This window comes from Protomyctophum bolini (assembly GCF_963924005.1).
Source record: "Protomyctophum bolini genome assembly, chromosome: 7".
Lineage (NCBI taxonomy): Eukaryota > Metazoa > Chordata > Actinopteri > Myctophiformes > Myctophidae > Protomyctophum > Protomyctophum bolini.
The window spans coordinates 49,386,257-49,529,781 of NC_137868.1; the positions used below are offsets into that span (position 1 = coordinate 49,386,257).

Sequence of the window (143,525 nt, forward strand, 5' to 3'; positions counted from 1 at the left end):
TGTTGTTTATGTGCCCCCAAAAGGGCCAGGAAGAGCTGCACAAGCAGCAAAGACCATTGCTGACTGTGTGCATGAGCTCCAACTGCAGTACCCGGACGCACCAGCGGTCGTGCTTGGAGACCTAAACCAGTGTTATCTGGACACTGTGCTGCCGGGATTTGAACAATATGTCAAGGATGCGACAAGGAAAAATAACATTTTGGACAAGTGCTATGTAAACATTCCAAATGCATATGTAGCCAAGATTGGGCCACCAATAGAGACCTCTGACCACAATGTTGTGTGCATGACCCCAGTCTATAAATCCAAATTAAAAAGAGGGAAGCCAGAGAAGAAGGTAGTTAGGACATGGACAGATGACAACAAGGAACAACTTGCAGCATGCCTGGACTGGACTGATTGGGACACGTTCAGAGAGGGTTCATTAGATGAAATGACCACAGTCACAAATGATTATATAAATTTTTGTGTACAGCTGGTTGTTCCTACAAAGGAGATAAAAATCTATCCAAACAACAAATCATATGTGACAAAAGATATAAAAAGTGTAATAAATGAAAGGAAAACAGCTTTCATAAACAAAGATTTTGGTGCACTTAAATTGGCAGATAAAAAGTTAAAAACGAAAATGAGGCAGGCAAAATTGGCACATAGACAGCGTCTGGAGGACGCGTTTAATGCCAACGATCACAAAAAGGCATGGGATACAATGAAATCTATGACAGGAATGTCAACCCCAACAAAACCTATTGTGACCGAAAATGAACTTGTCTTTTCCAATGACCTAAACACCTTTTTCGCCAGATTTGAATCATTGGACAATTCCGCAAAGTGTACTGAAATACTGAAGGCTGTAACACCTGCCCCCTCTGACAGAATTACCATCACTGAAGAGGATGTGAGGAAAGTGTTTCAGTGTACTAACACAAGGAAAGCTAATGGGCCAGATGAATGCAGTGCTTTTCTCCTCAAACACTTTGCATCTGAGCTGGCTCCAGTGTGGCAACCAATATTCCAAACCTCTGTAGACACACACACAATTCCCCTGTCTTGGAAAACCTCACACATTAAACCACTACCCAAAATCCAATGTCCAAAAGAACATAAGGATTATAGACCCATAGCTCTCACTTCAGTGATTATGAAATCACTTGAAAGAATACTGTTACAACATCTTGTCAGTATAACCAAAGACAAATTCGACCCCAGTCAGTTTGCCTACAAAAAGGGTTGCGGTACAGAGGATGCGGTTGTCACACTGGTCCACTTAATTACAAAACACCTAGATAAGTCAAATAAGAATCATGCGAGAGTGCTATTCTTAGACTTTTCTTCAGCTTTCAACACAATACAGTCTGATATACTAGTGTCAAAAATGGTACAGTTGGAACTGAATCCATACTTAATTCACTGGTATGCTTCTTTTCTTACTAACAGAGTACAGAGGGTGAAAGTGAACACAACCCTCTCATCAGCATTAACTACTAATGTTGGTGCTCCCCAGGGTTGTGTGAGCTCAGCTGTACTTTTCACCCTCTATACTGACAGCTGTCGTATTGAGGAATGCCTGTCTGAATGTCGCACTGACACACCAGACCAATACATTCTAAAATACTCAGATGATACAGTTTTGATCTCTCTCCTAGATAGTTCCAGTGATCCTGGACTGCACCAACACAGAGTAAATAAGGTGGTTGAATGGAGTGATAACAACGCTCTCATCATTAACACAAAAAAGACAGAAGAGATTGTTTTTGGTACACCACCAGAGATACACAGATCCCCCATTACTATTCATGGGGAACCGATCAACCAGGTATGTTCGTACAAATACCTAGGAGTAGTAATAGACCATCTTTTGTCATGGAAAGATCAGATTGATTCAGTGTGTAAGAAAACAAAGCAAAGAATCTACTTCCTTCGCCGTCTAAGATCCTTCGGTGCTAGTAGACGGATTCTTCTTTTGTTTTTCACTTCTGTTATTATGAGTGTTCTTCAGTACTGTAGTACCACCTGGTATGGATGTTTGTCTGCAGCCCTAAAGTCACAACTGCTGCAACAACTGAACATTTGTTCAAAGATTGTTGGACAACAACTTCAGAAACTGTATACATCCACATATGATAACAGCATCCTAAGGTTAGCAAGGAATATCACCTCTAATACTAAGCATGTGTTGTATAGAGAATATAGGTTGCTACCGTCAGGAAGGAGATATGGTGTACCAGCATACAACAAGGTCAGACTAAAGAGGTCCTTTGTCTACCAGTCGACCTTGAGGCTCAATCAGGAGATGTAGTAGCCACAGGATAATCTAAGCGGTAGATTTTGCTCATGTCTTTATGTATGTAAATTGTCTTGTTCTCTGTGTTTTGTATATGTTCTGCATACCTGGCTGCTTGTGTCGCAAGACAAATTTCAGTGTGAACTGACAATAAAGTAATATATCATATATATAATATATCATATCATATCATATCATATCATATCATATCATATCAATCTCACTGTTTTTTAATCTATTTCTTTGTCTTTATATGCATTTTTTATTGATTTATGCCTTGATTGTTATGTTGTTTGATGTTTTTTATACTTTGTTGTCTTGTAAAGCACTTTGCGCTGCACTCGTGTCATGAAAGGTGCTCTATAAATAAAGTTTATTATTATTATTATTATTATTATTACCCGCTTTGAGACTGTGCTATCCAACATGCCTTGTGATGTCACAAAACTACAGAAGTGCAACCATTCTGAGGCAGACACCAGGATCCTCCTGCATCTGGCACATGCAGCAGAGCAGGGTCATACAACAGCCTTTGTTCGCACCGTAGACAGCGATGTTGTCATTTTGGCAATCCGGTTTTTCGAGACCCTTGGCCTAACCGAGCTCTGGGTGGGTTTCGGTACTGGTCGAAAATATCGTGACATACCAGTCCATACCATCTACTCTGATCTCGGTCCATCAAAGTCATTGGCACTACCCCTCTTCCACAGCTTAACAGGGTGTGACACAACTTCCCAGTTTCTTGGATGTGGCAAGAAGACAGCTTGGGCAACCTGGAGAAGCATACCCTCACCAACACACTAGTTGCTCTCACAAACACCCCTGACCTCTTCAGTCTTGAGTCTGTGTATATGCAGAACATTGAACGATTTGTCGTGCTCATGTACAGAAAGGGGTGTGGTGCAGCTGGTGACAATGAGGCCAGACATTGCCTCTTCACCACTGGAAGTAGATCACTGGAAAACCTCCCACCTACCCAAGCTGCACTGTTCCAGCATGTCAAGCGAGCGCTACTGCAGGCAAGTTTCTACTGGAATCAGGCAACCTCGGTCCAGCAGGAAATTCCTGACTTCAGTGAGTGGGGCTGGCACAAAGATGGCACTGGCACATGGCAACCACTGTGGACCACTCTTAGTGATGCATCAGCAGCATGTGACCTTCTTGTGCGCTGTGGCTGCCTCAAGGGATGCATGGGAAGGTGCAAATGCCACCGGTGTCCGATGCACAATCCTCTGCAAATGCGAAGGTGGGTGCCTTAATAATGAAGATGACAGCCAGTAACTCCACACCTTGCAAGGGATGGAGACACAAAGAATGTGAAAGACAACATTGTGATCTAACTTTTAGATTTTAGCAAGTTTTACGGAGTAACTATTTTGATTACATTGTCTCCTACTGTTGTTTACTGTTGTTGAAGTTGGACGTATTAGTTTGTTTATAATAAACAATCTACTGTTTTGAGTTGTGAAACATTGATACATATACAACTACAACTTATAATGGAAAAAAAATAACTTTTTGGGGGTAGCATCTGGCATGGCGCACCAGAAATACCCCAATATTACCTTTATATACGGTACTAACTTTGATGAGTAAACTTGACCTTGAGGGGTAATCTTGACCTCAAATCATTAAAACAACACCAGAATCAGATTCTACGACCCAGAAACCCCCTAAAAAGTGGTATCATTTATGATTCTATGACTTTCCGTTTTTTTTCCGGGTGGCAGCCATATTGGATTGCGCAATATGGCAGTACCATGGGGCGCCAATCTTGGCACCCATCTTAAAATGATTAAGTACGGTGTGGACAACATCTGTGACAAAATTGGCTAATTTGCGAGAATCTGAACCAAAAAATCCCCGGGGCCCCCGACTATTACTTTATTTTTTAATTCCAATACATTTTTCACACACATTGTTAACAATACATTTTCAAAACTTCCAAAGTATTTAATCTAGGGATGGACAATATTTTATCAAATCAGTATGGGCCGATGTTGGCCTTAAAATGCAATATTGGTATTTTTATTTTATTTTAAATAAAAATACTACATCGAAGCTGTTTATATTCAGACATGGGCTAACATTTCAATAACTGTGAATCCCTATAGTATTTGGAATATTGTATTGTATTGTATTTTGTATTGTATACTTTATTAGTCTCCCGAGGAAGAAATTTGTCTTAGACAAAGGGCCCGCATGCAAACGTAACTTGCACTGTTTCCCAAAATGTCAGTTTGTCACCTCCCTCTTGACATTCAATAGATCCTGTGATCTTTTGTGGCCAGGTGTAATTTCCTGGGGTCTAGTAGGACTATAGAAAACGATACTTAATAAATCGCTGTACAATTTGGTAAAACAAATACATTTACCCACTTGTTCGAATGCCCTCGCCTCCTGCCAAAAAACGCTAAAAGTGTTTAAACGAAATAAAGCAGCAAATGAAAATATATATAACACTAATCTTTTACTTTCTCTAATAACCTAAAACATGAACATTGGTTGAAAAGAAAAAAAAGTTGTCATTTAAGGTTTTAACAAAAACAAAAGATCAGGAGAATGGAGACCTCTATTGACAGGTTACTATACTTTGGTCCGACGGAGCATTGGTCCGATTGACAACCTACCTTAAACCCTCACCCTAACCCTAACCTCCCCCGGGGCAGACACCTAAACCAAACCCCAACCCTCCCCCGACCCCCAGCGCACCTCGGACCAATGCTCCTTCGGAGCAATGGTCCGTCGGATCATAGTATGCCTCCCCTATTGACAGGATTGATTGAATAGTTTATTAGACATGAATGTAAAACAACAACAGAGTTCAGTCAAAGACTGATTCCAAAAGGGAGAACACAAAAACAAAGTCCTTGTTTCCATTCAGGCCCTATGCAATCAATTCATAATAGCAAACAAATCACACTTGTGTGAAGTGAGGGCACTCTTATCACATCATACATCACATTCCATGCTCAGCTAATCAAATCATCACAATTGTCATTCCAGCCAATAATTTTTGCCGTCTTCACTTTTTCTGCCCTCACTGTTTTTATACTCAATATGTCAATCAGCCAATCAAATCCTCGTGTTTGTGTTCATACAAATACAAAGCCCAATAGGAGGAGCTAACGCCCATCAACAATAATTCAATATAATAAATAACAACAGCAAAATATATCATTACAGGAAATAATAAAACACTAAATGTACAGAGTGGGAGAAAGTTAAGAGGGGTGTGGTCACCCGTTTAGGAGAAGTGATCATTTCCTCTTCATTGGGCCTGCTGAAAGGTGGACATTCAGGCCTGTTTTGAAATATGTAAGTGATCTGCATTTTTTGAGGGAACGGGTCAGGGCAATCCATGTCTGGGTGGCCGTGCTGTAGAAGGAGAATTTTGCCATATTTGTTTTGAAATATAGGAGCAGTATAATAATCCATAATATTGTTCTTGTCTATCGACCTCTCTACGAACATACAGCTGTTTAATTTGATCCTCCCAGTGAGCTCTTTTTTTTAAAATCTCGATTCAGTGTCGTCGAGCAATACAATATCATATAGAAAAAACATCACAATACATCAGAAGATCAGGAAAAGAAAACAAAATATATACGTGAAAATATATATGTGAATTACATAGGTAGGTTTACAAAAAAGAGATAAGACACATTTCAAAACGATCTAAATTTTACATATTGTGGGGGTCTGTATGCTCACAAAGGTTTTAAAACGACTTAAGGGTACCAATGTGTTCAGTTTCAACGTTGTTTGCAGGTCATTCCATGTATTAGGGCCAAAAGCCAGTTCAGATCTAACCTTTGGTACCTTGAATTTGGGGAAACTACTTGACCGGGTGCGGGTGTACTTCAGAAAAGATGAGATGGATTTAGGACAATCTCCAAGAATGGCTTTATACAAGAACAGGTGCCAATGCAGTTTTCCAACGTTATATAAGATACATTGGTGAGTATCATAGCTATCACCCGTAATAAATCAAATCGATGAGTGATAACACACTCTAGAAATTTAAGAGTGGATGCTGCTGCATGTCTACAGATTATGGCCCTCATTTATCAACCGTGCGTACGCCAAAATATGGGTGCACGCCGAAATTACCGACATTTTCGGCATTTACTATTTCCGGCAAAGCTTGAAATTGAACTTGAGTAGAACAAAAAGTCACGTCTGGTCGGGACCTGGCGTACGCTTTGTCCTCACCAGTTTTTCTGTCGTAGAACAGCGGAGCAGCATTGTTTGACCTGTCACAGGCATCTAAACATATATTTACTCACTCCTAAAATGTTTATATAAAAAGGGCTACATGTAAAAAAAAAATAAAAAAAAAAGAAAGTTAAGGAATACATCAACGATGTGTCTTTGTGTCATATGAAATTAGTAGGAGATAAAATTGCGCAATTAAAAACAATGTTGCAAGAGATGCTTAAGCCATTTAAACAGTGTTTTGCATGAGCGCATACATGCGAGGATTTGGGCTGTCTGTGCTGAAATATTTCCATGACGGGACGTTGGAGAGTAGGCTATAGTGCAGCAGTGCTGCAACTGCGGAGAGTCCCAACGTGGGTAGCCTACTGTAGCCTAATCTACAGCAGGCCGATGTCTTTCTGGACTCTGGAGTTACGGTATGTGCAATCTAATAAACCTGACGCGTCGCTCGAATGCCAAATGTACCGTGCCATGGCTGCCAGCGCAAGTGGGAACTGCATCGGAGATATAGGTATAGGCTACCCAGCCAGCCCACCACCAGCCACATGAGGCTATATACGGTTTTGGCTGCACATTCATATAATGACAGTTAACAGCCCGGCCACTGAAGCGACTAACGACTGCGAGGCAATCTAAATAGACTGTCGAACGTGCATGGTCAGTTGGTCACGGACGGACCACTGGGATAGAGACAGACAGACAGACAGGACAGGACAGGAGGAGCACCTGCAAAACAGCAGCGTGTGTGTGCCTATTTGTTATTTAATTATGGTTCAGGTTCAGGTTTTCGTTCACTAATATATCTTGTTGTATATTAAATTAAAAATACTTTAATAATTTAATATACAACTAACAACACACAGTGAAAGTTGCTTGCAAATTGCGATATGTGCGTGCGTGCGTGGCGTGCCGGGGTGAGGCGGGCAGCAAGGGAAGCGAAGCGAGAGGAGAAACAGACAGCTTTATTTAATGTGTCATGTAGGTGCGTGCATACATGACAGCAAGGCAAGCGAGGTGAGAGGGAAACAGACAGGGTAGGCCTACAACTTTATTTAATTCATGCAGGTGTTCGTTCTTTATATATTTAACAACACACCAGTTAGTTGGGCTTGCAAGTTGCGTGTGCGTTCTGTGCGTCTGTACGTGTGTATGAGAGAGGGGGGTGAGCAGCAGCAAGGCACGGGAGAAACCATGGTTTCAGGAAACGTATTGCCGTTTTCATGTCGCAAAAACGAGGGCGAGGCTTGATTTCATAGGGCGTGCCAGATAGATTCAGCCGTCACATTTATTAACGTCAGAACGAAATTAAGGAAGGATCAGCTGTTTGCGATCACTTTATAAATGCCGTGGCGACGTGGGTGTACTACGAAACCTGCACTCGAATCTGTGGCAGATTTTACACTCGATTGATAAATGAGGGCCTATGTCTCCATAATCCCAGACAGACAGAAACACATGGAAACTTTATTTTTTTTACCCCATGTTGTAAATGCAATGGTGTCTTAGCAAGTGACCCGAGTTATTTAAACTTGGGTCACACCGTTTAAAGTGGACATATTTTTTATTGTCCTGTGAGAACTGTGGACATGAAGGTGTATCTTCAGATTACTTGAAACGTTGAAACTCTTGTTACAATGTTTACATTGGAAAGGTTTTTCTCGAGTGTGGACACTCTGGTGTGTCTTCAGGTGAGATGACCTTCTGAAACTCTTGTCACAATGTTTACATTGGAAAGGTTTTTCTCCAGTGTGGACATACTGGTGTATTTTTAACTCAGCTGAACGAGTGAAACTCTTGTCACAATGTTTACATTGGAAAGGTTTTTCTCCAGTGTGGACACGCTGGTGTGTTTTCAGGGAAGATGATGCTGTAAAACTCTTGTTACAATGTTTACATTGGAAAGGTTTTTCTCCTGTGTGGACACGAAGGTGCTTCTTCAGGGAACCTTTTTCACTGAAACTCTTGTCACAATGTTTACATTGGAAAGGTTTTTCTCCAGTGTGGACACTAAGGTGTCGCTTCAGGAGAGATGAGTGAAAGAAACTCTTGTCACAAAGTTTACATTGGAATAGTTTTTCTCCAGTGTGGACATACTGGTGTCTGTTCATGCCATATGAACGTTTGAAACTCTTGTCACAATGTTTACATTGGAAAGGTTTTTCTCCAGTGTGGACACGCTGGTGTGTTTTCAGGGTTTGTATTGTAGTAAAACTCTTGTTACAATGCTTACAGTTAAAAGGTTTTTCTCCAGTGTGAACACGAAGGTGGTTCTTCAAATTACTTGAATCCCTGAAACTCTTGTCACAATGTTTACATTGGAAAGGTTTTTCTCCGGTGTGTACACGAATGTGTGACTTATAATTGGATAACTGATTGAAACTCTTGTCACAATGTTTACATTGGAAAGGTTTTTCTCCAGTGTGGACACGAAGGTGTATCTTCAGATTACTTGAAAAGGTGAAACTCTTGTCGCAATGTTTACATTGGAAAGGTTTTTCTCCAGTGTGGACACGAAGGTGTGTCTTCAGGTGAGATGACCGACTGAAACTCTTGTCACAATGTTTACATTGGAAAGGTTTAGCTCCAATGTGGACACGCTGGTGTGTTTTCAGGGAAGATGATGCTGTAAAACTCTTGTTACAATGTTTGCATTGGAAAGGTTTTTCTCCAGTGTGGACACGCTGGTGTGTTTTCAGGGAAGATGATGCTGTAAAACTCTTGTTACAATGTTTACATTGGAAAGGTTTTTCTCCTGTGTGGACACGAAGGTGCTTCTTCAGGGAACCTTTTTCCCTGAAACTCTTGTCACAATGTTTACATTGGAAAGGTTTTTCTCCAGTGTGTACACGAATGTGTGACTTATAATTGGATAACTGATTGAAACTCTTGTCACAATGTTTACATTGGAAAGGTTTTTCTCCAGTGTGGACACGAAGGTGTATCTTCAGATTACTTGAAACAGTGAAACTCTTGTCGCAATGTTTACATTGGAAAGGTTTTTCTCCAGTGTGGACACTCTGGTGTGTCTTCAGGTGAGATGACCGACTGAAACTCTTGTCACAATGTTTACATTGGAAAGGTTTAGCTCCAATGTGGACACGCTGGTGTGTTTTCAGGGAAGATGATGCTGTAAAACTCTTGTTACAATGTTTGCATTGGAAAGGTTTTTCTTCAGTGTGGACACGCTGGTGCTTCTTCAGGGAACCTGAGTCAATGAAACTCTTGCCATGCCGTTCGTCATTAACATCTTTAATGGTCTCATCCCAATCATCACTGTCTTCAGTGACTTCAGTGTCAGATTCAAGTTCAAGTTCAACCTCAGAGCAGTGGGAAGATAAGTCTTCTTCATCATCATCATCATCACCACCACCACCTTTCACTGCTAGTAATGTCAACGTTGACCCAACAGGTTCCTCTGGTCTTTGAAGTAGCTCCTCCTGTTCATCTTTAAGATCCTCCTGTTCCTCTTTAATGTATGGAGGCTCTGGTTCCTCCTGGAGCAGACTGGGGGTCCTCTCCTGTTCAGGAGAAAACTCCTCTTTACACACAACCATGTGCAGGATGTCTAGGAGCAGAAACATAACATGATGGTCAAAACTGGATTCCTAAAATGTATATCCATTCTTCTGCCATGTTCCATGTACAAAATGAGCCATTACCTACAAAGTTCGTAGTTTTGAAAGATTTTAGCAAAATACATTGTTTCTTCAGGAACAATATTTTCTAGTTTGCCATTGTTATTGTCCAGTAAAAAATATGACATTGTGGCAGCCCTACAGGACAGAACATATTAAAGAAATGAAGAGAACATGAAACTTACTGAGGTGTGGCTGGTCTTCAGCTTCCCGTGTAATAGAAACGTCTTCAGCTTCCTGCTTAATAGAAACGTCTTCAGCTTCCTGTTTAATAGAAACGTCTTCAGCTTCCTGTTTAATAGAAACGTCTTCAGCTTCCTGTTTAATAGGAACATCTTCAGCTTCCTGTTTAATAGAAACGTCTTCAGCCTCCTGTTTAATAGAAACGTCCCTGGCTGAGTCTGGAGAGTTCATCTTCACCTGGGAGTGATGCATCATGGGTATTGTAGTTATTATGAGTCTGGAGAGCTCCGTTCTGAAATCAAGTGAATAAGGAAGGACTTTAATAACTGGAGACCTATAGTCCGGTATGCAGTGGGAAATTTGTTATATCGTTTTTTTTTTAAATTGGCATAAAATATTGCCTATATTCTTACATAAATTAATGAGTCCACTTGCTGACCGGCTGTCGGTATTGATCAATGTATTTTCTTATATGTGACCATACCATTACCTATATACGGCAAGATGTCAACATTTCATTATGCTTTAATGGTTAAACATATACGGTCACATATAAGACCTTATAAAATACATTGATCAATACCGACAGCCGGTCAGCAAGTGGACTAATTAATTTATGTAAGAATATACGCAATAAGCGTTAAAGTTTAACGCTTAGGATCAGCATTTTTTGATAACTTGTGATATAATTCACACCAGCATTTTTCCCTGTTAACCTCTTATTTTAAAGATCAAAAAACCCAGTTCGGAAGTTATGATCTTATATTAGGGTGAGTGACGATGCATCATCATTCCATATTTACTGCGGGTGCTGCTAAAACATAATGGAGGCGCATCACAGCGCCGGCTCTGGGACGTGGAATAAACCTTGTTTGGACCAAAAATGCCATCTGGGACAAGGGATAGGAGATACAGGTGATTGAAAGAAACAGAATCAAACCCTGGCCCTACCCTACCCTAACTGGGTCGGCCAGAGGCTCGGCCAGACCCTAACAATTACCATAATGTTAACACTTTCATCGCTTCCCTGGTGTCTATGTGAAATTACTGCAGGCAGCCAGGCAATATCTGTGAATAAGCGCCAACTACTTCCGGCTCACACAGCCCAATACAAGGAGAGGAGGAGCAAGAAGTTTTACGAGCAGCAGCCGACATGTCTTAGTTTTCACCACAAGCGGTAATATGGCTTGCACGATGCGATCAGAATTAACTATTTACATCTGAACGTTGGGCTGATTGGATTAAAACAACAGCTAAAAATGGCCATAGCCGTCATCACAAATGTGATGAGGTCAGCACATTTTGGGCAAGTGGCTATTGCCGTTTTTAGCCCAAGGAGTGTTTTTGTGGATGGAATGGATTCAGAATCCTTGCCTTATATAGGTTGTTAATGGTATGCTCACATATATCCTCCTATAAAAAACAATTGCTCATTACCGTCAGCCGGTCAGCAAGTCGGCTCATGAATGCATGCATATAGACAATATTTAAGGAAAGAAAACAATATAAATTTCCCACTTTAAACAAAAGAAGCCTGTTGGCTGCCAGACTACTAGTGGTGTTAGCCCAACTCTCCAAAATTTACATTTTTTAATTCAGGATTCCAAGTGTGTGTGTGTGTGTGTGTGTGTGTGTGTAGTATATATTTGAAGCATTCCATGTAACAATGATGCCCTTTGTTTTGTCTTGTGTTTTGTTATGAACACCCTCTTTTGCCGTTCCCTAAAAGCTCTGTGAGATTTTTAGATCAGATCTAGCCCAGATGAGTGAAAGAGTGCCACCCTTGGCTTTGGTCAACAGGAAAAGTACAAATTAATATATTTGGAAGCCTTTTGGTTTCAAGGAGTTTGGTGAGGAACAACAAACCAATACCGTGTTAAGATGTGTTGCAATGGTGTGTGTTAGGGTTATATTTCAATGGTGTGTGTTAGGGTTACATTTCAATGATGTGTTAGGGTTACATTTCAATGGTGTGTGCACCACAACACAATAGGGCAGTAACCAAAGTCGACTTCTCAACGAGTCAACTTCATTGTTACAAGTCAACTCGCACCAGGAGAAGTCGAACAAATAATTAAACTAGAAAAAGTGGCCCTCGGGGCACAGGTCTCCACCAAGCCAGGTCAGGTTGTGGCCTCCTGGTGGCGCTATAACAGGTTAATGTGAAAAGGGTGGGATATAATCCTCAGCCTAGCAATAAAGTGTGTGAAAGATTTCACATAAATTGCACGATGCGTTCATGATCTGAGGCTTTTTTTTTAACGGTGTCAGAGATTAGCTGGTAACGGACGGATGGACACACACACGGACGGAGTGCAAAACATACTCTCTCCCCATGCCTTTGGCCTGGTAGAGACAAAAATCAGATTGACTAAGATGTACGTGTTAACATTACAGTGGACAATAAGATGTACGTGTTAACATTACAGTGGACAGAGTACAAATCCTGCTCATTTACAAACTACGTTTGCACCTTTGACAAACTGCAGCTTGAAAAGGCCTTCAGCTCAGCTCTGAACTCGGTAGAATCTGCACCTGGCTCGCTAATAAAAAATAACTATCATTACACCTCGGAAAAACTGAATCTTTGGATCAAATAGTAAGCTCAAAAAGGCATATGGCTTCTTGGTTAGAGTAAGTAGCCTTGCCAAGCCATGAGGCCCATAGGGCAGGAGCCTATCTCCTGTTTCTGTAGCGTGAGGCAGCTTGATGTACAAGTACATCTTGGTTAGAGTGGGTGACAATAATATCACACGGAAAGATTAAATTAAATTAAAAAAGATTAGCCTGATGAATGATGACCATGTTTGAAACATCCTTGGATCAAGACGGCCGACTCATCAGACTAATCATCATCCTCTCCTTGTTGATATATTATGCCAATATGCCATTTAGGTCGAAATCATGATATAACTTTATGTTGTGATAATAAGCAGCAGTATAATCAACCTCGGGCCACGCAGAATTTAAATTTTTTCAAGGTGGCCCGCGAGTTTCAAAAATGGCTGCAACTGGACATACGTTTTGGACTATATCACTTCGCTGGGGCTGTAAATATTTTTATTTCCACTCATTTTGATGTAAGAGAATAAGTTCTGGAGGTATTTCTACCAAGTACGATATAAAAAGTAACATTAGGTTCCAATATGGCGGCATGTTTTCCAATATGGCTGCCAATAAACTCTATAAATGTACATCTGCTCATGGTTAATGCACAGTTGGTGATGCAAACATGGCATTTGGCACAGATCACCTTTATGACACCCTAATTCATTATCAACCTTGGGCCACGCAGAATGCCTACATTTTCAAGATGGCCACCAGTTTTCAAAATCTGAAAAAGCTGAACTGGACATACGTTTTGGACAATATCACTTTGCTGGGGCTTAATATTTGATTTCCCCCTAATTTTGATATAAGAGAATATGTTCTGGAGGTATTTCTACGAAGTACGATCAGAAATAACATTAGGTTCCAATATGGTGGCATATTTTCCAATATGGCTGCCGATAAATTGCATGAATGTACATCTGCTCATGGATAATACACAGTTGGTGATACAAGCATGAAATATGGCACAGATCACCTTTATACCACACTCGTGCCATGCAGAATCCCTCAATTTGTGAATATGGCTGACCCATATGGCTGACCCAAAAGCCTAATTGACAAGTTGTTATTGTGTTATTGCAGTACCAGGGCACACTGGTTGACACTATAGCTGTGATACTCAGCATGGGGTTCAATGCTAATACATTTTCTATAAGGTTTCCTAAATGCTGTTTAACTTGCCCCAAATTAAACTGCTGCACCTGAATTGACAGGATGTGCCAGCGCGGGAGAGCCGAGCCAAGGAAGACAGGGCTTTAGTCTTTCGGAAGGTGTACAGGTGATCTTACTTGTTACTTGTGCAAGCAGAGCGTGCAAGTAATGTTATCAGTCAGGTCCCTTGACTCCCTTAGCAGCATATGATATGACGTCATATGTTGGCACAAAGCAGACTGTGCAGGTATGTATTCCGTCATGCTACGAAGCATATGTCCCATGACGTGATGAAGATATGTACCAATGTCCCTTAGCAGCATATGATATGACGTCATATGCTGGCCCCGGACATACGGAAGCAGACCGTGCAGGTATGTTTTCCGTCATTCTACGAAGCGTATGTCCCAGATATGTACCAATGCCAGGGTATAATTGGTTATCGATAGTGACGTAACGATGACATGTTTCAGTGTCGGGTGGACTAAAGGCAATGCCCCTATGTATACATGTATGTAATCTGACACCACTGCCATAACAGGCATAAGTAATCATTACCATACTTCTAAATACTTTTCATCCAAAAGCAAGGTACGTAGCAAATAGCTAAACCAAATAAATAAATATAGCAAATGTTCTTTCACAGAAAAGCTGAAATTTGAAAGTTTGTAGCAGTCTACAGTACTTGCACGCTCTGCTTGCGCGGCCTACTTGTGTGCAACAAGCAAGTAGGCACTCGACAGAGTGCAGTTCTAGTTAGAAATACCTCCAGAACATGATCTCTTCTATCAAAATGAGGGGGAAAAAAATAAAAATAAATACAGCCCCAGTAAAAGGATATAGTCCAAAACATAGGCACAGTTGAAGCCATTACAACTGGTGAAAACTGGCGGCCATCTTGAAAAATGTAGGAATTATGCATGGCCTGAGGTTGATTACCAATTAGGGTGTTATAACGGTGATCTGTGCCAAATGCCATGCTTGTATCACCAACTGTGGATTAACCATGAGCAGATGTACAGTTATGTAATTTATCAGCAGCCATATTGGAAAACATGCCACCATATTGGAACTTAATGTTACTTGCTTGGTAGAAATACCTCCAGGACATATTCTCTTATATCAAAATTTGGGGGAAATCAAAGATTCAGCCTCAGCAAAGTGCTATAGTCTAAAACGTACATGTAGGTCCAGTTGCAGCCATTTTGAAAACTGGCGGCGATCTTGACAAATTTAGGAATTATACGTGGCCCAAGGTTGATTATGAATTAAGGTGTCATAAAGGTGATCTGTGCCAAATGTCATGTTTGTATCACCAACTGCGCATTAACCATGAGTAGATGTACATTTATGCAGTTTATTGGCAGCCATATTGGAAAACATGACACCATATTGAAACCTAAAGTTATTTTGATCTTACTTGGTAGAAATACCTCCAGAACATATTCTCTTATATCAAAATAATGGTGAAATCAAAGATGTACAGCCCTAGCAAAGTGTTATAGTCCAAAACGTATAGGTCCAATTGCAAACTGGCGGCCATCTTGAATCTTTTTGGATTTCTGCGTGGCCCGAGGTTGATTATCATTTAGGGTCATATGAAGGTCATCTGTGCCAAATGTCATGCTTTTATCACCAACTGAACTATCATGTCCATTTCCCGCCTAGCTATAGCCTCAGTCAACTACATGTCTTCCGTTCCGGGCATCGCACTCACATGCCGCACTGTCTGCCAATCCCCACTTCTGCAATGATGCATTGAAACGCCCAACCCCAGTTCTTAAGCGGTTCAGTGTGGTCCATTGCTTGCGAGGAAGATCATCTCCTCCTATGGCGCCATCTGATGGATCCCAGATGAACCGATGCATGTGGGAGGGCCCGGCTGACTCCCACTCCTGCTTCCACGCTGCTGCTAGCCGCCATGCATCTCTGGAGATGACCTCATGGCAGGAGATACGCGTAAATAGCACCAGTAGGTACCATTAGCCTAGCTGCATTTATAAACATAGATAGCAACGAAATAATTAACTATGCATGCACCTCTTGGTACCACAGCACCTCAAAGGCCCTTACAACAAGGCTCCAGACTTCCCAAAACAAACTGGTCATGTTACTACATGGAACGGCTTAGGTTGACGACAGAAGTACAGCATTTTGCAATGGGCCTGGCCTACAAGATTCACTACCACCTTAAGATACCCATGTATCTGTCAAAATACTTCCTTAACGTAGAGCCATATGAAATCCGTGTTAACAGGAATCGCGGAAATGACCAATAAAAATGGAATTGGAATAAAACGCGGAATATTGCAGAATTGGCCCTAATCTGGGTTGAAATTCAGTTTTCGGGAGAAAATGGAACATTCAATGGTCAGGTTTGTTCAGAAATCAAGTGAAGACGGCCGATTATTATATTTTGTCATAAATGCGCAAAAAGAACAAAACAACCACTCCACTCTCATTGAAAATCCGGTAGAGTACGGTTGTAAGGTGATGTATAGCTTAGCTGCGTGTCTCTGTAACACCGAGGAGGAGTAGACACAGAGCACAGCACGCTCTGCCTGCTCCTGCCTCCGTCCCAGTTCCACACACACGGAGTAAAGAGAGAGAGGAGTAGAGGACCAGGGCTAGGAGTAAGACTAATCTTGTAAGCATAAGCATTGCTGTTTTCATCTTGCATTAACAAAAATAAAATCCACACTGAGAGGGACATAAGGTGTAACAGTGGTAGACCTACAAGGCTACATTAGCCAACGCTAGCTCCCATGCTAACGCTGCAAACTTACAGCAGCTGTAAACGGTTCTTTGATTGATTGTGTGTGTGTGTGTGTGTGTGTGTGTGTGTGTGTGTGTGTGTGTGTGTGTGTGTGTGTGTGTGTGTGTGTGTGTGTTCAGAATAGCCACCAAACCCATACGTGTGTTCTCCCTTCATGAGACATACTCCTATCTAGGGCATAGGTTTAACATTGCAGGTGAATGGAAGGAACAAGTTAACCTCATCTTGTCCGAGTTCACATCGAGGTTGGATCTTATTGACAGATGCTCTCTACCATTAACAATGAAGCTAGAGGCCATTAGACCAATAGCACTGTCTAAAGTCCAACACTTTTTCTCTAATGTTCACCTCATGCAGAAGGTACTAAGCGAAATGAACAACAAAACAGTGAGCTTAGTACGTAAGTGGTTTTCCCTGAACACACACAGCACCCGTGACATTATTCACCATCCTCAGTGGGGGGGCGGGCTGGGTGTACCGAATGTGTCATGGATCTATATCAGCATGCGCATAGCTCATCTATTAAGCATGCTGAATAATGATGATAAGGATGTTAGGGAGCTAGCCAGATCTTCCCTGTTCCTCGATATGAGGAGACGCAAGGTCCCCTTAGCCAGGGAGCCACAGCCCCACTTCCTTGGGTTCAAAAGGAAACCCAGTGGGAAACTGGACACTCGCTCCCCAGGCTTCGGAGTCTCGTCAGATTGGCCGGATCTGAACGACCTCTGCATCCAAGCCGGTGTGTCCCTGGAGTGGGCGCGGCCTGACTCTGAGACTGTGGAGGTCTCTGAGGACATAATAACTGACCTTCTCACCTCTGTTAGAGCAACAGTGACCTACAGCGGACACACCCACCTGTTGACACCTAAGGGTGCCCGGCGGACCCTGTTGGATATGTTCCAACATCGGCAACAACAACACTGGACTGGACTCAAACTCCAGGGGAAACTGGCTTGTCTTCCCCATGCTGACCACTCTGTTTCCCATTCATTTATAAGGAACACTGCTCTCAATGAGGACATTATCACCTTTACAGTAAAAGCCAGGCTACAGATCCTTCCCACCAAACTCAACCTTTCCCTCTGGTTTCCCTCCACCCATGCACCTCATTGCTTGCATCACACCACAGGGCTTGTTACAGAAACCATGTCACACATTCTGAATGGCTGTTTTGCCTATAAAGGGCTTTACATAGCACGCCACGACAGAATAGTTGATCTCATAACTAAGGACATTTCTAAACACTTTGCACTGTCTGTGAGAATGTACAAACATTCCTGTGTCAAACCTTCCATGTTTCAACTCTGTACTGAAAATACTGACATTTTTGCACATCTCTCTGCTAACACACCAGATGTTGTTGTGGTCAATGAAATGGCCTGCACCTTTGACTCTAGCTTAGAGGAAGCCTTTATGACTAAGGTCATTAAGTACCAGCCGCTCCTCCAGACCATCATTGAACTAGGCTATAGGTGCAATCTGTATGTGTTTATCTTCGGCAGCCTAGGACATGTACACAGTTTGGTCGTAAGAGGCTTCCAACAACTTGGGATGCCAAAAAAAGCAGCCAAACGGCTTGCGAAATTCTGTGCAATATCTTCCACTATCGGTAGCCGCCAAATATGGCGAAGACGCTGTTACCTGTACCCCTGAAGGGTGTGTGGGTATTTGTTCGGGATTTGCTGACTGCATTCTGTACGGCACCTTGTAAATATTTGTGTCCTTGTATTTGTATCTCTTATGTGGACATAAATAAATGATTAAAATGTGTGTGTGTGTGTGTGTGTGTGCGCGCGTGCATGCATGTTTGTGTGTGTGTGTGTGTGTGTGTGTGTGTGTGTGTGTGTGTGTGTGCGTGCATGCGAGCCAACTGAATGTTTTCTAAAAGGAAATAACTAACTGCAAGCCAATGAAGAATTAACCAATCAGTAGCATTGTCAGTATTTGTCTTAATTTCTAATTCATATTTATTTAGTTGACAATAATTTAACTGTAGGCCAGTGTTTTGAGACATACAAGGCTATTGTCTTGTATTGCTATAAAATTATGATCTTGAAAGTGGCAAATTTCAGTGGTGGAGTAAAAACAACAAGGTCACATGGCTTTGGGGAGTTTGGGCAGCAGATCTACAAGCTCTCAACGTGTCATGCTGCAATGTGCTGTGGGCTTGTAGATCACCAATTTGGATAAATAAACTGATTATTTTTCCCTGATTTAAAAAAAAATGTTTTAAGCCTGTGCCTGCACTTCATACAGCACTATGTTCCATATTGAGGACGGTTTCTGAACTGCCCACAGCCCTCCTATGAGGCACAGACTGAGTAGAAAAGAATTGTGCCATTCTATCATGATTATTATTAGTGAGGACCTATTATATGAAGATAGGTTGAAAAGTGGTGAAATGGTCCTTTAACAGTTTGCAGGATTACAGTACATTTCAAGAACTCAATACAAAAACTGTTGACTTTGGACGACACCAGAAAGCATTACTTGTTTACAATCGGGTCCATCCTTTTCAATTAATCAGAGACGTACAAAAACAGGAAATCATCATAAAAAGGATGTAAAAGGGGAAAAACATCTAGGGCTCCGTCTTGCGCCACCTTTAACCCTTATCCCTAAACGTATAGACCAATTATTTGTTTACAAACATTGGGACTGGGCGCACGGGTGACTGTTTCATGTAATCAATTCCCAACAGATCTCAAAACCGGTTTTGGGGAGCGCTGGTTTCAGTCCATTCAACCTCCTCTTGTGAGTTGGCTATAGTGAGGTGCTCCCTAAGAGACATTTACACTTCAAAGTGAAACAGTGTTGCGCACCGAGAACAGCTGATATACAAGCTCACATCGCATCACAGATGCGACTGTTGTGAGCGTAGATGTCTGCGTGCGCGACACCATCACGGGACGAAGCATGCATTATACTTGATGGGCTGCAGGTGCGCGTGCAGCCATGCACAAAAAGGCTCTGCTGCTGTGATCATGAGCGCACCTCCCGTTCTTATGACAGCGACTGGAGGTGTGGTTTTGAATTGCTATTATTGTTCAAACACAACAGAAACCAAAGACTATATATTTCAAGGGTGAGACATCACAATAAAAATCCTAAACATTCTTACTCCACATTGGGAGAAAAATTGCATCTGAAAGTTTGATGGGGCATTTTTTACACGTGAGTGCAGTTAGAACTTTTCCATTTCATCTTGAGAGGAAGGGTTCTTGTGCTGCCGCTATGCGTGCGCATCCTGTTTCTTATCAGTGTGACGTCGTCTCTTTTCCTATTTTGAAAAACATTAAAAAATTGTTCAACTAGCCGATTTAATATTAAAAAATAACGAATTAGTTTAGTGATAGTATTAACTACTGCTTGTTTATAACAGGTTACAATATTTTACTGCTGCTAGTATTAACTACTGCTTGTTTTTAACAAGTTACAATATTATTACTGCTGCTAGTATTAACTACTGCTTGTTTATAACAGGTTACAATATTAATACTGCTGCTAGTATTAACTACTGCTTGTTTATAACAGGTTACAATATTAATACTGCTGCTAGTATTAACTACTGCTTGTTTATAACAGGTTACAATATTATTACTGCTCTAGTACTAACTACTGCTTGTTTATAACAGGTTACAATATTAATACTGCTGCTAGTATCAACTACTGCTTTTTTATAATAAGTTACAATATTATTAGGCTACTGGTGCTAGTATTAACTACTGCTTGTTTATAACAAGTTACAATATTATTACTGCTGCTAGAATTAACTACTGCTTGTTTAGGATCATTTATAACTAACAAGAAGATATGAGAGAAATACTCGTCGTGTTGTTCCATGTTAAAAGATGAGTCAATACTATAAAAGATAAATGTAGTAAAAACAAGGTGAATCAGTTCAACTTACCTGCTGTGTTTCAGGGTTGAGCTGCTTAACAAACACACTGTATTCAAACCTTTTACTATTATTATTATTATTATTATTGTTGTGTTTTCAAACCACGCTCTTAACAGGCTAACAGCTAGCTGTGTGTGAACGCAGCCATTCAACGCACAAAGGCCTACTGTGCAAGGGCTGTGCGCATGAGCACTAGCTCTTTAAGACAGAGTTACGACAACTCTGTTCACGTCACGGGGCTTCAGTCCAATGGCGGCTCTTCTACATAGACTTCTATTGAAAGGGGACATCCGGGAGTTTTACCGAGTATACGGAATCTTAGAGTATATATCTTAGAGTATGAAATGTTAATGTTGATTTAGCATCAACATGATTATTTACCGATATAAATACATGGTTTGATAACCTACAAGTAGGCGAAAGTCATTTTCTGCCAGGCGTATGTCTCTCCATCTACCCCGTCTTCAAGCCTCCATCCCTGGGCAGAGGTTGAATGATTGACTGGTGGTCGTGGAGCTCTGTGCAGTGCCGTCTCTTTACAGTCTAAAATCAATGGTTAAATTATTCCATAACACTGAAAATAATCAATTTTCCAATTAAAATCAAATTATGGTTAAGTGTGTAAATTACATTTATTCTGTTTGGACAAAGTGCAGTTAAGAAAAGGTGGAGATCAAGGAAGAATTTCTCTATGTCACATGTGAAGTGTAAAACTGGGAATTTCACCCAAGGAATCCATGATGAAGTGCTAAGATAACCACAATAATAACCCAGATTCGTATTGATGTGCTTACCGAGATAATCAAAATGCTTTCATTTTAAACCAACCTCTGAATTAAAACATTGGGTTCTGCAAAAGTCACAGATCAAATTGCAATGATTTTTAAAATAATCTATTATTCACACTGGATAAACAACAGTGGGACTGGAATACTGTACATCCAGTTTTGAGACATATTTCCTATGCACATATATGAACCTGAATGGCATAGAATAGCCTACGCAGCATTTATTCTGCATATCAGATATTGGAATATGTTCATATTGTCTAAAGAACCAAAAACAATATCTGTCTGGTCAAGCAGTAGATCATGTACGATTTGGTATTTGTGTTAGTAATATGTCTAAAAAGTCATTGCTCATAGTGGTGCGCAAATTGGCATGACAAGTGTCAAAGTGCTCTTTTTTAAACTATATTGACATTCTTTTTCAATTACAATTGTGACAATATTGTCACACTTTAAATATTATTTTGTTATATAAATATATAGTTTGTATTACATTTGTTGGTTGTCTGATACATATTTAATATTTATTATATTTGCATTCATAGTGCTACAAGTGCTATGAAAAAGAACCCATCATTTATTGTATTTTGGCCTTTTATTAGAGATCTGTAGCATTATTATTTAATAGTTTAGAGTGGTGCTGTGACCTTGCATTTGCCATGCAGGCTTAAAGTGTTCTTCAGAGCTAAAATTGTTCTACATTGTCATTGGTAAAGTGTATTTGTAAAATGTATGTAGCCTATATTTTCACTTTCTTCTAAATGTGAATTAGCAAAAGTATAAAGTCCCTTTAAAAGCAAATATTCAACTGCAGCACTGCACCACACAATAACACAAGTTGGAATGAACTTCAGTTTATTGCATTAATATTATATTATATGGTGTGTAAACAGTTCATAGAGGTGTATAAAAATAACGAATTTAAAGAATCAGATACATCCATGTTCTTAATCTATTCAAAATGCTAATATGATAAAAACAGCTATGGTTTTATATTTCCTTTCCGAAAACACTGGGGGGGCAGACGATCCTATACCATCTATGCCTGGCATAGACTGTAAAAAGGCTGGCAGTGTCAGGTTAAGACGAGTCTGCTGCCAACATAGCGATGCGCGTTCTCCACGAGTAGCACGCACACGCACACACGCACGATGCTAGTTCATGTGTCGGTCGTCGCGCGTTCATGTGTTTGAGGGCAAAAATCCAGAATGCACAGGGCTCCTAAACCGGAAGGAGGAGTGGATTCGCCTCATGCGCTTCTGAGCAACTCAATGCAAGTGGACGGGAGGAGAACTTGGGTGTCTTCTCTATTGTATATATACTCTAAGTGCTGGAGCCTGGAGCGTGCACGGTGCACGTACCTTAAACGGCCACTAGGGGGGAGCCATGTACAGTGGAGAGCAGCTATGGAACAGCTATAGAGCTGAAAATTCTCCCATAGAGATTTACTAAAATATTGATATAAATTATTCTAAGCCTAAATTCCATCCAGGATCCTGGTGAGTCATGAAAACAAACAAACAACAAGATTGCATATTTAATTAAATGATTAACTACATTTAATAAATGCTCTTTGTTTAGCGTTTTTCATTTTCATTTATTCACAGAATCAGAGGTCTTATGGTCATGATTCACCAGGATCCTGGAAGGCTTGCTTCTAGGGTTAAAATATTTTATATAAATATTTAAATGAAAAGTATAGCCTATTTTTAAAAAAAAGTATAAATATGTTTGGGGAAAAAAAATATGGTCGATTTTTTCAGTGGGTCCAGAAAAGCAGGCCCACTAAATATAAACTTAAAATCATTTGATGAATCACATCTAACAATTCAATGTCAGTCTCTTCACCACACACACTACACATACACTTTACATTTCTACTAATATGTATTTTTACTTTTTAATGTATAGGCCTACTGAGTATCCATTGTTGTATTATTTATGATTTATTTTGTTAAATTAGATTAACCGTATAAATCCCCACAGGGTTTTTTAAATCTCACCCTACAATATGTTGTTCCAAATGTGTTGTTTTAAAATGTGCGAATAATACAAAAATATATAATCCTATCCATCGTAGGAATTGTATTATAGCGAATACATTACACCAATATTCCCTTTAACTCCAGCTAATCCAGTTCTTTCCATTCCGTCTTTTCTTCTGTATACTTCCTGCAGTACAGAAGTATACAGATTTCTTGATGAATTGAAAATGGAGGACCCTGATGTAAACAAGTCTTGGTGTACAACACTGATGATGTGTCCAAGTTCATGATGTTTCATTAACTGAAAAACTCTGGGAGTTGTAGTACCAGTGACAACAACCCTAATTGACAACCAAATAAACAAAAACAAAAGCAAATTATTCTCCTGCTTTGTCAACTTCAAAAAAGCATTCGATTCAATTTGGCATGAGGGTCTGATGTAACCTGACGCTGCCAGATCCAAAAAGCTTGCTACACAAATTTGTTTCACAGCTTATTTGGATCTGGGATCGCGGAAGCAAATTCGATGACGGGGCTGTCCTTTTTTTCAAGATACATGGTAGATGATTGGATGGGAGCGTCTGTCTATCACCGTGTGGGCGTGCAAACACAACCAATCATATCGACGTGTCTATATACCGTCACATCCGCATCCCGCCTTTAGCTCACGCTGATTGGTTCGGTACGAAGCAGATCTGTCTCAGGCTCAACTCTGTCGGAGATCCCAGATGAGTGTTGTGTTGGGGAATATGTTTCCGCAATACCGCCCTCATCTGGCAGCGTCAGGTTAGGTCTGATGTACAAACTGTTGGAAAGTGGCATTGGGGGGAAAACCTATGACATCATAAAATCAATGTACACTAACAACAAATGCACAGTTAGAATAGGCGAAAAGCACACAGACTTTTTCCCCCAAAGCCATGGTGTTAGACAGGGATGCAGCCTGAGTCCAACACTCTTCAACATATATATACGAATTAGCTAAAACGTTAGAACAGTCTACAGCTCCAGGCATCCCCTTGGCAAACAGAAATCAAATGCTTACTTTACGCAGATGACCTGCTGCTGCTATCCCCAACCAAGGAAGGACTACAGCAGCAACTTGATCTCCTACACAAATTCTCCCAGACATGGGCCCTGACAGTGAACCTAACCAAGACTAAAATCATGATATTTCAAAAAAGGCCCAGAGAGCACTTAAGTTCTACAACCACCTAAAAGAAAGTGACCTAGATGCACTCCATAACAAGGCACTCACACACAGTGAAACTCTAGAGAGATGCCCCCTCAGCCAGCTGGCCCTGGAACTCCGGGTACAAACACAAACAGAGCCACAAGATAGAAAACCCATTGGACTAAACCAAATTATAAAACAGCAAAGGGAAAACTATCTGACACATTGGAAAGAAGCAACACAAAAGCAGAGTAAACTAGAATGCTATCTGGCCCTAAACAGAGAATACACAGTGGCAGAATACCTGAGCACCGTGACCGACCCAAAACAAAGAAAAATCTTAACTAGGTACAAACTCAGTGAGCACAGTCTCGCGATCGAGAAAGGCCGTCATAGGCAGACCTGTATCCCGAGAGAAGACAGACTATGCACCCACTGCACACTAAATGAAGTGGAAACCGAGCTACACTTCCTAACCATCTGTCCATTGTACCAAGACATCAGAGACACATACTTCCCACAGATTACAACCACACACAGAGATTTTGAAAACATGACCAATGACAAAAAACTCCCATATCTGCTGGGCGAAGTACAACAATGTGCAAACACAGCAGCAAGATTTGTGAGTTGCTGTGATAGGACAAGGATATCAAATGGAACACAACCACCCTAAAGACTAATCATTGTGTATATTCCTGCACTATACCTGCATCGAGTGATCTTGGTACATAGAAGTTGATCTATTGAAGATTCTGACCTTCAAAGTACATAGTTTTTGTTTTGATTGTATTGCTGTATTGTTGTATTCTTTCTGCTTTGGCAATGTAAACGTATGTTTTCTCATGCCAATAAAGCCCTTTGAATTGAATTGAATTGACAACCAGGAACAGACTGAATAACTCTGGGAGTTGTAGTACCAGTGACAACCAGGAACAGCCTGAAGAACTCTGGGAGTTGTAGTACCAGTGACAACCAGGAACAGCCTGGGTGACGACCACCAAGAGGGTGGTGACATCTGGAGAGACAGAGGACTGCTGGAGAGGGTGGAGAGGGTTGGCAGCCCAAACCACTTCTTCTGTGAGGAGGAACCAGGGGGGCAGTCAGAGAGATATTTTGTGAAGCCACTAAGGAAATGAAAGTTCATATAATGGCCTGTTGTGGCGCTGTCACTGGACCCAGAAAAACCCATAGAAGTCCATGTATTTTGGCCCAACTTCACCTAGACTGTATTACCTTAATAAACATGGTCATGAATACTTTTTGCTTCCAGTCACTAGTTTAAAGTCTCATTTCTAATGTCATAATATTCTTTTTGGAAAATTATGGTCCCATTTATAAAAAAAATGACCATAAAGTCGTGCATGTTCTGATCGGGGCGTGGCTACCGTTACAGTCTATGAACGGGATCCCCCACCCACTCGAGTCAAAATAAAAACCAACGAAGAAGAAGGGGGAAGTCCCGCCTCGTTGTCTGGGCCAGCCAATGGGCCAGCTGGCCTGAGCTGGGCCAAAACGGATCTAGAAAGATGGCGACTTCCATTGCAAGGACTGACAGGCTTCATTTTATGTTCATGTTAGACCCGCGGAACGCTTTGTCCATATTTTTTACAGTCTATGGGAGGAACCCAAAATGCTACAGACTGCAGTAACACCTGCAAGGAGGGTTTAAAATTAGCCTCGGTGCAGCTTGAGAGGCTGGCTGTATAGCTGGAGTTGTACCGAAGCTGATGCCACTAGGACACAGGACAGACAATGGGGGCTGTAGTGTAGCATGCCACTAGGACACAGGACAGACAGTGGAGGCTGTAGTGTAGCATGCCATATAGGACACAGGACAGAGACAGTGGGTGCTGTAGTGTAGCATGCCACTTGGACACAGGCCCGGGGTCTGATCAGCCATGGTTGGGTCGCATGGAGGAGGCTGTCTGTTGTAAGACCCAGAAACACCCAACGACCCCAGGTTTACAACACTGATGATGTGTCCAAGTTCATGCATCAGTAGATGTTTAATTAACTGTATCTGCTGCTGCTTTGTGTATCCTGACTCAGACTGTATGCCTGCAACATAACTGCAACATGGAGAGACGTCAAGGCAGGGTGGGCTCCAGAGGGGGGGCATGGGGGGGGGGCTTTGGTGGAGGCTTAGCCCCCCTCAAAACAAGCCCAATTGACTGACTTCTATGTAAACCAAGATTCATTACCCCCCCTTCTAAATAGCCAGCCCCCCCTTAGCACCCCCAGTCACAATTGTCTGGAGCCGTCACTGGGTCAAGGTGTCTCATTTCAATACACATACCTTAGACTTACTTTATTCTGTTATAAAAATGGATTCATTGTCTAACAATAATAATATTTTGATTTATGAGTTGATTTACTAAACAGTGTAATGAAGTTACAGCACTGCTTTGCCCGTTAAGAGTAAGCATGTTTATTTGTACGATTCAACAAGGAAGACAACAGTCTTATCAAAACTTTACTATTGTATCTCCCCCCTTCTCCGCTCCCCCCATTGGCTCCCGGTCGCTGCATGCCCGCACAGAATACAAAACTCTGATGCTGGCATTCAAAGCAACCAAAGGTATGGCTCCCCCATATCTTACAAGTATGATCGTACCCTACAAACCCTCCCGCGCACTCAGATCAGCCAACGCAGGGAAGCTGGACGTACCTTCACTTAAAAACGCCGGGACAACGCTCCACACGTCCCAAACTCTTCTCCCTTCTGGCTCCAAAACTATGGAATGCACTTCCCATCACAGTCAAACCTGCAGCCTCACTCCCAATCTTTCGCCGTAGTCGGAATTAGAATAAATAGTATTTTAAACAGACTTAAGCCCAACACACACTGGCTCCGTCCGACGCGGCGCGACGCGTTGCCGCCTGGAAAATAGAACTGGTTCTATCGGCGCGTCAGGCGAGGCGTCAGCGCGCGTCGGACGCCACTGGTGTGCGATAGGTTCATTGAAAATAATGGAGGCGGCTGTTTTGACGCGCGGTGGTCGCAGACGGTGTGTGATGGGCTTTAGGGGAGAACGGGGTAAGATGAACCACTTTTTGTTGTCCTGGAAGCAAGGCAAAATGAGATGGCAGTAAAATCTAATGATCTACCCATATGTCAGGATGTCTTCTATCAATTGAAATGATGAGTAACGCTGGGGCTCCACCGGACGCGTTGCGTCTCCGTCACGTGCGTCTCCATCGCGTGCGTCAACAAAAAGAACCAGGGCAATTTGAATGTAGTCACGCAACGCAACGCGGGCAGTGGAGCCACCCTTCATTGATTAAAAAGGGAACATTCCCTGCAGGTGACGCGACACTGACACGCCCGGTGGAGCCCCGGTGTAAGCATCTATGACAAAGGGCCATGAAAGTATGACCTTTTAAAAAAGAAGTGGTCATGTGTCTCAATTTGCCCCAGGTAAGGGGTAAATTGATCCAAGTCGAGGGGCAAGTCGAACCACATGATTTTAATGTTAAAACCTTAAACTTGAAAAGATAATGTATTCACTTATCAATAATAACATAATAACAGTTTTCCTTTTTGCAAATAGTCTTATGTATTTGTTTATTTATTATTAAACATTATTAAGACAATTAAATAAAGTTTGTTATTCAGAACCTTATATTTGCAATATTGTTAATACAATATTGCAAACTTCTCTTAAATGAGAATGTACATGCAAATGAAAGGTCATTCAGTATAATTTGCGTAGCAAAGACTTAATAAAAAAAATATGAATAGTGATTCCCATTTAAATCAATTTACCCCCGGACATTGGCTCATCTTACCCATAGCCACCATTTTAGAAAACAATGACTAGAATAAGTTACTTCAGACCATTTATTTGCTAAATGATTCACATGGTTCTATCCATTGGCAAAAACATCAACATGTATGATATTACATTTTAGACCTAGGCACATTTTTCTTTGTATAACAGTCATTTTACATGTGTCGAAATTTTACTTTGACCGACATTGTGTAAAATAATGTTTTCTACTTTCCCCATGTGCTTCCCAACTTCACAGCCAGGTATAAATGATGGATGCTTACTAGATTTAAGGTCACATGGCAACACAGTTTTCTAGTTTTTTAGATAAAGGGGGTGGTTCAATTTACCCGCTGGCTCATCTTACCCCGTTCTCCCCTATAGCTTGTTACGTAGACAGCACTAGAATTGCATTTTATGTAGTCAAAGGACTTTATAGTACGGTTACACACCGGCATTCCGACGCATCGCCATTCCGATCATTGACTTCTATTGATCGGAATGGCGGGGTTTCTCCCCTTTGGTTAAGACCCCGCCACTCCGACGATTAAACACATCGCTATTCCGAACCCTATTGATCGGAATGGCGGGGTTTCTCCACTTTGGGAAAGACCCCGCCACTCCGACCCCCCCCCCCCCCCCCCCCGCCTCCGATACGTACATCAATCCAGCCCCCCCACCACCCCACTCCGTGGATGTGCGTGGGGAGGCGGCCTTTTTTCCGTACGGTCGAGATGTCTGTCTGACGGACAGACTCTATCTCTATTATTATTATTATTATTATTATTATTATTATACTGATGACAGAGTATGATTGCCGGACAGCGAGTCTTCTTCAATGATCGATAAGATATTATATAGCCTGCATGCTGCGTAACCTCAAAGCAGTCACGTAGGCCTACGTGTTGCCCTGCAGTGGGAATATTAAAACGCAATAATATAATGCTTGTCACATATATTTTATTATAAACATTGTCATCATCATCATCATCATTGTTGTCATCATATTATTATTATTTGTATTATTAGTTGTTGTTGTTGTTGTTATATAGGCCTAGGCTATATGATTCTTGTTATTGTTGTTATTTTCAATCTTCCTTGTGAATAGGCTACTAATCCAATATTTTCATGTTATCTTACTTGTGAGTAGTAGGCCTATCTAATGCGCAGCCTTTAGCCTATCTTCCACACCCAAAAGGAGTGCGAACCCGGAGTGCGAACCCGGTCTCTCTTTTAGGACTGATTCTAATGGAAAAAAGGAGGACACGATTTGAACTCTCTCTCACTCTAACAGATCACAGACACGCACTGCCCAGCTCGCTTTAAAGCCCATGACTAGAGAGAGACTTATTGCATAGCCCACTGTGGTAGAATAGTGAAGTGCATCGCTCCTTTGCAGGACTTGTCGACAACCATACAAACGTTTTTGAACAACGCTTATATATCCACCCATGGTGCAGAGTCAGACCACAAGACGTGAATGTAGCTGCATTCTGCAATGCATTATACGGCATAACTTTGCGCGGCGGCGCATACTAAAAAAAATCACACACGTGTGAACTGAGTGGTGCAATCCCCCCCCTCTCTCTCTCTCTCTCTCTCTTTAGAGACACAGCACTACCCCTCCCTCTGTTTCTGGCGCCCTCTACTGGTATAAATCAGTAACATACTCAGGCTCATGTGCACACACAGGTACACAGGTATGTACACGGACATTGCTGGTTGTAGGAGTGGTTGCACCACTCAAAAAAGCTAACATTCGAATCTGTACATATGGCCTATATGTGTCGATAGCTTGTAAATCTGTTATTTTTTCCAGCATGTTAACTTAAAACATTGAAATGTGCTGGCTTGTAGAGGGTACTGTATGAATAAGCAAAATCCGTTACTTAGTAGGAACGAACAAACCAACAGCCATGCAGCTTAAAGCTGCTCAGAGAGGAATCTCAACATAAGTGGATTTCATAATGTGCAGTATAGGGCTATAGGCCTACATGTGTCATAATAATTAGTAAATCAGTGTACACAATCTGAAGAAAACCTGGAGACTGACATTCAGTATAGGTTAATAAAGATCAAATATATGGACTGTACAGTGCAGTACACATCGCTGATACACCTTTAGGCTTATGCTGCATAATATAACAAAGGCCTACAGCAGGGATACTCAAATAGATTTACCTGTGGGCCACATTACAAAAATGGCAAGGGGCCAGGGGCCAGTAGATAAAATTACGACATTAATGATACTTGATAACTTCTCTCTTTCAATTGCTTTATTTTCGCAAAATGTATTAAAGTACAATGTGCATGCACACAATATGTAAATAAATAAATGTGTTATACATTTTCTTGCATAAACACAAAGAGCTGTTTCCATAACTGCACAAATTATTGCACGTAACATGAGTAGCTGTTATAATAACATAACATGAGTAGCTCTTTGCCTGCCTGCCTGCCTGTCTGTCTGTCCATGAGTAGTTATTTGTCTGTCTGTCAATGAGTAGCTGTCTTACTGTCTGCCTGTCTATGAGTAGCTGTCTGCCTGCCTGTCTATGAGTAGCTGTCTGTCTGCCTGCCTGCCCAATTGTCTATGAGTAGCTGTCTGTCTGTCTATGAGTAGCTGTCTGCCTTCCTGCCTGTCCAATTGTCCATGAGTAGCTGTCTGTCTGTCTGTCTATGAGTAGCTGTCTGCCTTCCTGCCTGTCCAATTGTCCATGAGTAGCTGTCTGCCTGCCTGTCCAATTGTCTATGAGTAGCTGTCTGCCTGTCTATGAGTAGCTGTCTGACTGCCTGCCTGTCCAATTCTCCATGAGTAGCTGTCTGTCTGTCTGCCTGTCTATGAGTAGCTGTCTGCCTGCCTGCCAGCCAGCAAGTTGGTTAACAGAAAATAAATTGTTATGGCTGAGTAAAATAAAATACAATAAACACAATTTGCCTGAAAATAGATTACCCAGCTATGACCTTTTTCATGAAAAAAAATGAGTAGTGATATGGCTGACTGAGTAAAATAAAACAATCTACCTGAAAATAGATAGCTATAAAAGTGAAGAGCAATTTCCGCAATTACCATTTCCGCAATTTCCTCAATTTCCATTTCCGAAATTTCCATTTCCACCATTTCCGCAATTTCCGCAATTACCATTTCCGCAATTTCCATTTCCGCATTTCCGCAATTTCCATTTCCACCATTTCCGCAATTTCCGCAATTACAATTTCCGCAATTTCCATTTCCGCAATTTCCGCAATTTCCAACTATTAATGGCAGCTGGGTTTCATCATTCAAATAAAATAGAATTCTGTCCGTTTAGCTATAAAATTATGTCAGGGAATAGGGATACACAGTATATGTCTTTCATTTGCATTGCATCCCCCCCCCCCCAAGCTTTTATTTTCGTTCGAGTAATAGTACAACTCTAATAGTATTACTTATAATAATGTAATTAAAGATTAAAGATTTTTTTTTCTTCTTTTTTTTTTTTTTTCATTGGTGGGCCAGTCATAATGGTCCCGCGGGCCTGATGTGGCCCGCGGGCCTGAGGTTGAGTATCACTGGCCTACAGTGTTGCACATATAGGACTTCACAGAGCGCTTCCACTTTTCACCGTCTTTGGTCATCTTTTTCTTTGTTTCCCTTCTGGTGCGCAAGTCAAATTTACTATAGGCCTACCTATGTTGCAATGACGTGGTGACGTGGGCACATAATTGAAGACACACACACAGTCACACACGCAACAGATATGTCCAGCATGTAATTATGCATACAAGTTCAGTTTTGCTAAGAAGCAAAGAATTACAGCCAGTTCAGATTTTTTATATGTGTATGAGACAACATTAAACGATAGAGCCTACACTGTTCAAAAATTGACATGCAGCCTACAGTGGGAATATATGAAATTAAGTGGGCTGTCCTATCAAAGTATCAATCATAGAAGAAGGCACTTTCCCGGAATTATTCAGCTTCTCGCTCTCTCGCTGTGCGCAAGGCAGCCTCCCTTTACATAATTACATTCCTCACCGGTTCCGGAAAAAAACGGAATCTCTCTATTCCAGATGGCAGACAAAGCAAGAATAAGTAATAACAGGCGAGACAGATGTACATCATGTATAAGTTTATTTGTATTTAATAAAAGGATAGAAATATGACCTGTATTTAAAAAAAAAAAACTTTTGACTTTGTCATGTCACATGTCATCCTGACCGTGCCGTTTGCTTTCATGGACAGATGAACAGCCGAGACAGATCTTTATTTAATGTAATAAATGGTCGGATTAATAGGCCTATGCTTCGACAAAGGTGAGAATTGGCACGCGCGAGCGCACACACACGTGCGCCTTTCCCTGTGCGTTGGCGGTGTTTAAATTCCGGAGGGGGGGGGTGCTCCGGATTGTGTAGCCTACGTTTCGGACGCCGTTTCGGAGGGTGGGGTGCTTGGTGGGGGCTGGGGGAGGCGGGGTTGTGTGTTGGGTCGGAATGGGGGTGCGTCGGAATGGGGGTGCGTCGGAATGGGGGTGCGTCGGAATGGGGGTGTGTCGAAATGGGGGGGAGTCGGAACGGCGATGCGTCGGAATGCCGCTCTGTTCCCTTATAGTACACATGTATAATATATAATATAGTATGTATAGTTTACATAGATACTCCACTGTTACGTTCTTAGTTTACGCATGATTCATGATAACTACTTTTTATGTGATGTATGTGTGGTAAGGTGGTATTGCTTAAGGTAGCCAACTACGCCACCTGGGGAATTGCGCCCCAGGAGATATTTACTAAATGCAATACTGGACACCCGGAGCACGTAATGACTCCCAAACACAGGTTCAATATACAGTATAATTAGGCAAGGCAGAAACGTGGATAACCAATATACAAAGTCTTTATTAAATTAATTGGTTTTAACAATATAAAAGTTATAAAAACAGTCAATCAAGTAGGTATTTCATGTAGCAAGAATACAGTTCAATAAATAAGGTCTAAAGTGCTATACGGGTTATAAAGTGCTAGAGCATGGATATACATTATATATATGCAATACACAAATACATTTATATATATATATATCTATATCTATATCACACCACTACAAGCCAGTACCGGGGGGAGGAGGCGAGCTGGCAGGCTCACCTATCCAGGGTGGTGGCAATATGCAACACAGCAACTCAAAATAAAGCACAACACAACAAACTCAAAGAAAAGGGCGTTACCACCACCACTGGACGGCTGTACTCTGCTCCAGCGTGGCTGTCCCCGGTACCGGTCCTGTAAGAAGGATAGATAGATTAGCTTGTCGCAGGGGCAAGTAGGGTACAGGATAACAATAACAGTGATCTCTCTCCGGCCTATAGTGGGCCTAGTTGTAATATATATAATACAGCACTAAGTATCTATATATATATATATACACACAAGCCAATATAGAGAGGAATATATTATAATAGGCAGAATATAGAAGACGGCCGCTATGGGCTACAATCAAGAGGGCATTGAGTCAAACGATCAACCAGAGGACCACTCGTGGCCGTGGGTTGCGCCTTCTCACACACTGCAGTCCGAGTGTGGATCGAATGATTAGGTGCAGCAAAGCAGCAGGTGTGGTGCCGGCCCTGGAAGCACAACGGCTGTATTAAAATACTACTCTTATACTACTAGTCACTGAGGCAGGAACAGCGAGACACACAAACTCACCCGCGTTAATGATACCAACGTGCACTGGCGTTGTACCCACTGCAGCGGTAGCCAGGTAAAGCAGTATACTGTAAACAACAAATGCCCATGTTTATACTCCCATGGCGTCAGACACCAAATGAAATATAAATGCTGCGGAGAGGGAGGGACACTAACCTAGGTGGCGCGGTGCTGTTTAACCACACGCCACGGGACAGCAGGGGAAAGCGTACGTAGCTTCAAGGCTAAAACACAACAAGTGCTCACAGTCAAGTTCACAGTCAGCTATCAGGTGCAGGTGAGCGTAACAGCAAAGATAGAGAGACATACCTGCACTGAAGTGCGAACCAAGCGCGCCACGGGACAGCTCTTAGACGAACAAGGTGCGGGAGGAATGACTCAAACCCGTAGAGCCTGTGTCACCCACCAGCAGTGTAGAGGGGAGAGACAGACAGCTGACAAACACGGCCGACGCGTCACCTTATAAAGCCGCTGATACAATCTAGCCCTAATCAGTGGGCGGAGGATGGGACGTGACAGCGTGGGAACGCTCACGCCCATCCTGCCACATATGCCATGCTTTTGTTATTGCTTAATGTAAATTTCTCTGGATTAAGAGTGTCTGCTAAATGCCTAAATTGTTAATTGTAAAGGGTGATGCATTCACAATAAAAGGACATTTGAATACAATAAAAACTATTGGTTTAGAATAGAAAAATAAGAAGCTAACTGAATACAGACCCATAAACCTCAGTAAAAAGCAGCGGTAAACAAAACTTCCAAAGTATTTTATCTAGGGATGGACAATATTTTATCAAATCAGTATGGGCCGATGTTGGCCTTAAAATGCAATATTGTTTTTTTTAATGTCGAAGCTGTTTATATTCGGACATGGGCTAACATTTCAATAACTGTGAATCCCTATATTATTTGGAATAAAATGCACTGTTTTCCAAAATGTCAGTTTGTCACCTCCCTCTTGACATTCAATAGATCCTGTGATCTTTTGTGGCCAGGTGTAATTTCCTGGGGTCTAGTAGGACTATAGAAAACGATACTTAATCACTGTACAATTTGGTAAAACAAATACATTTACCCACTTGTTCGAATGCCATCGCCCCCTGCCAAAAAACGCTAAAAGTGTTTAAACTAAATAAAGCAGCAAATGAAAATATATATAACACTCATTGTCCTTTAAGGTTTTAACAAAAACAAAAGATCAGGAGAATGGAGACCTCTATTGACAGGATTAATTGAATAGTTTATTAGACATGAATGTAAAACAACAACAGAGTTCAGGCAAACACTGATTCCAAAAGAGAGAACACAAAAACAAAGTCCTTGTTTCCATTCAGGCCCTATGCAATCAATTCATAATAGCAAACAAATCACACTTGTGTGAAGTGAGGGCGCTCTTATCACATCATACATCACATTCCATGCTCAGCCAATCAAATCATCACAAATGTCATTCCAGTCAATAATATTTGCCGTCTTCACTTTTTCTGCCCTCACTATTTCTATACTCAATATGTACATCAGCCAATCAAATCATCGTGTTTGTGTTCACACAAAGACAAATCCAAGAGGAGGAGCTAGCGCTCATCAACAATAATTCAATATAATCAATAACAACAAAATATATCATTACAGGAAATAATAAAACACTAAATGTACAGAGTGGGAGAAAGTTAAGAGGGGTGTGGTCACCTTTAAAGGAGAAGTGATCATTTCCTCATCATTGCGCCTGCTGAAAGGTGGACTTTTAGGCCTGTTTTAAAAGATGTAAGTGATCGTATTGTATTATATTGTCTGTATTGTTTTATCTTTTCTGTAAAGATTTTGTTGTGTAACGTAATTATTATTTTCTTGTCTAGTTTGGTTTCGTTTGTCTTAAATGTTTGTGAAATTAATGGAAAAAAGCAATACAATTTTGAATCATAAAAAAAAAAAAGATGTAAGTGATCTGCATTTTTTGAGGGAACATTCCATGTCTGGGTGGCCATGCTGTAGGAGAATTTTGCCATATTTGTTTTGAAATATAGGAGCAGTAAAATAATCCATAATATTGTCCTGTCTATCGACCTCTCTACGAACATACAGCTGTTTAATTTGATCCTCCCAGTGAGCTCTTTTTTTTTCTCGATTCAGTGTCGTCGAGCAATACAATATCATATAGAAAAAAATCACAATACATCAGAAGATCAGGAAAAGAAAACAAAAGATATACATGTGAATTACATAGGTTTACAAAAGAAAAGATAAGACAAATTTCAAAACTATCTAAAAACAGTTACATATTGTGGGGGTATGTATGCTCACAAAGGTTTTAAAACGACTTAAGGGTAGGGGAGAGCCGCCAAGGATGTGACATTTTGCACGTTTCATTTTTTTACTCAGAGATCCGTTTATCTACACATATAATATTTTCAGGCAACGGACCTGCACATGTCTGCTACCATAAACCACTTCAAGTTATTTTTTTGATAAAACAGGTCGGGAGTTATTAAACCGAACGTGGACGCTGTTTCAGTGTTACATTATATATCGGATTAATTGTAACGGCATGCATGATAAATGTAACAACGCTAAAAAACACCATTAAACATATCGTTTTCAGCTTAAAGCAATTATATTTCATTGAAGCAACTCCTTAGCATTGTTTTCATACCATGGATGTGATAAGAAAATGTATCAAACATAAGGGAAATATTAAATAGTATCGGGTGTACCAGTTTGGGCTTTTTTTTTCCAGTTCAATGGGGAAATACATTGATTAAACAAACGTTTGATTGATTGAGTTGTACAATGTTATACAACCCTAAACTCATTTTAGAATACACTACACAATACAATACAATTTTAGAACATATAATATTGGCCAATATGTCAAATATGTAAATATTACATATAATATAATATTACATATAATAATACATTACAACACATGTTACAAATGGCCCACTTTTGCAAGTTTTCTTTGCCGTTGCTTACAGACCAGAATGAACGTGAATTCCGTCTAAACACGATGCAAACTAATGAAGAACATAAGCATGAAGACATCCATGTGGATTTTTATTCACCAACACCAAAGAAAAGAATTGTAGCACACATATACTCCAGGTGTAAAATTATACGCATTTTGAAAAAAGTCAGTTTTTCGCCAATAACTCCCCGTAGGATAAAGGTAAACACTTCAAACTTCCTGGGCACGTAGAGTACGTTGCTGTACACATACTGACGCGATGGCGTCATGGTGGCGTTGACCAATCAAGAGATAACGTCCATGTTACAACCGTGAAGCGTTACATCCTTGGCGGCTCTCCCCTACCAATGTGTTCAGTTTCAATGTTGTTTGCAGGTCATTCCATGTAATGGGGCCACAGAAGCCAAAAGCCAGTTCAGAGCTAAGCTTTGGTACCTTGAATTTGGGGAAACGGGTGCGGGTGTACTTCAGAAAAGATGAGATGGATTTAGGACAATCTCCAAGCATATCCAAGCATGGCTTTATCCAATGCAGTTTTCCAACGTTATATAAGATACATTGGTGAGTACTGTCAAGTTATTCGGGATTTTTTCAGAAACCTTTCTTGCCCAAACTTGAAAAACGGCTTAGCCGACAGGGGGTACTGTGGTCAACTCAAAAAGACAACTTCTTTCCTCTTTTGTTTGTTTTTACTTGAGATTTAGTTGGTACAGTACACGTAAGTACAGTAGGTATAGTTGTATTGGGTATTAGGCATTAGGTTGAAAACCTTAAACAGAAGAAAAGACAAAACAAATACAAGCTGTCATTAACTATGTAAGGTCATACTTAAACAAAAACAATAACTGAAATTCACTCATTTCACTCGAATAACCATAGTTACTAATGTAACCTACATGACTGAATCACTAGTCACTTGGGTAATCTAAATAAACAGGTTGTTTTAACTCATATTTCTTCCATAATTCAATTCAAGATCATCACAATCAACTTAGCAAGCCTATATACAACTTAAATAAAACTTATAGCTAAATATAGCAGTTAAATTTGGCCTAGCAGCGTTAACATAAATAACTTTTATAATAAATTTAAGCAACAAAATAAACTTCAATGCAGGAACAATTAACGCACCAGTGGCATTCCCCTTGATGGCTTGAGGTTTCGGTCTTCCCAGCTCCAATGTTTGCAGTTCAGTTCATGAAAAGTCTTTCAGTTTGTGCTGCTTCTCTCCATGCAGTGTTCTCCACTGCTGCTGCTCTCATACTGGACAAACACTTCCTGTTTTCAGTGCCTCGCCCCAATCAGTGATTGTCACCAGGTGCTGACTACTCATGATCAGTGATTGACACCAATGATTAATGCCAATTAGGCCAATTAGGGGTTTTGACAGCACAAGTACCATAGCTATCACCCGTAATAAATCGAATCGATGAGTGATAAACACACTCTAGGAATTTAAGAGTGGATGCTGCTGCATGTCTACAGATTATGTCTCCATAATCCCAGACAGACAGAAACACATGGAAACTTTATTTTTTTTTACCCCATGGTGTGAATGCAATGGTGTCTCAGCAAGTAACCCGAGTTATTTAAATTTGGGTCACACCGTTTAAAGTGGACATCTTTTTTATTGTCCTGTGAGAACTGTGGACATGAAGGTGTATCTTCAGATTACTTGAAACATGAAACTCTTGTCACAATGTTTACATTGGAAAGGTTTTTCTCCAGTGTGGACACTTTGGTGTGTCTTAAGGTGAAATGACTGACTGAAACTCTTGTTACATTGGAAAGGTTTTTCTCCAGTGTGGACATACTGGTGTCTGTTCATGTCATCTGACAACCTGAAACTCTTGTCACAATGTTTTCATTGGAAAGGTTTTTCTCCAGTGTGGACACGAAGGTGTCGCTTCAGGAGAGATGACCGTCTGAAACTCTTGTCACAACGTTTACATTGGAAAGGTTTTTCTCCAGTGTGGACATACTGGTGTATTTTTAACTCAGCTGAACGAGTGAAACTCTTGTCACAATGTTTACATTGGAAAGGTTTTTCTCCAGTGTGGACATACTGGTGTCTGTTCAGTTCACCTGACACATTGAAACTCTTGTCACAATGTTTACATTGGAGAGGTTTTTCTCCAGTGTGGACACTCTGGTGTGTCTGCAGGTGAGATGACCGTCTGAAACTCTTGTCACAATGTTTACATTGGAAAGGTTTTTCTCCAGTGTGGACATACTGGTGTATTTTTAACTCAGCTGAACGAGTGAAACTCTTGTCACAATGTTTACATTGGAAAGGTTTTTCTCCAGTGTGGACACGCTGGTGTGTTTTCAGGGAAGATGATGCTGTAAAACTGTTGTTACAATGTTTACATTGGAAAGGTTTTTCTCCTGTGTGGACACGAAGGTGCTTCTTCAGGGAACCTTTTTCACTGAAACTCTTGTCACAATGTTTACATTGGAAAGATTTTTCTCCAGTGTGGACACGAAGGTGTCGCTTCAGGAGAGATGAGTAAAAGAAACTCTTGTCACAATGTTTACATTGGAAAGGTTTTTCTCCAGTGTGGAAACGCAGGTGTTTCTTCAGGGAACCTGAGTCACTGAAACTCTTGTCATGCCGTTCGTCATCATCGTCTTCACTGGTCTCCTTCCAATCATCACTGTCTTCAGTGACTTCAGCGTCAGATTCAAGTTCAACTTCAATCTCAGAGCAGTGAGAAGATATTTGTTGTTGTTCTTCTTCTTCTTCATCATCATCAATTTCTTCTTCATCTTTCACTGCTAGTAATGTCAACGTTGACCCAATAGGTTCCTCTGGTCTTTGAAGTAGTTCCTCCTGTTCATTTTTAAGCTCCTCCTGTTCCTCTTTAATGTGTGGAGGCTCTGGTTCCTCCTGGAGCAGACTGGGGCTCCTCTCCTGTTCAGGAGAAACCTCCTCTTTACACACAACCATGTGCAGGATGTCTAGGAGCAGAAACATAACATGATGGTCAACACTGGATTCCTAAAATGTAAATCCATTCTTCTTCCATGTTCCATGTACAAAATTAGCTATTACCTACCAAGATAAGATTGACTAAACCGTTACTAACTACAGGTTATTACTGTTATAAAAGATTTTAGCAAAATACATTGTTTCTTCAGGAACAATATTTTCTTTCACATGGAACTTACTGAGGTGTGGCTGGTCTTCAGCTCCCTGTTTAATAGAAATGTCTTCAGCTTCCTGTTTAATAGAAACGTCCCTGGCTGAGCCTGGAGAGTTAATCTTCACCTGGGAGTGATGCATCATGGGTATTGTAGTTCTTACGAATCTAGAGAGTTTGTCTTCACCTGCAGTCTGGACTCCGGTCTGAAATCAAGTGAATAAGGAAGGACTTTAATAACTGGAGACCTATAGTCCGGCAGCCAGGGGTGGGGAGTGGGAAATGTGTTTTTATTGGCTTAAAGTATTGCCTATATACTTAAAAATACTTAAATTAATGAGTCCACTTGCTGACCGGCTGTTGGTATTGAGCAATGTATTTTATAAGGTTTTATATGTGACCATACCATCTATTATATATTTAAGAAGTTGTACCCAATACATGGCAAGGAACCCAAAGCCACGAACAGCTACGTCGCTACTGCAACGCCCACAACACCGTCTTACACACTACACTCACACACACTCACACGGGCAGTGACGTCACACACTTACCCTTCGCAGTTTTCGGGACCTATCTCCTCCTGTCGCGTCCCTCGCCAACACTGACCACCAGCCGCCAAACAATGGCCGTTGCATTGGCACTAATAATGCCTCCCTTCCACACTCACGCCGCCAATGCATTTGTTTAATACAAACATTATCGCCACCATCACCCACACCCCCGAGGCTTCCCTACACGGAACACTAACCACTGTTGCCTATGCTGTTGCCCCAACAGCCCCAGAAACAAGGCCTTTAACCACGCTACTTACACACACTACAACTCGCTTACAATTCGCAAACCTGGCAACACTGCCCTGTCTTCTAATAGGCCCGCCCCCACACTTGCTTTCACAGTCTCAGAATCTCATCTCACGCAGGAGAAGAGAAACAAGGAAGAGGAATTGGAGCCTTAATTGTAGCCTCACGATTTTGCTTATTCCTTCTAAATCTCTGTATTTTAAATATCACTGACTCAGCGAATCTCTTACTTACATCAACATTGTTCTTTGTCAGTAGTCGCTTTGTGACTACATATTAACATTACACATATCGCTTTGGCTATTTTCGCCTGACAGCCAACTGCCCAGTACACATACACACGCCTGCCTGCACGCACACGCACGCCTGGCGTGCACACACACACACAGACACGCACACCTGGAAGCCACGATCTCTCTCTCTCTCGCCACGCCACACACACGCACACGCACGCCTGTAAGCCACCCCCCCCCCCCCACACACACACGTGTCCCACACACACACACACACACACACACAAACAGAGCTCACCAACATGCGATTCATTAAATAACTGTATTTCTCCGCACACACGCACACAACATTATTCAAGTGAAATGCGTCACGCCAATATTGGGATAGGCTACCAATATGTGGGTATAGCCTACAGGGATTTACCCACGGAATGTATATATATATATATATAGAATATAGAAACGTGGAGAGCAGATAGTGTGTTTTGGACAAACAGGCTAGCATTGGTGTTGATTTGGGTCAAATGGAGTCTATATGGCTAAAGATAACACATGACGGGAGAGGAGTTATTGTGTGTTTTTGGACAAACAGCGTGGTGTTGTTTTGTGTCAGCTGAAGCTTCATGTGTTTGTGTTGGAGCGCCTCAGTGTGGCCGTACAGGTCATGTGCAACCTCTTCCAGAGAGAGATGGAGACACTAAATCTCAGCTGGAGAAACATGTTTGCATGCATGCATCGCTGCCTTGCATGCTGTGTGCTACTGTTGAGTCTGTCACTTACTTTGACTGATTTATGGCATTGTCTTTCTGTTAAAATCCAACTATGTTAATTTAAGAACTCTGGACATATAGGTCATTGTTTATTAACTGTGCACACGTGTAGCCTATTGTATGTCAGACTGTATGTCTGTCCCACAGTCACAATCCTTTAGTAATTAGGCTGTGGAAATATTCACACTACTTTTACAATGCGTTGTCAACACGTGCTGAGTTGACAAAGATTGACAGATTTCGGAGAAGACTGATAGTTTATCCTTTAGTAATTAGGCTGTGGAAATAGTCACACTACTTTTGGATTTGCAGGCCTGGCGCCACGGCAAAGGGGGTATATGGTTACAGACAAAACAATGGTACATTTCCAGGCATTCATTTAAATTCCATTGCTTGAAAGGAATGAAGTAAGGATGCATCTTAATGATCTCCCATCTAGAACTGGAAAAACAACATTCCTCACCTATAGGCCATCCTTGGGGTGGGGAGAGGTGCTAATGTCATTGTTGCAGTGGTCAGGGTGCTTAAGTGGGCAGCTACTGTAACTAGCCAGGGGTGCTAATGTCATTGTGCTGTGTGTGTGTGTGTGGTCAGGGTGCTTAAGTGGTCAGCTACTGTAACTAGCCAGGGGTGCTAATGTCATTGTGCTATAATAATAACTAATAACCCATCCGTTACTACATGTGGAGTCAACTCCCGCAATTTCCTTCTTCCCATAGTGCGCGGCAACGTAACTATCTGGGATGAGTGCCGCGAAGCGGCCACAAATTCTAGTTACCTATATACGGCAAGATGTCAACATTTCATTATGCTTAACGCTTAGGCCGCCAGCATTTGATAAATTGTGATATAATTCGCGCCAGCATTTTTCCCTGTTTAACTCTTATTTTGAACAGCAAAAAACCCATACCGGAAGTTATGATCTTATGTTAGGGTGTGTGACGATGCATCATCATTCCATGTTTACCGCAGGTGCTGCTAAAACATAATGGAGGCGCATCACAGCGTCTGGGCCGTGGAATAAACCTTATGTAAAGCCTATACCACTAGGCTAAACAGCAGGGCAACTGGGTTGAACTGAGTTTGACGCGTGCATTGATTAATTCAATGTCCAGAGAGTTGTGTTACTTTCGGATATGTCAATCCATTTATTGATCCACTTTCTTTCAGCAGTAGTACAAACGTAAATATACTGTGTAAACTATTAAACAAACAAACAACTAAGTAATAAGGGTTTCCATGACAACCACACACCATTCTGACTGACTGATAGCCATGACGTCATCAAGGAAGGACACGTTAACTTCAAGTCAAGTCCAGAAGAAGTTGAACAAATAATTAAACAAGAAAAGGTGGCCCTCGGGGGACAGGTCTCCACCAGGCCAGGTCAGGTTGTGGCTATAATCCTCAGCCTAGAAAGAAAGTGTGTGAAATACTTCACGTAAATTGCAAGCTGCGTTCATGATTTGAGGCTTTTTGTTCAAAACGGGCCAATCTTGCAAACTTTGAAAGCTAATTATAGCCAATTAGGATGGAATATGAGATATCGGACAGATCCAACTTGAGCACATGACTGTAGAGATACTGTGTAACGATTTGCAAGATTTTTAGAGACAGAATGAGGAGTAATAAAAAAAGGAAATGTGTTTTACAAAAGTCGGCCTCCTGGTGGCGCTATAAAAGGCAGATGTGAACAATGTAGTTCAGAGGTTTGTCCTTGGCCTCTAGGGAGTGTGCATACAAGGTTTCACGCAGATTGGTGCAGTTTTTTTTTAGGGTTATTTTTTATTAGATGCAATTGTGAACAATAGCCAAGTAATACATAGTAAGATACATATCCATTGGCCAATCAAATGGTTCACTGCAGCTCAACAGTCAGTGTGAGGGGTGGTCAGGAGATGTCTGTGAGCTCTGCGTTTAAAGGCTTGAAGGCCGTTGTCTGTGATGGAGTCCAGTTATAGGTAAACATTTTGATAAGCTGCCTCATGGTGGCGCTATAATAGGCCGTTCTGGAAAATGTGGGGCAGAGGTTCATCGTTGGCCCCCACGGAGTGTGTATGCACTTTGGCATCGACCGGGTTAACGGTGTCGGAGATTAGCTGGTAACGGACGGAGGGAAACACAAACGGGGTGCCGTGTCATTAGTCAGAATGTTCATTGTTCCGAAATTACTATCCCTATCTCTAACCCTAACCTAAACCTAACCGCAAGCACGGGAGCAAACCTAAACCTAACCGCAAGCACGGGAGCAGTGCATGTTCGGACTAACGGGACTTCGGATCTATGGGTAGTTCCCCACACACGGACGGAGTGCAAAACATACTCTCTCCCCATGCCTTAACCTGCAGCTTGAAAAGGCCTTCAGCTCAGCTCTGAACTCGGTAGAAACTGCACCTGGCCAGTGTTGTTTTTGTCGGCTATTTTTAAATTTAGTCTCAGTCTTAGTCCAGTTTCAATCACCGTTGTTAGTTTTTATCATATTTAGTCAAACTCATGCTTTTTTATTTAGTATAGTTTTAGTCGACTAAAAGTCAAGAATTTTAGTCTTTATCTTAGTCCAAGAAACCGTGAATTTATTTGTTTAGTTTTAGTCAACAAAAACTATTGGCATTTTAGTCTAGTTTTAGTCTGACAATTTAGTCTAGTTTTAGTCTGACAATTTAGTCTAGTTTTAGTCGGACAATTATTTTAGCTCTTTACTTTTTTATCAACAGTTATGTTTCCATGATTCCATCTAATCTAAAAAATATTTCACAAAAAATCTACTGAACTCCGTGTGGGGGTCCCTGGGGAGTCCCCAGAACTTCCACATGAAGTGCCAGCCCGGTTCTGGCGAGCTGCCCCACGTCCGAAACGGTTGAAAAATGACAGAGTTACTGTTTGGGGGTCCCCAGGGGGTCCCTCTACTGTACTGTACTGTACTGTACTGTACTGTCACACCCAAACTCATCATATAAACAGTTAATATGTGTTTGTGTTAGGCTGTGCAACAGTGCACTTGGTTGTGAAAACAAACCAAATGCTATTTCCGTGCTCGGACACAGGGACACAGCCAGCCAGTTGCACCACTCAAAAAATGTTAAATCAATTCAACAATCTGATCCCATTGCAGTACAAGACAACTCTTATAGATCCTTAATGTCCACTTGTTTAACCAACTGACCCCAGTGCAGTACAACAAGACAACTCCTATAGAACCGTAATGTCCACTTGTTTAACCAACTGATCCCAGTGCAGTACAACAAGACAACTCCTATAGAACCTTAATGTCAACTTGTTTAACCAACTGATCCCAGTGCAGCCAAACATTACTAAACACCTGGTTAGAACACACACACACACACACACACACACACACACACACACACACACACACACACACACACACACACACACACACACACACAACGCGCGCGCGCACGCACACACACACACACACACACACACACACACACACACACACACACGGGCACACACACGGGCACACGTGTGTCGCGTCCATGCACACATGCACACCGCATTTAGGGGCGGGTTCGGAAATAGCGCACTGAGCGCACTGTGCAATGCAAACTAATAGGCGAGTGCGCTCCCAACAGAACAGAACAGGGTGCGCATTTCCGAACGGTGTGTTGCTACATGCTAAGCTAACGTCACTATTATTATTGCTACTATGGCTGCACGCACGCACGCACACACGTTCATGTGTGTTGCTACTCACCGGGCGGGGATCAGAGAGAGGGGGCTCTCTATGACGAGACGTTGCTGGACCCTATTTCTTCACAATTCCTGGGGTTTATAACATATCCAGTTCCCTGTGCTTTTCTGTCCAATAAGCCTTATTATATTCCTTTATTGTCGCTTGTCGAACATAAGCTTGATAACGTTGGTTCATGTTGCAAACACTTCATTCAACCATGACTCGGTGACAGACAGCCCAACCTGCTTTCCGTAGTTTAATAACTTTTGTAGCTGTTGTTCTGAGCACAACATGCAACTCTAGTGTGTGTGTGTGTGTGTGTGTGTGTGTGTGTGTGTGTGTGTGCGTGCTGCTGGTGCTGCCTGTTTGTATACAGAGCGGCGAGCGCCGAGCACATGTATGATGCGCTCATGCACAGGAAGAAAATTATACGATAAATAAAATATATTTCGTCTAGTCTTTGTTCGTGAACGAAATGAAGACAGATTTTAGTTTTAGTCTTTAGGCTATTTTGTTAACTACATTTTCGTTTCGTCTTTATTTATCAACGAAATTGCATAATGATTTAGTCCAATTATTGTTTATACACGTGGGTTTTTGTCTCGTTTAGTCTAGTTTTCGTGCGGTGAAAAATGGGCGTTGACGAACATATTTCGTTTTAGTTTTCGTTGACGAGAACAACACTGCACCTGGCTCGCTGATAACAAACTATCATTACACCTGGGATAAACTGAATCCACTGTCTTTGGTTCAAATAGTAATCTCAACAAGGCAGATGGCAGTTAGAGTGGGTGACAATATTATCACACAGAAAGATGAAATTACCTACCTAGGTTCCATCCTGGAGGCTAATTTTTCCTGTAATAAAATGGCCACCAAAAAAAAATAGGTTGACGACAGAGTACAGAATTTTGTAATGGGCCTGGCCTACAAGATTCACTGCCACCTTAAGATACCCATGTATCTGTCGAAATACTTCCTTAAGGTAAATTAAGTCCACAATCTCAACACCAGAGGGGGTTCAACAAACCAGATGCAACCCAGATTAGGCTAAAACAATGGATTAAATACATTTTGCTCCTATGCCACTAAATGTGGAACGCCCTACCGACAAGTTACAACCCCCCCCCCCCCCCCCCCCCCCCAACAAGTTACAATATTATTACTGCTAGTATTAACTACTGCTTATTTAGGATCACATTTATAACAGACTGATTGATTGAAGTGAAAATGGAAGCTATGGTTATCACGATAATACAAATCTAAACATTTTTGTAAAATATATCTGCCTAATGAAGATGTCACTGGAGGACGGTTTCTGAACTGCCCACAGTCCTCCTATGAGGCACAGACTGAGTAGAAAATAATTGTGCCATTTTATCATGATTATTAGTGAGGACCTATTATACGAAGATAGGTTGAAAAGTGGTGAAGTGGTCCTTTAACAGTTTGCAGAATTACAGTACATTTAATACAAAAACTGTTGACTGTGTACGACACCAGAAAGCATTACTTGTTTACAAATCGGGTCCACCCTTTTCAATTCGTCAGAGACGTACAAAAACAGGAATTCATCATAAAAAGGAGGTAAAAGGGGAAAAACATCTAGGGCTCCATCTTGCACCACCCTTAACCCTTATACCTAAACCTATAGACCAATTATTTGTTTACAAACATTGGGACTGGGCGCACAGGTGACTGTTTCATGTAATCAATTCCCAACAGATCTCAAAATCTGTTTTGGGGAGTGCTGGTTTCTTTTTTTTTTCTTTTTTATCCCACGATTTTGTAACCCAGTTTTCTTTTCACCCAGTGCCAATTATCTAATGTAATCCTGGGCGCTACACTTCCTCTGCCAACCTGGGGGGGCAGCGGACTGACCTCATGCCTCTTCTATGCATGAGGAGTCCAAGCTGCTTCTTTTCACCTTACAGAGGGGAATTTCCCCGGCCGGACGTAGCGCGTGGAAGGGACACGTTATTCCGACCAGTTCCTTTCCCCTCCATCAGGCGCCCCGGCTGGCCAGGGGGAGGTAGTTTTAGAGACCAGGATTACGGCATGTTTTTGTGAGGGTATCTAGGGGACACGGGGAGAACATGCAAACTCCACACAGAAAGGCCCCATCGCCAACCCCCGCCTCGGGTATGGGCACTGATGACGCAGAGGAGGGAACATGCCGCCAGTGCCCACAGCGTCCCCAGCGGGAATCGAACCCAGGACTTTCTAGCTGTGAGGCGACAGCACTACCAACTGTGCCACCGTGCCCCTGGGAGCGCTGGTTTCAGTCCATTCAACCTCCTCTTGTGAGTTGGCTAGTGAGGTGCTCCCTAGGAGATATATATACTTCAAATCGCAACAGTGTTGCGCACCGAGAACAGCTGATATACAAGCTCACATCGCATCACAGATGCGACTGTTGTGAGCGTAGATGTCTGCGTGCACGACACCATCACTGGACGAAGCATGCATTATACTTGATGGGCTGCAGGTGCGTGTGCAGCCATGCACAAATACGCTCTGCTGCTGTGATCATGAGCGCACCTCCCGTTCTTATGACAGCGACTGGAGGTGTGGTTTTGAGTTTTGAATTGCTATGATTGTTCAAACGCAACAGAAAAACCAAGGTCTATATATTCCAAGGGTGAGAAAAATTGCATCTGAAAGTTTGATGGGGCATTTTTTACACGTGAGTGCAGTTAGAACGGTTCTTGTGCTGCCGCTATGGGTGTGCATCCTGTTTCTTATCAGTGTGACGTCGTCTCTTAAGGCGTCTATTAAAATAGTTCAACTAGCCAATTGAATATAACAAAATAACAAATTAGTTTAGTGACCCCATAGTGACAGGATATACCCCATAGTGACAGGAAAAGGGGGCCAGTTTCGAATTGCAGCCGTCCGTAGCCTTAAAACAAGTTACAATATTATTACTGCTGCTAGTATTAACTACTGCTTGTTTATAACAAGTTACAATATTATTACTGCTGCTAGTATTAACTATACTGCTTGTTTATAACAGGTTACAATATTATTACTGCTGCTAGTATTAACTACTGCTTATTTATAACAGGTTACAATATTATTACTGCTGCTATATTAACTACTGCTTGTTTATAACAGGTTACAATGTTAATACTGCTGCTATAGTATTAACTACTGCTTTTTTATAATATAAGTTACAATATTATTACTGCTGCTAGTATTAACTACTGCTTGTTTATAACAGGTTACAATATTATTACTGCTGATAGTATTAACTACTGCTTGTTTAGGATAATTTATAACTAAGCAGATATGAGAAAAATACTCGTCGTGTTGTTCCATGTTAAAAGATGAGTCAATAATATAAAAGATAAATGTAGTAAAAACTAGGTGAATCAGTTCAACTTACCTGCTGTGTTTCAGGGTTGAGCTGCTTAACGAACACACTGTTTTCAAACCGTTTCAAACCTTTTACTATTATTATTATTGTGTTTTTAAACCACGCTGCTAAAAGGCTAACAGCTGTGAACGCAGCCGTTCAACGCACATAGGCCTACTACTGTGCAAGGGCTGTGCGCATGAGCACTAGCTCTTTAAGGCAGAGTTACGACAACTCTGTTCACGTCACGGGGCTTCAGTTCAATGGCGGCTCTTCTACATAGACTTCTACGAATGGGGCCATCCGGGAGTTTACGGAATGCATTGGAGTCTATGGGCTCGCGCGAGAACATGAACCACGTGACCAGGCTGTTTTCTGCCCCCTCAATGTCGTAACTCTTTCTGAGGCTCTGCCCTGCTGGAGCCTGGAGCATGTACGGTGCAGGTACCATAAACGGTCACTAGGGTGAGCCATGATACAGTGTAATACAGTGGGGAGCGGCTATGGAACAGCTATAGAGCTGAAAACTCTCCCATATAGATTTACTAAAATATTGATATCAATTATTCTAAGCCTAGAATCAATCCATCCAGGATCCTGGTGAGTCATGACCATAACACTTCTGATTCTGAGAAAACAAACAAACAACAAGATTGAATATTTAATTATATGATTTACTACATTTAATAAATGTTCCAATCTGGTTTCAGAACATCCCACTCCACTGACACATGCCTCCTCTATTTGAGCGACCACATCAAACACGAGGTGGATGCTGGAAAATACTGCGGCTTGGTCAAGCTGGACCTCCAAAAGGCTTTTGACACCGTGAACCACTCCATACTGGTTAACAAGCTTAAAGCTATTGGTTTTGATAGCACATCAGTGAGCTGGATGCAATCCTACCTGGAGGGGAGAGAACAGATGGTGGAGGTGAACGGAACACTGTCCCCCCCCCTCCCAGTGAGCTGTGGCGTCCCACAAGGAAGCATACTAGGGCCTTTACTGTTCCTAATATATGTTAATGACATGACATCAGCTTGTGACTGCAACTTGTTCCTGTTCGCAGATGACTCAGCACTGCTGGTCTCGGACAGGAACAAACTGCAGGTTGAAAAGACCCTCAGCTCTGAACTCGGTAGAATCTGCACCTGGCTCGCTGATAACAAACTATCCTTACACCTGGGAAAAACTGAATCCATTCTCTTCGGATCTAATAGTAATCTCAGCAAGGCAGATGGCTTCTTGGTTAGAGTGGGTGACAATATTATCACACGAAAAGATGAAATTACCTACCTAGGTTCCATCCTGGAGGCCAATCTTTCCGGTGATAAGATGGCCACCAACGTAATCAAAAAAGTAAATCAAAGAACAAGATTCCTTTACAGGATCTCCTCACTGGTCAACAAAAACACCTTAACAGGAGCCCTCGTACAAGGTTTCTTTGACTATGCATCCACCTCTTGGTACCACAGCACCTCAAAGGCCCTTAAAACAAGGCTCCAGACCTCCCAAAAACAAACTGGTCAGGCTCCTTCTTGGCCTCACCCCCCGAACCCACCTCACCCCTGCCCACTTTGACAGGCTGGGATGGCTTAGGGTCGACGACAGGGTCTGGTCCACAAGATTCGATACACCACCAAGATACCCATGTACCTGTCTAAATACTTCCTTAATGTAAACGAAGTCCACACCCACAACACCAGAGGGAGTGCAACAAACCATGTACAACCCAGATTCGGCACAAACAAGGGACTAAATTATTTTCGCTCCTATGCCACCAAAATGTGGAACGCCCTACCAACAGTCATTAAGACATGTGAATCCCTTGACTCCTTCAAAACCGCTCTCAAAGGGCACCTACGGATGGCTGCAATTCGAAACTGGCCTCTGTAAAATCTGAATCTCCCCCCCCCCCCTTTCCCCTCACTGTATGTATCTTTTCCCTTTTTGCTTCCTATATGATGAATTCCTGTTCTGTTCTTTAACTACATAGAAGTGTCTATTTGTATGTCTCTAAATGTTTTGATGAATTGAACAATGTGGACCCTGTTGTAAACAAGTGTAACGCTTAATTGGGTCGTCCACTCACAGTTAACAGTCTTTGTATTGATGAGTTTGTGCTTGAAATGTACTGTAATTCTACAAAATGACTTCACTGACTAGACATCACAATCTAGCTGCCTGCAGCACGCTGACCTTGCTGCTGTCTAACTGGAGCTAACTATAAAGTATGTTACAGTTCAGGCAGTACACAATACATATCAAGTACATTGTACATTCACGTACAAGTACACAGCATAGGCACTCAGATCATATCATGTTGTATACTACAACAGAAGGTTGTGGGTTTAATGCCCTTAATTGAACCGTCAAGAAGAGCGATGGATTGGTCTGGTTTTCCATGTTATGCATGAATAATGGCGTTGAATGAACTATGTGAGTTCTTGAAGTGTGTGTCGTGCCGTGCTGTATGTGTGGCACACGTATAGCCCAACCGCAGATTAATACTTAAACAGGATTTGGTTTAGCAGCTTATGTTACATTTTCCCTCCAAGTGGAAGCTATGGTTGTTACTGTATACTAGTGTTAAATTAAATAACGCCATACAGTATGTCTTGAATGCGAGTTATGCAACGTCTATTCACCACCTACCACGTATACAGGCGCTGATGTGCAGCACCGTAGTCCCTGGTTTCCAGTGGTGGAAAGTAACTAAGTACTTTTACCTAAGTACTGTACTTAAGTACAATTTGTGTGTGTGTGTGTGTGTGTGTGTGTGTGTGTGTGGTGGGTGTGTGTGTGTGTGTGTGTGTGTGTGTGTGTGTGTGTGTGTGTGTGTGCGCGTGTGTGCGTGCGTGCGTGCGCGTGCGTGCAATCTGAGTTCCCAGAAGTTTTATTTTTCGCCACAAGTGTGTGTGACAATCATTGTGAGCTTGTAGATCTGCTATTTTCACTGCCCGGGGGAAACGTCTAATTTCTCTTTTGGGTATCGAGCTAAATTGTTTAGGAACTATGCAGTGCTGTAGCCGGACAGTGGTTCCCAAACCTTTTCGTGTCAAGGACCCCCACATTGACACTAATTAGCCCAGCGGACCCCCATTAGAAAAGGTATGCCAGGGACCCCAATAAGAGAAGTAGAAGTTTAATTTCAAGGACCCCCAGTTTGACATGCATTAGTCTACGGACCCCCATTTAATGGCATTTTCCATTGATTGATTGATTGATTTATTAATAGTTTGCAGAATTACAATACATTTCAATTACAACTCAATACAAAAACTGTTAACTGAGTGGACGACACCATAAAGCATTACACTTGTTTACAAGAGGGTCCACCATGTTAAATTCATCAAAACATTTAGAGACGTACGAATATACACTAGTCAAAAACAGGAAAGCGTCATAGAGGAGGTAAAAAGGGAAAATAAACATATACAGTGAGGGGGTGGGTTTTGAAGGAGTCAAGGGATTTGCATGTCTTAATGACTGTTGGTAGGGTGTTCCACATTTTGGTAGCATAGGAGCGAAATTAATTTAGTCCCTTGTTTGTACCGAATCTGGGTTGCACTGCATGGTTTGTTTAACTCCCTCTGGTGTTGTGTGGACTTCTTTGACATTAAGGAAGTATTTAGACAGCTACATGGGTATCTTGGTGATGTATTTGGACAGGTACATGGGTATCTTAGTGAAGTATTTGGACGGGTACATGCATGGGTATCTTGGTGGTGTAGCAAATCTTGTGGACCAGACCCATTGCAAGATGCTGTACTCTGTCGTCAACCCTAAGCCATTCCAGCCTGTCAAAGTGGGCAGGGGTGAGGTGGGTTCGGGGAGTGAGGCCAAGTAGTAGCCTGACCAGTTTGTTTTGGGAAGTCTGGAGCCTGCATGCATATAGTCGAAGAAACCTTGTACGAGGTCTTCAAGGTGTTTTTGTTGACCAGTGAAGAGATCCTGTATAGGAATTAGGAATCTTGTTCTTTGGTTGACCTTTTTGATTATGTTGGTGGCCACCTTTGGCCATTTTAGCACCGGCATGCAATTTCATATTTTCGTGTGATAATATTGGCACCCACTCTAACAAAGAAAAGCCATCTGCCTTGCTGAGATTACTATTTGAAACAAAGAGAATGGATTCAGTTTTTCCCAGGTGTAAAGATAGTTTGTTATCAGCGACTATTTGCCAGCATCCACCTCGTGTTTGATGTGGTCCCTCAAATAGAGCGCCGCAGTCCCTCCCCCTTTCAGAAAAACGAGTGGCCCAGGAAATCAAAACCCAATGCATTCTCCCATAGGCACTTAGGCATTTAATTTATTTAAAGACGGTTACGCCGCGGACAAAGCCAACTCGGATCGTGACAAATCATGACAATGAACACAATGTTTTGGGCCGATCAAATAATTTATAAGACGAAAAACAAAACAAATAGTGTTGTCTCCTGACTTTCTTTTCTTCTTTCTAATGATTTGATCGGCCCAAAACATTGTGTTTATTGTCATGATTTGTCACGATCCGAGTTGGCTTTGTCCGCGGCGTAACCGTCTTTAAATAAATTAAATGCCTAAGTGCCTATGGGAGAATACATTGGGGTTTAATTTCCTGGGCCACTCGTTTTTCTGAAAGGGGGAGGGACTGCGGCGCTCTATAGAGGAGGTATGTGTCAGTGGAGTGGGATGTTCTGAAGCCAGATTGGAATTCATACATCTTTTTTTTTTGTGGCGAGATACTTTTCAACCTGTTTGATGTGTAATTTTGATTTGTTGTTTGGTGGAGGAGACGTCATGTGATCCTCGATATGATAATCGGCATAGTTTCACTGTAATTATATGGCCCTGCCACCCATTGTCTGAAAAACTCCATACTGAGAGAGCTTTGATTTAGGAAGACTACAGGAATTTGGCCTTCGGGGCCTGGTGAAAAGTAGATTGTTGCCATGGCAACGCCAGCAAGCAGAGTTTCTCTGCTGACTCTGACAAGCCTCTGTGTCGTCCCGGAATCATACTTGAGTTAAGGAACTACAGATCATTCTTAGACTACATATCCCACATTTGAATCATTTCCACTACAGTGAGTACGCCACGTACTCGCTACCCCATTTTGAGTAACAAGGTATATATACTGTCGCCCATCTTGGAGCGAGAGAGAGAAACATTTAGGACCGGTCCTGAGGGGCCGGTCCGATCTAATTGTAAATAATACTTTGCTGCATGTAAAATCCAATTTCTTATCTCTCTGGGATCTAAACAAATGAAATAACTAAAACCCCATCTGCTCTGGACATTATTTTCTTTGGTGGAACTTCATTTAATCTTTGCATTCATCTAAGGTAACATTTTGGTATCTAACAGGTTATACTCCTAAAGTATCATTGTCTACATTACATTTCCCTTGGAAAGTATTCTGTCTAAGCTAAGTATATATTGTAATTCGAGTACTTTCCAAATAAGTATTTATACGGCTCCGGTATTATGTCCGGAGCCCCGGAGCTCACGAGCTATTGAAGTCTTATCAGTTTTCAGTAATTATACAGTCCTTGATATCCTAGTCTCTAGATATATTTTACAGATTTATATCTATCACTGTTCATAGACAATTTTTTTCCATCACTTTCGCGATGGACCTAAGAATAGAAATAGGGCGGTATAGTTGCCGGGGTCTAATTAGCTCCCTGTCATTTAGCCGGGGACCCCCTGGAACTCGATCCCTCAGGGACCCCTGGGGGTCCCCGGACCCCACTTTGGGAAACACTGCTGTATGACGACCTGACACAGGTACCTACCTGACCTGACTCTACCTGACACAGGTAGAGTCACATGATCTCATGACAGAGAGAAAGAGAGCACAGGTAGAGAGAGCCACATGATCTCATGCGTCACCAGTGGTGGAAAGTAACTCAGTACTTTTACTTAACTACTGTACTTAAGTACAATTTTGAGGTATTCACAACGCGACGCATTGTGAGCTGGTATAGATCTGCCATTTTCACTAGATTTTCTACACATTTCCAAAAATGAGACATTCTGCAATATGAGTACATTTACTTGTAGTACTTTAAGTACATTTTGATGCCAATACTTTTGTACTTTTACTCAATAGTACATTTTCAATTCCGTACTTTTACTTGTAACGATCTTCTAAATTGCAGTATTGGTACTTTTACTTAAGTAAACCAATTGAGTACTTTTTCCCCACCACTGTGCGTCACTGTTAGGCCTCACTCACACCTTTACAACAGACTGATGTATGCTTGTTGTATACAAAGGGTGTGATACATCTTGCCCCAATGCATTTCCAATTTGGGAGTCACATGGTTTGACAGTTGACACAACATTTGTGTTGTATGAGGGGAGGGGGGGGCAGTCGAAACACAGCCGAAAGCCATACAACAGCTTGTAGTCCAAAATGTTGTATCAAACCATGTGACTTCCATTGGAAATGCATTGGGGCGGCCATGACACTTACATCTTGCTTACATCTAGCATGCATCAATGTTGTATGCTAGATCGAAAGGTGTGAGTTTGGCCTCACTCACACCTTGCCCCAATGCATTGGGGCAAGATTTATCACACCCTTTGTATACAACAAGTAAGCGAACGCATCTCGTAAATTGCAATAACAACAATTAGAATAAATTACGTACTTTAAGGTTTAAGTTAAGGTTAAAGTTCTCTTTTATTTTTTTGAAAGAATCTATTTATTTTTTTAAAGTTTTTTTTTAGTGTGTGTGTGTGTGTGTGTGTGTGTGTGTGTGTGTGTGTGTGTGTTTTTTTTTGTGTGTGATACAGCTGCGCCCTCTGGTGGAGGGCAGGTGGTGTTACAGCGTGACACACACACAGACAGACAGACAGACATGTTCTGCTAGGTCTCATAGTTAGTGCTCACTGATTCGCAAAAAGCATACATCAGTCTGTTGCGAAGGTGTGAGTGAGGCCTTATAGTATACAACAAGCATACATCAGTCTGTTGTAAAGGTGTGAGTGAGGCCTGAGGCCCTAGTGACTTTACTGCTGTCTGACTCTGGGCCAATGGAACTCTGCAGCATCCCGGAGCTCAAATGGCCACATGGCTAGACGACTCTGCTCTGACCAGTGGCCACAATGTGAGTCAATAATTCAGGACATGGAGAAAGTGAAAAGGGCATTTGTCGCGTGCGGGGCTATCCGCAGCACTTTATCCCATAGCCTCGCAGTGGCCAGACGTATAGCCTAAAGATGGAGTGCCGTGATTTTTGTACTTTTTCAAATTTTTAATGCGTTTAAGTACTTCATTGGACCCCTTGGTTTGGTTCACTTTGTATTTAGGGTTTCTTCCTGGAGGCTGAAACCTTGACAGTCAAACGTGCCAATGAAAAAAACTGTAATATAGTGACATCACACTATCAGCCCCTCCCCCTTTATCATACGACAACAGCTGTGGGTTCAGTTCAGGTGGATCACCACCCATCACCACCCACCAGGCAAACCAAGCATAGGCCAGTGCGCTCCTGTGTATGCCCATATAAAAATGACATTTTAACAAATACTGTACACTTTTTGGAAAAAGATATTCCTGCTTATATAACAAATAAGACCTGATGATCATGTTTTAGGGTGGAAATAAATCACGGCACTCCATCTTTAAGGTTTTAGATTTAGACTAGAATATAATCGTACCTCGCAGTAAAATAATTAATACGAGGAACAGTGAATGACAGCCTGGCACGCAAGAGGCAAACTATAATAGGCCCCTATTGTTTATGCCGTTTGATTTGATTGAATGATTGATTGATTGAACACGTGTGTTCTGTGTTCTAAATAAAGTGTTTGTGTTGATTATCGTGTACCAAACTAATACTATTATACTAAAAAGGATAAAGATGAAGGGAAAATAGACCTTTTTCAAGTTTACACATGTATACAAATACATTACATTAATCAGTGCTGCAGATCAAACGGCAGCGACAAATTTAGAATTAAGAATCAGGTTCCCACACAGGTCATACAGACCATCACTATAATATCAGCACTCGACGGGGGCATAAATACACAATCAACAGAAACACTTTATTTATTAGAAAACCCAGATCAAACTAGAAACAGATTTGTAGCAACGTCTGTCACGGAAAACTAGAAATAGATTTGTAGGAACGTCTGCCACGCAAAACTAGAAATAGATTTGTAGGAACGTCTGTTACGGAAAATTAGAAATAAATGTTCCTTCAAATCTATTTCCAGTTTTCCACCGGAGGAAAAATATTGTCTATGAGGTTTTCTCTTGGCAATATCGGTAGAGGGCGCAGTGGAATAACTAAAAGTTGTTGTTTTTTTTGTTTTGTTTTTTGGTTGAAAAAAATCCCTTTCTGGCCAAAAAGTGCATTTTATACGTGTGGTGGGGGGAGTGCATCCACTATGGAAAGTAGGCTTTATAATAACACAAGCCGCTTTTGTATACTGAGTAGTAAAAACGTGCTTTTTATTTATGCTACAGACGAGAAGTTGTTCTGAATTTATGTGAGCCCCGGAAATCGACAGTAACATAGCTCTAAATGCAACGGCATTAGAGCTATGGACCAGAGCTATGTACAACTAGCAACTTATACCACTTGTCCTGTCATCACTGTGAAGCCAGTAAACTCATATTTTCAGAACTTTTCTCATTGTACGTAATGTCCAATCGATTATATAAAAATGTAACACGCACAAACGCACAGGAACGCACGCACATATACACAGTTACACACACAAGCACACTCTTTTTTTAAGTTAAGTTTTTTTAAGTTAAGTTAAGTTAAGTGTGTGTGTGTGTGTGTGTGTGTGTGTGTGTGTGTGTGTGTGTGTGTGTGTGTGTGTGTGTGTGTGTGTGTGTTCTGTGTGTGATACAGCTGCGCCCTCTGGTGGCACACTCTTTAAGAGGTCAGGGTTTCTAATTTGCATGGTGTTTGGTGATGTTTTCATATTTTGTTTGTCAGTATATACTATATATTATGCATCTCTCATAACGTGTCCTGGACGGTGTGTGAAAGGTGAATTACAAATTGATGCTGACAAAATATAAATTTGCGATGAAAATGCTTCAATCTGGAGACAAAGAATTAAGAGGAGGAGAGAGAAGAGAAGAGAAGAACGACACACATTACACAGATTATCATATTTACTGTGCTATAGACTCCCATCAGATAGAACTAGATAAAGTGCCCCTCGGGGCACAGGTCTCCACCAAGGCAGGTCAGGTTGTGGCCTCCTGGTGGCGCTATAATAAGCCAATGTGAAAAGGTTGCCATTCATTTTTACGCCTTTGATGGCAATTGGATGATTTGAGGCATTTTGTTCCAAAAAGGTGTTATGCAAAAATGCACCTGTTGGTGACGCTATAACAGGCCAATGTGAAAAGGCTGGGATATATTCCTCAGCCTATAGGAACGTCTGTGAAAGATTTCACGTAAATTGCACGCTGCGTTCATGATTTGAGGCTTTTTGTTAAAAACGGGCCAATCCTGTAAACTTTGAAGGCCAATGTTAGCCAATCAGGATGGAATATGAAATATCGGACAGATCTGTGTTGAGCACATGACTATAGAGATACTGTGTAAGGATTTGCATTTTTGGACAAAATATGGAGGAGTAATATAAAAAAATGTGTTGGCGCTATAACAGGCCGGTTCATCGTTGGCATCTAGGGAGTGTGTGTGCAAAGGTTGGCATGTACCGACTACCGGGTTAACGGTGCCGGAGATTTCAGTACCTTCATGATGCTCAGTGACATCATAATGTTGCTGATGTCTGAGGTGGGCAGGTCTTTCAGTACCTTCATGATGCTCAGTGACATCATAATGTTGCTGATGTCTGAGGTGGTCTTTCACCTTTCAGGTCTTTCAGTATAACTTAACACAAAGACTGCTGGGCTATTCTGTCAGGTGGTGCTTGGTGGTGCTAGGGACTTTACATTTAAGGAAAAAAAAGATTTCCCACAGCAAAATTTTCTCTTATAGCGAGAATCACACCGCATACATCAAAAGAAAGCCTAACTTGTCCACTTCAATTTAAAGAAAAAATGATTTTACCATCTTCCATTCTGGAGATATTGACCTTTTTCTAACACATGCTTTTGCCTGAACTCTGCTCGCTTGAACAAACAGCAGAGATATGGAAGGTTGAAGTTGACAGACATTGACAGACAGATATAAAAATGAACACAAATAATATCATATACATACTAGACACTGAATGAAAGCCCTGAATGTCTACTTTTAGGAGGAAAACAATACACTTGTCCACTTCAATTTAAAGAAAAAATGATTTTACCATCTTCCATTCTGGAGATATTGACCTTTTTCTAACACATGCTTTTGCCTGAACTCTGCTCGCTTGAACAAACAGCAGAGATATGGAAGGTTGAAGTTGACAGACATTGACAGACAGATATAAAAATGAACACAAATAATATCATATACATACTAGACACTGAATGAAAGCCCTGAATGTCTACTTTTAGGAGGAAAACAATACACATTGATCCCATGTACAGTTTGTCAGTAATTGGCTATTGAATGCTTGCGCCCACCAGAGAGAACTTTAGAGAAGGCATGGACCTGAACAACTATTATTCACAAAATTAGGCCTATAGCGACATGTACATACTATATACCGTTTGAAACAGAAGACTCTCTGCTTTCATAAGAAAAAAAACTAATACTGTAATAATAAAAAAATCACACCCCTGTGAAGTGAGCAGTGCAACGTTGCAAAGTTGTTTTTGTAGTTATTTTTCTTCCGCCAAAAATAGCAGTTCTGGCTGAACCGTGCAGTCGGTTTTCGCAAAATTTGGAGATTATGGTAGAGGGCCATGCCAAACGGTGAGGATGCGAAGCCTGGCCACAACCATTGGCCAAAGGGTGGTGCTATATTGAAAATGCAAACTTTGACCACGCATAGATCATGAACTGTTTGACTGTCAGCAATGAAACCTCGACACACATATGCGTCTCCTCATGCCGAACAAGTATAGAGCTCTTACTTTTGACCTCTGACCTCTAGATCACACGCCATTTTGAATGATATGAAAATCAATTAAAATGCATCTCCTCCCAGGATATTTGATCGAAATGCACGAAAACTTCTACACGTGAACTTTGGACCTATATGGACATGGGAAAGTATATATTTTTTAAGTGAAAAAATGAAGGTTTTATGAGCCAATGAAAATTTCCATTTTGTGAAATGTTGTCTTTACTTTGTGCTGTTGTAGTGCCCATGGCTTTGCTGACCTCTGCTGGTCTAAAGTGCCTCACCTGTCAATCACCTGAGAGTTCTGGCTGCCACACGTTGTGTCAGCTGTTCTTGATTAGTTGCAGGCTATATAAGAGGAGCTGTGACCAGCAGCTCATTGTCTCCCAAACACCCAAACTGAACAGTTGTGTTCCCTTTTTGTTGCTGTTAGTAGTTAAGTTTCAGATGAGCTGGTCGTAAGTATTATTTTGGGTGTCCAGACCATCAGTCCCTGTTTTGCAATGCAGGATTTTAAATAAATGTGTAATATCATTGTAAACTTTTGATCTGACTTTGTGTCCTTTTATGTTGGCCCATGGTTGAGCCAAGTTTAAAGGGCCGTAACAATGCTAGGAACTGATTTGTTTAGTGGGAAACGTGTATAAAGTACTTGACCCTGATCAAATCAGGTTCTTTACTCATGAATTGATAGATTATTTGATGCTGTACAACTGTGCTTTTGAAACCAAGACTGATTTGGACACCTGGCCTTTCAGTTCAGGTTTTTTGTGTCCTGAAAGGATTCCCTTGCATGGATGGTTCTGGTACCGGATGGTACCCAGACCTGGCGAGCCGACCCGGAACTCTGAACCCCCCCTTCACCCACAAATGTGGTAATCTGGTTCTCCAAATTGGAGAAAGAGACTGCTTTCCCTGAACTGAATAGGAACTGAACTGCAGGGACTTTTCAAGTCAACAACTTAAAGTGGGCCCCATTTGTTTGTTTTTCATGAATGTTCAAAGCTGTTTATTTTCTCTGAAGTTTAATAATACTTTTTCAGTTATCCTTTAATCCCTGTTTCAGACTCATTTCATTGGTTTTCACTCATTGAGCTCCTCATCCGAATCTGGTATATTTTCTGGTTTATACGCAGTCGATTCATAAATCTTATCTCATTAGTTATCCTTGCGCAACTTTCTACAAAAACACTGAATGATGTTGCTTGTTAGCTCGGTAGGTAGAGCTCTTGCCTTTGCAACACAAGGTCATGGGTTCAAATCTGGGCACCGCCAACTCTGTGTATGAGTCTTCAAAAACCCCCCACTATAAAAAAACGACCCTGTCACAATTCCATGGTCTTTTTCTCAAGTTTTGTCTTCCATGTTTCTTGTGCATATAATTCTTATTGCCTTCCTGCTTGGTCCTGCCTTATCGCTGCTTGCAGCGATTTGTTTCTAGTTATTGTTGTTATATATTTGAAAAGAGAAGATTTGTACTGCCTCTAGCAGTGATTCTCAACCCGGTTAAATTCACGGGCCGCCAGTTTGACATGCAGTCCAGTGATTCGATTCCCAACCTGTGTGCCACGGCACTTTAGTGTGCCGTTTGATTTGAACAAAAGTAGCCTCGGAACCCAGACATTTTTATTTACAGGAAGAAAAGTAACCCCGACCCTCCCCCCGATAGCAATAGATACTGATTTATGGTTTCAAATACATGTGTGTGTGTGTGTGTGTGTGTGTGTGTGTGTGTGTTAATTATACCCCCCACCCCCCCCCCCCGTATATCTAGGTGTGCCCTGGGATTTTTTGGCTATGAAAAGTGTGCCTTGGCACAAAAAAGTTGGGAAACACTGCATTAGTCTACAGATTCCATTTAATGGCATTTCTATCTCTGGGACCCCCAATTAATATTGTAAAATCAATGTTAATTTAACTCTGAGTGTGTAGTAGGCTATACAAATGACTGGTCCATTTGTTTCCATTTGTACACTCTCAAAGTTACAGACCCATAAGGGTCAATTTGCAGGTTACAAACTTCAATTTGCAGGTTACAAACTATCATTTAGCTGGGGACCCCCTGGAACTCCCTCAAGGACCCCTAGGGGTCCCCGGACCACTGGTTGGGAACCACTGTTCTAACTACACACATAGTGGGCGGATCACTTTCCATCCACGCTCCTACAATCCTGAGTTCTTATTGGACCCCCCGACGGACCCTCGCTAGGGTCAGACCGACACCCAGGAGTGTGAGAGTGGTGAGACTAAGGTAACAGGTTGCCGTCACAAATGAACCATGGACTTACAGACAGAGGTTTGATGGATTTATTACAATAATAACAATAAAGATCCGATCCCCAGCTAAGCCTGCACCGCCCAGCCCAGCGCGTCTATAGACATTTGGACCAGAGACGACAAGTGGAATTATAGCAGTGATCCAAAAAAAAGAAAGAACATAGGTATGTTGTACAATATTATAATAATGTTATGTTGTTTCGGACTTCGTGAGGAAATCCAAAGTATTATACTATTCGTCCAATCCATCTAAACCTGCGCGATGATGATCGGAGGTGATTTGCCACAATAAAACATGGTATATAGTTTTATGTGTTGTGCACTATATTAACTCTATTAAGGTGTTGTTATAACCCGGGAGGTCTGCTGTATTACCCGATCATCTTTTAATAGCGGGTTATAACTTATAATCCCCTCATCATCCCCTCATCATTCATTTTGAAACTATGTAGCGAGAGTTTTTGCTCGGTTGAGGTGGTGTTGTTGCGCCGGAACCGGTGGCCTATCGAATTCTGTGACTGCGTCCTCTGGTTGTTTTAGGCCAGGGAGGGGGTGAATTACTTTTCCCACGTTAGTTTTATGGATGTCACCGGATCGTATCTTGTTTGTTTACAGACCATTTGCCCATAGTGCCCCGTCGTCGTCCTCTCAATTTGCACTCGTCTTGGTAACAGACTCTGATGGGTCACCAACTAGGCTGTGACAGTCCTGGGGTTGGTTGGTAGGCTGGCTGGTTAGCCCACAGGAGCTAACGATAATAGCTGAGTTTAATATTAAAGTTGTTGTGTGATTAGATATAGCGCGTCTTATTATATGAACTGTGGATGGAATCATGAATGGAGCAGCTCCTATTAAAATAAATGCTGTCCCTCTGGTAGATCTGCTGCAATAAGTTGATTCATTTAGTTAGTTATTGCTGACAGACAGGTCAGTGCACCTCCATTCCATGTAGGTGAAGGAAGGTGATCTTTCTTACATACAACCTGTGTGATCTTATACCGTGGTGGGCTGTCCTGTGTCCAGTTATTACAATATATAATTGATTTAAGTATTTATTAACAGTTTGCAGAATAGAATGGGTATACATTTCACATGAAAGTAGGCTACAACTCAATACAAAGACTGGACGGCACACTGGTAAAGCATTCCACTTGTTTAACAGGGTCCACCCTTTTCAATTAATCAGAAACACTTACAACAGAATAAATCGCTATAATAACTTGGAGATTAAAGATCGTATACACAAGATGTCTGCATTTCTCATGAAGAGTAGAACTATGTGGCCTATTGGTGGCGCTATAGCAGGGGTCTTCAACGTTGTTCAGGTCAAGGGGTCCTTGACCTGAACACACCTGAGACACACCTGAGACACACACACACACACACACACACACACACACACACACACACACACACACACACACACACACACACACACACTATACATGATTTCATAGATATATAGCTTCACAAACTTGTTTGACAGCACTAGCATCAGTGTTGTTGTGTACATTCATGTTGTTTGTTTGTTTGTTTGTTTTAGTTACACGTATTTTCTGTTAATATGTTGGTGTATTTTCTGACATTTAACCACTTAACAGACACCCCAATACTTGGTAAACATGAACTTTTGGCTCTGTACTTGGTCTGCTATAGGGTTCAAGTGGTTAATAAAAAAAATGTACTTGGAGCATAGCATGGCATTATTATGCCCATTTCATTCTGACATGTCTTGTGTAGCAGTGTTGTTTTTGGCAGCACATTTTTATTTTAGTTTTAGTCATACTTTAGTCATAGACTGTCGGTAGTTTTAGTCATCCGGAATGTTTTAGTTTTAGTCGACTAAATATCATAAGATTTTATTCGACAAATTCTACAGTTGATTTAGTCGACTAAAATGTATTTCGGCGGGCCTTCATGCCGTCATAATGACTGATTTGACACTTGCTGAAAATAGCCAATCTACAAGCTCACAACGCGTTGCAGCGCATGCAACCAATTGTAAAATTACTTACTGGATCGCATGTCCACTAGTCCCTTCCTAACATATTAGTCTAGTTTTTATTTGTTGACGAAATTGTCAATCTTAGTTTCAGTCATCTTAGCTTATTTTGTTTCCATTTAGTCTTCGTCAGTGACAAAAGGTAGCCGACGAACATTTTCCGTCTTAGTTTTATTCGACGAAAACAACACTGTTGTGTATAGGCTACCATTCATTGGGCATTTTGGGATAAAGGATGCACTGACCGTAGAAAAGGCTATTGGGTCGGCAAAATTCGAGGGTTCGAACTGGGAACCTTTCGGTTTCCATCATGACACTCTACCCCTGAGCCACTGCCGCCCCTGAATGTGTGTGTGTGAATGGGTGAATGTAATGCACAATCTATGTAAAGCGCCTTGGATAAATGCGCTATATAAATGCAACATTATCACAGGGGGGAGGAACTTGGGAGCAACTTGGACACTCAGGCATGAAGGAAGCATGAGTTCAAGTCCGTTGCTCTCCCCATGTCCCCCATATACAGTATGGGGACTAGGGTTTCGGGTGTGTAGAGCCCAAGATCACATTAGATAATTGACACAGGGGTGAAAAATGGGTTACAAAATCGTTGGATAAAAATTATAAAGAAAAAAAAATAAACATCTTCCAAAAATATACAAGCGTATAACGTGGAATGTTTCAAATTGTTTTGAAAGTGTCAAATTAATTAGAAATCTTTCAGTACTTTCTTTTTATAATTAAGTTATTTGTCATATCTGACCCGTGCAACTTTTGATTATGAAGCCTAAAAGGCAAACAGTAATATTCATATTTTGATTCATGTGTTCCAATGTTCAATGCCAAAAACACAGTGCCAAAAACATATTTTTAACCCATTCAGGACGGGAACCCCTTTTTGGTGTTTAAAGCATTATGTTATACTTTAGCTTTAAAAAAAAACATTTGAAGTTTTTTGAACATTTGAAGTGCAGATCTACAAGCTATGAGCTTGTAGATCTGCACTTCAAATGTTGAAAATGTGGCGCAAATCTTTGAATATGTATTCTTTCAGAGCGACCGTTTTTAACTCAAATCTTTGCTTCTTGTACTGTAGGTCCCTGGAACAACATATTTTCAGATTGGGATCGGCGGCCAATTAGCCTACATATAATTTTTGGGGTCCTTGACATGAAATAGTTTGAGAACCACTGATATAGAAACATTGTTTTTTCCAGAAAAATGTCTCATTTTAGAATTAGCTTGTGACAGATATCCCTACCTGTGCGAATGAGAGATTCAAAGCAACTTAACGTGCCCCGGCATTTATATTCTATATATTCATCTATATTCATTCCATATTCCATCTATATTATTCCATAAATGCATGCTGTAATGTGAGCCTGTAGATCTGCTATGTTCGGTACTCTCTCTGTACAAGAAAGTACAGAGACAACGGTGGTTCAGTTTACTAAGTACAGGCCAGAGAGGGTTTGTGAATGTTGGAGAGAATGAGGGCAGGGCAGCATTCATTCACTCCTGCATCTACTGTAGAGATATGCTGCTAGTTGTGTGGTATTTGGTGACACTGAGGTCCCTCTTTTGTTATGCCAATGTGCTGCCAAGAAGAAGCTGTGTGTGTGTGTGTGTGTGTGTGTGTGTGTGTGTGTGTGTGTCAGTGTGTGTCAGTGAAAGAGCAGCAGTATCTGGTTTACTCGCGGAGTGGTGGGGGAGATGGGATGGGATGATGGGAAGTGTCTAGAAGTCAATAGGCTCTATAGAGCGTCACAGTCCCGCCCCCTTCCATGACGACGCCAGGCCCAGGAAATTAATTCCAATGCATTTTTCCCATAGACATTTCATAAAGTATTTATTTAAAGACCTCGAGTCGTGACAAATCATGACAACAAACACTATTTTGGACCAAACAAATAATTACAAAGAAGAAAAACAACAAAAAAAGTGTTGTAACCTGCCGTTTTTTTCTACTTTCTAATTCTTTGTTTGGCCCAAAACATTGTGTTTATTGTCATGATTTGTCACGACAAGATTTGTCTTTGTCCGCGCCTCCGCGGCGTAAACGTCTTTAAATAAATACTTTCTGAAAAGTCTATGAGGAAAATGAACGGGGTTTCCTCGTCATAACTCCACAGGTCCGCCTGCAGTCCCACCTCTTACCAGTGCTTCAACGTTGGAGAGCCTCACTGGGGCCTTGATGCGCGGTCTTGCTTATCTTCTTTCTACATCCGAGCATAGACATGGTAACGCCCCGGCTGCCTCTGATTGGCCTACCGACACAGCCGGTGTCTCCGAGGTAGAAGATACATGTTGGAATAAGCTGGATAGTCTGCTGCGCGAGGTTACTCCCTGGTGGGAAATAAATAATACAAGTCAAGTACGATATATAATAGCTACAAGAGAATGACAGCTTGGCACTCGCGACAGCAACACACTTTAATATAGAACACAGCCAAATCAAATCATAGTAGGCCTACGTGTTCAATCAATTATTCAATCAAAGCAAACGGCACAAACAATATTAGTTTGCCTCTTCTACAAAAAATTACAAATTACTGTCGCGTGTTGCCATTCTCTTGTACTATTTCTGTATTATTTCCCACCACGGAGTAGCCTTGCATCTCGGAGGACCGGCAAGAGCGGCAGTGTCGGTAGGCCAATCAGAGGCAGGCGGGGCGTTACCATGTCTATGCTCGGACGTAGAAAGAATATACGCCCTTGGCACACATCAGTCAGCCATATTGGAAACGTTACTTCTTTCACAGGTGTTACTGTAATGACACTAATGAAGGCTCTGTTCCATACCGGTCCATGAGCCAGAGCTCCAAAATTGGAACGTTAAAATTTATTGAGTGGGCAAAACCTATATTAGATCGTTATCACCATGAAACTTCCCCAGTTGAGTACTTACACAAAGACAATGATTTGATTGTTTTCCAAATCTTAAAAAAGTAAATATGCAAATTCGGCATCATAATAGGAAAGTATGCAAAAACAATCAAATATGAAAAAGCTACTACTGTGGAAGGGTTATCATATATTCATTTACTTATTTTGATCCTATAAACAAAATGTAATGTAGGGTATAAATTAACGTCCTAATTTTGGAGGTCTGCAGGCTCATGAACTTAATTTGTTCAAACTGGTTCTGAATTGAGCCGGGTCCCAACCAGTGGAAAGGGTGTCATAGAGGGTGATGATATTGTGAGGGGGGGGGGGGACTTCACTTAAAAATGGCCACATACAGGCGTGTGACTCTTGAGATTGTACAAACGGAACCATGTGGACTCATACGTGTCCTTTTTGTACACTCAGAGACGGGTATTGATGTTAAATAATCACACCCGTGTGAAGTGAGGGGCGCTACTATATTAAAGTCTAAAATGTTGATATGGTGATGTAATGGTGATGTAAAACAAACAACACAAAACATTAAACGCCATGAACAATACAGAGACACGTCACAGTATGACGTAAATGACACATTATGACGGTACGTTTCCCCTTCATTGTCAATGGCGTTTACAAAACAAACATTGAACTAAAGACAAACATTAAACGTGTGTATAGGAGAAAGTTGGAGAACCACTACTGTGCTATGCTAAATGGAACAGTGTCATGTCATTGTAACACCTGTGAAGGAAGAAAGTAAGGAAGAGGCCCAATTCATTCATTGCTTGTTCAATTTGACCCACGAGTTTTGGAGATATGGCTTGTAGAGTAATGTTGAGAAAACAGGCTTGAACTCTTTTTGGATATAACAAAACAAAACAAAATCAAAACAGTTTTTCTCTTCTCTTGAACATTTAGTCTTGCCGCCATGTCTCTGTATCGAAAAGAGTCACATATTGTCTTCACGATTTCATAGACGAATGAACCAGTAAGACGCCCAGAGGCGAGAAGTGACCTCTTCAACCACATGTTGGGCACGTCATTAATTATAAGCAATTATGAAAAAATAAATAAAAGTCAAAATGTTGACAGACTTTCTGCAAGCTCACAACATGTCATAATGTCACATATAGCTTGGTTCTTAGACATACATCCAGAACCTTTGCTCTATATGGACAATAGCTGGGGTTATATTAAATATAATATTTGCCTTGCTGCAGTGCTGGCCAGGACCGGCTGTTTGTGTGCATTGCTGTGCAGTCTAGCAGTGCTGAACTGCACTGTATACTGTATGTCATTTGCTCGGTATGCTTCAAGGACAAACATTGCGAAAGGTGAAGGCAGTTCTTGTGTTCATACAATGTGCCGAATGCCGATTAGTCAGACTACAAAGCAAACTGAAAAAGAAAACCACTCTCACCTGACTCCACCTCTTGCTGATGGTAAATGACACATTGATTTGAATTTAAATAGCACTTTTTTATCCAAAGTGCCTTACAATGTCCATTACATTCACCCATTCACAGTGCTGCCATTGCTGCTTATTATAAGCGACTTTGCGGGCTTCTTTTTCTGTAAAGTTGCTTGTAAATATTGATAGTTGCGGGTTGCATTTTCTTTGGCATTGTTTTTACATTTAGGTTATTATAGCTGAAAAATAGCAGATCTACGGTGGCGCGCTACGAGCTTGTATAGGTCTGCTATTTTTGAAAAATCGAAGAACGACTGACAGAAACAGCTTTTTCAGAAAACTGTCAGGATTTAGAAGACAATTTTAAAATCTGATCTCAGGTCAAAATGGGTTGAATAAATACTTGTCTATCTATGGGGGAAAATGAAGGGGGAATTATAGTGCCTGGTGCCCTCGTCGTTCTCAAAGAGGGCGAGACTGCGACGCTCTGTAAACTCCAGTGTTCATTTGACCGTGAGAGCGAACAGTAACACAGAGGGAAACAAACCTACACAGGCGGGAGTTGATGGCTATAACTCTCCGAGAGTGTACAAATGTGCATGCGTGTGTGTGTGTGTGTGTGTGTGTGTGTGTGTGTGTGTGTGTGTGTGTGTGTGTGTGTGTGTGTCTATGCAATGTTTTATTGGTTTTGTGGAGGAACTGACTCAGTTTTATCACCAAACACTGATAAGAGAGAAGATGTGTCATTCATCTCTCTCTCTCTCTCTCTCTCTCTCTCTCTCTCTCTCTCTAGGCCAGGGTGACATATTGTTGCAACAATACAATGTTGTGCTCCATGTTGTTGACCCATTTTTAGACTGGGTTCAGTTCACATTCCACAGCCATTTCTGACTATTCTGCTGCCAACTAAACTACTGTACCATTAAAAATATGTTGTTGAAATATGTTGTTGAAAAACGACTGACATAGAAACATAGCTTTTTCAGAAAACTGTCAGGATTTAGAAGACAATTTTAGAATCTGATCTCAGGTCAAAATGGGTTAAATAAGTACTTTTGGAAACGTCTATGGGGAAAAAATTAACGGGGAATTATTTCCTGGTGCCCTCGTTGTTATGAAAGGGGGCGGGACTGCGACGCTCTGTAAACTCCAGTGTTCATTTGACCGTGAGAGCGAACAGTAACACAGAGAGAGGGAAACAAACCTACACCTTCGGAGTTGATGGCTATAACTCTCTCCGAGAGTGTACAAATGTGCGTGCATGCGTGTGTGTGTGTCTCTGTGTGTGTGTGTGTGTGTGTGTGTGTGTGTGTGTGTGTGTGTGTGTGTGTGTGTGTGTGTCTATGCATGTTATATTGGTTTTGTGGAGGAACTGACTCAGTTTTATCTCCAAACACTGATAAGAGAGAAGATGTGTCATTCATCTCTCTCTCTCTCTCTCTCTCTCTCTCTCTCTCTCTCTCTCTCTCTCTCAATGTTGTGCTCCATGAGTGTTGTTGACCCATTTTTAGACGGGGTTAGACTGGGTTCAGTTCACATTCCAAAGCCATTTCTGACTATTCTCCTGCCAACTAAACTACTGTACCATTACAAATATGTTGTTGGAACTTAATAATGTCCTAGCCCATGAAACCCTTTTTCATGTCAAGGACCCCCAAATTCACATTAATTAGGCCCGCGGACCCCCATTTGAAAAGATATCCCAGGGAGGGACCCCCCCCCCCCCACCCATAAGAGAAGATTTTTACGGCTATATAACAGGGATTCTCAACCCGTTTAATTTCAGGGACCCCCCCAGTTTGACATGCATTTAGGCTACGGACCCCCCATTCAATGGCATTTCTATCTCTGGGACCCTCAATTTAGATTGTAAAATCAATGCTAATTTAACTCAGACAGTACAGACAGTATACAGACCCATAAGGGTCCATTTCGTTACAAACTATCATTTAGCTGGGGACCCCCTTGAACTCCCTCAAGTTTGGGAACCCCTGGTCTAGCGTACTAATCTACACTGAACTAGCTACTGTAGTTCCACCCCCCAGGCTATGGAACTACCTCCCAGGCTATGGAATGACCCCCCCCACACACACACACACACACGCACCTGAAATGGGTGGCCTCTGGCTGTGGACCTTTTTAAAAACATTGTTTTAAAGACCCACCTTTTCAGACCGGCCTTTGTAACATAATAGCCTAATCCTGTATTGATTTCTCAACTTTCACCAGTGCCGACTGTTCCGTTTCCTTGCTTCCTCGCGTCTCCATGCTTTATTGTTATATTGTTGACGTTTAGCTTTTATTGTTGGTGAAGCACTTTGGGGACTGAAAGGTGCTCTTTATCAGTGGTATACCCAAACCTTTCTTCACGTCAAGGACCCCCCAAAATGACACTCATTAGCCTGTGGACCCCCCATTAGAAAATATACGCCAAGGACCCCCCCATAAGAGAAGAATTTTACGGCTCTCGCTGTGATTTTCAACCATTGTCGTTTCAAGGGCTCTGCAGGTTTGACCTGAATTAGTCTACGTTCCCCCATTTAATTTTTTTTTTTAATCTCTGGGACCCCAATACATATTGTAAAATCAAAGTTAATTTAACTCTGAGAGTGTATACAAAATTAGAAATGTAACCAAATGTATGCATAGAGCCTATAAAATTAATCAAGTGTTTTCTCATTCTTTTGGGATTTGGGATTCATTCACTTGCAAAGGAATGTTATACAAACAGCCATTGTCCTTGTTGTATTCAAGACTTCACGGGGAGAGTAAACTATCTTCAAATAAAGTGTTTGAAATTTGAATGAACGTTGCGTGCGTGCGTGCGAGCGACACTGAGGGTGGGGACAGAGACTGGCTGTGTATTGTCTGTAATATGGGTCAGTTTTGTTAGTGACAATTAGCGTGAGTTCAATGCTGCTTTTGTTCAGCAGGGGAGCTCCAATGATGTCAAGGACCCTCACATTTATACGTATTGGGTGTGCTGCGGACCCCCCTGTCCATTGGGTGGGCCGTGGACCCCCGTTGGACAGGATCTGGTGTCGGGGGACCCACAGGCAGGAGAAGATCTTAGTTGTAACCCGTTCCATTCGATTAGGTACAGAATTCTATACAACCAAATTCTAATTGACCTATAAGCCAAACTGCTATGGTCCAATCACAGCTAAGCATAACATGGTTTTAGGGAAGGCAAACCTCTCCACCAATAGTTTTCCTATGATAAAACATTGTTTTAAAGAAGAAACGCACATGTTTTAAAGAAGAAACGCACATATTCTTCCAGTGCATACGGCAGGCCTTGTTGACGGATTTGGAAGAGGATTTGGAAGGTCTGGTTCCAAAAATGAACCAGTATGTAATGTGTAAAATCCACAATATTTACATTGGAATGAATGAGCCTGGCTGGAAAGTGTCCAAGTGAGAGTGTCTAAGTGGGAGAGGGCTTTGCTAAAGGTGAATTGCAGAGGTTTTTCATATCAACCCTTAAGGTCCATTATTTATTCAGAGCATTTTAAGTAACGGACCACCATTTGATGAGATGTATAGCATCTCAGATTTAGTTGTCGTTGGTTAAGAGTTTGTCCACAGTTCCATGCTGAAAGATAACAGGCAAACGTTGATCAAAATAACAATTATTCTTCATTGTCTAGCCCATTTTGTAATTTCTACCTCTGATTTGTGAATAACTTCCCCAAAAAAAGAGGAAGTTCTAATGTTTTGCTACAGTTGCATCCCGCTTTACGGTGAGATCCAGTGTTGTTTTTGACAGAACATTTTGATTTTAGTTTTATACGTAGTCTCTTGAATAGCTTTCACTTAGTTTTAGTCACATTTTAGTCACCTGGAATTGGTTCGTGTTTTAGTCGACTATTATCATTAGATTTTAGTCGACTAAATCTACACTTGATTTAGTCGACTAAAATGTATTTTGAAGGGCCTTGATGCCGTCATAATGGCTGATTTTACACTTCCTGAAAATAGCCGATCTGCAAGCTCACAATGCGTCGCAGCGAGCTTGTAGATTGTCTATTATTCAGCATGCAACCAAGTGTAAAATGACTTATACTGGGTCTCTTGTCCACTAGTCCCTTCCTAACATTTTAGTCTAGTTTTTATTTGTTGATGAAATTGTCAATATATTTAGTCACAGTTTTATTCACATTTTGTTTTGTTTCCTGGTATGGCTCATTATCATTGGTTAATATGAACAAACTCCATAAAATGATCAACGTGTCCAGCAAAATAGCTGGGGTACGATTTGAGAGTATGACTTCAATGTATGAGACCCGGGTACTCGGGAAGGGGAAAGCTATATTACTAGGGACAATACACAGCCAATACCATCTTTTACCACCGGGGCGGCAGTACACGGTACCTTCTCTGCAGGCTAGGGCCTCAAGATCGTTTGTTATATAAGTATAGGACTTATGAACAAGCAGGCCCCGTCTCAGTTCCGTGCATAAAGTGTGATGAGATGCCTCTTGGAACTATGACTGGTGCCCTTCTGTTGGCATTGTTTCTTTATTGTCAATGTACTGTGTGATCTGTTTGTTTGTATATGTTTTCTGTATCCTGATGACTGCTGTGCACAAAAACAAATTTCCGAAAGGACAAATAAAGTGTCTGTCTGTCTGTCTGTCTGTCTGTCTGTCTGTCTGTCTGTCTGTCTGTCTGTCTGTCTGTCTGTCTGTGTTTAGTTTTCATTTAGTTTCCATTCAGTTCTCGTCAGTGAAAAAAGGTAGTCGACGGACATTTCTCGTCATAGTTTTAGTCGACGAAAACAACACTGGTGAGATCAAACTCAAAGCGTGACGCAACTCTCTCTCTCTCTCTCTCTCTATGGCTCTGGGTACACCGTGTGTGGTGGAGCGGGCCTATTATGCAAAGCTTTCGCCCAGGCGTGCGTGATTTTGAGGTTTTTATTCTGTGAGATTAGGGTTTTTCATGTGTTTATGAGGTGACAGTACTTCATTAGAGCCCTTGGTGTGGTTATTATGTCATGTGTTTATGAGGTGACAGTACTTCATTAGAGCCCTTGATGTGGTTGTTATGTCATGTGTGTATGAGGTGTAAGTACTTCATTAGAGCCCTTGGTGTGGTTGTTATGGCATGTGTTTATGAGGTGACAGTACTTCATTAGAGCCCTTGGTGTGGTTGTTATGTCATGTGTTTATGACGTGCAGACAGTACTTCATTAGAGCCCTTGGTGTGGTTGTTATGGCATGTGTTTATGAGGTGACAATACTTCATTAGAGCCCTTGGTGTGGTTGTTATGTCATGTGTTTATGAGGTGACAGTACTTCATTAGAGCCCTTGGTGTGGTTGTTATGTCATGTGTTTATGAAGTGACAGTAATTCATTAGAGCCCTTGGTGTGGTTGTTATGTCATGTGTTTATGAAGTGACAGTAATTCATTAGAGCCCTTGGTGTGGTTGTTATGTCATGTGTTTATGAAGTGACAGTAATTCATTAGAGCCCTTGGTGTGGTTGTTATGTCATGTGTTTATGAAGTGACAGTACTTCATTAGAGCCCTTGGTGTGGTTGTTATGTCATGTGTTTATGAGGTAACAGTACTTCATTAGAGCCCTTGGTCTGGTTGTTATGTCATGTGTTTGAGGTGACAGTACTTCATTAGAGCCCTTGGTGTGGTTGTTATGTCATGTGTTTATGTGGTTACAGTACTTCAATAGACCCCTTGGTGTGGTTGTTATGTGCAATGATGTATTCCCTTTGTATTTAGGGTTTCTAAAAAAACGGTGTTATAGTGACATCACAATATCATCCCCTCCCCTAACCCCTCCCCCTTTATCATACAACAATAGCTGTGGGTGTGGCTTCAGTTCAGGTGGATCACAACCCATCACCACCCACCATGCAGGCAAACCAGGCATACTTAATGAACTGGTGGGTGTGTCCACATAAAAAACATTTTAACAAATACTGTACACTTATTTTGAAAATAATCTTCCTCCTTAAATAATAATAATACCTGCATGTTTTAGGGTGGAAAAAAACCCATCTCACGGCACTCTATCTTTAAGGTTACGTTTAGGCATAGTTTTGTGTGTGTGTGAGATTAAGGTTAGGGTTAGGTTTAGGCATATATAACGACGCCCACCTGGGCAAAAGCTCTCATTGGCTGTGGACAACGGTCAGGAAGTAGAGATGCCAGCCAGGTGTTTGTTTATGGAGGACAGGTCAGAGGTCACGGGGGGGGGGGGTGTTTATAGGGCAGAGTGAAACTAACACTATCTCTACACACGGTAATCATTGATGGAGAGGAGACACAGCAGCTATGAGGTGAAGGGCTGGCTGGTGGAGCTGAGCTGTCTGCACCACTCACCACCAACCATCGTCAAATCAAATCAAATCAACCTTTATTTATATAGAACATTTCACACAACCAAAATTGACCAAAGTGCCTCACAGGAGAAAATAATACAATACATTTTAGTCGACTAAATGTACAGTTGATTTAGTCGACTAAAATGTGTTTCGGCGGGCCTTGATGTCGTCGTAATGGCTGATTTTACACTTGCTGAAAAAAATAATATATAAAATATATATTTTCAGCATGCAACAAAGTGTAAAATGACTTATACTGGATCTCTTGTCCGCTAGTCCCTTCCTAACATTTTAGTCTAGTTTATATGTGTTGACAAAATCGACAGTATATATTTAGTCATAGTTTTAGTCATCATAGCTTAGTTTTTATTTCGTTTTTGTCAGTGAAAAAGGTAGTCGACGAACATTTTTCGTCTTAGTTTTAGTCGACGAAATCAACACTTCTCTGTCCTCTCCGCAGCATGGCGGCTGTCAAACGGTGTTCTGATCTGTCCCAGGGTTGTTTTTGGCAGCAAACATTTTTTTAGTCTAGTCATAGTCTTTGGAATTTAGTTTTAGTCACATTTTAGTCTCCTGGAATGTTTTTGTGTTAGTCTAGTTTTAGTCGACTAAATGTCATGCAATTTTAGTGTACTAAATGTACAGTTGATTTAGTCGTCTAAAATGTATTTTGGCGGGCCTTGATGTCGTCCTAATGGCTGATTTTACACTTGCTGAAAATAGCCGATCTACAAGCTACAAGTGTAAAAGGATACTGGATCTCTTGTCCGCAGACGCGTTGTGAGCGCGTCTATTTTCAGCATGCAACTAATTGTAAAATGACTTATACTGGTCCACTATAGTCCCTTCCTAACATTTTAGTCTAGTTTGTATTTGTTGGCAAAATCGACGGTACATTTAGTCATAGTTTTAGTCATCGTTGCTTAGTTATTATTTCGTTTCCGTCAGTTGAAAAAGGTAGTCGACGAACATTTCAGTCGACAAAAACAACACTGCTCTGTCCTCTCCGCAGCATGGCGGCGGTGCCAGCGTCCGCCCAGAGGAGCTCCATGGACCACGGCGTTCAGATCCGATTCATCGACGACCTGCGCGACGCGGGTGGGGGTCTGCCGGCGACGCCGACGACCCCCACCACCACCACCACCACCTCCTCCTCCACCTCCTCCCCCGCCGCCAAGAAGACCAGGACCGCCAAGGCGCATGCGGCCCGCTATGGGGTGGCCATCCGGGTCCAAGGCATCCACGGCCAGCCCTACGTGGTGCTGAAAGATGGAGGTGAGAATCGGGGAGGGGGGGGACGGGACGGGACTGTATATCTCGTTTTTTTAAATGTATCATTATTTATACTGCCATTTAAAAAAAATCATCCTCATTCCAGAGGACTAAAACTAAGTCAAAATCAACAGTGGTTTTGGGACAAAAAAAAAAACGCTGATCCTAATCCATGACGGCGGTCCCACCCCTCCACCCCCACCCGCTTCCAATGGTATCAACCCATGATTCCCAGTATAGGTTACTTATCAAGCCTATCTTATCCACCTACTGCATGGGCAGCGGTGGCCTCAGGGTTAGAGGAGCGCCCGTGTTGCCGAAAGGTTGCCGGTTCGATTCCCCGGACGGGAAGGGAAAAATCGGGGTCGGGAAGTGATTGATTGCCATCACTCACCCGACACCGCTGAAGTGCCCTTGAGCAAGGCACTTGAACCCCCAACTGCTCCAGTGGAGCTTAGTGGCCAACAGTATAAGACATATGTTTCTATGTGCAGGGCATTGAAGAAAATGAGCACTCAGCTACTACCTTGGGCAAATAAAGGATTTAAAAAAAAAAAAGTCTGGGAGCCTACTAGCTGCTATTGGCATTGATAAAACAAAACGACGATTAAGGCTGGCGAACATGCGTTAAGGTTGAGACCTTTGCTGTAACCCCTCTGTAGGCGTGAACGGAGACTCGTACGGCGTTCAGCTCCGGACGCAGTACCCCCCCGCCTACGGCAGCCTGCCGGGCCGGGGGAGGGGCACGGGGGCGGAGCCGGGAGGACAGCCACGCCCAGCGGGAGAAGGGGAGGGCCTCAGAAGGGCCCACTCCCACGGGTCACTGCTGGACACGGAGGCGGGGGATGTGCAAGGTGTGTGTGTGTGTGTGTGTGTGTGTGTTGGATTAAAATGGGTGAGGTTTAAAAAAGGCAAAAGCATGCTCTATTGTGGGTCCTTAAAAATTGCTTATACATTTTGAGATTTGTATTTGGTTTATTGGCCACCAGACGGCATACCTTGTAAAATCCAAGCGTGTGTATGTATGTATACTGTATGTATGTATGTATGTTACGTATGTATGATAACATTATAAATGTTGCCACGGACAATTAAGACCAAGTCTTTGTCCTAATGTTGCCACGGACAATTAAGACCAAGTCTTTGCCATGGACTCATTTGTCCGTGTGCGGACATGTTGGTGACCCCTGACCTCTGTAGGACATGTTGGTGACCCCTGACCTCTGTAGGACATGTTGGTGACCTCCTGACCTCTGTAGGACATGTTGGTGACCTCCTGACCTCTGTATAGGACATGTTGGTTGAGCCCAGTGTTGGACTGAAGTTTGATGACCGTTCTAGGTGGACCAGGGTCGGGGGAGGAGGGTCCCCCCACCACACAGCACCCGCTGTCCGGTAGCCATGGCAACGTGGACCGGGAGGGCGTGGTCCAGAGCCGGAGCAGGTGGGACGACGAGACGTCCTACCAGAACCAGATCAACAGCTCACTGGGTCCGAGCCAACGTACGGAACCTCCTACTCCATACTCTGTAATATATCTGGGTCCGAGCCAACGTACGGAACCTCCTACTCCATACTCTGTAATATATCTGGGTCCGAGCCAACGTACGGAACCTCCTACTCCATACTCTGTAATATATCTGGGTCCGAGCCAACGTACGGAACCTCCTACTCCATACTCTGTAATGGATCTGGGTCCAAGTTAGGGCTTTCACTTCTAGTGATTTTTGCTAGTTGACTAGTGGCCTAGTGTAAAATGACTTATACTGGATCTCTTGTCCACCAGTCCCTTCCTAACATTTTAGTCAAATTTTCATTTGTTGACTAAATTGTCAGTATATTAATTTTAGTCTTCGTTTTAGTCAACATTTTTCGTCATAGTCGGCGAAATCAACACTGGTTATGACCATTATAACTGTTAAGCGTGTTCTTTAGCAGCGTTTGTCTCTGAATCGTGGCTCAGATTGGGGTGATGCAGAACGTTAGGATTATCAATAAAGAATCCCCGCGACCTTGCGGTTATTATTATTATTGCCGCTTCCGATGAAAGAGTAGTAACTCTAGCGGCCGCCACTGGAAATGACCGATTTATACTACTTCCCGGCATCACGACGCCTTCAAAATAAAATGCCCCCGTGCATCCCGTTGGCATGGGCAGCCACAGCTCCAGAGTCAACGGTGGGGTGAAGATTGTTAATCGTGCCTTCCTTTGTCATACTACTATGGTGCCATGCAAAAGTAAAATAATTAGACGATCATGTGAAAACACAATTGCAACTTCAATCATCATTGTTGTATCGTGTGATGACAGGTGGTCCTCCAGGCCGCCACCAGTCCCTTCATGACCTGCCTCCCGCCCCGGCGCATCCCTGTCCTGTCCCCGCACACACCAACAGGTCAGTGTCTGTCCTGTCCTGTCCCGGAGCTGGTTTTCTGCGCGAGCAGCTATTCACTTCCTGGTTTACGTCAAGGAGAATTAGAGAAGGAAGTGACATGGTCACGTGACTGTGCTGCGCCATGACACTTTCATGGGAGCCAAATATCACACCGGAAGTGACATTTATACAAAGCAGTGAATGGAGCCGGCTGGACCAGCTCTAGTCATAACAAACATTATTTATGAACCATTGAGACCTGTGTCATATAATCGGTCCAGGCACATGAAAGAAGACGTATCACAGTTTGCTTTCTAATCACTTGCTTTTCAATGTGCACAGTATATATAATTGTATTTGCGGATTTAAGGTATCGTTTCTGTTCCGGGGTCTCGCGAGATTTGGCTGCCAGACAGGAAACGGTGGGCAGTCTCGCGATACTTGGCACGTTCAGAAACATACTTTTTGCTCTTTAGATACCTCCATTTAATTACACAGTGTACACATCGAAAAGCAACACAGCAGACAATAATGTGTTACATGACTTCTATTATTTGCCAGAACAAGTGATTACTTTACAAAAGGTCTCAGTCATTCATAAATAATGTTTGTTCATGAGATAGTCACTGAGCTCTCATTGACTCCAGTGCATTCTGCCGAACTTCCGGGTGCAGTTTGGCTCCAATGGTGCGACAAATCTGCCGTCTGGAATTGCGTGTTAGCGAAAATGACGTCGTTGACCTTAACTCCATTTAAGGTGAGGTAGTAATGGAAGATTTTCACCTCCCGGTTTTTTGGGGGGGAAATGGAAGGGCAGGGCTTTTCAGAAAAAAATCTGCTTGGCACTCTAACGCCTTTATTCTGAAAAAACTTAAATTGTTCAAGCTAGCCCAAGTGTGTTCTCTTCTTCGACGTGCCGTTGTCCTCCTCCTGTGACGCAGCAGCCTTGCCTCGTCTGGCAGCAGCACAGCAGTAGGACTGCCTCTTTCTTCTAAAGGGCCTTTCAAACGTGAAGCGATAACACGCCTATAGTTCATTTTCAGTTTTTGCGCGGAGCACTGGGGAGCAGTCGCGGTGTGACGACGCAAGTGTATTTATTTACGTGAGCGCCGTCCCGTGAATTTGTTGTGCGCGTGCTCGTTCGTGCCAGTATGCCAGTATCCAGACCTGGATACTGTTTAGCTTTTTTGCGCCCCTCTTGAGCAGACCTGTCGTTGATCCAGGCAACAACGCCTGCGTTCCTTGCTTCCCCTTTGAAAGGCCCTTAAGAGATTCTTCTAAAGAGAAAGTGCAGTACCTGAGTAAATATACCTGGTTGCTTAACCCATTCTGAACGGGAACCCATTTTGGTGTTAGCATTATGTTGTGCTTTAGCTATTGAAAAATAGCAGATCTACAAGCTCATAGCTTGTAGGTCTGCTATAAATAGCAGATCTACAAGCTCATAGCTTGTAGGTCTGCTATTTTTGAAAAATCGAAGAGCGACTGACCTAGAAGACCTTTTTAGAATCTGATCTCAGGTCAGAATGGAAAACTGTCAGGATGTAGAAGACATTTTTAGAATCTGATCTCAGGTCAGAATGGGAGCGTGGAGCTGTGCCGGGTCACCCAGAGGACATCACCCCCAACCCCTACTCATCACCCCCATCGTCCACACACAGCAGCCTGGGCAGGGGCCAGGGGTCCATGCCCTCGTCCACACACAGCAGCCTGGGCCGTGGGATCCGGGGGTCCGTGCCTTCTTCGGCCAATAAGGTGGCACCGCCGGGGCCATCATACGTTGCCGTGGAGAAGACGCCCTCCTCGACCAATCAGATGGGGCGATACGTTGCCGTGGAGACGCCCTCGACCAATCAGACTGAGACATGGGTAAGGACAACTATTTTCTTTTTTTTGTATCTAAAATAAGAAATGTTTTATTTTGTTGTTGCCTGAAACAGGGATGGCAGGTTGAATGTGTGTTTTAAAGGGTAAGACCACTTTTTTAGAGGTTTGGGTTGTTTTCTTACCTTATTATCGGCAAACTATTACATTCCATGAGTTATTTCGCTCCGTTGTGTTGTTTATTAGCAATTTAAGAAATAAAAAATAGGGTCCATTGACTTCCATTGTAGCGGGGAAACGGCTCTCAAAGTAACTCTTTTAGCACATAAACGAACGCAACAAAAGCTGATTCTGACAGTTTAAAACATCAGGAAAACTCATGAAAACATCATAAAAAATGTCAACTTTGTCTTGTTTTGACTAATTTGTGTAGAAAGAAGATCCGGTAGGTATGCCTACACCGACCGAATCACTGCTGTTCGCGTCTGATCTGATTGGACCAAAACTGTACACCACTTCCTTATTGGAAACGACGGGGATGTAAACAAATGGATTTGATCTCGTCCGCTTGTCACTAAAAACATACACAATGGACGTGTTTGAGGGAGACACGTTATAAGACACTTTAGAATAAGTGTATAATGTAACAGCGTAAAGACTTCTATTTACAAACGAAACCTCGCAAGACGGCCCCGCGATAGTTGGGAACGCCGTAGTACTGCTGCAGTCTATCTCCGACTAAAATAGTAACTTTATAAATCTATCTTAAAAGACGAAAATAAAGCTGCATGAGTTTTCCTGATGTCATAAACTGTCAGAATCAGCTTATGTTGCGTTGGTTTATGTGCTAAAAGAGTGACTTTCAGAGCTGTTTCCCCGTTACAATGGAAGTCAATGAGCGACTATTTTTATGCCTTTTGCTAATAAACAACACAACAGAGCGAAATAACTCATGGAATGGAATAGTTTGCCCATAATAAGGTAAGAAAACAACCCAAACCTCTAAAAAAGTGGTCCTCCCCTTTAAGCGTTATGTTATACTTCTATTGAAAAATAGCAGATCTACAAGCTCATAGCCGCGCTACGAGCTTGTAGGTCTGCTATTTTTTTTTTAACCGTGAAAATGTGGTGCAAATCATTGACTATAATTATATTCTTTCAGAGCGAACGTTTTTAACTCAAAGCTTTGCTTCTGAGGGGTTCATGGGTAACATATTTTCAGATGGGGGGGGGTCCGCGGCCAATTACATATAATCTTGGGGGTCCTTGACATGAAATATTGAGCACCACTGACATAGAAACATAGGGTTTTCAGAAACCTTTTGGGATTTAGAAGACATTGCTTACTTTAATCGGGTTTAAACGGGCTAATGAGAGGTGATTATCTTCTAGTCTATAGGCTTAAATATTATATCTCCCCCCCCCCTGTGTGCAGGTGACCCCCGACCTTCTGCTGGACCAGGGTCAGAGTTCAGAGTTGAGCAGTGAGGAGGGGGAGGTGATGAACACCATCTACGGTCTCGTGAGAGGAGGGTAACTATACGCACCAACGTTGTTTTTTGGCAGCAAATTTTGATTTTAGTTTTAGTCATTAGTCTCTTGAATAGTTTTCATTTAGTTTTTAGTCCTGGTGTTCTAGTTTAAGTCGACTAAATATCATGAGATTTTAGGCGACTACATCTACAGTTGATTTAGTCGAACAAAATGTGTTTTCGTCGAGCCTTGATGCCATCGTAATGACTGATTTTACACTTGCTGAAAATAGCCGATCTACAAGCCCACAACGCGCCGTGACGCGTTGTGGGCTTGCAGATTGGCTATTTTCAGCATGCAACTAATTGTAAAATGACTTGGATCTCTTGTCCACTAGTCCCTTCCTAACATTTTAGTCTAGTTTTTATTTGTTGACGAAATTGTCAGTATATTTAGTCTTAGTTTTAGTATATCTTAGTTTTTATTTAGTTTCCATTTAGTTTTCCTCAGTGGAAAAAGGTAGTCGACGAACATTTTTCGCCGAAATCAACACTGGTACACATCCCAATGACCTTTAGTTTATTGGTTCCCAGACTTTTTCATGTCAAGGACCCCCAAATTGACACTAAATAGCCTGCAGACCCCCATTTGAAAAGATATATGCCAGGGACCCCAATAAGAGGACACCCCAATTTGACATGCATTAGTCTATGGACCCCCATTTAATGGCATTTCTATCTCTGGGACCCCCAATTTATACCTTTAGTTCATCTAATATATCTCTGCTGTCGGGAGGAAACCTCTTAACTCCAAATTGTTCATTTTTCAGGAAATAAAAATTATACGTTTTTCAGAAATTAAGAAAACCTTATATTTTCAAAACAAAGCAATACAGCCTCATCAAAGTTGGTGTTGTGACTTTATATATTGTCAATTACTTCCATGAGAGGGGGAGAGGTGGTGGAGTTATAGTTGCTTTAGCAGACAGTTTGAGGGACCAATGGAGTTAAGAGGTTTTGTCCAAAACACTTTTTACTACTTTCCATTGGTTCAATATTGTCGAAACAACACACGTAAAGGGTGGTCAAAAACCTCAAAAACGGAGTTAGGAGGTTTCCTCCCGACACCAAGCCTAGTGAGTCTACACCTTTTTTTAACGTCAATTAAGGAAATAAACAAAATGTGTTTCTGAGTGAGATAGCGTTATCCAAAACATATGTATGCATGGTAAAACAGCTCTCGGGCTCGGATAACTACCAGTGTCAAAATGATGCTTTACGGTCGCTTTAGCGATTTTTTAATGTTGTTCTATAACCCGAGCCCTGATTGGTTGTTTTGGACCTGCACTGTGCTTCTAGGACCAATGAGGGTGAGGATGTGGTGAAGCACAAAGTCCAGATCATCTTCCAGAGGATTCAGAGACTCATGGTTGGTCCTTTTAAACCACTTTATTACATAAAGCATTTCACGAAAGCTGGGTTTGATTTGTAAAAATCACAGCGTGTTAAGTGAGGGGCGCTAATATTAACCCATTTTAGATTTTCTGGCCGCCGACCCCCCATCTGAAAATATGTTGTTCCAGGGAGTGGGACCCCGCAGAAGCAAAGATTTGAGTTAAAAACGTTGGCTCTGAAATAATATATATTCCAAATTTACGCTGCATTTTCACGATTTAAAATAAATAGCAGATCTAGAAGCTTGTAGATCTGCTATGTTTGCTATTTTTGAATTGAAATTCTGAAAATAAACCTTTTATTTAATTTCAAATTAATTTCGTTATAGTTATGTTAACTTTATGAACTAAATCCAAACACATTGGACATACAAAAGCGGGTCATGTTTGCATATTTGGAATTGTAACAGCTGAAATCAATAATATATATCATTATTCTGAACTATTAACCTAAACCCGCATTAAGTGAAGGTATGTGGCCCCCGGGCTGCCAGTTGCCCATGTATGGATTAAAGTCTAACTCATGTTGATTAGGTGATGTAATGGTGCAAACACCATTTGCCCCTTAACAATATATAATGATTTAAAAAAGGGATATTGATGGATGGATGGATGGGATGGATAGATAACCTTTTATTTGATCCCACGGGGGGGGGGGATTGTCTACAAAGAGCGGGGAAAGCCAATCTACAAGCTCACAACGTGTCGCAGTGTGATGCGTTGAGAGCTTGTAGATTGACTATGTTCCGCGTGGCACACAACCAAGCATGAATCAGGCTTAGTCTATATAGTCGATCACATGACCCAACGTGTGACTGGTCGAAAAGAACGAGCGAGCAACACCGCTGAATGCAGTTTCACATTAATAAATCAAATGAACATGTCATATTGGGGGAGAGGTTTATCAGTTGTATGACTCATGACTGATTGTGTCCGTCAGGAATTCACAAATGAGTCACAACTGAAAGCGTTGCGGACAAAGTTCATCAGTTTATCAGCCCATATCGGCTCAATATTACAGCATTGACCGCCATAGTTGTTTCAGTATGTGTGTGTGTCCCTTCCCTGCCAAGGTCTTCAAGTCGGACATCTTATTTTGAAGAGCCATTAACAGATAGCCTGCTTTCCGCAGCCTGATTTGCTGGCTGGTAAATGTTTAAGTCATTTTACGGCCAACAGCGCCATCCGGTGGTGGCTCAGAGCGTCATCCGGTCATGTAATAGGCAGAAGCATCTTATTCTGAAAGCCGTTTCACTCGGAAACCGAGAATCGGGAAGTGAAAATGCCCCACGATTGTCATTCAAGTCACCCAAAACGTAACCTGCGTGCGTGCGTGTGTGTGTGTGTGTGTGTGTGTGTGTGTGTGTGTGTGCAGGGCTGCAGTGGTCAGAGTCAGTCGGAGGTATCGTTGAAGGCTCAGCTGGACTCGAGCATAGACGAGAACCTGGAGCTGTTGGAGAGACTGGACCACAGCAGAGCTGAGCTGCACCGGGCGCACGAAGAGTTAATACACACACACACACGCATGCACACGCACACAGACACATTTTCACTAAATGTTCAACCAATTACCACTGAACCATTTCGATTCATTTAGCACGCACACAGACACAGACACATTTTCACTAAATGTTCGACCATATTACCACTGAACGTTGATCCATTTTGCCCTGCTGAACATTGGCCTATAATGACATCATGCCCAGAATATGGACACTATATTGATCTGGAAACCCAGCATTCCGTAAATAATAATAGAGTAACAAAAAAATGTTTTTTTCCCTTCATTTTTTGCCTCTGGAGGCACCGCCTCCTTTGTTGTGTAAAGTGAGAGGCACTCTTATTATTACTCTTATTAAAGTCTAACTCATGTTGCTATGATTAGGTGATGTGATGGTGATGTAAAACAAACGGTGACAAAACAAACATTAAATTCTCTTTATTGTCATGGCATTTGATGTTTGTGCAAGTAAGTAAGACAATTTCCCCTTGAAAATTGAACTAAAAACAAAAAAATAATTTATCTTCATTGTGTCAATGGAGTTTGTAAAACAAACATTGAGAAACACTAAGAAAGTGAGTGTATTGGTTTATTCCCACTAACAACAACACTGCATGTTTAGGGCAGCGCTCTGCTTAGAGCATTATAGGGTTCATGTGCTTAAATGAAGAAAACATCTTCCTTTGCTGCATGTATCCCTTGTGTCCTCAAACAAAGATACCGTGTGTGTGTGTGTGTGTGTGTGTGTGTGTGTGTGTGTGTGTGTGTGTGTGTGTGCGTGCATGTGCACGTGTGTGCACGTGTGTGTATGTGCGTGTGTGCGTCAGACTCAGTCAGCTACGCATGGAGAGAGAGAACGCAGAGAGTACGGTCAGACAGATGGAAGACCGCCTGTCCGAGCTTCAGGAGGACGCCCGGAGAGACGGCGACAACAAGACGGTATGGTAACCATGGCAACACGTTGGTATGGTAACCATGGCAACACGTTGGTATGGTAACCATGGCAACACGTTGGTATGGTAACCATGGCAACACGTTGGTATGGTAACCATGGCAACACGTTGGTATGGTAACCATGGCAACACAACGGTACCAGTGTTGTTTTTCGTCTACTAAAACCAAGACGAAAAATGTTCGTCGACTACCTTTTATCACTGACGAAAACTAAACGAAAACTAAAGGAAAAGTACCGGTAAGCTATGATGACTAAAACTAAGACTAAATATTCAACAAATAAAAACTAGACTAAAATGTTAGGAAGGGGACTAGTGGACAAGAGATCCAGTATACGTCATTTTACACTTGGTTGCATGCTGAAAATAGAAGATCTACAAGCTCACAACGCGTCATAGCGTTTTCAGCAAGTCTAAAAACAGTCATTACGACGGCATCAAGTCCCGACAAAATACATTTTAGTCGACTAAATCAACTGTATATTTAGTCGACTAAATTCTTATGATATTTAGTGGACTAAAACTAGACCAACACTAAAACATTCCAAGTGACTAAAATGTGATGAAACTAAATGAAAACTATTGAAGAGACTATGACTAAAATAAAAAATATCTGCCAAAAACAACACTGGTTGGTACGATAACAGCAGAGCCATATAGCTGAGAGAGTTGCGACATTGAGGGAGTGCGACGAGCTGGAGTTTGAAATATATTGTTTTCAACGAAGGGCGGTGCAAATATCAGCAATGTATAAAGCCCTAACCACACCAAAGGGTCAAGACGGGTTTTAGCGTTGTCCCTGCGGTGTGATATGTCACGTTGACCCACGTTGACCCTATAGTGATTCAACGCGAGTGCCGACTGTACATTTTCAATTCTGTACTTTTACTTGTAACGACTTGTACTTCTAAATTGCAGCATTGGCACTTTTACTCAAGTAAAAACAATTGAGTACTTTTTCCCCCGCCACCGTGCAGGAGTTGGCGTCGTGCCAGGCGGAGCTGAGCGCGTGCGGTCAGCGGGGGCGTCGCGCCGAGGAGGCCCTGAGGCAGAGGGAGAGAGAGCTGACCGCCCTGAAGGGGGCGCTGAAGGACGAGGTGGAGTCACACGACAAGGAGATGGAGGCTCTGAGGGAGCAGTACAGCACAGACATGGAGAGACTGAGGGGCAGCATGGAGGCTCTGTCACAGGTACGCACGCACACACACACACACACACACATGGAGGCTCTGTCACAGGTACGCACGCACACACACAGTCACACACACACATGGAGGCTCTGTCACAGGTACGCACGCACACACACACACACATGGAGGCTCTGTCACAGGTACGCACGCACACACACACACACACATGGAGGCTCTGTCACAGGTACGCACGCACACACACATGGAGGCTCTGTTACAGGTACGCACGCACACACACATATGGAGGCTCTGTTACAGGTACGCACGCACACACACACACACACACATGGAGGCTCTGTCACAGGTACGCACGCACACACACACACACATGGAGGCTCTGTCACAGGTACGCACACACACATGGAGGCTCTGTCACAGGTACGCACGCACACACACATTGGTAGTAGGCCTACCAATTCAGGATATCGTTTACTAATAAATGACATTGTTTCGGTACTTTGGTGTTTAAACTTTAGCATTCCAACTTCATCTAGTTCATCTCTCTCTCTCTCAATTCAATGCAATTTAAATGGAGGTGAAGTAAAACAAAAATGCACTAAACCGCAGCGAAAACTGGTGAGTTAGCTCCGGTATCCACTATTCTAATGTCAGTTAGGTATTGTTAACTATAAGTATAGAGCGCCAAAGTCCTGACGTCAGTCGCTCGTCCCCTCGATTCCCCCGGTTCACGGAAGTAATTTCTCTATGGAGAATAACATCGGCTCATCTTAAAATAGTTTCATATAAGCGTTGTGTTCCAAAACTAAACAAGCTGTCTCTGTGTTATTGTCAGGGAGGTGTCTCTGTATCGTTCGCGACATTCAGTCACTCACATACAATCGGTTTCTAGCGAAAATGTAACTAATTCAGTACAATAACAATAGCGTTTTCTCTCAGTCAGTGGATTCTATATATCCATGAGTGAGGCGGCCGGGATGTTCATTTTTAAAACGCAGTTCTTATATGAGGCGATCTAAAAATAAAAAAATAAAAAAGTACCCGTGGATTTGCGCCCTCTACCGATATTGACGTCAGACTTCGGTGCTCTATAGTTAACTCTAATATCATGTCAGTCTCAGGCGGGCATAGAGGCGGAGCGGCAGCGCGTCAACACGTCCGTCCGCTCACTGCACCAGCAGCTGGACGACTGCAGGGACGAGAGCAGCCAGTGGATGGAGCAGTTTCACACAGCCAGAGACCAGCTGAGATCCACCAAGCAGGAGTAAGTAGAGGCGCACGCACGCACACTGTAATATTATATATACTACACTTTAAACAAACCCAAATAGGCTACGCCTATCACTTTTATGACCCGGCGGTGAAGGGGTGAAAAGGAAAAAAAACTGCGTTTCGAGGAAGCAATCTGATTGGTTGAAACAGCTTTCTAGCCGTGCTTGAACCAGCGCAAAGGAACACCTAATCAAAACAAATAAATCAGCCGCTCTGTTCTCCCAGAGCGTAGCAGACTGGGTGACTAGGCTAGCTAGTTTCCGTTCTCCCAGAGCGCAGCAGACTTGGTGTCTAGGCTAGCTAGTTTCTTGGGACATTTGTGGTTGTATCTGTCATAAAGAAATATATTATTTTAGTGATTATCTTAGTTTTAAGGGTAACTGTTGTAAAATTGCAACATTACACTCGATGGTGTTCTTTATCGTCATTAATGCACTTCTGCTCTGCCTTTGAAACTCCTGAGTTACTACAGCACCGCAGGCATGCAATAATCATAGTAAAGAACACCCTCTCTTTTAATTTCACTTAAGTATATGCTCTGGGTGAGCGACTCCATGCCAGTGGGTTTCGGGTGGACCTCTCTATTGCCCATTTGCAGACCACGGCCATTAGGGCTGTCAGAACGAATTTCATAATATGAAAGAAATTCGAATATTAAAAAATATATATATATTCGAAAGCTAAAATTGCCATTCGAATGGAGCTTTTATCATTTATTAATTCTATTTAATATTTTTATTTTGTTTTATGTTATTTTATCCGCTCACTAAATGTATTGAGTAACGAATCTACCGCTGTGAAATCTCCCATCTGCACGCACGCACACACGCGCGCCTCGTCACCTCCTCCCTCCTCTGCACGCATGCACACACGCACAGTCGCACAGCGCGCTGCAACTAAGAAGAATCACTCACATGTTTTATTAGTACCGTCGAGTCTGTCGCATATTGTGGACAGTTTGAAAATGCGGGTCCTACGTGCATTAAACCATTAACGTTGGTCCGGCTGGTTTCATTTTGTCCTACGCGATTACGTGAATCAGCATGGCTGCGCCTGCAGTAGGCTATTACCAAAACAAACACATGGTAGCCTACTTTTGTGTTGCACATGGAAAGCAACTGAAAACGACCATGGATATATTAAAGACAGTTCCCCTGTGCACAGCGGAGATAATGCAAAACTCCAGGTACGAACAAAAACACTGACTGTCTGAAGCTGATCATCCACGACTAACTATCTCCAGACTAGTCCTGCAGTCCCGCAATGAAGGAAAGACAATCTCGCCTCTCACTATAGTCCACTACAATGCCATTCTAGCCTTAAAACCTACATTTATGTGTTATTCAACAATTACTTTAGCGCAAAATATAGGCTTCTCTATATATCTTCATTGCTATTTACTAATGATGGCCTGTTCATCGTGACAGCATTCTGTTTAAAAAGAAAAAAGAAAAAGTTCATGATTCCTGACTAGCCTACTCACTACTCAGACTATACTGTATCAGAAGTATACAACGTTCACTGTAAAATGCATTTGCACTATAGACAGACAACAATCTTACCGTGCTGAGTGCACTGTGCTCAATAAAACAACAGTTTAAACGCTATTTTGTGCCGAAAACCATTATTACATGGGCTGAAAGTACTGCTTTGTCGTTTGGAAGGGGGGCCCCTCTAGTGGACAGAACGTGCATCGTCAATCTGTGTATTATTATAGGCTAAATATGAGCTAAAATAAACAATGTAAATATTCGAATATTTTCGAAAATTACAAATAATGAAGCAATGAAATTCGAATTGGATTATAGAGGTGAACTGACAGCCCTAACGGCCATGCTTTCCATCAGAGTTTGGAAGCACTCGTTTTCAGTAAAGCAACGTCCTGCTGCCTCTTGCATTATGTGCTAATTCAAAACAGGTGATACACAGGGCAGTTGAGTGATATCTAACAAGCACTTCCAAACTCCAGCACTTAGAAAAATAATCACCTGCAAGGACACAAAGTAGCTCGTAACATGTGGGTTTTCATGAAAACACTTTGAGGACAGAAAGAGAATAATTCAAGCTTTTCGTACAGCTGCAAAGTTGGTGAGTTTGACGTTGTTTAATACAATCAGATAGGACTTTTCTGTTTGGATGGGCTGCCAATTAGGTAGCACCTTGCCATTAACTTATATGGTAAGATGGCCGCGGTCAGGGGCAAGGTGGCACAGTTGGTAGTGCTGTCGCCTCACAGCTAGAAGGTCCTGGGTTCGATTCCCGCTCGGGGCACTGTGGGTGCTGGCGGCGTGTTTCCTCCTCCGCGTCATCAGTGCCCATACCCGAAGGCGGGGTTGGCGAAAGGGCCTTTCTGTGTGGAGTTTGCATGTTCTCCCCGTGTCCCCTAGGGTAGATACCCTCACAAAAACATGCAGTAATCCTGGTCTCTAAACTGCCTCCCCCTGGCCAGCCGGGGCGCCTGATGGAGGGGAAAGGAACTGGTTGGAATAACGTGTTCCTTCCACGCGCTACGTCCAACCAGGGAAACTCCCCCCTGTCAGGTGTAAAGGAGCAACTTGGACACTCAGGCATGAAGGGAGCATGAGTTAAGTCCGTTGCTCTCCCCAGGTTGGCGGAGGGTGTGTAGAGCCCAGGATCACAGTAGATGATTGGCACAGGGGTGAAAAATGGGTTACAAAATCGTGGGATAAAAAATAAATGCAAAAAAAAAAAAAGATGGCCGCGGTCTGCATGTGGAGAATTGTTTTTAACTCTATGGCACAACACTTTTAACCCATTCAAAACCTGAGGCCCATTCTACAAATGCATTCTAAATCAGCTTCTGCTTCTCAAACCATATTTTGATGAATGGACGCGATGCAAGCTTGTAGATCTGCTACTTTTGAATAGCAAACACTAAGTGTGTGTGTGTGTGTGTGTGTGTGTGTGTGTGTGTGTGTGTGTGTGTGTGTGTGCGCGTGCGTGCGCGTGTGCGCCAGGCTGCTGCAGGCTCGCCTGGATAAGGAGGAGTTTGAGGAGGAGCTTAAAGAACTGCAGGAGAAACTGAACACCGTGCAGCAACACACACCTGACCCCACACACACTGATGGTCTGAACAAGGTAACGCACACACACACACACACACACACACACACACACTGATGGTCTGAGGCCTCATTCACACGTAAAGAACATATGTCCTGTGCTCTGCCTGTGTTTGATGGCCGCCTCAATGCTTTTCCAAAGGTAGTCACATGGTTTGACCAAACATTTGTGTTTGATGGAGGTCGAGGGGGACAGAACACAGTCATCAAACACAAATGTTTGGTCAAACCATGTGACTCCCATTGGAAAAGCATTGAGGCGGAACACACAACATAATGTTCTTTATGTGTGAATGAGGCCCGAACACACACACACACACACACACACACACACGCTCAGATCGATGAACAAATAGGATCCACTATGGGGCCTGTGTGTACCTGTATACACCTACAATTCAACAACAGTAGCAACGTAGCTCCTACGTACGTCATGACGTTGTTTACATCGTTACCACGGCAACCAAAGCAGATAGAGGTCGCGCAGGCTCTGGGTTGACGTTGTTTCAATCAGTCTTAACACAGACAGCTGGTGCAGTGGTAAACGCTCACCGCCACAGAGGTTGTGGGTTCAATTCCACTTTGGTGCACATCCGGCTTTCTCGGGGCGTCTACGCCAGAGGTTCCCAAACTTTGTTTTCATGCACGACGAGCGGCCCCCGAAGAGAATTTCCTCATTAATTGTCATTGTTGTATAGACGTTTCAAAAAGTATTTATTTAACCCATTTAGGTCTGACGTATTTTTACGATTTTTCAAAAATAGCAGACCTACAAGTTCATAGCGCGCCACTCGGTGGCGCGCTATGAACTTGTAGATCTGCTATTTTTTAATAGCTAAAGTATGACAGAATGCTTGAAACGCCAAAAGGGGTTCCCCGCCCAAAAATGGGTTAAAGACCTTTTCTAATGATCGGGAGCAAAGAAATCGTGATCGGGACATCCTTAGTATCAATATTATCAATATTATGGACTGGATATTGTCTGTGATTTTAGATGTTGTACTATTGTGATATGGCATAAACGTGTTCTATAATAAAAATATAAATGGATCAGGAAAAATTGGTACCGGCAGATACTCAAAGTCAAACAACAAACAACAAGCTCACAAACGCGTCGCATTGCAACGCGTTTGTGAGCTTGTAGATCGGCTATTTTCAGCAAGTCTAAAAACAGCCATTACGACGGCATCAAGGCCCCGCCAAAATACATTTTAGTCAACTAAGACAACTGTAGATTTAGTCGACTAAAACTACACTAACACTAAAACATTCCAGGTGACTAAAATGTGACCGAAACCGAATGAAAACTATTCAAGAGACTACGACTAAAACTAAAATCACAATTTGACAACACTTTGTGTGTGTGTGTGTGTGTGTGTGTGTGTGTGTGTGTGTGTGTGTGTGTGTGTGTGTGTGTGTGTGTGTGGGAGGTGGAGCGGTGCCATGCGGAGCTGCAGGGCTCCAAGGCGGAGCTGGAGAAACTCAAGGCGGAGACTGACCGGAAGGTTCTGGACCTCATACACACCAAGAAGGCGCACCAGGAGCAGCAGGCGGAGCTCAAGTACGAGATCGACAGGCTGATCAACCAATTGCAGAGAGCCAAAGAGGAGGTGGCCAAAGCGCAGGAGAAGAACAAGAAGGTTTGGTTCATCTCGCGTCGTAATGCATTTAGAACAGTGGGTTCCCAAATGTTTTCATGTCAAGGACCCCCAAATTGACACTAATTAGCCCAGCTGCGGACCACCATTTGAAGAGACATGCCAGGGAGCCCTCATTAGAGAAGATTTGTACGGCTCTGGCAGTGATTCTCAACCCGTTAAATTTCAAGGACCCCAAGTTTTACATGCATTAGGCTATACGGACCCTCCATTACATGGCATTTCTATCTCTGGGACCCCCAATTTATATTGTAAAATCAATGTTAATTTAACTCTGAGAGTGTACAAATGGAACCAAACGTGTTCGAGTCCCGTTCATGACGACTTTTTCTGCATGTCTCTCCCCTTCTCTCTCTCTCTCTCCTTCTTTCCTGTCTATCTTCAATTGATACTATCAATAAAGGCAGATAAGCCAAAAAAACTAACCTTGAGGTTTGTTTTTCTATAACCTCTCCCAAAAAGTAGCAGATGTTTACACCAGTTTGAACCGGAACTGAAAGTCAGTCATCTCATAATACTGACCTGACCCCGCGATCATTCATAACTAAGTAAAATTAAGCTATAATTAAGTGCATTTTGAGCAGATTATGAGCCATAATCCATATAAAGACGGCTTGCGTGCGTGCAGCCGTGCACGCAGGAATTTTGGCCGTTTTACGTTGTCCTGGTCTGTAGGTAGCTAAAAATGCTACAAACATGCTAACGTGATGCTAATTAATCGCCGATTAACGTGGATTAAACAAAACTCGCCTTTACGGCTATGGCAGCCCGGACAAAGTTGCGGTAAGCTCGTTTTTAACGGCCATCAGACTTAAGCTGTTAAAATAAATAATAGTGATTGGTGATTAATCGGCAAACACATCGGTATCGGCCGATTCTAGTTGTTTTTAGATTCATTGGCATCGCTTCGATTAAACAAGCCCAAAGTAACAGCAATTATTGTAATTTTTCAATACAGAATGAGATCATATTATCTACATCGGTTATCGGCCAATATAACAGCAATTAATTATATCGGATATCGATATCGGCCAAAATGTCTCATCGGCACATCCCTAATAAATAAATAATAATGTTATGTGTAATACTGTATGCATTATTGCACACACACACACACACACACACACACACAGCTCCCCTTTCAGCGAGTTCAGAGTTAATAATGTTAAAGAGAAAGTACCATATATTTTGTATTTTTCCAGTTTATCATGTGTCTAGTATGAGGTGACAGTACTTCATCAGACATCCTGGAGTCGTTTTTATGTACAATGATGTCTTCACTTTGTATTTAGGGTTTCTTTCTGGAGGCTGAACCCTTGACAGTCAAACGTGCCAATGAAAAAAACAGTAATATAGTGACGTCACACTATCAGCCCCTCCCCTAACCACCCCTTTATCATACAACTACAGCTGTGTGTGCAGCTTCAGTTCAGGTGGATCACCACCCATCACCGCCCACCAGGCAAACCAGGCATACAGAGCCATAAACGTCAAGACGTCTAATTGCCAATTATGTACCGAATGCCACGGACGACAAGACGTCTTCCCTTTTTTTTTATCCATATTTTGAAAATCCCTCTAATCTGGTGTACAGGTGACAGGTGACATAAAAACGACATTTTAACAAACAATGTACACTTTTTTTGAAAAAAATCCTTCCTCCTTTTATAACAATAAGACGTGATGATCATGTTTTAGGGTGGGAAAAAAAGCATGGCACTCCATCTTTAATAATGCTATATGTGTAATGCCGTAGTGGTGTGTCTTGTACACGCCCAGCTCCATGTGTAATATAGTGTTGTGTCTTGCACACGCCCTGCAGCTCCTGGAGCCGGCCGTGGTGTCGGAGCTGGAGGCGAAGCTCGCGGAGTCCAGAGGCGAGCTGGGTCTGCTCCGAGACAAGCTGTCGTCCGCTGACGCGGAGCTAGACACCAGCAAGATTCTGTGTGGCTCCGCCCACACGGAGCTGAAGGAAGCCAGGGACATGCAGCGGGAGCAGGAGAAGAGCAACGCTCGCCTCCGAGACAAGATCTCATCCCTGGAGGTACGCTGAAGCACCTCACCTCACAGAGTCTCACCGGACACATCTCTTTTTTACAATTTTGTAACCCATTTTTCACCCCCGTGTCAATTATCTAATGTGATCCTGGGCTCTCTATACACACCCTCCGTCAACCTGGGGAGAGCACCGGACTTGAACTCATGCTTCCTTCATGCATGAGTGTCCAAGTTGCTCCTTTTACACCTGACAGGGGGGGAGTTTCTCCGGCCGGACGTAGCGAGTGGAAGGAACACGTTATTCCAACCAGTTCCTTTCCCCTCCATCAGGCGCCCCGGCTAGCCAGGGGGAGGCAGTTTAGAGACCAGCTGGATTAATTTATACAGATGAATAGAAACATAATTTGTAGGCATCTTAATACCGACAAATACTGCCTCCACAATCACTGGGCTCCCCACACACTGTCATACATGAAGGACAGAGCCATCCACCACACGCATATTAGCATATGATGATGAACACCACACTGATCGCCCACCTTCAATCGTCCCTTCATATTGATTCCACCTGGACACACGGTTAAGAAGTATGGATGTACAGTAGGCCTACTTTGAGGGCTCGTTTTGACATTTGTAGGTGAGAAGGAGGAGTTTATAAATGGTGCGGAACAACTGCACTGGCTTCCGCCAGTGCAGTTGTTTAAGGGTGGCGGTGATGTGTTTAACACGAGGCACGCCAAAACGCCTCGCAACCCGTCAGATGACGGGTTAAGATTTAACCCCGGAGGTCGCCTAAGTAGTCTTATATGATGGTCTGACCATACCTTTTTTGGCCACTAGTGGCGCTAGTGAGCAATTAATGCATACATTATGCAAATTAGTAATTAAACATTCCAGGAATTCCATAGATATAATTAGCATAAACATAAATAATAAATATCCATAACCAATAAAATATCCATAAATATAATTAGCATATAATAGTTTATAATTAAATAATAATAAAAACTAATAATAGGGTTATTTATAAATGCATGATGTGTGTTTTAAAAAGCTGATCTCATCTCTCCCTCTCCCTGCGTCACCATGTGCCATGTCCCCAACATGTAAATTTTGTCACTGGGGTTAAGGTGGGGGGATGGTCGCTAACCTCAGGCAATATTTATTTAGGGCCAGGGGGGTCACTGTCTTGAAATCGTTTGAAGTTTGGTGGGGGATGGTATCTAAACAGGTGCAAGTCAGATAAACAAGGGGGGGATGGGCTCTAACCAGGTGCCAGGTGCGACATGCAAATTAGATGACTCACTGGGGGTGAGGTGGGGGGGTGGGGTCCCCCCTCTTTGTGGAATGCCAGGTGCTAGTAGTAAAATGCAAATTAGATAAACACAGAGGTGGGGGTCCTTATCTTCGAAGTGAATTGTATGCATAAATTAATCAAGTTAGTATTTAAATTCCTTACATACATTGACAGGGGGTGTGTGATTGGCTTATATTTGTGAGACCACCAGTGGTCCTTGAATGTAATTCTTTGGTAAGTCAAGGATATCCCCCCTAGTGGTCAATTTCTATATATATATTTACAACTGCAATACCATTTATGCCCTGATGTGATTTCAGTCACCTAATGCAAATGTTTTCAAGCAATGGTCCGGGGGCTACCGATGTTCTTTGAGAGGGTTCAGGTGACCCTCCCCAGCTAAATCATGGAGAGTTGGTAACCAAATAGTCTCCTTATAGATCTTTAACTCTATACTTTTCAATATTTTGTGTTTTTGAATTTTGTATGTTTCATGGTGTCCTAATGTGTATGGTTTATTGTATATCTTGTATTATTTTTTGTGTTGTGTCTTTGAATTTTGCATGCTTCATGTGGTATTAATGCGTTTAGCTTATTGTCTGTCTTGTATTATTTTTGGTGTTTTGTGTTGTGTCTTGGAATTTTGCATGCTTCATGTGGTACTAATGTGTTTGGGTTATTGTCTGTCTCGTATTATTTTTGGTGTTTTGTGTTGTGTCTTTGAATTTTTTATGTTTCATGTTGTCCTAAGGTGTTTGGGTATTGTATGTTTTGTATTATTTTTTGTGTTTTGGGTTGTGTCTTTGAATTTTGCATGCTTCATGTTGTCCTAATGTGTTTGGGTTATTGTCTGTCTCGTATTATTTTTGGTGTTTTGTGTTGTGTCTTTGAATTTTTTATGGTTCATGTTGTCCTAAGGTGTTTGGGTATTGTATGTTTTGTATTATTTTTTGTGTTTTGTGTTGTGTCTTTGAATTTTGCATGCTTCATGTTGTCCTAATGTGTTTGGGTTATTATCTGTCTTGTATTATTTTTGGTGTTTTGTGTTGTGTCTTTGAATTTTTATGTTTCATGTTGGCCTAAGGTGTTTGGGTATTGTATGTTTTGTATTATTTTTGGTGTTTTGTGTTGTGTCTTTGAATTTTGTATGTTTCATGTTGTCCTAAGGTGTTTGGGTATTGTATATCTTGTATTATTTTTGGTGTTTTGTGTTGTCTTTGAATTTTGTATGCTTCATGTTGTCCTAATGTGTATGGTTTATTGTCTGTCTTGTATTATTTTTGGTGTTTTGTGGTGTGTCTTTGAATTTTTTATGTTTCATGTTGTCCTAATTGGGTTGGGTATTGTATATCTTGTATTATTTTTTGTGTTTTGTGTTGTGTCTTTGAATTTTGCATGCTTCATGTGGTACTAATGTGTTTGGGTTATTGTCTGTCTTGTATTATTTTTGTTGTTTTGTGTTGTGTCTTTGAATTTTTATGTTTCATGTTGTCCTAATGGGTTTGGGTATTGTATATCTTGTATTATTTTTGGTGTTTTTGTGGTGTGTCTTTGAATTTTTTATGTTTCATGTTGTCCTAATGTGTTTGGGTTATTGTCTGTCTTGTATTATTTTTTGTGTTTTGTGTTGTGTCTTTGAATTTTGCATGCTTCATGTGGTACTAATGTGTTTGGGTTATTGTCTGTCTTGTATTATTTTTGGTGTTTTGTGTTGTGTATTTGAATTTTTTATGTTTCATGTTGTCCTAAGGTGTTCGGGTATTGTATGTTTTGTATTATTTTTGGTGTTTTGTGTTGTGTCTTTGAATTTTGTATGCTTCATGTGGTACTAATGTGTTTGGGTTATTGTCTGTCTTGTATTATTTTTGGTGTTTTGTGTTGTGTCTTTGAATTTTTATGTTTCATGTTGGCCTAAGGTGTTTGGGTATTGTCTGTCTTGCATTATTTTTGGTGTTTTGTGTTGTGTCTTTGAATTTTTTATGTTTCATGTTGTCCTAATGTGTTTGGGTATTGTCTGTCTTGCATTATTTTTGGTGTTTTGTGTTGTGTCTTTGAATTTTGTATGCTTCATGTGGTACTAATGTGTTTGGGTTATTGTCTGTCTTGTATTATTTTTGGTGTTTTGTGTTGTGTCTTTGAATTTTGTATGCTTCATGTGGTACTAATGTGTTTGGGTTATTGTCTGTCTTGTATTATTTTTGGTGTTTTGTGTTGTGTCTTTGAATTTTTATGTTTCATGTTGGCCTAAGGTGTTTGGGTATTGTCTGTCTTGTATTATTTTTGGTGTTTTGTGCTGTGTCTTTGAATTTTGTATGCTTCATGTTGTCCTAATGGGGATGGGTATTGTCTGTCTTGTATTATTTTTGGTGTTTTGTGTTGTGTCTTTGAATTTTGCATGCTTCATGTTGTCCTAATGTGTTTGGGTTATTATCTGTCTTGTATTATTTTTGGTGTTTTGTGTTGTGTCTTTGAATTTTTATGTTTAGTGTTGGCCTAAGGTGTTTGGGTATTGTATGTTTTGCATTATTTTTGGTGTTTTGTGTTGTGTCTTTGAATTTTGTATGCTTCATGTGGTACTAATGTGTTTGGGTTATTGTCTGTCTTGTATTATTTTTGGTGTTTTGTGTTGTGTCTTTGAATTTTGTATGCTTCATGTTGTCCTAATGGGTTTGGGGTATTGTCTGTCTTGTATTATTTTTGGTGTTTTGTGTTGTGTCTTTGAATTTTGTATGCTTCATGTGGTACTAATGTGTTTGGGTTATTGTCTGTCTTGTATTATTTTTGGTGTTTTGTGTTGTGTCTTTGAATTTTTTATGTTTCATGTTGTCCTAAGGTGTTTGGGTATTGTATATTTTGTATTATTTTTGGTGTTTTGTGTTGTTTCTTTGAATTTTGTATGCTTCATGTGGTACTAAATTCAAAGACACAACACAAAACACCAAAAATAATACAAAATATACAATACCCAAACACCTTAGGACAACATGAAACATAAAAAATTCAAAGACACAACACAAAACACCAAAAATAATACAAGACAGATAATAACCCAAACACATTAGTACCACATGAAGCATACAAAATTCAAAGACACAACACAAAACACCAAAAATAATGCAAAACATACAATACCCAAACACCTTAGGCCAACATGAAACATAAAAATTCAAAGACACAACACAAAACACCAAAAATAATACAAGACAGATAATAACCCAAACACATTAGGACAACATGAAGCATGCAAAATTCAAAGACACAACACAAAACACCAAAAAATAATACAAGATATACAATACCCATCCCCATTAGGACAACATGAAGCATACAAAATTCAAAGACACAACACAAAACACCAAAAATAATACAAGACAGACAATACCCAAACACCTTAGGCCAACACTAAACATAAAAATTCAAAGACACAACACAAAACACCAAAAATAATACAAGACAGATAATAACCCAAACACATTAGGACAACATGAAGCATGCAAAATTCAAAGACACAACATAAAACACCAAAAATAATACAAGACAGACAATAACCCAAACACATTAGTATCACATGAAGCATACAAAATTCAAAGACACAACACAAAACACAAAAAATAATACAAAACATACAATACCCAAACACCTTAGGACAACATGAAGCATACAAAATTCCAAGACACAACACAAAACACCAAAAATAATACAAAACATGCAATACCCAAACACCTTAGGCCAACATGAAACATAAAAATTCAAAGAAACAACACAAAACACCAAAAATAATACAAGACAGACAATAACCCAAACACATTAGGACAACATGAAGCATACAAAATTCAAAGACACAACACAAAACACCAAAAATAATACAAGACAGACAATAACCCAAACACATTAGTATCACATGAAACATACAAAATTCAAAGACACAACACAAAACACCAAAAATAATACAAGACAGACAATAACCCAAACACATTAGTACCACATGAAGCATACAAAATTCAAAGACACAACACAAAACACCAAAAATAATACAAAACATACAATACCCAAACACCTTAGGACAACATGAAACATAAAAAATTCCAAGACACAACACAAAACACCAAAAATAATACAAGACAGACAATAAACCAAACACATTAGTACCACATGAAGCATACAAAATTCAAAGACACAACACAAAACACAAAAAATAATACAAGACAGACAATAACCCAAACACATTAGGACAACATGAAGCATACAAAATTCAAAGACACAACACAAAACACAAAAAATAATACAAGATATACAATACCCAACCCCATTAGGACAACATGAAACATAAAAAATTCAAATGCACAAACACAAAACACCAAAAATAATACAAGACAGACAATACCCAAACACCTTAGGCCAACATGAAACATAAAAATTCAAAGACACAACACAAAACACCAAAAATAATACAAGACAGACAATAACCCAAACACATTAGTACCACATGAAGCATACAAAATTCAAAGACACAACACAAAACACCAAAAATAATACAAGACAGACAATAACCCAAACACATTAGTACCACATGAAACATACAAAATTCAAAGACACAACACAAAACACCAAAAATAATACAAGACAGACAATACCCAAACACCTTAGGACAACATGAAACATAAAAATTCAAAGACACAACACAAAACACCAAAAATAATACAAAACATACAATACCCAACCCCATTAGGACAACATGAAACATAAAAATTCAAATGCACAACACAAAACACCAAAAATAATGCAAGACAAACAATAACCCAAACACCTTAGGCCAACATGAAACATAAAAAATCAAAGACACAACACAAAACACCAAAAATAATACAAGACAGACAATAATCCAAACACATTAGTACCACATGAAGCATACAAAATTCAAAGACACAACACAAAACACCAAAAATAATACAAAACATACAATACCCAAACACCTTAGGACAACATGAAACATAAAAAATTCAAAGACACAACACAAAACACCAAAAATAATACAAGACAGACAATAAACCAAACACATTAGTACCACATGAAGCATACAAAATTCAAAGACACAACACAAAACACAAAAATTAATACAAGACAGACAATACCCAACCCCATTAGTACCACATGAAACATACAAAATTCAAAGACACAGCACAAAACACCAAAAATAATACAAGACAGACAATACCCAAACACCTTAGGCCAACATGAAACATAAAAATTCAAAGACACAACACAAAACACCAAAAATAATACAAGACAGACAATAACCCAAACACATTAGTACCACATGAAGCATACAAAATTCAAAGACACAACACAAAACACCAAAAATAATACAAGACAGACAATAACCCAAACACATTAGTACCACATGAAGCATACAAAATTCAAAGACACAACACAAAACACCAAAAATAATGCAAGACAGACAATACCCAAACACATTAGGACAACATGAAACATAAAAAATTCAAAGACCCAACACAAAACACCAAAAATAATGCAAGACAGACAATACCCAAACATCTTAGGCCAACATGAAACATAAAAATTCAAAGACACAACACAAAACACCAAAAATAATACAAGACAGACAATAACCCAAACACATTAGTACCACATGAAGCATACAAAATTCAAAGACACAACACAAAACACCAAAAATAATACAAAACATACAATACCCGAACACCTTAGGACAACATGAAACATAAAAAATTCAAAGACACAACACAAAACACCAAAAATAATACAAGACAGACAATAACCCAAACACATTAGTACCACATGAAGCATACAAAATTCAAAGACACAACACAAAACACCAAAAATAATACAAAACATACAATACCCAAACACCTTAGGACAACATGAAACATAAAAAATTCCAAGACACAACACAAAACACCAAAAATAATACAAGACAGACAATAAACCAAACACATTAGTACCACATGAAGCATACAAAATTCAAAGACACAACACAAAACACAAAAAATAATACAAGACAGACAATAACCCAAACACATTAGGACAACATGAAGCATACAAAATTCAAAGACACAACACAAAACACAAAAAATAATACAAGATATACAATACCCAACCCCATTAGGACAACATGAAACATAAAAAATTCAAATGCACAAACACAAAACACCAAAAATAATACAAGACAGACAATACCCAAACACCTTAGGCCAACATGAAACATAAAAATTCAAAGACACAACACAAAACACCAAAAATAATACAAGACAGACAATAACCCAAACACATTAGTACCACATGAAGCATACAAAATTCAAAGACACAACACAAAACACCAAAAATAATACAAGACAGACAATAACCCAAACACATTAGTACCACATGAAACATACAAAATTCAAAGACACAACACAAAACACCAAAAATAATACAAGACAGACAATACCCAAACACCTTAGGACAACATGAAACATAAAAATTCAAAGACACAACACAAAACACCAAAAATAATACAAAACATACAATACCCAACCCCATTAGGACAACATGAAACATAAAAATTCAAATGCACAACACAAAACACCAAAAATAATGCAAGACAAACAATAACCCAAACACCTTAGGCCAACATGAAACATAAAAAATCAAAGACACAACACAAAACACCAAAAATAATACAAGACAGACAATAATCCAAACACATTAGTACCACATGAAGCATACAAAATTCAAAGACACAACACAAAACACCAAAAATAATACAAAACATACAATACCCAAACACCTTAGGACAACATGAAACATAAAAAATTCAAAGACACAACACAAAACACCAAAAATAATACAAGACAGACAATAAACCAAACACATTAGTACCACATGAAGCATACAAAATTCAAAGACACAACACAAAACACAAAAAATAATACAAGACAGACAATACCCAACCCCATTAGTACCACATGAAACATACAAAATTCAAAGACACAGCACAAAACACCAAAAATAATACAAGACAGACAATACCCAAACACCTTAGGCCAACATGAAACATAAAAATTCAAAGACACAACACAAAACACCAAAAATAATACAAGACAGACAATAACCCAAACACATTAGTACCACATGAAGCATACAAAATTCAAAGACACAACACAAAACACCAAAAATAATACAAGACAGACAATAACCCAAACACATTAGTACCACATGAAGCATACAAAATTCAAAGACACAACACAAAACACCAAAAATAATGCAAGACAGACAATACCCAAACACATTAGGACAACATGAAACATAAAAAATTCAAAGACCCAACACAAAACACCAAAAATAATGCAAGACAGACAATACCCAAACACCTTAGGCCAACATGAAACATAAAAATTCAAAGACACAACACAAAACACCAAAAATAATACAAGACAGACAATAACCCAAACACATTAGTACCACATGAAGCATACAAAATTCAAAGACACAACACAAAACACCAAAAATAATACAAAACATACAATACCCGAACACCTTAGGACAACATGAAACATAAAAAATTCAAAGACACAACACAAAACACCAAAAATAATACAAGACAGACAATAACCCAAACACATTAGTACCACATGAAGCATGCAAAATTCAAAGACACAACACAAAACACAAAAAATAATACAAGACAGACAATAACCCAAACACATTAGGACAACATGAAACATAAAAAATTCAAAGACACACCACAAAAACACCAAAAATAATACAAGATATACAATACCCAAACCCATTAGGACAACATGAAACATAAAAATTCAAAGACACAACACAAAACAACAAAAATAATACAAGACAGACAATAACCCAAACACATTAGTACCACATGAAGCATGCAAAATTCAAAGACACAACACAAAACACAAAAAATAATACAAGATATACAATACCCAACCCAATTAGGACAACATGAAACATAAAAAATTCAAAGACACACCACAAAACACCAAAAATAATACAAGACAGACAATAAACCATACACATTAGGACAACATGAAGCATACAAAATTCAAAGACAACACAAAACACCAAAAATAATACAAGATATACAATACCCAAACACCTTAGGACAACATGAAACATACAAAATTCAAAGACACAACACAAAACACCAAAAATAATACAAAACATACAATACCCAAACACCTTAGGCCAACATGAAACATAAAAATTCAAAGACACAACACAAAACACCAAAAATAATACAAGACAGATAATAACCCAAACACATTAGGACAACATGAAGCATGCAAAATTCAAAGACACAACACAAAACACAAAAAATAATACAAAACATACAATACCCAAACACCTTAGGACAATATGAACCATAAAAAATTCAAAGACACAACACAAAACACCAAAAATAATACGAGACAGACAATAACCCAAACACATTAGGACAACATGAAGCATGCAAAATTCAAAGACACAACCCAAAACACAAAAAATAATACAAAACATACAATACCCAAACACCTTAGGACAACATGAAACATAAAAAATTCAAAGACACAACACAAAACACCAAAAATAATACGAGACAGACAATAACCCAAACACATTAGTACCACATGAAGCATACAAAATTCAAAGACACAACACAAAACACCAAAAATAATACAAGACAGACAATAACCCAAACACATTAGTACCACATGAAGCATGCAAAATTCCAAGACACAACACAAAACACCAAAAATAATACAAGACAGACAATAAGCCAAACACATTAATACCACATGAAGCATGCAAAATTCAAAGACACAACACAAAAAATAATACAAGATATACAATAAACCATACACATTAGGACACCATGAAACATACAAAATTCAAAAACACAAAATATTGAAAAGTATAGAGTTAAAGATCTATAAGGAGACTATTTGGTTACCATCTCTCCATGATTTAGCTGGGGAGGGTCACCTGAACCCTCTCAAAGAACATCGGTAGCCCCCGGACCATTGCTTGAAAACATTTGCATTAGGTGACTGAAATCACATCAGGGCATAAATGGTATTGCAGTTGTAAATATATATATAGAAATTGACCACTAGGGGGGATATCCTTGACTTACCAAAGAATTACATTCAAGGACCACTGGTGGTCTCACAAATATAAGCCAATCACACACCCCCTGTCAATGTATGTAAGGAATTTAAATACTAACTTGATTAATTTATGCATACAATTCACTTCGAAGATAAGGACCCCCACCTCTGTGTTTATCTAATTTGCATTTTACTACTAGCACCTGGCATTCCACAAAGAGGGGGGACCCCACCCCCCCACCTCACCCCCAGTGAGTCATCTAATTTGCATGTCGCACCTGGCACCTGGTTAGAGCCCATCCCCCCCTTGTTTATCTGACTTGCACCTGTTTAGATACCATCCCCCACCAAACTTCAAACGATTTCAAGACAGTGACCCCCCTGGCCCTAAATAAATATTGCCTGAGGTTAGCGACCATCCCCCCACCTTAACCCCAGTGACAAAATTTACATGTTGGGGACATGGCACATGGTGACGCAGGGAGAGGGAGAGATGAGATCAGCTTTTTAAAACACACATCATGCATTTATAAATAACCCTATTATTAGTTTTTATTATTATTTAATTATAAACTATTATATGCTAATTATATTTATGGATATTTTATTGGTTATGGATATTTATTATTTATGTTTATGCTAATTATATCTATGGAATTCCTGGAATGTTTAATTACTAATTTGCATAATTTATGCATTAATTGCTCACTAGCGCCACTAGTGGCCAAAAAAGGTATGGTCAGACCATCATATAAGACTACTCGCCTATACCCGTCAGATGGTGTGTAGTAAGGGTTATATCAATACCATGCAGCCGAAGCTCAATCAACACTAACCTTCCGTGCTGCCCAGGCTGCTAGACAGCGCCTACGTTCTTCCCATCATGAGGAACAATGCGCGCACCTCCCATAAGGATTCACTCATTGTCGTTTCTTTGTTTTCTCCAGGAAATACTCCAAAGTTGTTGTTTTAGTCCAAATCGCCCGGTGTTCAGATGTAAACAGTGATTTGCATTGCACCAGCCATGTCACCGCTTGTTGTGAAACCTAAGACATTTCGGTTGCTGCTCGAAACTGCAGGGGGGCGCTGAAAGTGTTAAGGGTGGGGGTGATGTGCTGCCAAGGCTTGGTGCGGTGAGAGCAATGGCAGCTGAGTTTTGGACCTACTGCAGCCCGTTTGTTGACTTGTATCCTATTGCTTCCTGACCTATGTGTTTCCATGTTGACCAGGGAGTGGAAACTAATATCCCACTGAGACCATTACAAACTAATCTGAACTAATCTAATCCAAGCTCAACTAATAACCTGAACTAATCTTGGATAATCTCAGCTAATCTAATCTAATCTCCCACCTCTGCTCAGTGCCACGGAGCCCACAAAGAGTTCCTCTGTTACCTCTGGAACCATTATGTTAGAAATTACGTGCCAGAACAAGATATAATAATAATAATAATAAGGTGAATAAACATGAAGCTTTCATGACACGAGTGCAGCGCAAAGTGCTTTACAGAAAAAATACAAAAAAGGACTAAGCATATCAAACAACATAGAAGTCAAGTCACAGTCAAAATACAAAAAAAACATCAAACAGCAAAAACAGAGCAAGGTCAGTGGAGAGCAAAAATAAAGGCAAAAAAAATGACAGAGGCATTAAAAATAGGCAGAGCAGTGGGAAATTTTAAAATATTTTTTTCTGAAAAACCTCATGTTTCTATATCAGTGGTGCTCAATGTCAAGGACTCCAAAAATTATATGTAATATGCCGCCGACCCCCATCTGAAAATATGTTGTTCCAGGGGACCTCTCTGGAAGCAAAGATTTGAGTTAAAAACGGAAACTCTGAAAGAATATTCAAAGATTTGAGGCACATTTTCACGATTTTTCAAAAATAGCAGACCTACAAGTTCATAGCGCGGCACTCGGTGCCGCGCTATGAGCTTGTAGATCTGCTATTTTTCAATAGCTAAAGTATAACATAGGCCTAATGCTTAAAACACCAAAAGGGGCTCCCGCCCTGAATGGGTTAAGTAAAAAGAACCAAGCCAAATGAGTAAAAAAGTAGGACTTAAGCTGTGTTTTAAAAATGTCAACTGAGGGTGCAGGTCTAAGGTGGAAGACTGACAGACGCTAAGATGAAATGTTTTCATACATTTGTATGCTTAAATTCAGATTCAGGATTCACAATTCAGATTCAGGTTATTCAGGTTAGAACAGAGCCTGAATAGACTGCTACTGCTTGATGTGAAAGACTGCACACTGCAGTTACAAGAACAGTCGCTAGAGGGCAGAAGAGTTACTTTATAGCAGCTTGAGTTTCTTCACTTAGTTGCAACAATTGCAATTGGAATTGTCTTTTCTTTTTCTTGACCGTGTGATTTAAGATTTTTACACTGCATGCAACGTACATGGATAAAAAGTTCTCCGTGACCACGACTAATTGTGGTTATAAATATTAAATATGTTTATAATATTAAAGCAGCACTGTAACAACACTTAGTTTTCATTAGTTTTAGTCTTAGTTTTTTTCATACTGGGTTATTTGTCAGGTCCGCACCTGACAAATAACCCAAACTGATTAAAAAAGGTCAGAGAACACTCAACCAAAGATACCATTTAAAAATATATATACCGTAATTTCCGGACTATAAGGCGCACCTGGCCATTGGCTGGCCCAGACAACGAGGCGGGACTTCCCCCCTTATTCTCTGTTGGTTTTTATTTTGACTCGAGTGGGTGGGGGATCCCGTTCATAGACTGTAACGGTAGCCACGCCCCTCAGAACATGCGCGACTTTATGGTCATTTTTTTAATAAATGGGACCATAATTTTCCAAAAAGAATATTATGACATTAGAAATTAGACTTTAAACTAGTGACTGGAAGCATAAAGTATTCATGACCATGTTTATTAAGGTAATACAGTCTAGGTGAAGTTGGGCCCAAATACATGGACTTCTATGGGGCTATGGGTTTTTTTGGGCCCAATGACAGCGCCACAACAGGCCATTATATGAACTTTCAGGAAATCCCAATTTCCTTGTGGCTTCACAAAATATCTGTCTGACTGCCCCCCTGTATAAGCCGCAGGGTTCAAATCATGGGTAAATAGCTGCGGCTTGTCCGGAAATTACGGTATTCAGTTACTGTTGGTAATGAGAAAAACGAATAGGCCTACTAAGGGCATTTTTAGTTGTAGTTAGTTGTGTAAACACACAATACAGTTTCAGTTAGTTATCGTTTTTATATCATAATTTAAAGACCTTTACGCCTCGGACAAAAACAAATCGGATGGTGACAACTGCGGGGTACCACACACGTTTTGTTGTTTTTCCTTTTTATAATTATTTGTTCGGCCCAAACATTTTTGCTTGTTGTCATTGAGTCGTCACGATCCCAGTTGGCTTCGTTCGAGGCTTAAAAGCTCTTTAAATAAATACTTTTTGAAACGTCTATGAGAAGAATTAACGGGGAATTATTTTCCGGGCCCATGTCGTCGTCGTCGTCCATGAAAGGGAGCGGGACTGCGACGCTCTATAACCTTGGTGAATCGTTTACACGCCTACCTCTTTATGTTGTGTCTGTGTGCGTGCGTGTGCGTGCGTCTGTGTGTGCGTGCGCTCATAGACCCAGCTCCAGGCCAGCGCCACAGAGAACTCGGAGGCGGAGCTGACTCTCCACACGGAGCTGAGGGCCCTGAGGGCGGAGCTGGACGACACCAAGAGGAGGGCGTCCCGCCTGGACCAGGAGCACTACGAGACCGGCCTGAGGCGGGAGGAGGCGGAGAAGGAGAGGGACGCGCTCAGACACGCCGCCGCGCAGCTGGAGGAGAGCAGGAGGCAGCACGACAGAGCCCTGGAGAAACTCAGGAACGAGGTGAGAGAGGAGTCAAGTTCAAGTCAATTTTTTATTTATGGAGCACATTTTAAAAACAGCCAAGGCTGACCAAAGTGCTGTACACCCGGGGTGGGAAACTTTGACGATGGCGAGGGCCGCTATATTTTCACACTCACTCCAGAGGGCCACTATATTTCCACACTCACTCCAGAGGGCCACTATATTTCCACACTCACTCAAGAGGACCACTATATTTCCACACTCACTCCAGAGGGCCACAGTACATATTACTGTCATAGCCTACACCTTTTTGGTCAATGTTTCTTTTGCAAAGAAAAACAAAGCAGGCACTGTATTAATCTGTTTTTAATGACCAAAATAAATACTGAACTGTATTTTGATATTAACATGCGGGCCGCAATAAGTGAAGGTGGGGGGCCGCATGTGGCCAACCCGGGCCGCCAGTTTCCCACCCCTGCCATACACCAAGAGAAAAACGAGTAACTAGACATTTCACAATATAAGAAAAATCAGTTCGCAAAAATATCACATATTGCTCAACACATCGTGGTTATAAAAAACATCAGAAAGGCAGTAAAAAAAAGTAGGAGAGGTCACACCGGTCGGCTAGAACCTAGAACATGCATTCTTTGAGACAGTGGTTCCCAAACTTTTTCATGTCAAGGACCCCCACATTGACGATAATTAGCCCCGCGGACCCCCATTTGAAAAGACATGCCAAGGACCCCTCCATAAGAGAATATCTTTACGGCTTCTAGCAGTGATTCTCAACCTGTTGCATTTCAAGGACCCCCAGTTTGACATGCATTAGGCTACACGGACCCCCATTTAATGGCATTTCTCTGGGACCCTAACTTATATTGTAAAATCAATGTTCATTTAACTCTGAGAGTGTACAAATGGGTTACAGACCCATAAGGGTCCATTTGGTTCCAAACTATCATTTAGCTGGGGACCCCCTTGAACTCCCTCAAGGACCCCTGGACCCCACTTTGGGAACCACTGCTTTGAGACACATAGGCTACAGGTATTTCGGTGTCGGGAACTGCAAAAACAGTAGCAACAGTAGCAAATACAAACGGGACCTTTTCCTTGTTCCCCAACCACGAAAAATAAATGAGGATAACATCAGACACACATACTGTACGGGTATTTCGGCGCGTGGCCAGGGTTATCTCCAGGGACTGTGTTGTATGGACACTCTGTTGCTAATACTGTTTATACCAAGCTAACGTGCTTGGCGTGAGTCCTTCATAGTAGCTGGCATTTAAAAATCTGACCCATCTGAAGTGAGTTGTACTGTACTGTACTGTACTGTACAGTACTGTACTGTACTGTACTGTACTGTACTGTACTGTACTGTACTGTACTGTACTGTACTGTACTGTACTGTACTGTACTGTGAAGCTGCCTCTCTCTCTCTCTCTCTCTGATGTTTGTCAAAAAGTGCGACATTTGAAAAACTTGAATCTGATTAGAGTTTCTATTTTATAAGGTAACAAACAAAGGCAGATAACTCCTTGATAGCTTAATAGACGATGCTTTGCGATGCAGTGCGCTGTGAGGTTGTAGAATTAATATGTTGGGGGGGGGGGGGGGGTGGATAAAGATAAAACATACATTGGCTGCATAAAAGCTAATTTCCGATGTTGTCAAATAATAATTATATAACACATTTGTGTCGCACTGAATGAAGCTCAAAATGATTGATTCAACACAGATTTGTACGACTCACGTTTGATTGTGTGTGTGTGTGTGTGTGTGCGTGCGTGTGTCCGTCCGTTAGTATGGCTCTCTGAGCGTCTCCTCCGGGGAGGAGGCGCAGGCTCTCCGGGCTCAGCTGGAGGAGCAGAGGGAGCGAGCGCGCAAGGAGACGCAGGAGACGCAGAGACACGGCGCCGAGATGCAGACCTCCCTGGAGAGAAACACGCACAGTCTGAGGAGACTGGAGGAGGAGGTGAGAAACACACACAGTCTGAGGAGACTGGAGGAGGAGGTGAGAAACACACACAGTCTGAGGAGACTGGAGGAGGAGGTGAGAAACACGCACAGTCTGAGGAGACTGGAGGAGGAGGAGGTGAGAAACACACACAGTCTGAGGAGACTGGAGGAGGAGGTGAGAAACACACACAGTCTGAGGAGACTGGAGGAGGAGGTGAGAAACACACACAGTCTGAGGAGACTGGAGGAGGAGGTGAGAAACACACAGTCTGAGGAGACTGGAGGAGGAGGTGAGAAACACACACAGTCTGAGGAGACTGGAGGAGGAGGTGAGAAACACACAGTCTGAGGAGACTGGAGGAGGAGGTGAGAAACACACACAGTCTGAGGACTACAACGTAAACATTACAGAGACTTTGTTGCCACATTGTTACAGTTTGTAATAGTTTAAAACGGTTGACATGTTGCACACATGCCTAACATTGCTGATATTTGCGCCGCCCTCGTTGAAAACAATGTATTTCACACTCCAGCTTGTCACTCTCCGAGGCTGCATGAACAGCACTCGAGCACTCAGATTTCTGCCCCCTCAATGTCCTAACTCTGTCTTACTCTATGGCTCTGGTGTGTGCGTGCGTGCGTGTCACTAGGTCTCCCGCCAGAAGAAGGAGCTCTCTCTGGCGTGTGAGGAGAGAGACAATCACCAGCTGGACAAGGAGCTGCTCACCAACAGACTGCGCCACCTGGAGGCCGAGCTGGAGAACAGCAGGAGCGGCCTCGGCGACAGGGCCAGGGAGGTCCGCAGCCTGGAGGTGAGATGAAAACATTGCCGGCCTACGCGCGGCGCGTTTTGAGCTTGTAGATCGGCAATTTTTTTGCTATAATTTGAATTGAAGTCCTGAACTTCTTTTGCTATTTTTGAATTGGAATGCTGAAAAGTTGAAATTTTAGGTTTGGGTTGTGTAGTTACCTTGCCATTATGTAACTCCAAATGTGGACAAGATTTTTTTTTTATTCTAGTGATTAGAAATTGATGATTGAAAATATGCCCCTCATTGACTTACAACTAACAAAGTTGATTCAGACAATATAGAGCATCACCAAAACTCATGTGGTTTTTATTTGCATTATAATCCCCATAAGGGGCATTTTAGATCTCTTCATATAAGAACTGTGTTAAATAAACATTCCGGCCGTTTCACTCGTATGGATATGAAGATTCAACTGACTGAGAGAAAAAACGCTATTGTTGTTACCGCTACTGAATTAGTTAAATTTTCGCTAGAAACAGACTGTATCTTATATGAGTGACTGACTGTCGCAAACGATACAGAGACACCTCCCTATAACGATACAGAGACACCTCCCTGACAATATAACGACACAGAGACACCTCCCTGACAATATAACGACACAGAGACACCTCCCTGACAATATAACGACACAGAGACACCTCCCTGACAATATAACGACACAGAGACACATCCCTGACAATATAACGACACAGAGACACCTCCCTGACAATATAACGATACAGAGACACCTCCCTGACAATATAACGACACAGAGACACCTCCCTGACAATATAACGACACAGAGACACCTCCCTGACAATTAACGACACAGAGACACCTCCCTGACAATATAACGATACAGAGACACCTCCCTGACAATAACGGGCAGAGCCAGCTTGTTTATTTTTGGACCACAATGCTTACATGAAACGATTATATATATTATAAGATGAGCCCATGTTATTCTCCATAGAGAACTTACTTCCGTGAACCGGGCAGAATCGAGGGGACGAGCGCGTGACGGCAGGACTTCGGCGCTCTATCGAGCCAGGTTCTTACAGTGTGTGTGTGTGTGTGTGTGTGTGTGTGTGTGTGTGTGTGTGTGCACGTAGGACAAGCTGAAGCGCGTGGAGACGGAGCTAGAAGAAGAGAGGTCCAGTGTAGAGATGCTGACAGACAGGGTGAACCGCAGCCGAGACCAGATGGACTCGCTGCGCTCTGAGCTGATGACGGAGAGATCCTCCAAACAGGACCTGGAGCTGGACAAGAACGCTATGGAGAGACATGTACGTACTGTACTGTACTGTACTGTACTGTACTGTACTGTACTGTACTTTACTGTACTGTAAGAACGCACACACAGAGCGCTATGGAGAGACATGTACTGTACTGTACTGTACTGTACTTTACTGTACTGTACGCATGCACACACAGAACGCTATGGAGAGACATGTACGGACTGCACTGTACACACACACGCTCACACTCACACACACACTCACACACAAAGAACGCTATAGAGACATGTACGGACTGCACTGTACACACACACGCTCACACTCACACACACACTCACACACAAAGAACGCTATAGAGACATGTACGGACTGCACTGTACACACACACACTCACACTCACACACACACTCACACACAAAGAACGCTATAGAGACATGTACGGACTGCACTGTACACACACACTCACACTCACACTCACACACACACTCACACACAAAGAACGCTATAGAGACATGTACTGTACTGTACTGTACTGTACTGTACTGTACTGTACTGTACTGTACTGTACTGTACTGTACTGTACTGTACTGTACTGTACTGTACTGTACTGTACTGTACGCACGCACACACAGAGCGCTATGGAGAGACATGTACGGACTGCACTGTACACACACACGCTCACACACAAAGAACGCTATGGAGAGACATGTACGGACTGCACTGTACACACACACACTCACACGCACACACACACTCACATACAAACAACGCTACAGAGAGACATGTACTGTACTGTACTGTATGCACGCACACACAGAACGCTATGGAGAGACATGTATGTATACTTTAATAATTAATGGCATTTTTATAGTGCTCAAAGTGCTACAATGAATGGTCCATTCATTGCTACATTGTGAGGTGAAGCGGCGAACAGTCCTCACTTCTCACATTGACGCGCACACACACACACACACACACACACACACCGATGGTGGTGAATGGTGAGCAATTTGGGGTTCAGTGTCTTGCCCAAGGACACTTCGACATGTAGACGGGAGGAGCCGGGATTCAAACCGCTGACCCATGGATCATTGGACGACCTGCTCTACCTCCTGAGCCACAGCCGCCGCCTGGTGGCAAAATTAAGGGGATCAGGACACTTCGTCACACTAACTGTGTGTGTGTGTGTGTGTGTGTGTGTGTGTGTGTGTGTGCAGCTGAAGGAGTTGAGGGTGCGTCTAGCGGACATGGAGGGTCAGTCTCGTCCGTCAGCGGGAGTCACCCAGCTGGAGAGCAAGGTCCAGGAGCTGCTGGAACGCCTGACCACCGAGGAGAGGTACATACATGTACACCCCGAAATATCACACTGCAGTGTACACCCCGAAATATTACACTGTAGTGTACACCCCGAAATATTACACTGTAGTATACACAGCAAAATACTACACTGTAGTATACACCCCAAAATATTACACTCTAGTGTATACACCCCAAAATACTACACTGTAGTATACACCCCGAACCACCTCGGCATGATCTACATAATCTAGGCCTAGGGAAAAGGGCATACTTCATTTCTAACTTCAACACGCCTCTCGTTTGGAATTTGAATGCTTCTAGAGAGACTTTAGCGTGATCATCACAAGGTAAAAATGGAACTATGCATTTACTGTGTGTGCGTGTGTGCGTGAACCAGGGAGAAGAACTCTGTGTTGGCGTCGCAGCGGCGTCTGGAGAGGAAGCTGAAGGACGTCAACATGGCTCTGGATGAAGAACGCCACCAGCAGAGCGAACAGAGAGACCAGGTCCTTAAAACATAAGCAAGCTAAGAACCTAACGGTAGAATATCTGTACGATGGAACTATGAGTATAGACTAGAGCGCCACCAGCACAGCGAACAGAGAGACCAGGTCCTTGACCCGATTTAGGCCTGACATAGAAATTTGAAAAATGTCTTCTACTGTAAGTCCTGACAGTTTTCTGAAATACCTCATGTAACTATATCAGTGGTGCTCAATATTTCATGTCAAGGACTCTAAAAAATGATATGTAATTGGCCGCCGACCAACCATCTGAAAATATGTTGTTCCAGCCAGGAGCCTCTCGGAAAGCAAAGATTTGAGTTAAAAACATGCGCTCTGAAAGAATATACATTCAAAGATTTGAGCCACATTGTCACAGTGTTTCAAAAATAGCAGACCTACAAGCCCGGAAGCGGTCTTGTTTTCCAAGCGAAATGGAATGAGAGTCTATGGGGGCAATAGTGATATTATATTTTGTTTTAACAATAATAATAATAATAATATCTCAAACTTATATATTTTACCCAAAGACGCTTTACATGGGGGGGCTTTACAGAGGTAACGACAAATTAAAAACGACTTTAATAGAAAAAGGAAAAATAACACTAAAAGCTAAAGAACATTAAAAGACAGTGAAAAGGGTTAGCTAGGGAAGGCAATTTTGAAGAGGTGGGTTTTGAGGGTGGATTTGAAGGTTTGAAGGGTGGGGGCATCTCTGAGTGCCTTAGGGAAGGGCATTCCACAGGGTTGGGGCAGCAAAGGCGAAAGCTCTGTCCGCACGTACGGCATTTGGTTTTGGGGACGTCGAGGAGGTTTGCATCACCAGACCTGAGGGAGCGAGAGGGGGCATGGCATTTGAGGAGGTCACAGAGGTATGGGGGAGCCAGGTTATTTAGTGCTTTGTAGGTGGTCAGGAGTGTTTTGAAGTGGATTCTTTGTTTAACCGGTAGCCAGTGAAGGTCACGGAGGACAGGTGTAATATGGTCTCTGGAACGGGTACTGTGGTGGTACTGAGGTGGTGCCGTAGAGGATACTGTTGCAATAATCAAGGCGGGATGACATGTTGCAGCTGTCTCTGAGAGTCTGAGTGATATTATATTTTGATTTGAACACGTTGCAGCTGTCTCTGAATGATATTATATTTTGTTTTAACGCGTTGCAGCTGTCTCTGAGTGATATTATATTTAGATTTGAACACGTTGCAGCTGTCTCTGAATGATATTATATTTTGATTTTAACGCGTTGAGGCTGTCTCTGAATGATATTATATTTTGATTTTAACGCGTTGCAGCTGTCTCTGAATGATATTATATTTTGATTTCAACGTGTTGCAGCTGTCTCTGAATGATATTATATTTTGATTTCAACGTGTTGCAGCTGTCTGAGTGATATTGTGTTTTAACACGTTGCAGATGTCTAAGTGATATTATGTTTTAATGCGTTGAAGCTGTCGCTGAATGATATTATATTTTGTTTTAACGCATTGCAGCTGTCTCTGCGCGTGAAGGCGCTGAAGAGACAGGTGGACGAGGGCGAGTCTGAGCTGGAGAGGATGGACGGGCTGAGGAGGAAGTCCCAGCGGGAGGCCGAGGAGCAGGCGGAGCAGAAGGAGGCGCTGCAGACCAGAGTCGCGGCGCTGGAGAACGAGCTCAAGTAAAGAGACACTTCTAGTGATTTTTACTAGCTACCTAGTTTACTAGTCGACTAGTTGACTAGTTGAATTAAGCAATATTGCACTCGAGGGAGTGGTTTAGCGTGATTAATGCCACGATAGTGATGCGGTCAGGAACGAGGCGTAGTCGAGTTCCGCAAGCATCACTGAAGTGTTGCCAAAATCAATATGACTTTTTTTTACAAGCAAAAACAGCAGCACAAGATTTCCGTTTTTTAGTTATATTTACATTTCTGGCTTGTGACAAAATACTGCAGGATATGAGTAGAACTTTCAACCCAAAGTCCAGAAGGGTATTATCTATACATAAATGCATTTAATGAGTAGTGCCCATGACGCGGGAACGAAATCTAGGCACTTTTTCTGGGGTCCCAACACGGCCTATATAGTCCTTAGGCCAGAGGCCTTATTATCGGATATCGTTGCCCTAAAAAGGGACAAGACAGTGGTATAATTTTGTTCGTCTGACATCCAAGAGTGCTAAATTGTGTGATAGCAGTTTCAGAAGGCCAGCTGAATATGATTTTAGGGGTATCATTTGATTATGCAAAACCATATAATTCATTGTTATCTAAATGATTCACTTTATGCAAATTTCTGATGTTTGTACCATGGATGGGCATGACCAACATCATATAGAACGGACATGCTGAATTATACTTCTTGTAGCCATACCGGGAAAATCCACAATACCTGCCTCTCTGAAACAGGGTACTGTACATCTTAAACTGAATGATACGTCTTTTTATGGGTTTATGAGGATGTAGAAACCATTTAGACCATTTATTACTTTTAAGAGTCAGGAACTCTCAAACTCAAGGTTGTACCCCAGCATACAAGGCAACTCAGGAAAACATGTAATAAACGAGTAGAGGACCACACAACTAGACTTAACTTAGAGATACCACACACACACACACGCTGTATTATGTTACTTCTGGAGATACTGATGAAATGGTTCTCCGTTTAGCATTCCAAAAACACATCCCTTGTCCTATCTATCAGAAGTGTGGTACACAAAACAGCACACGGTTTGTGGCCTTGGTTTTGGAGAGAACCCGATCTGTGAGAGTCTGTCACATATTTACAGGATGTGACATTGTGAGTGCCTTTGCTGGTCATGGAAATCTGAATGCACTGAGGTTATTGAAGAAAAACCCTGATTTTCAAGAGACATTCAAACAACTTGGCCAGACTTGGGATGTTTCAACAGAGCTCTTTGACCGACTGCAGCAGTTCACTTGTAGCTGGTACCTGTCTGGGACCACCTCCAGTGACGTGATTGAGATCCGCTACCATCTTTTCTGTGCCAGAAGAGGGGAGTTGTTCCAGTCAACTCCCACCATGTAGAGAATAGCGACTTTAAGCAACGACGGCTACGGCAGTCGGAAAAGGGATCAGTGCTCGATACATAAACCTGCTTACATGAAACGATTATATATTACGGGAGAAGCTACACTTACACGTAGTGTCTACAACGCCATGTCATGACCATGTTTATTGAAATGATAGCTGTCATACATTTACACCGATCGCTCCATCACCTCTCTTATGCAGTGTAATGTGTTGGCATGCTCTGAATGAAGAAATAACACTACCATAATATGACATATTGGGTCATATTCACCATGTTTATTAAAACTGTTTTATTATAACACAGATTGCTCCAGCACCTTCCTCTTTCCACTGCTGATCATGTCCAGCGCATGTAAGAATTATATACTTAGCTGACGCGCGACGTGGTGTTTAAAACAAACCGTTTGACACATGCTGCATATAGACGCGTCACCATGGGAACCAATGTCGCCGTCGCCGACGGCTGCTTGCTTAACGCTTTTGACAGCTACGGCGACGGCGCCACAGCTCCCGTACTTCCGCCTAGCGGAGCCGTCCTGAAAAAGTCCCTATTGTCTATTTCTCCATGCCCTCCGTGCCAATTACCAGACTAGAATATGGAGATGCTCTCTGCAGACTCACCCATCTGCACCAGATCCCATACAGAGTGTGGGATCTGTTGATAACTGTTGATGGGGGAGAGTTAGCAATTCAGTGGATGCGCACAGCCCCTGTACCAAAATGTAGTCCTTGAGATTTTGGCCTGTAAATGTGCACAAGTATGCAAGCTTCCTAACTGCAGTTGTCTCAGCAATGGTTTGAGATGTACAGACCTCTGCAAACTCCAGAACTGTACAAACCAAGCACCTGAGGAAGATTCAATGCCTACAGTTGAACAGGACAGCTCTGATGAGGAAGAGGTTCCGTAGTTCAATACAGCCATTGACATCTATAGACGTAATTTGGTGTTTTCAGTGTTTACGATAGAGGGCGCTCTTCCACAACCTGTGCAACGTTAATCTACGGCTTCCGAATCAGAGGTAGACAGGAGAAAATGTGATCAAAACCAATCCAAGACATTTGGATCCAAAATGACCTTGACATTGACCTTTGACACATGACCCTGAACCGTAGTTGCTTCAGTCACCTCTTAAATCAACTCAGCCCCCCAGAAAATGATGTCAGAAATAGCCAAATCGGCCCATTAGTCGTTGAGTTATGCCTTTCACTATATACCATTTTATTCATCATATATCAGATATAAGGGCCAAAAACAAGTAATCAGCTGCCATTTTGACATTGCTAATCACATAATTTCATAAACTACAGAGATGTAGCAATAAAAAAATCACATTGTCGCTTTGTCCCTTTTTATGGCAACAATATCCGATAATAAGTCCTCTGGCCTAAGGACGAATTGTGGATTTCCCGGTATGTCTACAAGAAGTATAATTCAGCATGTTTGTTCTATTATGATGTTGGTCATGCCCATCCATGGTACAAACATTAGAATGTGCATAAAAGTGAATAGTTTTGGAGTTTAGATAACAATGAATTACATGGTTTTGCATAATCTGATTATACCCCTAAAATCATATCCAGCTGCCCTTCTGAAACTGCTATCACACAATTTAGCACTCCTGGATGTCAGACGAACAAAATGATACCACATATGTCTTGTCCCTTTTTAGGGCAACGATATCTCACCCGGCCCAAGGACTAATATGTAACCAAACGGATCCTAACAGGTCCATTTAGTTCCATTTGTACACTCTGAGTTAAACTATTGGGGGTCCCAGAGATAGAAATGCCATTGATGGGGGTCCGTAGACTAATGCATGTCAAACTGGGGGTCCTTTGAGAATCACTGCTAGAGCCGTAAAAATCTTCTTGATGGGGGTGTCCCTGGCATATCTTTTTAAATGGGGGTCCGCGGGCTAATTAGTGTCAATTTGGGGGTCCTTGATGTGAAAATGTTTGGGAACCACTGGTGTATTCTGTGTGATTCACAGGAAAGATTTAGACAAAAGGGTTAGAGAAAACTATCAAAAAGGCAATTAGAAGCAAGAGCAGGATTTTGATATTTGATACACCAATGGAAATGATGATGATGATGTTGATGATGCGGACGTGCGTGCGTTCCAGGAGGAAGGTGCAGACGATGCGACGCTCCGCCCTGGACTCGTCGGCGCTGAGCTCGGAGGACGAGGATGACGACCTCTACGACACCTCCACCATCACCTCCATCCTCACCGAGAGCAACCTGCAGACCAGCTCCTGTTAGGAGGACCTCCACCCTGGAGATACCCCGCCCTGAAGGACCTCCACCCTGGAGATACCCCACCCTGCAGACCAGCTCCTGTTAGGAGGACCTCCACCCTGGAGATACCCCACCCTGCAGACCAGCTCCTGTTAGGACGACCTCCACCCTGGAGATACCCCACCCTGAAGGACCTCCACCCTGGAGATACCCCACCCTGAAGGACCTCCACCCTGGAGATACCCCACCCTGAAGACCAGCTCCTGTTAGGAGGTCCTCCACCCTCCCTGAGTCATCTCTAAATCAGTCGTTCTCACACTCACACAATAGCCAATGATGCAAACACAGATGCAGATCTTGGTGGTGGTAGTAGCAAATATTCAAACGAGAGCATTGTTGGTAAACACACGGTACTCGACTGCGCACACGCAAAGGAGAATATGCAGTGCCTTAAGCCCCGCCTCTGGCAGCAATCACCTGTGTAGCAAGCAAAGGCTTACGATGTATTGCTCAACTGCATAATTTCCACAAATCGACACACTTCCTATGATTTTTGAGTGGTTTTGGCCACTCCTATGCGGAGCTATGTGTGTATGCGTACGTACGTATGTGTATGCATCATGCATGTATGTGTGTATGTATGTGCATAGACATATATAAAGGCTAGATGGCTCAAGGCGGAGTCTTGGTTATTAAATAAGTACATGCCCCATAGACACAATGTTATGCTGTCCCTCTGTAAGATGGCCGCCATGTAGCAACGTCGCTCTCCATTGGCCAGCAGCGTGGGTGAGCCATCCAGCCTAAAGTGGCCAGCAGAGCGCACACACACACACACACACACACACACAGCACCACTCACTTCAGATGGGTCGAAAGCTTTAAAATCCATGGTTGTAATATTATGGGGTGTAATTTATACCGTAGGACAACAAATTACTTACGGTTATTTTAACCATGTGGATTTAAAAAATAAGCGAAGCGTAGAGCCTAGTTCAGTCAGACAACTCGTGAGCGCGCCTACCTGATCAGGTGACCACTGACCAGTCAGTCACATGCACTCTTTACCTGTTCATGAGTGGCTATTTCATCTTCCCTTCCCACCTGCTCATTAACCGGCTTCTCTCTCCTGCTGTGCGGACGCTGCCTCCCTTGCTTAACCTGCTGTGCTGCTCATGACGTTTTGAACAATCCCACCGCCTCCCCAGCATCCACCTGTAGCCTCTGTTTCTAGATGCCACGCGGGTCTTAATTCATTCCCCCGTAGCCTAATTCCATTTGGCTTTATAGCTTGACTAAAAAAATACTACCGGGATGTGAATGGAGACAGAGCCCTGACGCCAAACTATGCTGCAAATCTATGCTACAGTGCAAACCTATTATGCTCAATTATGCTCGATATCATGTTGATAAGATAACCCTTCCACAAGTAGTTGCTTTTTCTTTTTTGCATATTTCCCTATATAATGCCTCATTGGCATATTTAAAAATGTAAAATTCGTAATACAATAAAATCATCGTCTTCGTATTAAGTCATCAACTGGGGAAGTTTCATGGGGATAACGATTCAATATAGGTATGCTTTTGCCCACTCTAGCGTTCCAATTTTGGACCTCATGGCTCGTGAACTAAGAACCACAAAGAACTGAACCGGTCGGAAATGGGGTCACAGAGACCCCACGTTAACCCCACGAGCACTTCATGGGGACGGTGGTGGACAAAAAGAACAAAACTGTCCTTTTAACGTCGATGTCCTCATGCTGATTTTGTATATATTGTAATTGTTTTCAATGTGTTTCTGGGGGTGGACAGTGCACGGCACCATTCAAAACAATGGCACGGTATTCCAACAGCCACAATACGTTTCATTCGGCTGTTCAGTATACTGGCCCATCCCATAGATTCCTATGTATTTTTTGTTCGTTTTCTTTTTTATTTGTACGTTTCTATACATCATACTATGTATAGCGTTTGCTTTGATGGGAAATACTACTTAATTTGTGATTTTTTAAAATCACTCCTTTATAATTTGTTGTCATGCTTTGTATGTTTTTTTTTGTTGTTATTTTTCCTGTAGATTTGGCGAGCGTATTCGTCTATGTGTGGGGGGACGTTGATGCAATATTTCCCCCACTGTCCGTCTGTGTAAAGTGTACACGTAGATTTGCAGAGACTGCACAACTTCTATGCATTCCATTTCATTCGACTGATGCCTTTCCTATAGACGTGCAGTACGCGTTCCTTCAGTGTTTAGCAAACTTTAACTTTGAACTTTTACTATACTACGTTGTGCTCAGAAAACTGCAAGAGAGCCCCATAGTTATCGCATTGTGATGCTACGAATGAATGAGGGAAAACCCTAACCCTTATATCACAGAGCATGGAATATACGGATGTATATATTACAGGAAACTCCCGTTAAACTTTCCAACAAACTCCGGTAAACTCCCAAATTGTACCGTCACACCTGTGTCTTACCGTATATTACTGTATATGCCTGCTAAACTTAAGGTTTATAATTGCCCGTTAACTCATCTTTTTATGCAGTGATATTTTTGCTTCTATTAAACATAAGAATAATCTCGCATTAAGATAAGATTGTGTCTGTTAAAAACGGTAATCATTTTAATAACTGGGCTCATTATGGGCCCATAATAACTTTTGCCATCATCATGCAGCTCTATATCAGTGACACAGACATGACAGCAGTGGTACAAAAACTGTTTTAAAAACCCATTCTGGGCGGGAACCCCTTTTGGTGTTTTAACTAAGCATTATGTAATATACTTTAGCTATTGAAAAATAGCAGATCTACAAGCTTGTAGGTCTGCTATTTTTTTTTTTATCGTGAAAATGCGGCACAAATCTTTGAATATATATTCTTTCAGAGCCTACGTCAGGCCTAAATGGGTTAAAAGGCCTTTCAGTACACAAGGGCAGCCAGGGCAGGCCATCAATATTATATCCATATCATGATATTGCACTTGATAAATAACATGGAAATTGTATACTGTATATGGCATAAGTGTTCTATAAAAATATAATTGTCGGATCGGGACAAATCGGTATCGGTTAGGGCGGGGTGTAACGATACATTTTAACAGCGACAGACACGATACGTATCACGATACATGGTTGACGATACGATACATGGACGATAATGGTTCATTATGGCCATCCGATCTGATATTCAATGATTTGAAATCGATACAGTGACTATTTAAAATGCATTGACATTATTTCAAACTGAGTAAATAAACCCCTCTTTTTCTTTTTTCTTCTAAAAGTTGCTAAACACCACGCACAAAAATGTTGTATTGAAATTTGATACAATCGATTATTTGCATAGCAAAACGATTCGATACCGATTATTTGCATTGCAAAACGATACGATACAAAGACAATGTTGCCGTTTTCATTTCGATATACTTTGATTATTGGAATTAAAATCGATTTTTAGATGCAGTTACTATATCGTTACACCCCTAGCATCGGTAGATGCTCAATATCAAATGATCGGAATTGGATCGATTTTTTTCTCTCATGTGCCTTAATAATAATAATAATAACTGCCTTAAGACTTATGCATTGATTGATTGATTGATTGATTGATTACTTGAGGTACGATTTACAAGGATAACACAAACACAATGGGGCCTTGTTTCCATCCTGGTCCTAAATTGTCACAGACTTAAGTAAGAAATTCCTTGTACTTTTTATGCCTTATTGTTGGCCTTTCTGTGTGGAGTTTACATGTTCTCACCTAGGGTATAGGTACCCTCACAAAAAACATGCAGTAAATCTGGTCTATAAACTACCTCCCCCTGGCCAGCCGGGGCGCCTGATGGAGGGGGAAAGGAACTGGTCGGAATAACGTCTTCCTTCCACGCGCTACGTCCAACCGGTGGAAACTCTCCCCCGTCAGGTGAAAAGAAGCAGCTTGGACTCCTCATGCATAGAAAAGGAAGCACGAGGTCAGTCCGCTGCCCTCCCCAGGTTGGTAGAGGAAGTGTAGCGTCCAGGATTACATTAGGGGCGAGTTTGGAAATAGCGCACTGTGCAATGCAAACTAACGGGAGTGCGCTTCCGGTGCGCATTTCCGAATGCACCCAACTTCATTGACACTGGGTGAAAAAATGGATTGCAAAATCGTGGGATATTTAAAAAGAAAATGACACCAGTGTACATATCATTAATCAAAACATTCAGAGGGGAAATGGTCTCATCAAAACTGTATGTCTTATTTATATAATCACGAATAATTCCAAGGACTCGTATAGCCTTAACCACTTTTCAAACTGCTGTCCCTGCACTATGTTGAACATGCCATTATTATAGGTGGACCTTTTCAAAGAGTTTCCAATATATTTCAAAACAATGTCACGCCATTTCAACGTTTTATAAACGATAGCCGATCTAGTTGTGAACTTGTAGATTTGTCTATTTTCACTATTTTGTTGTATGATGAGACTGTATATTGTGTCTAAGTGTAAAGGTCTTTGTATCCTTATAACCAACATAATGGAACTTTGATACTGTAATTGACTGAAGAGTAAAGGTTTGCACATCTGGTACACTGCAGACACTGGAAATAAATAAAAAATAGTTGAAACCAGATCTTAATGCTCAGAAAAATAAATGTCACATTTATGAAATGTACGTGTAACTAAATGACAGTAATTTATGTTTTTACAATGTGCGAATGGAATCGAGCTTGATGTGAAATGAACCCTGCCATTTCACCTTTTATCCAGATGCCTTAAGATTGTTAATTGAATTTGACTTGTTTTCTTGTCGGTGAATTTAATTTGATTTGTTTTCTTGTCGGTGCTGTGTACAATGACATATAGTCCTATATGCTTCTTTCGTTTGTGGGTTTAAGGACAACTTTAGTTTTTTTTCCAACCAAGGTTGTTATTAGAGGAAGTAAAAGATGAGCTATTTTCTTTTCAATTGCTGCTTTCTTTCGTTTTAGGGATTTTAGCTGTTTTTGACAAACAATTACACTCATATTTTACTTTCTCTAATAACAACCTGAAACATGAACCTTGGTTGAAAAAAAAACAACTAAAGTTGTCCTTTAAGCTAAACCTTATGTCTCTTAAAACAGTGGTTCTCAATCTCAACGTCCTTCAGTGAGTTCCAACTTGGTCAGTGTTTGCAGTGTGAGACCCGCGTTGACCACTGCTTCAAATGGTTGTTTTAGAATGTAGAGTAGATTATATAATGGTATGTGAGCATGGAATAGTTTCACACTGTACATTTTGATCAGATTTGTATTTCTATTGCAATTTTGGCAACAATATTAAAATAAATACCAGTTGACCTGTCTTTGTTGATATTGTGTTCTTGATAATTTGATAGGTTGAACATGCTATATTAACAGTTTGCAGAATGGGTACAGACTGTGCAGTTCAATGAAAGTACAGTTCAGTAAAAAACACACAACTCAAAAAACAAAAACGCAAAACATTTAAAATGTCATCATGCTTGTACCATGTGACGTGTCAAACTATAGGGGTTTGACATGTCACATGGTCATTGGGCTAAAAACGGCCATAGCCACTTGCCCAAAGTGCTGACATCATCAATTTTGTGATGACGGCTATGGCCGTTTTTTGTCCAAGGACAGTTTTTTGTGCAAAACTAATGCTTGGAATGGATTTCAGCATCATGAAAAACCCCTAGTTTGACACGTCACATGCTACTTAGAGCATGATGGAATTTTTATATTTTTTATTAATGGTATGTTCACTTATTATGCCAATTGCTCAACACATGCAAGTTAATTAGCATCTGGCAGGTTTTTTTGGCTGGGAACAAATTGACTGCAAAAATAACCTTAATAGAGAACATATATCATAAATGAATACTGAAACCAGATATAATAATCATTAAAGAAAGTTTATGCATGTACTATATGTGTACTATACGGTAAACCATTTTTCCAGCCATTCAGTTGCAAAAAATATTAATAATAATAATTTGGGGGACCCCCCCCCACACTTTTTATTGTGGAGACACATGCTGGAACTTTTTACTTTGAAATGTGTTGTAGTTTCTGAGTTATTTAACTTAAACGCCCAATGCATTCTCAATGGGGTCCGCGTCAATATGCCAACGGTCCATTGGTCCGATCGACAACCTACCTCAAACCCTCACCCTAACCCTAACCTCCCCCGGGGCAGACACCTAAACCTAACCACCCACCCTCTCCCGACCCCCAGCGCACCTCGGACCAATGGTCCGCCGGATCATAGGGTGCTTCCCTTCTCAATGGCAATAGCACAAACTTTGGCATGCTACTAGTCCTACATACTTACACCAAGAAACCTCATTCAAACCTATTTAGGTTCATCTTACGGTGCCTGAAAAGGAGTCTTAGAAATGTTTCATAGTTTTAGAAATATCGTGCTTTAAAATTTGAGAAATGTATAATGGGGCTCAATGGCAGACAGTGGCACGTCAAAAAATCACTTTCACCTAGAAACTCCATTCACACTTTTTATAATTCAACTTACTGTGGAGACACATGCTGGAACTTTTTACTTTGAAATATTTTCGCCCAATGCATTCTCAATGGCAATCAGTCGCGTGCACAGGGGTGCTGGAGCACCACCTGCCCTTGCCCTCTGGACAGCAATGTGCCCTTTTGAAAAAAATTGCACATTTATTTTTGAAGCACTGAGAAAACTGTTGCGCTTTCTTCGTCCTTTTTTTCTTCCAAACTTGACTACGGTAGCGGTGGTCTCAAAAACATAACGGAAACTTTGACAGAAAAAGACTCGCTCACCATATAGAAAATAGAAGTAAAACTCCTTGGACTGAGACTTAAGAAAATATTTTTTATTTTATTTTATCATGCTCTTAAAGTGCTCTGTGCTCAGAGTGCAATTAAAAAGCAAACGTTTCGGTCCTAAAACCAGTGCTATCATAGCACTGACGAAGGTCAAAAGCCCCATTCACATTGAAGAAGCTGCTTTAAAAAGCAAAAGCAAAACTCTGGAAAACGCAGCTTTTTTTTGAGAAAGTGGGCGTGTACAAGGTACCTGTCACTCAAGCTGCCTGGACTGGCTGTCTGGCTTTGAGACGAGAGACGGGCAGTTTGAGCAGATGCGCATTTGAAAGTCTAAAATGTAAAATAGCGACTGTAGAGGAGAAATAATGATATATTTAGTTACATCATAACCTAATAATATAATCTTGGTAAACTTGTTTGTAAATAACCGAACGGACCGGATCTCAATCCTCCCCGTCTTCAGCGCTCATGTCTCCCCCCCACACTCCGCTCTCCTCTCCCCCCTAGGCCACGAGCGAAACACTCCGGGTTTTTTTTTAAATGGCGTGTATGTAATGTTAATGTTGATTTAGCAAAAGCATACAATTGTATATATCCAGCACGTCATAAAAGCAATTAAAACAGCTTATGTTTACGTGAGATTTCCGGACATTCAGTCCGAAGTAGGGAGCCACTATCGCGGCGCTGTCAGCCTGTCACTGAGGCCTCCTCGGCTGGCTACCGGTACCGGTATGTGGCCGTAGGAGACCGCTCCTCCAGTCCACCCCCCGGACCCTCACTAGCCTACAGCATCAGCACATTTAAAGTTTGCTTTTAATTAGCAGATGATGTGAAACATTGTGCTAGTAGACTAGGCATACTTTAATTACTTAATTAATAATCAATATCACCGGAACGGAGTCCAGTGCATGTGTGTGTGTGTGTGTGTGGGTGTGTGTGTGTGTGTGTGTGTGTGGGGGGGGGGGGGGGTGTGCATGAGAGAGAGAGAGAGAGAGATATCATTTACTTAACATTAACATGAAAAGTTAATAGGGCCAGTATATACGGTATATGGCATATATATATATACACGGGCCATTATATCTATCTCTCTAACACACACACACACACACACACACACACACACACACACAGAGGCTCGCAAGTGATCCCCGTGGGCCGTGTCGGCTCCCCGGTGCTCAATATCACACACACACACACACACACACACACACGGGGGGGGATTGTGTTCTATCTATCTTAAATATAGGCTATCTACTGTCTTTCAACTTTTGCTATGAGGTTCATCGACAGCCGATAGGCCTGCCCTACATACATGAACGCAATAAACCAATTGAAATGATTCCCTCAAATAAATATTATCTATATGCGATTCGTTTATCAATTCAGAACGCAGCAAACCAATCACAAAACACGGGCAACATATTGCATAAATAGAGGGGGTACATACAACTGATAAAGGCTATTAATTATTTATTTTAAAGGTATGATGATTGACGGTGCAAAAGCTTCAACATACGGCACAGAAACGCGCTGACAGCGGGCTGCTCCTCCACTCTTCTCGGGGAAGGTTTTGGGGAAAACTCCGACACAACTATATTGTTTAGTTGTTTGTCTATCTATCTATATCTGCTAATTTATCAACCGTGTGTGTGTGCGTGCACTGTTTAGTCCACAAACAGTCCACAAGCGACGGATAGCGTTCTGGAGAGTTCAGTTCAGTAGTCCATCCATAGCTTCGATGAGAACCGGAGGGGGGGGTGAATGCACGATGACTTGTCCCCAGAAACGTGACACTCGCGACGGCACACGGAACACAACCTGTTTTCACCGCTTCGACAACTTGTTTCTCATATAAACTTTAATTTCTATCACAAAATATGCTATGGTCTTGCCAAATATCCATTCATATTTCATATACAGCCCATATTTAAAAAGTTTATTTTTTAATGCGGACAATTGGCTCGGACAGCTTTTCCAAAGCTTTTTGGTTTCGTAAAATGAGCTCAACTCCGCCTCCTCAAACCACGCTGTGCTCTGATTGGCTACACGCAGATTTTTAAAGCTCCAGCTTTTAAAAGCTGCTTTAAAGTTCAGGTTCGGTGAGAAAAAAAAAAAGCAAAAACAAAAAAAAGCTATTCTTCCAGCTTTTAAACGCAGAAGCTGTTCTGCATAGAGATAACATGGGACCAAGAAGCAGAAGCTAGCTTCTGCTTCTTCAATGTGAATGGGGCTTTAGGACCGAAACGTTTGCTTTTTAATCAGTGCCATAGCACTGACGAAGGTCTTAGGACCGAAACGTTTGCTTTTTAATCAGTGCCATAGCACTGACGAAGGTCTTAGGACCGAAACGTTTGCTTTTTAATCAGTGCCAAATGTGCTGATCTCATCACATTGATGACGGCTATGGCCGTTTTAGCCCAAGGAGTGTTTTTTGTGCAAAACCAATGCTTGGAATGGATTCAGAATGATGAAAAAACCCCTAGTTTGACATGGCACATACTACTTAAAGAATGATAACATTTAGATTATTTTTGCCTTATATGATTGATTGATTGTTTATTTATTGTTGTGTCATGCACACCTTGTGCCCAACCCTCATGGGTTTATAAGACACCATTTCACATTTGCAATTACAGCATGTTTTAAATTACATCATTTATGCATTTTACAGCATGTTTACATTACATAATTCATTATTTTACACCTCAGATGTATATAGAGTACTCTGTCTTCTTTCCCAAGCTTAACAAATAAAGTCTGCTACAACGAAAGTCCCTTTGGCAAAACATATCTCCATTTTTACATAGTCATTTCAATCTAGGAAATCCCCACATATAGAAGACATCTTATTAACCAAAATATCCCTTAAGTCATCGTATTTAGAGAAGTAAAACAAAAAGTGAACTTTGTTTTCAATTTAATCTAGATCACAGAACAGACAATATCTCTCATCTTCAGGGGTGGCATTAAACCTGCCAGTCTCCAGTGCTAATGGTAATGTTCCTGACCTTATTTGAGCACAAAGATCGTGCAAGAGATCGTTGTCTTTTGTTTAAATTATACTTCACATAAGGTTCTACAGTGTATATGTCCTTCATAAGGCAGTAGGTTCGCAACTTAGGTTTGTACCATAGGTCCCTACACCAGTTTTCTTTGTATCTGGAGAACATTGTATTTATAATTTGTTGAACATTACATTGTAATCTATTTTGAAAAATAAAAAAACTAATCATTTGAATAAAATAAACTTCTCAGTTCATTTGTCCAGGGGTGACCACCTCTAAGATCCCAGTTACTTTTTGGTCGCCAACTGTATTTCCCAAGCCTGAAGCTTTGATTTTGAGGGCTAAATAATTTACATAAATGGAGAATAATGTGGGGACAGTATGTCTCCTTGTTTCACCCCAAATTGTTGCGGGAACCATCCAGTTATATACTTGTTAATCTGTACACAGGCAACTGGTGCTTGATAAAGGGACTTGATGGCATTATAAAATTTCCCATTGACTCCAGATTTTAACAATCGATACTGTAGGAGGTCTCTGTTAATCCAATCAAATGCCTTCTTGAAGTCAATAAAACAGGCAAAGGTAGAGTTATTCTGCTTAATTATTGAATGTATAATATTATATTATATATATGTATAAAATCTGGAGTCAATGGGAAATGTTATAATGCCAGGTCTGCTTGTGGATGAGCAAAACGGTTTTAGAAAAGGGAGAGCATGTATTGACCACATTTATGTCGTCTCTACTATTATTATTATAATATGACGACATAAATGTGGTCAATCCATGCTCTCCCTTTTCTAAAACCGTTTTGCTCATCCACAAGCAGACCTGTTCTCTCAAGATGGTCTCCAAGTCTGCTGTTTAAAATGGAGGAATACAGTTTATATACACAACTAATAAGACTTATACCTCTATAGCTAAGTGGTAACTTTGGATCATTCTTTGAAGACTTTGGGATAGGTTTAATGATGCTCTTATTATACTGTGTAGGAGTGATGCCACTGTCAAAACAAAACATTAAACAACCTCGGTGACTTCAGCACCTCATTAGAGATTTCATCGATTCCAGTAGCTTTTTTCATTTTCTTCTCTAGAAACGTTTGCATTGAAAAACATGGAATTCATTTGGGTTTCCATTACATTTTTTAAACAAATAGTTTCTTTCAAAAACATTTCATCAAATAAATGATTACAACCAGAGAACAAATTAGAAAAGTAATTTCCCCATTTTTGCAAAACAACCCCTAATTCTGAACTACATTCACCATTCTCTAGTCTTATACCTCCATAGGTATTTCTCTAGATTTTCTTGGTCCCAACTTATTTATTTCACTCCAGAACTGTTGGGAATTATGAGTGTGTAAATAATCAATCTGTAGTGAAAGACCTGCGTTTTGCAGTACGTATCCTCTTGTCAAATTCAGTTTGTCTTTTCTTAAATTCTATCTTTAGTCCTTCTCTCAGATTTTGATTTTTACACCGTAAAATTTCTCTCTCAGCTGATCTTAAATTATCCCATAGAGTTTGAAGGTCTCGATTCCAGTAGGGTTTGTAGGATTTTCTGAACTCTTTATTTGATCATTATACAGGTTGTTAATAGTATGGTCAGTGGTCACATATTATGCTAATTACTCAAATTACTATTTTGGAAATGTACTCGCAGAACACAGATGACGTAAACTATACTAAAAACTAATATGTATTATAAAAACAACAACAAGAAGATGACAAATAAGAAGACACAAAGTACAAAAATACACTGCTCAATGATCTAGTACACACACAACGCCCTGAGGGCCTCACCTTTTATAGTCCCGTGCAGCCGTGCACGCATCCACCTGGGTGACGGCAGACGGCAGACTGCTGGGCGAGCGCTGAAAACATCCTATCTGAAAACCTATGAAGCCATCAAAAGAGGTATCCCGACCTCGTACAGTTGAATTAGCGTTAAGGTAAAAAACCTAGCATCACAATCACATACCTTGTCTTGGGGAAATGGCCCAGCCAGGGAAGACGGTGTCCTCACCATCCTAGTTTCCTGCGATAGTGCTGTGGGACGTCCAGAGCCCGACAGCCCATGCACGTGAAGCATTAGTGGCGGTGGTCGTTCGGGGCGTTGGGCGTCTGTGTCCACCACCCCATCGCTGCAGCATCTTGTCATGCAGGTCTTCCGTAGGACTCGGAGCTTGGAGACCTTCTAGTTAGCCATGCTAAATACGACGTGGTCTCGGAGGCAGAACAAGGCCCTGCAAGGCCCAAATATATTTAGTCTTAGTTTTAGTCATGATACTGTAGCTTAGTTTTAATTTAGTTTATATTTAGTTTATATATCAGTGAAAAAAGTTAGTTGACGAGCGTTTTTTTTGTCATGGTAGGCTATTAGTCGACGAAATCAACACTCCTGGCAAAAAAACGTAGGACTCAAGATCTACTAATATCAGCTATGACATGTGTAGTATCTAAAAAATATATATCTTCACTCCAGCTATGTCCGTCTTTGTGTAAACCCAAACGATAAAAAGCGGCACATTCGACCTATTGTATTCTCCCCCGTTGGGGACTTAAAACTTAAATATTTAAGAAACTACAAATGGATATTGACAGTAGGTCTATAAGACTGCACCACAGGCTGAGCAGATGGTCTGTTGTTGGCCTGTGGCTGGACAGTGTTCAAATAGACCATGTATAGTTTCGTACTGCAGACAAAATAATGTACATCATTCTTCTTTCGATACAGTCATAGGCTGTGGTCCCCATGAACATTTAATCATAGCTTGTAATGTCTCTGACATGTGGGTATAATAAGCAAGACTGCAGTAAGTGTAAAAGTTTCATAAATGAAAGCAGATTCACATTTTATATTTTTACTCGTTAAGACGTGCCCAAATAGCTACAGTTACAGTGTTCTATAGTTAATTAATGCAATGCATAACAGTCCATGCCTTCTCTCCAAACAGTTATGTCCTTTTCATTCAAATGTTACACTAGTGCCCTCTGCTGGAAAAGCACATGCATTGTTCACTGAAACAAACAAAATGTCAAAGCATTCATTTATCAAAGTATTTTTATTGTCTGCACATGTTAAAAACTGTAAACTGCGCTTTGGCACCTTAATAGTTTGATAATGTAAAACTGTCGCTGGAAAATAATTTCCATGTATAGCACTGTCCAATTTCGATATGAAAAGAAAAGTAAGCACTGCATTGCACAGTTGGTTTATATTTGTAATCCAGTATTTGTAATCCACCAGCCTATATCCAAGAGTGGAAACCGGTCATTATGAGAAAGCTAGATGTCATTCGTGCTTCAGTCATCTCCACCACACAGGCTAAGCAGAGCCCTCTGGTAGTCGCCTTTGGTGTGTTTCTGAATGTGGAACAAATACACAGCATATGAGATCAATTCCTATTCTAAATTGTTTAAATAAATGTTCAATATTGTATAATCTGTATTATGTTGACACCTACAGTGATGGTCTTGTACAAGGACTGGCCATTGTGTGCCTTGAACTCTGTTCGGATCTTCATGAGATCCACTTCACAGCGTGACACCATTATTCTGGTCACCACTTTCTCCTTGACTCCCTTGCCCTATAAGCAGACAAGAGGCACTGAGATACCGCACATACAGTAGCAAACACTAGTAGCACTCTATAAACTCAGAGTGATGCAAAAATATCCCCAAAACTGAAAATAACCAAATCTCAGCAAGAAAAATAAAGCGGTGTTATAAATTACCTTCATGGCTTCACTGAGTCTTTTGGCAAAGTACCGCTGTTTGTTCTCAAAGCACTGAACTGGAACATAAATGCAAAATAATATTTGATAAGACATGTTCCATCCTAGCTGATTCAGAAACTTGAACTAATGTACAGTACATACAACACAGACACACACACACACACACACACACACACACACACACACACACACACACACAGTCACACACACACACACACACACACACACACACACACACACACACAGTCAAGTGCAGAGTACGTATATACCCAGTGTGAGGAATGACTTTTCTAGGTCTCCTTTAACTTCTTTGCGGATGCTCTCCTGCATGTCATAGGGGCTATAGTTCTTATATCTGCGAAATACTAGCAAGGGAGAGAAAACAATTAGTCAGTGGTTACAGTATTTACTCTGCATTAGAACGCAAAGCGCATACAAGTCTGCTTATCTTTATAGCACTTTTATTAGAATTCTGCACAGGACAGTGAAGAGAGACTTGGATGTGAGTGTGAGGTGAGGAGGTCCCTAATTGATAATCAAATTGGGGACATTAAGGTTACGGGATCAGTGATTCTTACTGACCTAGTAACCAAGTCACATGCAGCCGACCCCTGTTCAAATCTGACCAGAGACACTTTGTTTGAATGTCATCAGCCTTCACTCTTATGTGCCCTTCATTAGACATTTGTTAAGACTTAAGACTTAATGCTGTAACTTGACTGGATTTTGTACCTTTCTGGAGGTGGGGTACACTTCTCTCTGACATAATGGAGATCCATGTAGCCACATCTGTTCCTTTCGTCCCAACTCCAGCAATGTATAGAGCCTGGGTTACAATAATGAACCACCTGTCAAGAGGGGCGCCTTTGCAAGCTCATGGCATAGCTAGGGTGTCTTGCGTTTACATAGACATTCACATATAGTATGCTGACTGAAATTTGATGAATATGGTACTTACCCTGGCATCTTCATCAATCTGTTCATTGTCAATAACACAGGATGGGTCTGTCCTCTTAGTCTGCATAGAAATAATGGTATGACTCAGGGAACTGGTTGAGGGCATATGGTGTTAAAGACAAATATGCATTAAGACAGGAACCACTAGAAGTCACCTGAACTAGGGCAAGGAGTAGCTTGGCAAAGTTCCCGGAGGTGTCCCCAGCCACATCCTTATCCAGGTCCTTTTTGAACACTGCAGTAAAAACATTTACAAATGAGATATTCAGCTGATTAAAAAAAAAGTAAATCAAAGAACAAGATTCTTGGGCAGAATTTCCTCTTTTGTCAACAAAAGTGCTCTCAAAACTCTAGCAGGAGCTCTGATTCAGCCCTCCTTTGACTATGCTTCCACCTCTTGATTCTCCAGCATCACAATGTCACTTAAGACTAAGCTTCAGACATCCCAAACCAAACTAATTCGACTACTTCACGGCCTGGGGCCCATGATGGAAATCCCATTTTGCTAGTCTGGCTCCGGGTAGAAGACAGAGTTAAGCAATTGAAAATGGGTTTGACATTCAAAATTGTAAATGCAGCCTTGCCCTCAACAGTCACTCACTATTTTGAGGTAATTGGTCAGGTAATAATAATAATAATCTTTATTGTCCCGAAGGATATTTGTCTTCACAATCTGTTCAACAGTTCAACACCCACATCAAAACAACACAGAGCACATAACACCAAGACAGTACAAAAAAACAAAACATGAGGTCCCCACAAGCTGTGTACAGAACCATCCTATCGGCGGGGCAGTTTGTTTAATGCCGCGATGGCTGAGGGGACAAAGCTCCTACTAAAACGGACCTTTTTCCATGGCAAGGTTCTGTATCTTTGTCCAGATGGCATGAGGTTAAAGAAACGATACAGAGGGTGGTCAGTGTCATTTGATATCGAGAGTGCTAGTCGTGTGATGGCGTTATTGTTCATATCAGAAAGTGTGGGTGTAGGAAGTCCGATGATTTTGGAAGCAATACGGGTGATACTGAAAAGTTTGTTCCTGTTAGGCATGGACAGTATGGTGTAGAAACATGCAGAACAGTACAACAGAACAGGTTGAATAATGCTTTTGTACAATAATAGCAGAAGATGAGGAGCAACAGATAATGATCTTAGTTTTCGGATTACATGGAGTCTTTGCTGAAAGCGTGACTGGATAGATGTAATGTGTTGATCAAACCTGAGTCTATTGTCCAGTGTGAGTCCAAGATATGTGAAACTGTCTACCTGTTCTATTGTTTTACCATTAATGAGGAGTGGGTTAAGTCCAGTGTGGGTTGTTGTTTCAATGACCAGTTCTTTTGTTTTGACCACATTCAACTCTAGATAGTTGTCAGTGCACCACTGTGTGAAATGAGAAATGGTATTCTGATAGACCGTAATAGAGTTATTGTCATGGAGCAGTCCGAGAATGGCAGTGTCATCAGAGTATTTAAAGTATGTGATGTTAGTGGGTGAGGGGCTAATACAGTCATTTGTGTACAGAGTGTAGAGGAAGGGGCTGAGGACACAGCCTTGAGGGGCCCCTGTGTTGGTGATGGCAGTTGATGAAAATGATGTACCTACTTTAACTGTTTGTGGTCTATTGCTCAGGAAGCTGTGAGTCCAGTGTATGAGAAGTGGGGGGATGTTGAGCTGATGCAGTTTCTTGATCATATGATGGCGTTGAATTGTATTAAAGGCAGAACTAAAGTCAACAAAAAGAATAGTGGCAAAATTGTCCGAAGATGAATCCAGGTGTTGGAGAAGGGAGTGAAGGAGGCATGCCACAGCGTCCTCTGTCCCCCTCTTGGCCCGATAGGCAAACTGGAAAGGGTCCAGCTGTGACCTGACAGCTGGCAGAATGATGTTCAGAATCAGTTTTTCCAGGCATTTCGAAGAAGAAAGATAAAGTGCCCCTCTGGGCACAGGTCTCCACCAGGGCAGGTCAGGTTGTGGCCTCCTGGTGGCGCTATAATAGGCCAATGTGAAAAGGGTGCCATTTCTTCTTACGCCTTGGATGGCAATGATTTGAGGCATTTTGTTCCAAAAATGTGTTTTGCAAAAATCCACCTGTTGGTGGCGCTATAACAGGCCAATGTGAAAGGGGTGGGATATATTCCTCAGCCTAGTAGGAAAGTCTGTGAAAGATTTCATGTAAATTGCACGCTACATTCATGATTTGAGGCTTTTTGTTCAAAACGGGTGTCCTGCAAACTTTGTAAGCCAATGTTAGCCAATTAGGAAGCAATATGAAATATCGGACAGTCTTGAACACATGACTATAAAGATAGTGTGTAACGTTTTGCGGGAGTTTTGGACAGAATCTTGAGGAGTAATATAAAAAAAATAGTTTTTCAAAAGTCTGCCTCCTGGTGGTGCTATAACAGGCCGTTCTGGACACACACACACACACACACACACACACACACACACACACACACACACACACACACACACAGCTCTACAATTAAATGTATGGGGATTGCATATGGTGCTTTGGGATGCCAGCTTCCACATCTCATATTAATGGCTGAGAATCTTATTAAATGCACGTTTTAGACTTACATTCTTTGTAAACTTTCTTGATCTCTACCAGCTCACTGTTGCTGCGCGAGCACAGAAACTGAATTAGGACCTCCTCATCTGTTCCAAGACCCTGAGAATGAAAATAAAACATCTTTCCATTCATATTTCCATCTTTACGAGGAGACCTAGTGATAACATTCAGAAATGAAAAAGTTTGACACTATCATTTAACTACTATGATTATTGATTAGTATGATGCAGCCATGTTGATTTTCAATTTTGTTGTTGAAAAAGGCGATACAGCAGGGGAGGACTAAATCCCAGGCCTGGATAGACCTAGCCTGGTTAATAAACCAGACTAATATGGCACGGACCGCAGGATATTAGTCTGGGGAGGCTCAGCTTGGATTTCATTTCCAGGGCTGCGGGTTGAAACATTTTCTCTTTGACGCAATTGGTCAGAGCTACTGTCAGTCAAAGGTCTCAAGCATTGAAAGTCACTGTACCAAAGCCCGCCCATATTGCATACCGTGTCCCGATTGGCCGCCCCATTTCTCTGGTGTAGGAAATGGGCGTACAAGACCGTAATCCGCCGGCAGGCAATTTTTTTTTTGGTCTGGTTTATTAACCAGGCTAGGATAGACCATCTACTAAAGCAGTGGTTCCCAAACTGATCTACAAGCTCACAACATTGTGAGCTTGTGAGTTGTTGGTGGTGCTATAACAGGCCAATGTGAAAAGGGTGGGATATATTCCTCAGTCTAGTAGGAACGTTGCGTTCATGATTTGAGGCTTTTTGTTCAAAATGGGCCAATCCTGCAATCTTAGAAGCCAATGTTAGCCAATTAGGATGGAATATGAAATATCTGACAGATCCGTCTTGAACACATGACTATAGAGATAGTGTGTAACAATTTGCGGGATCTTTGGACAGAATCTGGAGGAGTAACATAATGTGTTTTTCAAAAGTCGGCTTCCTGGTGGTGCTATAACAGGCCGTTCTGGAAAATTCAGAGGTGGGGCAGAGGTTAATCGTTGGCATCCAGGGAGTGTGTGTGCAAAATTTGGCATCGACCGGGTTAACGGTGCCGGAGATTAGCTGTTAACAGACGGACGGACACACGCACGAGTGCAAGGTGGAGACAATTACTGTCATTTTACCAGGAGGGGGCAGTGCAGCCTTACAACCTGCTCCAGTGTTTTCTGGTAAGTGGTAACAGGTAATACAGTATAATGTGTCCTTTACCTTAATAGATCCTCTGATCTCTGAGGCGTCGTACTGGGCCGTGCTCTTCATCAGTCCCAGAATCACGGGTTCCAGTGAACCAGACAGCGCTCCCTTCAGGGCTGTGATCATGTCCTGTTAAGAAAAGCATCGAACCTCATCAGAGAGTGGCCTATATTATCAAGGACCCTGCATTGTAACGTCTAATGTGTGTGAATTGATGAAAATAAGCTTATCGGACTCAGACTTATCAGGCAAGACTGGCCAGATTTGTTATATGGCCTACCTTATTGGCTCTCCTTTCATATGCGAAGGCAATGTCTCGCCTCTGGGAGTAGGTCCGTTTGGTTAGGATGTCAATGATGGTATGCTCATCCCCCCCTGGCATTGAAGTACAGAGTGGAGATATAGACAAAACATTACATTGGAGACGTTCCCAGCCCAGGTTCCAAGCACAGTAAAACGTGTTTAAAGCCAGGAAGCTGACTCACAAATACCAGCTTCATTGCCCTGCCCACACTTGGCACTATTTTACAAAAAAACATATGAACCATTTACCCTTGGTTTTGATAGCCGTATATATTCTGGCTGCATCTATATCAGCATCAAAGTCCTTGGCAGGAACCACAGTGGGGTAGGTGGCCTCTCGGCACTGTGGATTCAAGACAATGTTATGAGTGTGGACTGTGGAGTGAATCCAAGTGAACGATTAAATGCAATGTCCTTAGTGTTGGATTTATGTTACTGACTGAAACTTATAGTGTCTTACTGTACTAAGAGAGAGTTGACCCAGGAACTCGGATACCATAGCCATGTTGATTGTCCTGGAAAAAGATGACAAAGGAATGGTTTTGTTTATCAAATCACACAAGGTAAAGCTCAGTGCCTTACTTATTGTTGACACATCAGTGTGCAAATCCGACCCTGCTGAGGTCAAATTTGCTTTGTATATAGTCCCCCCCCCCCCACCACACACGCACGCACGCACGCACGCACGCACGCACGCACACACACACACACACACACACACACACACACACACACACACACACACACACACACACACACACACACACACACACACACACTCACTACTGGCAACAATTAGTCATAAGGCCCATTTCAACACCAGTTTCCTCTTGAAAGTTTACAGAACCCGTCTCAAAATATCCACACTAAGTTTAAGCCATTTAATCTCATCAAATAGTTTAATTGTTAATACTTACAGATAACAGTCCATTGTTCTTTCTTCTCAAAATCTTTTTATTTTCGTTTTATAACAGTATGGGTGTCAAGTCAGATTCATAGAAAAAAAAATATCAGATTTTAGTATCAGTGACTGGGGTAAACAAACATACTGTATGATCGTGGGCAGACATAATGAAAATACTGTTATTATGCAAAACATGGCCCTTCAAGACAAAATAAAAACGAAAAACATTTTCTCCCCAATTTAGTATAGCCAATTCCCAATTCCCCAGCCTATAACAGTCCATTGTTAACACAACTACAGATAACAGTGTTGCAAAAAGTAGTTCACACTTTTTGTTCAAACAATGAATTAAACATACTTTTTTTTTCAGACACAGTGTCAGCCAAATTATGTTTCGGTAGATTTTGGTGGTCCGTTAAATACTTTGCTGTGGAATGTCTTAAAGGCACTGTAACATTTCTGCTAAGAAGGCCGCTTCTAGCATGAAGTATAAATCATTTAACACATTGCAAGCTGCTAAATCGAACATTAACATATAGTACTGTACTTGAATGATCAGGAGCATACAGGTGATTATCATGCGTTATGTGGTTTACCGTAAATCACTAATCTGTAGTGAGTGTATTAAGTGACAGAGAACTCTCTTCAAGCTACCGTAGAAGTAACCTCATTAACTTGGCAAACAGAAATCATAGTTAGAAAACAATTGTAAAGCATGAATACTGTCAGCCTACCTGATGAGTTGAGATGATGCACAGAAGAGTACTGTAGCCTACTGTGTGTGGAGTCAGTCAGTGAACTGCATGTGGTACTTAAATACCACAGGGTTTTCCCATGGAAAGGCTTCCCCTTTCTCCTCCCCTGATCAAAATGCACTCCCCTTTTAGCTCCACGTGCGTATAGGTCTACTCTGCACTCCACCCTGTCCAATGAAAGTCCCAATTTACAGACCTACGTACAAGCTCACACACACCGTGTTGCAGCGCGTCGAGTTAGGCACACAACTAAGTACAACAAATCAAATCAGCCTTGAGTATCCCTGGCAGAACTCAACTCGAGATCAGTTAATTGGCTAATTCAGCTCATGAAAGTCAAGTTGTGGAGAAACTATATGGCAAAGTCAACTTGTTGAGAATAACTCAGGAACCACTACTGTATGTTCTTTCATATCTGGCTTGAATGGAGAGCAAGATAAATGGCTAAAATAGATAAAATAGATCCAACATGCCATAGTTCGTCTATGTTGGCATGTAGTTGATTGGCCAAGAGCTAAGTACATTGTCATTACACAAGCTATAAAAGCTATTCAACTATTAACCCAGGGGGGTATGCACTAAACTTTAGTGCATATCATAGCACTGGCGAAGGTCTTAGGACCGAAACGTTTGCTTTTTAATCAGTGCTATCATAGCACTGATGAAGGTCTTAGGACCGAAACGTTTGCTTTTTAATCAGTGTTATCATAGCACTGACGAAGGTAAGGAAACGTTTGCTTTTTAATTGCACTTTGAACACAGAGCATGATAAAATAAAATAAAAAATATTTTCTTAAGTCTCAGTCCAAGGAGTTTTACTTCTATTTTCTATACGGTGAGCGAGACTTTTTCTGTCAAAGTTTCCCTTACATTTATTTTTGTACAGTGTGCAGTTTGTGGACCATGGTGACATTGATCAATTTTTGATGAAAAAAAGCTTCTAATTTATTATTTATGCCCCAAAATCTATAAATTTCACACTATTAAGGCAACCGGCCAGGTTCCACAAGGTGCCCTTTTTTCACTTGAGCACCTGCCCCTCTAAATGTCTGTGCACTGCACGCCACTGATGGCAATAGCACAAACTTTGGCATGCTACTAGTCCTACATACTTACACCTAGAAACCCCATTCAAACCTATGTAGGTTCATCTTACGATGGAGACACATGCTGGAACCTTTTACTTGGGTTCTATTGAACTGTACTGATCTGTGATTTTTTTCCTGCAAACTATTAATAAAGTATTCAATCAATCAAGGACTATAGCAATGAAGGAGCGGTCACAGTGCACCATTTGTTTATTTTATTCAACAACAAAAAAGCAAACCATTTACAAATCATTCTGTACATTATTATTGTTATTATTATTATTATTTATCATTCGTTTACAAGATTCACATGTCTTTAAATTAACGATGTGTTGATGAGGTCACTTTAACGAGCAGCACATTCTTGTTTTAACCCATTCAATCTTGTCATTTTTGTTTGTTTTTTGCACAGATCTACAAGCTCACAGCGCGGTGGCACGATCGAATCTGTTGTTTTTTCATCTTCTCCACATCAGAACATATTGTTGCTGTATTCTTTGCCACTTCTGTCTTAAGTGAGTTTAACTCGGACCTGACACTGTCAAATTCCTTAGCCATCACAGCAGTTAATTCAGACCTGATCAAGGCGGCGATGTCATTTTTCAGTGAAGAGAGGATTTCAGCTTTCATGTCTGCTGGGTCGGACATTGCGTCAGGAGTCCGGGAGGAGTGGCTTTCCTCCTGGGTAGTAGAGGCACTCGAGACCGTGGCTGCAGGCTTCGGTGCGGGTGTTGATTTGGTGGCCGTGGCGAAGCTAAACTTCCGTAGATTATATTCCATAAAGCAGGCAGGCCGGGATACAACTAATGTATCTTGAAGATAACAGGTTTGGCGATACTTTACGATATTTTTTAAGGTTGAGTTGTGTTCAGAAATAACTTTTTTAATAGATTTTGGCGGAGCTCGTCAAACACACAACCTACTCCATTTCTTGCTCGTTAGCGCCACCGAATCTGTTGTTTTTTAACATGTTTTAAAAATCTTCTAAGTGAGAGCTAGGGATTTAGAAGGCATTTGTAGAGGCCTCAGGTCTGAAAGTAGCTAGAAGTAATAATATATATCACATATTTTTTGTATTCAGACAGCCAACAAAGGGTTAATCCATTCTGGGCGGTAACCCCTTTTGGTGCATGCTTTTAAGCATTGTTATGCTTTAGCTGAAAAATAGCAGATCTCAAAGCTCGTAGCGCAGCACTGAGTGCCGCTGCTATTTTTGAAAAATCGCGGAAATGTGGCGGAAATCTTTGAATATATATTCTTTCAGAGCCAACGTATTTAACTCAAATCTTTGCTTCTGGGGGAGGTCCTTGGAACAACATATTTTCAGATGGGGGTCTACAACTAAAATAAAATAAATAAAAACACCTTAAATATTGTATTTCTTTTTTCATTTTCAGTGCATATGCTAATAAAAAACATTATGCTTCCTAAGGTTAATATGAGCATCAAAGCAATATTTTAAATACTTTTTATTAGCACGTGCATTCCATATATTCCATAGGGCTGGGCCACACATAGACATTATGACATCATCAACTTGTGACAGGAGCAGTTCCTATTGAGTGAAAGATTCTCTATTTATGAAAGAAATAAAATAGGGCAAGTATAATGTTTTAAGGCATATTTGTCATATTAGCCAGGGTTCCTTTTGGGCGTGGCTAGCGATTCAGGCCTGGGGCCAGGCTAACCTCTAGGGGCTGCATTCAAAGATTCTCCTAGAAGCTTTGCCATTGGTCCAACGTTTTCTGCCGGCAAATGACTAACCAATCAGGCCCCCGGAGTGTCACAGAGTCTACTTTTTTTTTTGGGGGGGGGG

The 143,525-nt window shown here is 41.5% G+C and overlaps 4 protein-coding genes across 5 annotated transcripts in view; 1 reads left to right on the forward strand and 3 right to left on the reverse strand.

The window, feature by feature from the left end:
* Window positions 1-38,996: 38,996 nt before the first annotated feature.
* LOC308318781 (uncharacterized protein) lies at window positions 38,997-49,293 on the reverse strand (the record flags this gene model as incomplete). Its single annotated transcript, XM_080768410.1, has 2 exons — window positions 49,167-49,293; window positions 38,997-40,093 (listed from the first exon to the last, which is right to left on the reverse strand). Exon 2 carries the CDS (start codon window positions 40,080-40,082, stop codon window positions 38,997-38,999), a length of 1,086 nt encoding a protein of 361 aa, XP_080624536.1. The 5' UTR covers window positions 40,083-40,093; window positions 49,167-49,293.
* A 13,134-nt stretch (window positions 49,294-62,427) lies between these two features.
* LOC308318782 (cingulin-like) lies at window positions 62,428-120,650 on the forward strand. Its single transcript, XM_080768411.1, has 23 exons — window positions 62,428-62,560; window positions 76,054-76,316; window positions 76,976-77,167; window positions 77,655-77,816; window positions 78,625-78,709; window positions 80,263-80,557; window positions 81,948-82,045; window positions 83,344-83,413; window positions 84,814-84,941; window positions 85,767-85,878; window positions 86,870-87,082; window positions 88,156-88,304; window positions 91,291-91,411; window positions 92,853-93,035; window positions 94,876-95,097; window positions 109,099-109,347; window positions 111,116-111,286; window positions 111,921-112,082; window positions 113,177-113,350; window positions 114,520-114,638; window positions 114,999-115,107; window positions 116,594-116,757; window positions 120,257-120,650. The coding sequence occupies exons 2-23, from the start codon at window positions 76,055-76,057 to the stop codon at window positions 120,393-120,395; spliced, it is 3,579 nt and encodes a 1,192-aa protein (XP_080624537.1). The 5' UTR covers window positions 62,428-62,560; window position 76,054; the 3' UTR covers window positions 120,396-120,650.
* A 12,410-nt stretch (window positions 120,651-133,060) lies between these two features.
* Window positions 133,061-139,473, reverse strand: LOC308318004 (annexin A2-A-like). The gene is made up of 12 exons (XM_080767352.1): window positions 139,423-139,473; window positions 139,212-139,305; window positions 138,940-139,034; window positions 138,675-138,788; window positions 137,468-137,558; window positions 135,037-135,116; window positions 134,883-134,942; window positions 134,657-134,750; window positions 134,194-134,289; window positions 133,922-133,980; window positions 133,652-133,774; window positions 133,061-133,550 (listed from the first exon to the last, which is right to left on the reverse strand). Exons 1-12 carry the CDS (start codon window positions 139,465-139,467, stop codon window positions 133,491-133,493), a joined length of 1,011 nt encoding a protein of 336 aa, XP_080623478.1. The 5' UTR covers window positions 139,468-139,473; the 3' UTR covers window positions 133,061-133,490.
* Window positions 139,474-141,896: 2,423 nt separating this feature from the next.
* Window positions 141,897-143,525, reverse strand: part of gba1 (glucosylceramidase beta 1) — a 20,518-nt gene continuing 18,889 nt past the window's right edge. For both annotated transcript variants that reach the window (XM_080767721.1, XM_080767720.1), the window contains exon 12: window positions 141,897-143,525. This exon is cut by the window's right edge. The gene's annotated coding sequence lies outside the window, so the exon portion shown is untranslated.

What these genes read in the sequence shown, in the direction of transcription:
- LOC308318782 (XM_080768411.1), top strand. Translation starts at nt 76,055, where the DNA reads ATGGCGGCGGTGCCAGCGTCCGCCCAGAGGAGCTCCATGGACCACGGC. An exon ending in CTCACTGGGTCCGAGCCAAC is followed by an intron (nt 77,817 to 78,624) that starts GTACGGAACCTC and finishes GTGTGATGACAG; the next exon opens with GTGGTCCTCCAGGCCGCCAC. An exon ending in GCATGGAGGCTCTGTCACAG is followed by an intron (nt 87,083 to 88,155) that starts GTACGCACGCAC and finishes ATATCATGTCAG; the next exon opens with TCTCAGGCGGGCATAGAGGC.
- LOC308318004 (XM_080767352.1), bottom strand. Translation starts at nt 139,467, where the DNA reads ATGGCTATGGTATCCGAGTTCCTGGGTCAACTCTCTCTTAGTACA. An exon ending in TACTCCTTGCCCTAGTTCAG is followed by an intron (nt 134,943 to 135,036) that starts GTGACTTCTAGT and finishes ATTTCTATGCAG; the next exon opens with ACTAAGAGGACAGACCCATC. An exon ending in GACTCAGTGAAGCCATGAAG is followed by an intron (nt 133,775 to 133,921) that starts GTAATTTATAAC and finishes GTCTGCTTATAG; the next exon opens with GGCAAGGGAGTCAAGGAGAA.